Source organism: Saccopteryx leptura, chromosome 7 (assembly GCF_036850995.1).
Source record: "Saccopteryx leptura isolate mSacLep1 chromosome 7, mSacLep1_pri_phased_curated, whole genome shotgun sequence".
NCBI lineage: Eukaryota > Metazoa > Chordata > Mammalia > Chiroptera > Emballonuridae > Saccopteryx > Saccopteryx leptura.
The window spans coordinates 113,388,390-113,530,970 of NC_089509.1; the positions used below are offsets into that span (position 1 = coordinate 113,388,390).

At 47.8% G+C, this 142,581-nt stretch overlaps 2 protein-coding genes across 4 annotated transcripts; both read left to right on the plus strand.

Annotated features, from left to right (window-relative positions):
• The first annotated feature begins 6,369 nt into the window (after positions 1–6,369).
• CAB39 (calcium binding protein 39) lies at positions 6,370–86,581 on the plus strand. Of its 3 annotated transcripts, XM_066345094.1 has the most exons (10): positions 6,370–6,707; positions 33,885–34,006; positions 38,351–38,506; positions 61,896–62,060; positions 64,118–64,236; positions 69,854–70,022; positions 77,885–77,944; positions 81,814–81,879; positions 83,373–83,516; positions 84,109–86,581. In XM_066345094.1, exons 3-10 carry the CDS (start codon positions 38,393–38,395, stop codon positions 84,295–84,297), a joined length of 1,026 nt encoding a protein of 341 aa, XP_066201191.1. In that variant the 5' UTR covers positions 6,370–6,707; positions 33,885–34,006; positions 38,351–38,392; the 3' UTR covers positions 84,298–86,581. The 3 variants fall into 3 exon arrangements, with proteins under 3 accessions (XP_066201191.1, XP_066201190.1, XP_066201192.1); XM_066345093.1 differs by lacking the exon at positions 33,885–34,006; XM_066345095.1 differs by lacking the exons at positions 6,370–6,707; positions 33,885–34,006 and adding an exon at positions 7,446–7,464.
• Positions 86,582–112,070: 25,489 nt separating this feature from the next.
• ITM2C (integral membrane protein 2C) lies at positions 112,071–127,512 on the plus strand. The gene is made up of 6 exons (XM_066345788.1): positions 112,071–112,296; positions 119,779–119,919; positions 121,716–121,904; positions 123,566–123,676; positions 125,627–125,777; positions 126,242–127,512. Exons 1-6 carry the CDS (start codon positions 112,177–112,179, stop codon positions 126,331–126,333), a joined length of 804 nt encoding a protein of 267 aa, XP_066201885.1. The 5' UTR covers positions 112,071–112,176; the 3' UTR covers positions 126,334–127,512.
• The last annotated feature ends 15,069 nt before the right edge of the window (positions 127,513–142,581 follow it).

The following is a 142,581-nucleotide window of genomic DNA, read 5'->3' on the forward strand; positions in this document are numbered from 1 at the left end:
AATTCCCCTCCTCAACCCTGCTGTTTTTGTGACAACATGGATGGACCTTGAGGGCATTCGGCTAAGCGGAATAAGTTGGACAGAGAAAGACAAAAGCTGTATGTTCTCATTTATATGCAGAATCTCAAAGAACTGAATTCATAGAAATAGAGAGTAGAGTGGTGGTTACCAGTGGCTGTTTGTAGAGAAAATGGGGAGATGTCTGATCAAAGGGCATAAACTCCTAACTATAGGATAAATAAAGTCCGGGAATCTAATGTACATCATGATGACTATAATTAATAATAGTGTATTTATATGATTTGCAAGCTATTGAGAGAATAGATCCTAAATGTTAACACCATACACATCTACACAAAATCATAATTATGTGAAGAGATGAAGGTGTTAACTGAGCTCACTGTGGTAATCAGTTTTGCCACATAAACCCGTATCTAATCATCATGTTGTACATCTTAAACTTACATGCGTTATATATTAATAATACTTTGATCAAGCTGGAGGGGGGATAGCAATTTAAAAATCCCCTCCCCGGCCCTGGCCGGTTGGCTCAGCGGTAGAGCGTCGGCCTGGCGTGCGGGGGACCCGGGTTCAATTCCCGGCCAGGGCACATAGGAGAAGCGCCCATTTGCTTCTCCACCCCCCCCTTCCTTTCTGTCTCTCTCTTCCCCTCCCGCAGCGAGGCTCCATTGGAGCAAAGATGGCCCGGGCACTGGGAATGGCTCCTTGGCCTCTGCCCCAGGCGCTAGAGTGGCTCTGGTCGCGGCAGAGCGACACCCCGGAGGGGCAGAGCATCGCCCCCTGGTGGGCAGAGCGTCGCCCCTGGTGGGCGTGCCGGGTGGATCCCGGTCGGGCGCATGCGGGAGTCTGTCTAACTGTATCTCCCCGTTTCCAGCTTCAGAAAGAAAAAAGGAAAAAAAAAAAAAAAAGGTAAAAATCCCCTCCCCACGCTCGAGCTCTACGCTCTCCAGATTGAATATTCATACGCACGTCCCCAAATTCCCCCATGCTTTCTGCCTTTTGGTGTTGTTTGCATTGCCGAATTTTTTGCTCCATAAGATGCACTATTTTCCCCCCAAAAGTGGAGGGGGAAATAAATGCCTGTGAGTCTTTTTTGGAGAGAAAAATATGGCATTTTATTAAATATTTTAACACACCATTTGGTTCAGAATATTTATTTTCCTACTTAAAACGCTAGGTGTGTCTTCTGGTCAGGTGCGTCTTATGGAGTGAAAAATACAGTATTTTCCTTGAGCATTTCCCTCCATCTCCAACTGGCTAAATCGTATTCACGCTTCATGTCTCACTCAGCCATCACTGCCTGTTGACCTGTGTGTATCTCCCGAACTACAAGCTCATTGAGAGCAGGGGCCACATAGTGCTCAATGTCCCAGCCCCATAGCTTGTGCTCAGTAATTATGCGCTCTCAGAAAGTCGGTGTTGAATAAACAAAGTCTCAACGAGCCTGAGAGCAGGTTTGGTGGGTAGGAGACAGTGGGCAGGGTGGGCGGACAGGAGGAACAATTGAACAGGAGAGCTATAAAGTTCAAGCTTCAAAGGTAGAGTGTTGGGACTGAGAGACCAGGGCGGGGCTAGCCGAGTGCTTGTTGAAGTGGAGTGGAAGAGAAGGTCACTGGGGCAGAGAATAGGAGGGACTAGGACCCAACATATTACATGAGCGGCACTTACAGCGCCGGGGAGAAGTCAGGCACAGGGTGCGGCGGGCAGGGAAGCTGTGAGTCAGGCTCCGAAGTCCTTTCACAGGTGGTGTGATTAAGGCAGGGAGGTGCCTTCATCCTATGGCCCAGCTTCAGTGGAGGAGAGGAAGGGAAAGGACAGTGATGGAGTATTTACCCAGGACCAACAATGACTGGAGAAGGGTGACCCTGCCCCCCACCGACCCTGAGGTCTATATGGACTTGGCCTGGGAGAGTGAAGCGCTTCTGTGAAGGGTTTCAAGGTGAAGAGATGGAGAAATTTCCCGGAGGGCAGGCGTGCCTACAAGGACATATGTGAACAGAATCGGCTTGCCCGAGAACCTGGTTGGAGGGATGGAGAAGGTGTGAATTCAAGCGGCCAATGGCAGGGGTCCTTCTGCTTCGGCTCTGGGTTAGTTCCTGCTCCAGAATTGTCTGCCATCTCACTGGAATCCTGCTCTGACCCTCACGGTGAAGGAATCAAAAACTCGCCAGTGGGGCCATCCACCCCCCGTGCGGTCTTGCATTCTGCGGGAAATTGGGTCTTGACATGTTTTTTTGTGGGATGTCAGCACAATCAAGGCCTCCTTTGGGGACTACAATAAAAAATAACTCTCATCTTAAAAAGAAAAAGAAAAAAAGAAGGAAGAAAGCTGTAGGGGTAGAGTCCTTATTGAACAAAGTTTCAGAATGAGATAAAGCTTGCTTTCCGCGCTCAGGAGGGCCGGGGCACCACGCTTCTGTGCTGGCTCGAGAAGCAAAGAGCGGCTCCGAACCAGCCTGCTCAGGGCTTGTCGGCTGACGGCTTTCCGGGCTGTAGCTTTTCTTTCTTTCTTTCTTTCTTTCTTTTCTTTCTTTCTTTCTTTCTTTCTTTCTTTCTTTCTTTCTTTCTTTCTTTCTTTCTTTCTTTCTTTCTTTCTCTCTCTCTCTCTCTCTCTCTCTCTCTCTTTCCTTTCTTTCTTTCTTTCTTTCTTTCTTTCTCTCTCTCTCTCTCTCTTTCCTTTCTTTTCTTTCTTTCTTTCTTTCTTTCTTTCTTTCTCTCTCTCTCTCTCTTTCCTTTCTTTCTTTCTTTCTTTCTCTCTCTCTCTCTCTCTCTTTCTTTCCTTTCTTTTCTTTCTTTCTTTCTTTCTTTCTTTCTTTCTTTCTTTCTTTCTTTCTTTCTTTCTTTCTCTTGTAGAAGCTTTCATTTCAATGATCAAAAGAGCGCAGTAAATGGAATCTATACCGACTAACACGAGGCATGCACACCTACCCGATGAAACTGAGGTTGGGCTGCAGCTTTTCCAACAGCTTCCAACGTGCTGGAGATAAGCTGCCCACGGTCGGGTCTTTCCCCTTCACATGCTGCCACTGGACTCATATTTCAAACGTTCAGTTAGGTTCTTCTGACACATTCCCTAGCAAGAGTAGTCTAGTTTTCTTCTTTTGTGGGTTGCACTGATTTGAGGTTTTAGTATCAAGATTGTAACAAGAAGAAAGATAATCGGCATTCTCCCATCCCCCTCCCAGACCAATGGAATCACTGTCTGCATTTCAACAAGATCCCCTGGTAATTCCAGGGGCATTAGATTTTTGAGAAGCCTGCGGTGGCGGCGCAGTGGATAAAGCATCAAACTGGAATGCTGAGGTCACCGGTTTGAATCCTTGGGCTTGTCCGGTCAAAGCATATTATAGGAAGCAACTATTATGTGTAGATGCTTCCTGCTTCTTCCTCACTTTCCTTTCCTCTCTCTCCCTTTCTCCCCTCTCTCCAAAAATCAATAAATAAAATCTAAAAAATAAAAGATGTTGGAGCTGCCACCCTGGGCCTTGTCATTTACGGAACACTGCTCCTTCCCTGATCTCCCTGCGGGCACCCTGGCTCTCCATGGGCCTCCATTCCAGCCCACTCCCCTATGGTGCTGGCTCCAACAATCCTTTCAGCCGCTGTGCTGTGGGTCCTCCCCCTCCTCCAGGTCTCTCTCCTCCCCTGCCCTCTCCCACTGCCCCCACTCCCCACCCCGCCCATTCCCCTCACTGCCTCCTAGCTGGCTTGGGTTCAACAGTCAGCCATTATTGGGACTACTTCCTTGTACACACCCTCTCCTTCCTTTGCTCTTTCTTTCTCCATGGAGTTCCCTAACAAAAATAACCCTGGTTGACTCTAACTCCCCACCTTTCCAGCAACCTGTGGTGGGTGAGACACAGAGTGACCCTGGCTGGTCCTGCTTGACTCCTCCTCTTCCCCCAAATTTCCCCAGCCCCGCCTCTCCAGCTGATGGAAGCCCTCAGAAGGGGACTTCGTACATCCCGGCACCTCTGTCCACCGGCCCCTGGCCCTGCGCCCGCACTCTGCCTGCCCTCTGCCCCTCTGAGTGAAGGCCACCCTGCTGGTCACAAGACCAGACCCTCCCCGTGCACTGCAACTTGCTCTTCCTGCTCACCCAAGGACGGCTTTCTAGAAAATGCTCCCCCCCCCCCCACACACACACCTCCCATCACATTTTCCCTCACTACCGAATCATTCCCATCAGCACTTAAGCTGGCTGGAATAGCTCCCATTCTAAAAACAACAACAAACAAAAAAAGAGGAAAAAAATCTGTTTGACCCCATATTCTCCACCAGCTACCACCTCAATTCTCTGCTCCTCTTTAGAGTAAAACTTCATGAAAAAGTTCTCTACACTCATGTTCTCTCGTTCTAGAGCCCCCATGTTTTCTAGAGACCAATCTGGTTAGGCTTTCCCACCCACTTCCACTGAAACAGCTCCTACCAAGGCCAGTAGTTACCTCTATGGTGCTGATATCGAACACTAATCGCCAACACCAAGCTTGCTTGAACTGTTAGTCAGAATCGGTGGCCCAGATCCATCCTCTGACCCTTCGTCCCCAGCACATGAAGCTCTCCTGGGTCTTTTCCTGACAGCCTGACTCCTCTCCTCAAAACCTTTTGCTAGTTCCTTATCATCTCTCTCATCTCTCAAGTGTTGGGGGCTTCTGGCTCATTCTTGACTTTGCTCTAACTTCCTAAAAGACCTCATTGAGCCTTGAGATTTTACTTACTCTAGGGGACTCCCCAAATTCTATCTCCAACCTGGACCTCTCCTCCAAACCTCAGACTTCTAAATCCATCATCCCTGGATGTCTAACAGGTAGTTCAAAGTTAATATGCCCCCAGATGTATTTCCGAGTCCTTCCCCCCTTTACATCTGCTTTTGTTTAAGTCTTCCCCATTTCACCAGATTGTATTTTCCAGTTGCTTGAGAAAACAAAACCAATCAACCAAACGAAAACCTTAGAAATCAGCAAAATCCTACCAGCTCTACCCGACAGTCTAGAACCCAACCACTTCTTTTCTCGTCCCTGCTCTGACGCTGGCCCAAGCCTGTCTTCTGTTGACTGGATTATCTCAGAAGTGTTCTCACAAGCCTCCATGCTGAAAATCTTCATGCCCATCAGACTGGTCTTCACAGCATAACCAGAGTGATCCTTTTAAAAGGTCAGACCGCATCCTTTCTCTGCTCAAAACCCTCCAAGTAGCTTCCCATCTCATTCAGAGTCGAGACCAAAGGTCTCATTTCAGCCTATCGGGTCTCCGTTCTCTCCTCTCTGCCCTCTTCCCTCCCTCGGGGATCTTGCCTGGTCTCAGTCCTTGCTGTTCTCTCTGCTTTTCCATGCACACAGGCCATACAGCGCTCTTACTTCAGGTACCTGCTGCCTGTACAGGAGAGCTGTAGATAACAACACCCCGCACTTTCCCCCTTCCTTGGCCTCTGCTGTTTTTCTTCAGAACACGGAAAACTATCCGACGTCATATATGTGCTGGTTTACTTGTTTATTCTTTGTCTCAGGAGCAGGGACTGTTTCGTTTGCTGCTCCACCACCTAGAACAGTGCCTGGCACACAGTAGGTGCTCAAAAATCCCTGTCCAATTACAAATAAAAACCAAAGAAACAAAAATATACATGTATGGCATTTTTATGTTCCAGATTGTGCTGTTTGTAATGCCTTTTCTGGTTCATCTTCATAGGCCTACGGTCCTGAATTCTTACACTTCTGTGTGTGTGTGCTTCACGGGACCCAGGCATAGGGACAGGAAATAGCCCATGAAGACCAAATGGTGGAGCTGGGGTTTAAATCCAGGCCGTTGAATCGTATTAATCACGATCATTCCATCACTGTCCACGTCTCTCAGAGGATGCTAAAATGAGTTATCTGTCTGTCACAGGATGACGGATATAATCTACACACTTTGATTATTGGTCTTTAGCAGAAATAATGCTTTGTTAAGAGTTGAGCCCTGGCCAGATAGCTCCTGATGCACAAATGTTACGGGTTCGATCCTTGGTCAGGGCACATACAGGAATAGATTGATATTTCTGTCTTCTCTCCCTTCCTCTCTCTAAGAAATCAATTTTAAAAAAAAGTTGAGGAAGTGGTCGTGGAAAGTGAGCGTGATATTCCCCCTGGAAGCGTGCTAAGATAGGAGGGGCTGAGCACCAACATCAGGTGGCCGTGAAAGAAGAGGAACTCCCATTCTCAGCTTCTGCTTTTCGCTGGGTCCCCTCCTTCTTCGGCCTCTGCAGGGACTCCGGCGCCGAGTCCTCCCGGCCACCAGGGGGCGTCCGAGGCCAAAGGGGGGCGTTGCGGCACCGCCCGACGTCGCGCCCTCAGCGGCTGCGCAGTGCGCACGTCAAAGCCGGGCTCGGGCCGGGAACGGGGAGCGGCGCGGCCTGGGAGAGACTGAGCCACCCGGAGCCGGGCGAGGGCGAAGGCACGGGCGGCGCCGGCCCCGCAGCAGCAGCCGGTGATCGAGCGCAGCAGTGCGGCGGCCGCCGCGGGAGTCCCTGGGCCGCCGCCGCCGCGGGAGCCCGTCACCGGGAGCAGGAGCAGGCGGAAGACAACGGAGGGGCCGAGCGCCCGAGCCGCGCCGCGGGGACCGAGCGAGCAGCCCGAGGCGGCGGCGGCAGCGGCCGAGGACGGGGACGGCGACGACGCGGAGGCGGAGAGGGAGCCGCCCGGCGCAGCCTCGTGAGTGACCCCGGCCCTGCCCTGCTCGCGGCGCGGGCGCCGGCGTGGCTTCCGCCTGCCCGGCCCGGCCCGGCCCGGCCCGTCCCGTCACCGGCCCCGGGGCTGCCTCCATTTTCTCGGGCGGCCCGGCCCGGTCCCCTCGCCGAGCCGACCCCTGCGCCCTCCGCGGCGGCGGGGTCCGGGCGCCCCTGGCTCGCCGGCCGGGGTCCGGAGGGCCGGGGAGTGCGGGCCGGACCGGCTGTCACTCCCGCCGACCCCGGGCTGCAGCCGCCTGGCCGCTGGCTGCTGGCCGCCGGGACACTCTGTGTCACTCCGAGGCGGGGAGCATCCCCGTGCTGTGCCTTCGGGGAAAATGTCTGCTCTCTGAGGAGGAGCGGGGCGGCCGGAGCGTCCCCGGGTGCGGCCGCGCCCGAGGGATTCAAAGGTGAAGCCGGGTCCGCGGTCTCCGCCCGCGGGGACCTGATGCGCTGGTGTGGGTGATACGGCCAGGGCACCGATAACACGATACCAGGAAGGAGGCGATAAGAGGCCTGTGAACGAACTACAAGGTGCTAGGAAGGAGCCCGGGAAGATCGGACCCACCTATCGCTTCCGCCCCGCAGAAATCTGGAAGGCGTCCTGGGCGAGGCGATGCCTAGCTGGGTCTGGAAGGCCCGGTGGGATTTGGGAGCGGAGGGTTGCAGAAGATGTAGTGAGTGTGTGGAGGGTCAGCAAAGCTAGAGGACGAAGGTGAAAAGGCACCATGTAGAAGTAGTGGGTAATTCATTGATTTTGATGCCTGGGACCATGGTGGGAAGTAGGGGTGGGCTAAAGAGGTAATTTGGGGGGAAGGGTCTGATCCTTGAATATGCTGGAGAGGAGCTGTTTGAGTGACATTCTACAGGAAACTTAAGGGTTCATTTCTCAGTGACTCATGAGTCCGGAAATGTAAGCTAGGGGATATTAAAGGCGCTCTTGTGAAAGGAAGGAGAGAGGGCGGCCCAGTCAAGAGTTGACATTCTGTGCCTTGAATATAATGCAGTTTGAGATGGATTTTGACAGCTTCCCGGATATTCAAATAAATCCATGTCCAGGTTAAGCAAAGTACCGTTTGCAGAAAGCTTCATTAACTGTCTTGCTCTTAAGAGGTAATGGAAGGGGGTGTTTAAAATAGGTTTATCTCCACATAAGGCGTTTCTGTTGGTGCAGTTCACTAAAATGCATCAAAACTCCTTGCATTGTGTGTTAGTTTGGAATCACTGAGCTGAACATAGCTTCATTATAACATTTGTGTAAAGCAGTCTAAATTGATGGTTTTAAAAGTCTAATTGTTATTGGTATTCTCGGTTAGACAGTTGGACAGAGAACCTTTTTATAGAAAGGTAAAATGTTCATTTTTAGTTATTAAAATCTTTATATGAGAGCCAGAAGCAAAAGTCTTTAGCTTTATTTTATACATTTAGTTTTGTTTTATACAAGTAATTAGCTGTATTTGAAGTCTAAACCTGTGGAAGCACCAAGAACCTGTGTTAGCTTTGTGAGCACTTCTTTGTTTGCTTCTGTGACAAGTGAATGTCAACTTTTTTTCAGTAAAAAAAGGTTGTAAAATACAGGAAGTATTGGAAAAAACTTTTTAATTATCTTTTGTACTCTTATCACTTAGATTTGGTTACTGATAACATTTTTGTATATTTCCTTTTTAGTCTTTTTATGTTTATTATTTACATAGTGAAATAAACTGCATATATATAAAACACTTATTAAGCTTTTTTGTCATTAAATGTATTAAAATATTTTTATTCAGGTAAGGGGGAGTCTTTTAAAAGACATTTTTTTTCTGACAAGGTTGCATTGTTTATGTCAGATAAGATGCAGTAGTCATGCATTTTACTTAATAACTGTTACTGTGGACAGAATATTTTCTAAAGGTTTCATGTTTGAAGTATATTTATTATCTTTTCTGTACAATTTAGATCCTATTGCTTATTGAGTATATATTTTTTTGGCCCTGGTCAGTTGGCTCAGTGGTAGAGCATCGGCCTGGCGTGTGGAAGCACCAGGTTCCATTCCAGTCAGGGCACACAGGAGAAGTGACCATCTGCTTCTCCACTCCTCCCCCTTCCTCTTCTCTGTTTCTCACCCTCTTCTTCCCACAGCCATGGCTTGAATGGTTTGAGCAAGTTGGCTCCAGGTGCAGAGGATGGCTCCATGGCCTCACAGGCGCTAAAATAGCTTGGTTGCTGAAAATGGAGCAGCAGCCCCAGATAAGCAGAGCATCCCCCAGTAGAGGGCTTGTTGGGTGGATCTGGTTGGGCGTTTGTGAGAGTCTGTCTCTCTGCCTCTCTACCTCACAATAATAATTTTTAAAAAGAATAAATATTACTTGAGATGCATCTTGCCATCAGGTATAGAAGAGATCACACATCTCTGCTATGTAAGAGGATGTACTTTTTAAAAAAGCATTATAGAAAGATTATTTTCAGAGCTGGCATATCTCCCATACAGTGTAAGGCACCTCCCATTTCTACCCCCTCACCTCCAGTCTTATACTACAGCCATCCATATAGGCTAAGTACTTTTTTTAAAATTTATTTTATTTTTTTTTATTTTACAGGGGGTGGGGTGGGTGGGCAGGAAGCATCAACTTATGTGCCTTGACCAGGCAAGCCCAGGGTTTCAAGCCAGCAACCTCAGCGTTCCAGGTCAACGCTTTATCCACTGTGCCGCCACAGGTCAGGCTAGGCTAAGTACTTTTGATCATGACATTACAAAGGTTCAGGCTAGATGCATTTAGTTTTCTGTTGGCATTTGTTTAGTAAATATAGAATTTGTAATGAAATAATTTGTCGCTATAACAAAAAGGACTTTAGTTTTTATTTCAAGGGACTTTGCATTAGTTCGTTAGCATTTTAGATTACAGATTCTTGTTTAAACCAGTTTTCCCCTTGTGCTTTACATTTTAAAGTGTATTACTGAGGTCTCTGTTTCTATTTCTAATGGCATATAAAGTAAAATGCTGAGCTAGATTGTATAAATTTTCATAAAGCCAATCAGAAGAATAGCTGGTAAAGTCCAGTTTTAAGTATGAGATTTCATTTTATAATTTGGTTTTATTTGAATCTTATTTGTATATTGCAAATGTGTATGCCGCAAGGCATCCTTTATTACTTTTGAACGTTTACTAAAGTTTTTTCTTTTAATCATCTTTTATAGGTTATAGATTTCTGTTATTACTACCCTACTTTCCTCAGAGCCTGTTTTCCCAGGAGGGGTTGATCACCAATCGTTCAGTTTCACCATGAGCCATAAAAATACAGACACAAATCCAAACTCTCCCCCCATCTGACCTCCACAGCACGCAAAAATAAAATTTAGTGTAAGGTGGAATTTCATTTCAGGTAGTGTGTTTTCTATTTTAAAATCCATTTCCCTCTTTTTCATGTATCGTTTTAATTAGGAATTTGATTTTGTAAATTTTGTCTGGTGTTAGAGAAATAGGAGTGTTATGGGTAGATTGATTTGGATAATGGCAAAATGTTGGTAAAACATTGGTATATGATAAAATTTTGGGAAAGACAATGAAATCTCAACCCCTCGGGCTTAGATTTTTTGTGGCTTGTTTAATTATTGAGGTATAAAGATCTTGTGTTTCGTGTGAATGTGTATCAAGCCAAGTAGCCTAAAAATTGCATTACAATGTAGTCAGTCTATATTTCGATTTTTATTTGAGAGAAGGCTGGTATTGGATCCATCTCTAATTAAAGAAGGAATTGAGCTATATGAAAGTTCGTTCTTTGAGTGTCTCACCACTCTAACGACTATCCACATGGACCCTAATCATGACCTTTATCAGCCCACAGTAAGGGGGGGGGGCAGGGCAAAGTGAGGCACATACCTCCCCCACCAGCATTTGTGAAGTAGCCCAGCCTGGGAGTAATGCTACATGGTCTGCTTCTCTTTCTCAGGCCTTCCAAGGTTGTAAGAAGAGTTACTGAAGTACTGAGTGACAGATGATAGACTGATGGTGAAATTAAGGTTAATAGCTTGTTACCATCAGCATTTTTTTAATATAAGAGAAGGTTTATTTAGAAAGTCCCAGAGGTAGAAGAAGTCCCCATCAGCGTTTTGTTTTAGGATGTGCATATACAATATGTGCGTCATCCTCCAATGTGCTATTTCTACTTCCCTGAGCTGCCTGGCCCCACTGTGCTTATATCTTTTGCTAGAGATAGAGAGGTGTGATGAACGCAGAATTGTGGCTTGTTAGCAACTGTGGCGTTAAAGCTGGCAGAGGAAGGAGGAAAGGCATGCAGGGAATTGCAAGAGGTCAGTCAGGTGTGAAGTGGCCCCGAAGGAGGGAGGTACAGCCTGCCCTGGCCATATATGTTAATGGTGTCTAGTGCAAACCTGTCTGTATAATCCTTAATGCGTTGTGTCTAATTTCAGATTTTGATACTCTGAACTCAGTCTTTAGGTTGTTGGTTTGTGTTTGCTTGTTTATATATATGTGTTTTTATATGCATAGATACAGAGATGAGAAAATCTAGTTAACCAATGTTTAGTAGCAGTCAGGTTTTATGGTAATTAATCCTCAGGAGCATTATCCAGCAGATAAGTTGATGACATAGGAAATGTGATGATGTTAAAACATCACAACACTTTGATTCTTTTGATAAAATGTTGGAGAGACAACATGTACACTTTGTAGCTCAAGCTTAAATTAAATAGCTACTTTATAACTGATGAACTGTAGTTTGCTCTTTAAAGGGTGCTGTTAACAGGTTAGTCACTAGTACTTTTCACAGTCCATTATGTATCATCTGTTCAGGCACAAGGAAAGAATAGCTTGAACAGATTTTTGTCTACATGTCTATAGTTAAGCCTCACTCTGGGCTTTATAGAATTCTGAGTGTCAGTGGTTAAAAGCACGGGTGCAGCCAAACCCTCTGGGTTGTTGAAACTCTCAGCCCTGCTTTGGACTCTGTAACTTTAGGCAGGTTCCTTCACTTCTCTCTAGCTTAGATTCCTTGGATAACAGTGATGAACCATATCTGCAAAGATTGTAGGGGGCTTAAATGAGTTATTGCCCCTAAAGTGCTTCCAACAGAGCCAGGCACATACCAAGCGCGGGGGACAGAGGAAGTTCTGTGATGGCGCTGATGGTAGGCCGTTCAGGTGGAAGAAATGTGAGAACTTCAGAAACCCTCTAGTCAGTATGGTCTGCAGTTGGGAACACTGAGGCGCACTGTAACTTGAGCAGTGACTTGGAGATGAAACTGGTGGAGCTTTCTGCAAACTGGAGTCACTTAATTAAGGTTGTGCAGCTTTTTATTAACCACAGACTGATCTAGATAGAGCCTGGTTCTCCTCATTCTTTATCCAGTTGGCTTGAAAGAAATTGTTCCATACTTCATGCAGTAATGTCATCTTTGAACCTTTTCACTAACTAACATTTACAGAGTTTGTATTCACATACTATATGCTCTTTGCCACACAATTCTTGTTTTAAGGTGTTGAATACCAATGGCTGTAATTATGATTATACCTGGCATGTGTTTTGGGAGTGGTTGTATGAAGTTAAAGGTTGAAAAGACAAAGAATCAAGGGAGATGGACAAAAGTAGATTGAGGGAGAAAATGACCATTTCAGTACCATTAAATGCAGGGCACACCTCTGAGTAGATAGCGCTGTTTCCCAACAGCGTTAACAGATGGGAAACGGAAGTGACGGCTTGTCCAGGGTCTCATGGTTGCCCAGTGGAGCTAGGATTTGAACCCAGATATGCCTCACTTTACAATATGTATTCCCTGGAATAGAGGGTGACTCTCTCATATGAAATCATTTTATTTTCCTCCATAGGTTCTTGGTTTCTTGCTGATTATTTTTTATTTAGTATTTTAGAATGAAGGTTTGTAAATATAGCCTAATACGGATTTTAATGGGTTTCTAGTTAGTGACTACATGTCATAAATAATACTAAATAAGATGGTTTATTCTAGATGCTTCAATTGTCATAATGTGATTCCTTATTATTTTCCTTGTTAGTCTTATAGAAGAGATGGGAGGCCCATGTTCCAGTGGGAAACGCAGAAGCCTGGGAATGTTAAGATCTGGCCTGGTCCTGACTCAGTGACTAATCACGTCACTCTGGGAAAGTTACTTCACCTTTCTGGGCATTATTATATGAGAGGGACCAGATTGAAAACCCCTTTTAAGCCTCTTGCTCTTATTTTTGGTGATCATATGCCTAGACTTTCTCACTGGCCTTTTTTCCTGTACTAGGTACTGCTTTGTGTCTGTGGTCTTGAAGTCACTTTGTTCATGAGAGCCTCTGACATGTAGCCACCTTTAACATTTTTCCCCTGTTTGGGCAGGTACCTGGTATGATATATCCCAGCAGTTTTCTGCTTCAGGTAATGTAACGTCAAAATGTGTATCTTTGAATATTTTTACTTTCATGCCTATGAATAAATGTTTAACAGCTAAATGTTACATAGTCGTAAAGTACAAGCTTTTAGTAAGTCAGGTTAATGATTAACAAAATCCCCATGCCTCACATCAAGTTTTACTGTCGACTTTTTTTTTTCTAGTGGGAGAGACAGAGAGAGGGACAGATAGGGACAGACAGACAGGAAGGGAGAGAGATGAGAAGCATCAGTTCTTCATTGTGGCTCCTTATGTTGTTCATTGATTGCTTTCTCAGATGTGCCTTGACCGGGGGCCTTCAGCAGACCGAGTAACCCCTTGCTCAAGCCAGCGACCTTGGGTCCAAGCTGGTGAGCTTTTGCTCAAACTAGATGAGCCCGCACTCAAGCTGGTGACCTTGGGGTCTCAAACCGGGGTCCTCTGCATCCCAGTCCAATGCTCTATCCACTGCACCACCTCCTGGTCAGGCTACTGTCTACTGTTAAGTACTGTGTGCTATGAAGTTCTGTGTGCTCTTTGTATTGGGGAAAGAAAAAACATTAACCAAAGCAATGGAAATGTTGAAAAGAAGGGACCAAAAAGTGGAATCAAATTTGAGGGTGTGACGAACATGTGTAAGATGGTATTCTCGGCTCTGATTGGAACTAAGACTTGACCTACAATAAAAGTGGTATACTGACTGGCCTTAGTCACAGGATTGTTTCCAGCCCAGGGTTCTGTCACTGATAAGAGGTGATATTAGAATTGCAAGGGTTTTTTTTACCTTTTTTTATCTTTTCTTTCTTGTCTTTCCCCACTCCATGTTTTTTAGAGTATAATGCATTGTTTCTATACATATTTATTAAATGAGACAGCTCTAATATTTTGATAAAACTGCTCAGCAGAGATGAAATACTTATCCAAATTAGAATTTTCTATGAATTTTATTTATCTCTGCTCTATTTGTACTTGCTTAGTGTAATAGCTGAAGCTTATTAATATCCTTTTCCCATTTAGTTTACCTAAAGCAGTATTTCCCAAATTGTGTTTTGCAGAACACCAATCTTAACGAGAGATTAGTAACCATTGGTGGGAGAGATTCTAGAATGAAATCTGTGTTTGGGAAAACTCTGAGTTAAAAGCTGTTAATCAGGCTTGAATTGTGATCATAGTTGTGTTCATGTTTTTCTGCAGAGCTTTTCTAGTGCAAGAAGTTTATTTCACCTTTAAGAGAAAGTCAGAAGCAGAAGAAGTGAGCCAGCTGGGCTGTGTGGACTAAGGAAACAAGTTACAGAGGCAAAAGAAGGTCCTTGGAGCTTAGGAGAAAGAAAGCAAAGCATAGGTGCCTAAGGAGAGAAGGGGAAAAGCACAGGTGTGCTCTAAGAACGCACTACTGCTGTGCATGCATTGTGCCTGTCCAGCAGGAGCTATAATGTGCGCTGTTCCTCAGTTTGCCAAGTTATTTGGTCACAAGAACACCCCCTCTTCTGGAAAATACCCACAAACATCCGGGAGGAAGGTTCTATTGGACCTCAATTTGGGAAACCCTCTTATTTACATTCTTAGTACAATAGTATGGACTTGAAGACATTTACTTTTTGATTAGAATGATTACTTCTTTCAGGTTTGGAATCTAACTAAGGTTGAAATAAATTATCTTAGGTTTCATTAAGTAAAAGAATGGACACCTTAGATAAATGGCTTTTCAATCCTTTTTCTTTTTTTAACTTCAACCCACAGTGAGATATTCCACTTTTGATCAGTGAGCCACATTTCCCAGTGGGAAAAGACGTTTCATGAAACGGCACCGAGGCCTACAGTAGTGAGTGAGGAGACTAAGGCTGGGCATGGAGAGAAGAGGAAGGGCTCTGGCCTGAGAGCTCCTGGACTTAGTTTCTGGTGTGTTTTCCTGGCCAGTTGTTGGACGCTGGTGTTGCCTCAGGAGTAGAGCCTATACATAAAGTTGTTGTGAAGGTTCAGGAAGAAGCACTTCACACAGCGTGTCTCTGAGTGCCCAGTGCATTTTAGCATTTGTGATGACTGAAACTCATTTTTATTGTACCATATGCACATTTTCAAAAACATTTTGCAACATGGACGGTGTTGAAGCGGACTGCAGGTGAACCTGGGCTCTGATCTGTAGCTGCGTGTATCCCTTGTGGTACCAGCCCTCTGTAAGAGCAGCTTTGAAAGTAGCCAGACGGCCCACTTAAGGTTGATCAGCCTTGTAGTTGTAAGTGGACTCTTAGTTGCTGAGCTTCATTCTATATTGCTGTATATAAATTAAACTGTTATTTTTTAAACAATACCTAACAGCCTACCGTTTCCTATGTTCCTATGTACCTATTACAGAAACAGATGAGGCCAAGTCTGCTCAGGATGTGTGATATCCTGGGACGCAGAGAACTTTCTTGTTGAGTTACTGTCAGTGGTCTTGGAGGAGCTGTGAAGAGAGGGAGCTGTGCAGGAAGATCAGAGAAGCTAATGCACTGTTTTCCCAAAAAAGGAAAGGGTGGAGTCTACAGATTGTAGAGACTAGACTTGATGTTGATTGCCGGACAAATTCTAGAAGGGAATGAGTCCTTAGCAAAGGGTTCATTTCTGGAAGCTACCATCCATTACTATTTCCTTTCCTAGTAGCATTCTGTCAGATCTTGGTAAGGATGTAGGCAGGATATGGATATCTGCAAGGATTCATAGTTTCATTTATATTTGAGATTATCTGAAAAGTGTTAAATTGTATAATTTGTTTTGAAATATTATCTAGGACATAAAAGTCAAAGATAATTTTATGTATGTTCACTGTATTAGGGTATCGCTATATAAGAGACTTCCTCAGCTGTCGATGGCAGCATTAGTCGTAGACGGTCCACATTTTTATGTCTCGCCTTCTCAAGTAGACAAGAAGGAACTTGAGCTGAGCTGGTAACATCTTCCTGTGTGTGCTCACAGCAAAGTACTTCCTAGTTCTGTATTTTTTTTAAATTGCGTTTACATGAGTTAATAAAATTATATAGGATACAGGTATACCATTCCACACCTAGTTCTATATTGTTAAAAATCATTCATCCCTGTTCTTTAAGATTGTTTGTAACCTATTTATTTACTCAAGAGCTAGGTGTGCTCTTGTTACTGAAGACTATGTAATGAGTGATTGGAAGCTAAGTTGATGAAAAGAGGGCTAGACAGTAGAAGAGAGCATGCCTTCTTCACAGAAGCTAGTATAACAACTTGTAAGGGAGGGGTGAGAATGGAGAATGTTATTTTACTTTATTTTTTATTTTACTTTTATTTTTAGGTGAGAGGAGGGGAGATAGTAAGGCAGACTCCCACATGCGCCCTGACCAGGATTTACCTGGCAACCCCAGCAGGGGCTGATGCTCCAGTATTGAGCTGTTTTTAGCACCTGAGGCTGATGCAACCCAAGGGAGCTTTCCTCAGTGACCAGGGCCATGCTCAAACCAATCGAGTCTCTGGCTACTGGAAAAGGAAGGAGGGAGGAAAGGGGGAAAGGGGGAAGCTGACCAGGGATCAAACCTGGGATGTCCGTATGTCAAGCCAATGCTCTAGTCACTGAGCCACCAGCCAGGGCCACTTTATTTATTTATTTTTATCTTATGAAAGTTTTACCTTTTAAAAAAAAATTTACATGATGATAGACAAAGGGGTGATATTTAGCTCAGAATAGTAACAGCTCACACAAACTGATAACTGCCATTTATTAGTAAGCTGTTCTTACCTTTACATTTTAAATGCTGCCTTGGGCATTTTATTCATGTTAAAATTTTAACAATATTCCTATCATTTTATATATAATTGAGACACAGAAGGTAAATGTTTTACCCAAGGGTTTGGGCACACACCTCTACTAAACAGCAGGACTGGGATTCAGACATGGGTCTGGTGAGAGCCTATCCTCTTAACCCCTCAAGCATGCTGGTTTTCCAACCAGTTTAAGGCTCAAACACTGGGTAAGTGAGCAGTCAGTTCAGATAGTGGCCAAATAAAAGAAATGCAAATAACCAATGGGTGGAGGCTGTTCAGTAGAGATTTTTAAAAGTGCTAATGCTGATGCTAGTAGGGAGGCAGTGAATTTCATATACTGCGTGTTGGACCTTTCTGGGAACCTGTTTGGTCCAGTGTATATATCCCAAGTCTTAAGATGTTCATTTCATGTAGGGCAGGGAAAAATAAACGTACATTTATTTTTTGTCTTTATGGTGAGTGATTTCCAGTATCCTTAAAAAAATCTAGCTGTTTTATTGATTACGGTGATGGCTGCACTACTCTGTGAATAGACCAAAAACTATTGAATTGTATGCTTTCAATAGGTAAATTGAAGGGTATATAAAGTATATGTAAATAAAGCTGTTATTTTTAAACAGCTAGCTATATTAGCTGTTGGGAGGAAGAAAATAATTTGCTTCTTGGATCACTGAATTGTTACGAACCAGTTAGATTTTTCCAGTTGATACCGTGCCGCGTTGATGCAGTGAGCCCCGTTCGATGCAGTGTCATAAACTGGAGGAAGGTGGGCTTAGTGCTGAGAATACCCTGGTGGTCAAAGGGGAGAGAGCTGGCAGCTCAGTGAGGTCATCTCCTAGCTGGGAGCTCCGAGTTTTATAGTTCCAGGTTTATCAAAGTCAGGCTTTAAGACCACGTGCTTGGGTTTTGGGAGCCACCAACACCTCATCTTCAGAGTGATGCCCCAGATGGGCAGAGCATTGCCCCCTGGTGGGCGTGCCGGGTGGATCCTGGTCGGGCGCATGCGGGAGTCTATCTGACTGCCTCCCCATTTCCAACTTCAAAAAAATCCAAAAAAAAAAAAAAAATTCAAATGCACTCTCTCTGTTGGTTTTGCTTTAGTATCCCAGCTTGTAAATAGTATATGAAATTTATGTGAAATTGCCCTTGCTTTCCAGGGGTGTCCATGAAATGTGTTTTTTATAATTTTCAAAAACAAGAATGCTTAAGCCAAGGTTCAGTGGGGGGATGGGGGAAGCTCACATTAAGATACTGGGCTATTAGGGAAATTAGATCAGCCTGTTGTGATCCCTTCGGCAATTAGAGTAGAGTAGGATGAATCATGATAATATTTAAGCATGTGCCTGTAGGGGAACTGGCAGCTCACTGACCTCCCTGGTCTGGAGCAAAGAGTAGTTGGTGGAAGACTGAAGAGTTCCAGTTCCTGCTTGACATGGGTATATCCCTTCATAAACCTAGTGAGTTGTAGATGTTTACTGATTTGAAATACCAGATACTGCCCAGAGAGACTTATGTTTCATTATCACTAACAAATATTTATATGCAGGTGACCCTGCTAGATTCTACTCTAAGAGGAGGGTGCTTTGCCCTTGCTAGATCAGGGAAATGAAATAATTTACGTGCACAGAAAAGTTGGCTGGTCGTAGGGGAGGCAAGAGAGCCACTCTTTAGTAGGAATGATCAAATGTCCTGGTTTGCCAGGGGAAGTCTGGGTTGGTGCCTGTTGTCCCCGTATAATTATTCATTGTGTCCCCCTTTATTCTCCATATTGACCTGGTTTGGATGATAAATTATGTTATCTAACACTTAGCATGGCAAAACTATTTCTTGATTCCCTCCTCTCATTTTTGGATGTTTAGAGTATAAGGCTGTCAGATCTAGGTGTCTTTCCCTAAAGTCGCTTGATTTGGGCACTAGTTCTACAGCCATAGCAGCTACTTGTCTCTCTTTGGAACCAAAAGGGGGTTCAGTAGGTTGTTCTGACTTTTCTCTCTGAATGAGGACTATGCTGTTCTACCTCTAAAATGTTCTGCTTTGCCTCAAGTCAGACAAGGAGAGATTCTAAATGTAAACACCTTGTTTTCACCCAAATTCATTCTCCACTCATATGTAGCTTCTCAGAAACTATTGAAGAGAGGGGAGTTCTAGTTTTTAAATGGTTGTTATTGAATGCCATGTAACTCTTTAGAAAGGAATGTTTAGGGAGATGATATACAAGTATTAATATACCTACATATTTATGAAATCTTTAATTTTTATACTGTACTTATTTTCCATATTTCTTCCAACTTGTAAAGCAGCTGTATCCAAGAGAAAAATAAGGAGTTTCACAAGATCATCTTGAGAGTGCAGTTTAGGATGGCTAGAGAAAAAAATGCATTTAGCTTTTATTTTCTTATAATCTTTATTCTCAGTTTGTGAGAATAAACAAACATGTCTGTTTTCACATTTGCTTTTTGTTTGTTTGTCTGTTTCTCCTTATGTCTTATAATGGCACATCTCACCTCTCCAACCCCTCAGAGTGGTGTGCAGAGTGCGCCGTCGCAGTCTTCACCAGGCCAGTTTGGGTGCTCTACCCAGTGGGCCCACCCCCTGGGCCGCGGACCAGTACCAGCCCGCAGAGAAAGAATAAATAACTCACATTATTTCCGTTTTATTTATATTTAAACCTGAACGATGTTTTATTTTTTAAAAATGACCAGATTCCCTCTATTATATCCGTTTAAGACTCACTCTTGACGCTTGTCTCGGTCACGTGATATATTTATCCGTCCCACCCTAAAGGTCGGTCTGTGAAAATATTTTCTGACATTAAATTGGTCCGTGGCCCAAAAGAGGTTGGGGACCACTGCTTTAAAAGGTTACAGGCTCTGGGCCCTGCCCTTGTAGCTGCCTTTATGGGGCAGAGCACCGGAGTCTAGGGAGGAGGTAGCCCCGGTGTTACTTGGAACTCTCTTGTTTCTGTCATTAAGACAGGGATTTAATTAAAGTCTACCTCCAGGAAAAGTCAAACACTCCGGGTATGGGGAAAGGTGGAGACGTGCCTGGGTCTCACCAACAGCTGGAAGCAGAGCAAGAACTCCTTTATGACTAACCAATTACTACTGCGTTTCTCTTCTTAGTGCATCCTCCATGTGCAGACCACCTTTCTCCAGCAGATCAAAAGCCAGGCTGCCTGCACCTTGCAACTCTTTCATGGAGCTTTGGCCCCTCAGTACGGGGAGGTCTACCTGCCCCGCTAGGTTACTTTGCTGGGCTCTACAGGGGTATGGTTCTGTATAGTCTCTCCCATTCGGGGCTGTGTTAATGGTGTGGAGTAGAGGCATTTGTCAGAAAAAGGTGGTACTGGAAGCAATGTAGACTGACCTCATGATATCTGTGCAGTCTGCTGAGGCTCACACCCTCCTCTCTGACTTACTGAGATGTCCATGGTGGAAGTCTGATGGACTTCTTGGTTATTTGCTCTGAGGTCACGCATTTCTTCCTTTTCCTGTTTTGCCCTTTAGCTCTCCCTTTAGCCTTAAAAAGCAGACTCTATTCTAGCTTCTCTGACTATAGATATCCTCAAGGCCCAGAGAGTCCGTAAAGGACTGGAATGGAGCACAGGGTCCCAAAGAAATTGCCCTGCTAACTATAAAGCCACTGCACTTGTACTCACTCAGCGATCCCAGAAATGGAGAACGAGTCTGCTGGGTGGAACCTCGGTTCTGCTTTGTTAATCTGCTCTCCGTGAAAACTACCAGGAGTGTTGACTGGGTAGCATCTTCGTTAGTCTCATCCTTCTCAGTCTGCTCACAGGTCGCCCTTTATCTGTGGCCTCCCTTACCGCCCTCCCCCGCTATATTCTTGTTTTCCCTAGTCTCCTAGAAGGTACTGGAGTAACATAGAGAGGAGGTTAGCGGCCTGCTGTTAAGTTATGAGGAGTGTTTTGTACACTAGTTGAATGGAATACATTGTATATAACTGGTAAAAATAATTTTCTCTAAAGGCAGTCATGTAGATCTTAATGTCTGTAATGCCTCACACATAACAGGGGCTTGAAAAAGAAGTTGAATAAACTTGGAAATATTTTAATTTCTCCTTACTAACTAGAAAGGAGAATGACAGGGACTAACCACACATTCACGTTGGAGTAGGAGCTCTTTGGGAGAGGGAGGGGCTGTGGCGACCTCGCACATTACAGAAGAGGTCTGGGTCATTGTCGTTCACAAATAGAAATTATTAGACTCTGCAGGAAAATAATAGAAGGACCTTCTTTTACTGTTGGTTGCCCTGATACACTTTCCATGTTTGACCTGATTTAGTCATTTCTTCCCCAGGCAGGATGTCCTCTTAGCTGTGTTATCTCCACCTGAACATGACAATTGGCACATTCGATGCAGTATTTAAGAAATTTATCGCAATAGTAAAGTTAAAAGTCACTCTCACGCTAAAGTTATTTTTTCATGTTCCTTGCCTTCCATTTTCAGGATACGGAAAAAGTTAGGTGTATGTTTTCTTTTCTCGTCTTTCCCCTCTGTCTCACCCTCCCCTTACTCCCAAAGAATTAAATAAGGAGCAAAGGAAAAATAGGGAAGGACAAATAAAATGATTTCTGGGGCAGGGTTAGTGCACAAGTAAATGTCTGTTTTTTATACTGACCCGGTGAGGACCACACATTTGCCTTTGAGTTTGGGAAGCCAGAACAAGGAAGAAAACAAGATCCATTCCAAGACTGCATTCATGAGATAAAAAGCAAAGCAGTCACTTAAGAGAAGCATAGTTTTTCCAGGAATTGGGACCCTGTGGATCCTCTGTAATGCAGGCTCTGGGTCCTTAGTACACTCATCTCAGTTCTCTCACCGCGTCTGTAAAAAGGAAGTGCCTGGGTTCAGGTTTAAGCTATCTTAGTACCAGACGGGAGGAATACTGTAAGGCTGCAGCACAATTAGATCATTGCCTTTCTGATGCTCTGTAATTAGTCATACCACTGAACTTTTTATTAAAATTGATACCAGAGAAGTCTGAGTAACCAGTGCTTAACCAGGACTTTGTTTTAAATCTAGTTGTATAAGTTGACTTGAAGGCCAGGTCAGTGTTTAGCAATCAATAATATTGTGTTTAGCATGCAGACATATTTAATGGACAATGTATTAAATCATAAAGTAGTAGTTTTTAAAAACGGGTTAAATTTCTGACTTAGAAACCCAAATATAAACAGCTGTTAGAAGTGAGGTGTTTGGCCTAGAGATGGACCCTCACCTGCTCCAGACCTTAAAGCAAGGTTTAAAAGCCACTGTCTGACTCATGGCTAATGTCATGTTAGTCTGGAAAAATCCAGCCTGAATCGCCAATCTCCCACTTTTAAGGAACAAGCTCAATCTTTGCATTCCACCATCTCTAAGAACACCTATTGAAAACCTCCTTTTAATTAACATTAACTTCCTGTTTGAACTATGAAGATTTTGACAGGTTGGTAATATGGTTAGCAATAATCTCAATATTTGGGAGGAGATCAAGTTAAAAACCAAGAAGGTAGATTTTTGATGCCTGCACAGTGATGGTAATGTTTGTATGAATTTTTTGCAGATTACAGAACACTTTCACAAATACTTTGTTTAGTCATCTCATTCACTTGAATTAGTAGCATTCTTTTGCTGAAATAGTTAAGGAAAAATAAAATGTCATGTTCAGAATTTTTGTAGAAGGAAATAAGTTTTAATGTAAGTAAATGTATCCATTGTAGCTCTTCTGAATGTTTTGTGGCCTCGACCTAAAACTTAACTTTTTATACAACTTTGAATATAAGATGTGTTTGTTGTACATTTTAGATAGAACTTTCAGATTAAAAAGCAAGTTTTCCCATGTGACTGTTGTGATGTCAGCACTCACCTGGAAAGCACCACTCCATAAAGTGTGGAATGTTCTTTGAGCAATAAATGAAGGCATGTGGTTATTCTGTAAACAGGACTTGGGTTTATGGTGAATTTTTCACCTTCTGCCTTTTTTGCTCAATACTTCATTATCCACCAGAGCTTGGTAAACTTAAAAAATAATTTTTGTTCCCTTATGATTGTGTAGATTGTTGCATAAAACTCTCTAGTTAATTGTAATACATTTTCTGACTCTTATCCAAATGTATTCTGTGTACAAAATGCAGTGTAAGAAGCATCTCCCCTTTTGCAGTCTGAGACCTTCAGCACAGAGTGGCCAGTGCATGCTCTGAATTTGCTACCCACATCACTTTTTTGGGTTTCTTTCATACAGTCTGGTGGCAGGTATAAGTGTTCCTTAGATCTCAGTCTTCCTGTGTGTGTGCCTGTCTCACAGCTGTAGTCAGAATCCTGGCACAGCTGGTAAGTACACCGCAAGATGAGGCGTGACCACTAAGTTTTGGCTGCAGAGTTAGGAACTATTTCCTCCAAAAGCACAAGCAAGAGCTTTTGTATTTGATCATCCCAATCATTTGACAAATGAACTTCAGTACTTCCACTAAAATCAGATGTTTTATAGACTCATTATTTCAGCTAGAGTTTTCTCTCAACCCAGGATCAAACTCCATGTGCCAGTTAGTGTGTTGACATGTAGGAGTGGAAAGGAGCGTTGGCTGTTCAGGAGACATCGCAGAGAAATCACCTGGTAAAATGTTCCCCGTGATCCTCCACAGGGCCATGTCATTGTTTATTCTGTGACTCGAAATACTTCTGCTGGAAAAAGTCTATTTACACTAAATACCACCACAAGGTGGCCTTTGAGCAGTTTAAAGAGAAAACAAACCTTCAAATCTCCAACTAGGGTGCTGTAGCTCGGCTGGTCTTGTGGCATGTTGGTGCTTTTGTGGGCACCTGGCCAGACTAGAAATAGCAGTGCTTGGACCTCGAAGGAGTGATTTTCCAGGTTTATATCTGATCCTCTAGAAATAAGTTTAAAGGTTGTAAATTTTTAAAAAGGGAATTATTTTTCAGAATACTGTATGGTTCTTCATCAGACTAAAAGAAAAATAATTAAAATTATTTCACCCTCCTTAGGTGAAATTTTTTTAGAAGTATGGCATTTCTTTTCCAGTCTATCTTGTTTGACATACAAAATGATATTTTAAAAGCTTTTTTTCATATTTGAACTTTGTTTAAAATAGTTCTCATTTGTTTACTGTTCAGGTTTGAACTGTGCATTCCTTTTAAGGAATTATCTTTTTAAAGAGCAGAATTGGCTATTTGCTTTTTTTATTTACCAAACTGGGTGAGGTCGTGATGTTTACCCATGATCATATGGGCTGTGTTTACACAACCTTGTGGCAAAGTGACAAAGAAAAATGGATTTATAATTTTATCCTTGAATATTGACAGTTCCACATTTTAAAATGTGGACATTGATTAACCTTTCATGTTGTTAAAATGTACTAATTTGTAAAGAAGTAGTTGAACTTCACATGTTTTGAAACATTCTAAAACTGTGATAATGTAACTTTTAGTCCCTTAGGAGCTCTGTGAATGAATCAGTGTAGGTAAAACTAAAGATGGCAGAGATATAGATATAGATTTTTTTTTTTTTTTTTTTTACAGAGACAGAGTCAGAGAGAGGGATAGATAGGGACAGACAGACAGGAATGGAGAGAGATGAGAAGCATCAGTCATCAGTTTTTCATTGTGACACCTTAGTTTTTCATTGATTGCTTTCTCATATGTGCCTTGACCGTGGGGCTACAGCAGACTGAGTAACCCCTTGCTCAAGCTGGTGACCTCGGGGTCTTGAACCTGGGTCCTCCACATCCCAGTCCGACACTCTATCCACTGCGCCACCGCCTGGTCAGGCGGCAGATCTATATTGATAAAAGATTTTTAAAGTATTTTTGGATATCAGTTAATTAGTCATGTATTACAGATGTTTCTAAATACTGCTTTGTAATTGTAACTGAATCTCAAGTCTTAAACTAAGTGCTGAAATCTTTTTGCCTTAAAATAATTTGAGAAGTGCAACATAGTAAATAAGATAGCTACCATTAAAAATGAGCTATTCAAATTGATTTTAAATCTGTTTTGCAAACTGCAGGTTCCATCCTATCAGTTGGTTGTGAAGTCAGCCTGGTGGGCTATGACTAGCATTTTTAGCGGGAAGGGAGCAGGGGACTGTCATGGAAAGGCACAGACTAGAGAAGATAATTTTACATAGTAAGGATGTGTTGTTTGATGATACTTTGTGTTGGGGGATACCTGTTTTTTCTGTATATGAATATATGTGTATCATGAGGTCAGAAATCTGTAAGCCTTCACTACTAGTGGTAATATGGTTTTGGTGGCCCTGTGGTTGTTTAAATGACTGCACACAATAGAGATTCCTGACAGCCTTTAACTGGAAAACTGTATTTGTGCTTTTAACAGGGAGTAAAGGAAGACCTCTGTGACTTTCTGATCAGATTGGTAATTAACAGGAGTCTGGTAAGGAAAGCTAATAATGCTAATAATACACTGGAAAGCAGAATCAGGATCCAAGAGAAAATTTTAATGTCATACTGTGTGTACTGAATCTACACCAGAAGTATTTTAATAGAAATGACTGTTCAGTCCTGAAGGTGCATCCCAAAATGCAGTAGAAAACAGTTGGTGAAGATGTGGCTCACTACAGAACACAGATGTGGAGAAGACTTAGGTCTATTAAATTGTTCAATAGAAAACAGCCACGTAGAGTGACTATCACAACTATCAATGGAGCTTAAGACCACATTTATGAAATATAGGGGTGGCAGGTCAGATCACATGAAGTATAAGGTCCATTTTGAAACTGCACGCTCTTAAAAAGGGTTGGTAACGAGCTGATTTTCTAAATCATTTTTTGAATCTGTAACAAGACCATAGCCGGATACATTTTATAGGAATTTGGCTGCCAACTATGCTAAGTGTAGTACACATTGAATAGGAATAGGGAATAGATGGCTCTTGCTTGCAGACAGCTCACAGGGTAGTGTGGTGCTGGTAATTTATATATTACCATGTTTGATTGGACTCGTCAGAATGCTTGGAGTTCTTTCTGCATCACATCCCTCACTTCCAGTTTATTCCAGTCCTGGGTGCATCAAGCTTAAGACGTGAGGATACAAGTGTACAGCAAAATCCTACCTGGTGCCCACTGAAATTGTTGTAGGGTTGCTGATACATTCAACACCTTAATTCTAAACCTCGTATTTGCCTCTGGCTTGGCTTGGACTGGGATGAAATCTAGGAATGGGAATTCTGTCACATTACCAGTTTGAATCCATTTCTAAAGGGCACGTCTATATAAATTCATTTTTTAAAATATTCTCAAGTCTGCCCTGGCTGGGTGCTTCAGTTGGTTAGAGTATTGTCCCAGTACACCAAGACTGCAGGTTCAATCCTGGTCAGGGCAAGTACAAGAATCAAGCAATTAATGCATAAATAAGGGGACAACAAAAAGATGTTTCTCTTCCTTCCTCTCTCTAAAATCAATTAAAAATTTTTTCTAATTGTCAAAACATAGACCTATAATTTTGAAAAATTGATTTCAAATGTTTATTTAACATCATACTTGTTTAACATGTATTTAAGTATAGTTACCACATATAAAATATTGTGCTACCATCCAATAAATTAATTGCTGGCTAATTAGAGAAAGCTCATAAATTCATGTTGTAGTGATTTCTTGATGACTTTCACGTTATCACTGCTTAGTTGTAGAACAAAGTCAAAGTTGTCATGCTTTCTCAAACTGGATAATATAGTGAGGTTTGTTAAGTTAGACTCTACTAGAACTTATTTTAGAAAAGGATATCATTGTTAAATGTAAATGTCTGATATCTATTAATATGAAATCTTGCATTTATATTCAACATGCAGTTACGAGCCTGATAAGAAATTCAAATTCATGAAAAGAAGATTATAGGTAAAAGTGTAAGGAAATGAAAACTTTGCCCTGGCCAGATAACTTGATTTGCCAGAGCATCGTCCCAAAGCACAGAGTTGCTGATTCGATCACTGGTTAGGGCACATACAGGAGCAGATCGATGTTCCTGTCTCTCTCTCTCTTTCCCTGCCTCTCTCTAAAATCAATAAAATAAACATTAAAAGAAAATAAAGAGTTCATACATTAAATGACATCATTGAAATGTAAATGGCAAGCTAGAACACATTTGAAAAAAGTAACAGCCAAAGTGATAATATTCATAGTTATACAATATCCTACATACAAATCTATAAGAAAAACTCTCTAGTACAGATGTATAATTTACTAAGGAAATACAGGTGGCTGATAGGCATGAAACTATCTATGTTCATTGTCATCAATGATCAGTAATTCAAATAAAAATAATTGAATTGGCCTGACCAGGCGGTGGCGCAGTGGATAGAGTGTCGGACTGGGATGCCAACGACCCAGGTTTGAGACCCCGAGGTCACCAGCTTGAGCGCAGGCTCATCTGGTTTGAACAGAGCTCACCGGCTTGGACCCAAGGTCGCTGGCTCGAGCAAGGGGTTACTCAGTCTGCTGAATGCCCACGGCCAAGGTGCATATGAGAAAGCAATCAATGAACAACTAAGGTGTCGCAGTGCACAACGAAAAACTAATGATTGATGCTTCTCATCTCTCTGTTCCTGTCTGTCTGTCCCTGTCTATCCCTCTCTCTCTCTCTGTCTCTGTAAAAAAATAAATAATTGAATTGATGAGAGGGGTAGGAAGAGCTGGAGGTGAAGAAATCGGCATTTTTAATCGAACAGATTGACAAAATCAGAGGGAAGAATTAATGGGGCCTGTGTTGGTTAGCTGACTAGGAAATAGCTGCCTGTATGCCCTGTGAAATTAACACAGCTGTTTTTGCTCAAATAAAGAATGAATTTTGGCCCTTGTGGGTGGTTCAGTGGATAGAGCATAAGCCAAGCATATGGACATCCTGGGTTTGATTCCTGGTCAGGGCACACAGGAGAAGCAACCATCTGCTTCTCTTCCTCTTTGTCTCCCCCTTGTCTCCCTCTTCCCCTTTTGCATCCAGTGGCTCAGTTGGTTTGAGTGTGGCCCCAGCACTGAGGGTAGCTTAGTTGGTCCCAACACGTGAGCCTTATTCACTAAAAATAGCTTGGTACTCAAGCATCAGCCCTAGATGGGGTTGCCAGGTGGATCCTGGTCAGAGCAGATAGGGGTGTCTGCCTCACTATCTCCCTTCCTCTCACCTTAAAAAAAAAAGTGAATTTTGCCTTTAGAACACATTATAAATATTCACAATTTGACATTCCCATGTTTCATGTGAGTAAAAGAAACCTTAAGGATTAACAGAAAGCCTATTTTAGAACACAAAGTTAAATTATTTCTAAACAATGTTTACTAAGCCCGTTTCATTCAGTACTATACTCTTAATTCATTCAGAACAAAAGCTATTAATTTAAAATAGGACTTTTTTTTTTTAGAGACAGAGAGAGGGACAGATAGGGACAAACAGGAAGGGAGAGAGATGAGAAGCATCAGTTCCTATTACGGCACCTTAATTGTTCATTGATTTCTTTCTTACATGTGCCTTGACCAGGGAGCTCTAGCTGAGTCAGTGACCCCTTGCTTAAGCCAGTGACCATGGGGCCATGTCTATGACGCCATGCTCAAGCCAACGACCCCGCGCTCAAGCCGGATGAGCCCGTGCTCAAGCTGGTGACCTTGAGGTTTTGAACCTGAATCTTCAGTGTCCCAGGCTGACTTTCTATCCACTGTGCCACCGCCTGGTCAGGCTAAAATAGGATTTTTAAAATTTTTCAACTTTTCTAAAATTTTAATAGGAATACTGTTAAAGATAGGTTCACATAGGAAATATTTAATACTTCAGATTAGAAAAATGGAATTAGCAGTCCACATGACATATATAATAGGTACATTTAGCTTCAGGATCTTGGAGAATGTTCCACTAACAATAGTCTACTTTCACCCATACCTCTAAATTCTGAAAATGTCAAAAAAATTTAAAGTCTCTGAAAAGATCTTTTTTTTCAGTATGGGGGTAGGGAAGGTGGTGTAAGCATATACCTAAAAGAACTTTGTTTTAGTTAAGACAACATTTTCCCAAAGGATGAGGGGATGGAGAAACCCAGGGTCACTCAGACCTATGCATGTGTTTGGGAGACTTTCTAGTTCTAGTTTGAACTAGAAAATAATACAGTGGTACGTTGAAATACGAATTTAATTCATTTTGTAACCGAGCTCGTAAGTCAATCGGCTCGTATATCAAACTGCCGATACTGGACCTGGGCACTAATGCGCCAACTAGAGGCAGCTTCCCAAATCACAACTCGTATCTCAGAATTTTGCTCGGATCTCGAACAAAAATACGGACTGAGTCACAGCTTGTATCTTAAAAAATTTGTATGTTGGTCTGTTTGTATCTCAAGGTACTGCTGTATATGGTATCATAGTCTGACTCTCTGTGTAGTACAATTCTGAGATTTAGTAGGAAAGGATCTCAGGTTGTCGATAAGGAGCAATAAAGATCCTTTCAAAAGCATATGAAGTGCCTGACCTGTGGTGGCGCAGTGGATAAAGCGTTGACCTGGAACGCTGAGGTCGCCGGTTCGAAACCCTGGGCTTGCCCAGTCAAGGCACATATGGGAGTTGATGCTTCCTGCTCTTCTCCTCCTCCCCTCTTCTCTAAAATGAATAAATAAATTTTAAAAAAAGCATATGAAGCAGAAATGGTATCCAGTGTTGAACATCATTAGCCCCAGAAAATCTGGTCAAGATATATTAATTGCAAAACACACTACAGAGTCTTGTATGCTCTTGAATACTTAATTTGGCTTTGACATAGTTGATGAGCTATGTATTTGGTAGCTTTGGTGATTAACCAAAAATTCAGCTGCTTTTTAAAGCTACTCATGATTTATTTTAATGGAACTAAGTCATTGTATCTTATTTGTAGCTGAGAAGAGCATGTATCCTATTCATCCAAAAGCTGGATTAAACTTTTAGATACAAAAAGGAAAAAAATGGTAAGATAAGATCATACATCTTATATAACTATTCAGTCTATGTAGATACTTTCTTTTTTAAACCCTTTTTTGGTTCTGGCATGAACCTTTACTACTATTTATTCAGATTTTGACATATTCAGATGTACTTTAAACACATGCAATTATTTATTTATTTGTTTATGTTTTCCAAGTGAGAGGAGGGGAGATAGACTCCTGCATGCACCCCACCCGGGATCCACCTGGAAACTCCCATTTGGGGTCATTGCTCTGCCCATCTGGGGCCCTGGTTGCAGCCCAGTGATTTTTAGCTCCTGAGATGAAGGCTCCTCAGCTCCTGGGGCTGATGCACTTGAACCAGTAGAGCCATGGCTGCGGGAGGTGGAGAGAGAAGGAGAAGTGGGAGGGGTGGAAAAGCAGATGGTCGCTTCTTCTGTGTGCCCTGATTGGAAATTGAACCCGGGACATCCACATGTGGGGCTGATGCTCTACCATTGAGCCAACTGACCAGGGCCTCACATATAATTCTTATATTAAGTTGTAAGGTAGCTATTTTTCCCATTAGAGATGATGAAAAGGGGCTTAAAAAATTGTAAGTCAGTTTAGGCATGGGTAAAGTTAGGATTTGAGCCCCGGTAATCTTTAAAGCCCATATAATTAATTACTGTGTTTATGTAAATGCCCTGCACTACTATGTGGATAGTCTAGTACATCGAGTACAATATCTGGTATGTTGTAGATACTCAGCATTTATTGGAAACATCACACTTTCTGTGGTTGCTTAAGTACCTTAATAGTCATTATATGCAACAATTGTATTATTGTATGTGGGGGGGGGGGGGAGGGTTGTTTGTTTGCAGTTTTTGCATTTGACCACGAAGTTTATGAGTCAGATTTAATATATGTTAGTGTCAAGGCCTATGAACTCAACTGTCTAGGAATGTGTTCTCATTCAGCTTTTCATTATTGTCTCTAAACACTTACACCCACCCCATGCACACCAGAAGGTTGTCTTCTTTATAGCAGTTACTCTTGATGCCTTGAGTTTATGGCATATATTGAGTGCACAGTTGGTATTTGAATGAATGTCCTAATCAACGGCTATCGACCATTTGACTACTTTTTAGTATTTGTCAATATATAGATGAATAGAGTTAGAGTTAGGAGTTTGTTGCACAAACCAAAGTCCATCAGATTGCCTAACAGTCCTAACTTTAATGCTGTTAGACTTGATTTTTCCAGTGGGTTTTCTAAATGTTCTCCAACATTTTCTTGGAGTGGAGCTACTTACACTCTTAGAAGCATTAACATAACAGAACAATGACTTGACATTTTTGTGCTTTCTAAGATGAAAGAGACCGTGTCTAGTACCAGGGATTGAACCCACAACCTTGGCTTGTCTGATGGCACTAACCAACTAAGCTACCCTGCCAGGGCCTGTGAACTGATGATATATGGAAGAGTTATTAACACGTAGAGAGGCTAGTGTAATGACCAGATTTTGTGATTGGGTGAACAGTGGATCTGTTCACTCTGAAGAGGAACATAGAAGAAGAAGCAGGGTGTGGGGTTGAGGTTGGAGTCCTCTGGAGTACATCTGTAAGGAGTAGCAGCTGGAAATGTAGGCTGAGTGGTTGAGCAGGAAATAGATTTCAGGTTGCTGAAACCATGGGCGGGTGAGATCACTCAGAGAATATAGGGTAAAAAGACAGCCAAGGGTGGAACCTGGAAGGATGTGAACATGAGTCATTGAATTAAATGCAGAAAGAGAGTGTTTGGGCCCTGGCTCGTGGCTCAGTGGATAGAATGTTGTCCAGGTATGCTGAGGTTGCAGGTTCGATCCCCAGCGAGGGCATGTATGAGATACAGCCATTGAGTACACAAGTAAATGGAACAACTAAGTGGAATAATGAGTTAATGTTTCCCCTACCCTCACACAAATAAGTGGGAAATTATTTTAAATAATAAAAGAAAAAAGAGAGCATTTAGAGAGACAGGAATACAATTAGACAAGAGCAGTGCATGAAAGCTAAGAGGTATGCTGTGCTAAATAGCCACACAGATACTTTAATGCAGACTTAGCATGAAATTCTATAAATGTCACCTAACTGGGGGTGACACAGTGGATAGAGTGTCTACCTGGGACAATGAGTTCCCAGGTTTGCTATCCTGAAGTCACTGGCTTGAGCACAGGCTCACCAGCTTGAGGGTAGGGTTGCTGGCTTGAGCATGAGATCACTGACATATGAGCAAGGGGTCACTTGCTCAGCTGGAGACCCCTCCCCCAGTCAAGGCACGTATAAGAAACAATTCAGAATGAACTGAAGTGATGTAACTATGAGTTTATGCATCTCATCTCTCTCCTTTTCTGTTTTCTTCGCAAAAAAAGGACAGAAATTCTAAATGTTTATTTTAACATAAAAGTAGTATGTTAAATTCTCCACCCCTACCTTCCACACTCAACCCCCCAACTTTTCAGGTTAAATTTGCTCAAGGTCATCTTTTTCTTTGGGATTCAAGCATACAGCACGGCTCACCATGAGAAACAGGTTCACCTCCAGTGTGAGAAGTGTAGGTGTGGGTTTCTGAGCCCTCTTTAGAATCCTAACTGGCTGGCTTTCTTCCAGGTGCATTACTAGTTTTGGCTCAGCCCAGGGTGTCCTGCTGAGGTTTATTATGAATCTTTTTTCTTTGGACAGGACAATGGGAAATTAGTGGTATTTGAAAGCTAGATGAATTTTTTCAATTATAATATGTATTTTTGTCTGTTTTCTAAATGAACTCATTATGTCCAAAACAAAGTTTAGGCAGTTTTAAAACACTATTAAGGGCCCTGGCCAGTTGGCTCAGTAGTAGAGTGTCGGCCTGGCGTGCAGGAGTCCCGGGTTCAATTACCGGCCAGGGCACACAGGAGAAGCGCCCATCTGCTTCTCCACCCCCCCCTCCTTCCTCTCTCTCTCTCTCTCTCTCTCTCTTCCCCTCCCACAGCCAAGGCTCCATTGGAGCAGAGTTGGCCTGGGCGCTGAGGATGGCTCTATGGCCTCTGCCTCAGGTGCTAGAATGGCTCTGGCCACAACAGAGCAACGCCCCAGATGGGCAGAGCATCGCCCCCTGGTAGGCGTGCCGGGTGGATCCCGGTCAGGCACATGCGAGAGTCTGTCTGACTGCCTCCCTGTTTCCAACTTCGGAAAAATACAAAAAAAAAAAAAAAAAAAAAAACACTATTAAGGAAAAAATTTGAACATACAGAAAAGTTGAGTAACAAGAAAAGCCCAAATACCCACCATCTAGATTTTAAAATTAAGATGTTTTAATTTTTTTAACCATATTTGCAAGTATGTTCTGGCTCAGAAGTATAATAGTTGGTTGGCAACTTCAGGGAACAGAAAGGATCTCAGTGTGGGTAGACGTCTAATGAAGGCTGGAGGGCTGTGCTGGCGTCGAGGATGGGTACAGCCCTGAGGACCCTGATAAGGAATTTGGACTTTATTATAAAAACAATGAAAAGTTATTGAAGGGCCTTCATCGTGGGTTCTTGCTGTTACTGCTCCCTAAAATACCCCCACATACTTCTAATGAAATACTACTGCTGATATAAAGAAGGAAAGGGGAATGAGAGGGGCAGGCAGACTGTCCCGTTGAAAGGTCTTATACCGTCTTAACACTGTTTAATCATTGCTACCTGTAGCTTGAGGATCTCCACTTGGGATTCTCAGGTCAAAAACTCAGCCCAGTGCCTGTGTGTTCCACACCCTTCAATGTCCCGGAGCACTGTGACTGGTATGGTACTGCTTTTATGTTGCATGGTGTTGGGCACTTCACTCCTGTGTTGAATTAGAGTGGGCTGAAGAGATGCTATCATTTGAGCACTGTTGGGTATTTGGTGTTCGACAAAGGGATTAACTCCTGGGTCTTATAAGAATTGAAATAAGGAGACTGAGCAAGAGTTGAAGCAATGAAGCTCAGCTCTTCTTAAAACTAAGTTTGTATTTTATTCCAAATCTTTTCTGTTGGTCTTTATAATCACTAAAATCAATTAGTGATTTATAAATCTGTTTAATCATGCATATTTTAAAAAGTTTTTGTTTATTGATTTCAGCAAGGAGGAAGGGAGAGGAGAGACAACATCAGTCTGTTCCTGTATGTGCCCCAAGCAGGGATTGAACTGGCAGCCTCTGTGCTTCGGGACGATGCTCTAACCAGCTGACCTACCCAACTAGGGTGACCATGCATCTTTTCTAAAAATAAAATTGAACCGAATAGAAAGTGTCAGTTTTAGCTGTGTGTGTGTAATTAAATAAACTTCTTACTTGTAGATCATGATCCAAGTTTGAAAAACACTGCTGGTTCTACTGGCTCTATCTAGCTTTCATGATTAGTAAGATTAGTTCATTGATAGCCTACTTTTCTCTGTCATTTAGCCTTCCATTCATTCCATTAAATTGTCTTATGGACAGTACGTTCATTGTATTAAAGATGGATTGTTTTATATTATCTATTGGCTTTTAAACTTAGTTTTTATGTTTATTAAAATTATACATATTTGTAATTGAAGGAGGCAAATAGTTACAAAAAAGGCTTAGAAGGAAAAAATACCAGTTCCCCCTTTTCCCTCTCCCCAGAAATACTTCCCTTTTAACTCCTTGGATTGATTGTTTTTGGTATCTTTCTCTGTATCTAATGAGCATACTTGTATGACACATCCATGATTTCACCCTGTTACTCATAACATTTGCCTCAAGGTACTTACGTTTTCTTTATTACACTCATAAATTCAGTAACAATCAATACTCAGCTCTATGCTTCTTAAGCTAACATTTAATAAGAGCTTTTATTTCTTAAATCATCATTCTTCTTACCCTTTTAGCAATGTTCTAGGCACATGTATTGTCTTCCTACTTGGTCATCACTTAGGAGCCATTCATTAGTTATTTTAAAAGTTGGATCATTAATTGGCATACATTAATATAAGATATGTAAGCTTAATACATAGCAAACTTAGACATAAGAAATTCTAAGGCAGAAGTTTTTCTGTTTTTGTTTTTTAGAGAGAAGAGACAGAGACAGAAAGGTAGAGAGATGAGAAGCATCAACTATGTAGTAATTGCAGCACTTTAGTTATTCATTGATTGCTTCCCATATGTGCCTTGACTGGGGGCCTCTGGCTGAGCCAGTGACCTCTTGCCAACACCAGTGACCTTGGGCTTCAAGCCAGCAACCATGGGACCATATTGATGATCCCATGCTCAAGCCTGCAATGTGCCCTTAAGCTGGTGACGTTGGGGTTTTGATTTGAACCAGGGACCTCAGGGTCCCAGGTCAGCGCTCTATCCACTGTGCCACCACCAGTCAGGCTAAGGTAGAAGTTTTAAGTGATGTTATTTACTTGTCTTTGCCTTGAAGAATCCTTGGCCGTTGAGTTGTGTAAGAATTGGTGAATTTGAGGACCTCAAGGAAAGAAAGTAAAGGATTTATTACAATCATACTTTAAAATAACTGACTAGTTCTTATTTATAGTTTTATAATGACTATTTATATAATTTTTATTTCTTTTTTTACTTAATAATTATACTTTATAATTTTAAAAACAATAAATCATAAAAGAATATATTAAGTGGGGGGGTGAGAAGGGGAACGGGAGAGCAAATATGAGCATTTCATGAATAGCTTTACTTCTGTAACTGGATCCTGTTGTGTGTCCACTTCTTGTTTTGGGTACTTGTTACTAACTGTATTTTCTCAAAGTACAGTCTTATTAATTCATATGTTCTGCAAAATCTTGGCTGCTTGGCGTACTAATTACGAGAAATGATTGTGTCACACCTTCTTATCTATGTTCTCTTCAGCAGCTGCACTCTTTGCTATGACTAGTATTTGGTGTGGTAGGACTTTTTAAAAGCCCCATTGCTGACTGGCCAGGCGGTGGCACAGTGGTTAGAGCGTAGGACTGGGATGCAAAAGACCCAGGTTCGAGACCCTGAGATCACCAGCTTGAACGCAGGCTCATCTGGTTTGAGCAAGGCTCACCAGCTTGGACCCAAGGTTGCTGGCTCGAGCAAGGGGTTACTCGATCTGCTGTAGCCCCATGGTCCAGGCACATATGAGAAAGCAATCAATGAATAACTAAGGTGTTGCAATGAAAAACTAATAATTGATGCTTCTCATCTCTCTCCATTCACATCTGTCTGTCCCTATCTCTGACTCTCTCTCTGTCCCTGTAAAAAATAAATAAATAAAATAAATAAAAGCCCCATTGCTTTGGAAAGTCGCTTCTTCTGCCATTTAACCAGAGCTGAAAATATCTTCATTGCATAGCACCATAACAATTCCTGCAAAATACTGTTACGTTCCCACCCTCCACCCAGTGCTGACCTGTGGCGTCACTGCCCTTGGTTGCAGAGTGTAACTAGAAAAGGTATTTTCAGAGAGTTTATTGTGTGAATCTGCTATGTTTATGGAGAATCAACCTGTATTGCCCCTCACTCCCTCAAAAAAAAAAAAAAAAAAAAAAGTTAAAAAAAGAAAAACATAATGGAAAAGAATGACCCAGGATTTGTGTCCCATCTAGCCAAGTAATCATTTGGGAATAATTCGCCTATCTTTGACCCAAATTCCTTGTCATAGAAAAGATATTCAGAAGTAAATTTATGCACACCTTTGAGTTTTGAGAACCTATGTTTGACGACATTTCTCTTTGGTTAAAGAGGATGTGGTTTTAATTTCACCAGTAGGGTTTACAAACTGACAGAAGGTGAGCTAGATAGGTAATTTGGGTATAGAGAGTGCTTAGAACAGGTCACATCAAAACATGCCACAAAATAGCACTACCTGTTTGTAATTTAATTGTAGATTTAACATTAGCATTTATTTGCATGCTCCCCTCCCCAAATGTTTATTTGTAAAATGATATGTAGGTCACTGTATCTAAACTCTAGAGAAAAACATTCAAATACTTGCTTCAAAAGAAGTCTTAGACAAGATTCAAAAGAAGTATTATAGTGCTATGCAATAGTGATGTTTATGTGGACTTGGGGGAAGAAAGTAGGATTGAGGTGTCTGAGATTTGCCTCTCTGATTTGGCAGTGGTGAGGGTAGGCTCCAGGGGCAGTTAAATATAGGAGTTTGGGATTCACAGTTTGAAAACCACTGATCTAAGTGATCTATAGGTTTCTTAAAAGTGTTATCCTTTGGTATCTTATATGAGGTTTAATGCCTATGTGTGTAACTTTAGTCAAAGAAATTGTAACTTCTGGCATGTTCCCCAAGTTACTTACATTGTTTGTCTTTGTTTTATCAAGGTGGTTCTTGGAATAGTTAATGTCTTCATTTGCATGATGTAATATTTATGTGGTAGAAATGTTGTTTTCTACTACCCACAAAAATTAAGAACTGCCAGATGTTCATTATCCACAGGTTGTTGTTATCCAGTGAGTTCCTTCGTAGGAGATAGTCGTATCCAGGTAGAAGGACACATTGAAACTGGCACTTGAAGGATTTAAGGACCTGATGGGAGATTGGCCCAAGGCTCTGTGCAAGGTTCTCAGCTCTGAGACCTTGTGACTAAGAGGGTGGCGGGCTGTGTGTGTGTACACCAGGGTGCGCAGAAAGAACAGCAAGGTGAGCACAGAAGGGAAGCCTCTGAAAAGACCCAGATGGGCTGACTGCTGTGCTATCTGGTGAGCCTTACCTAACTTTTTGACTCAGTTTCCTCAACTGTAATGTAGAGATATCTATTAATTGAAGGTATGATGTGTTAATTAAGGACAATGGGAGTCAAAACAGACCTGAGCTAGTCTCACCCCTTAGTGCTCAGCATCGGCCAGGTAGAACTAGCCAGTTGCCTGTGAGTGAGAGCTGCCGCCCCTCCTTGGTCAGCACCTGCATGTTCTTCCTCAGATGGGTGGCTGATTGGGAGAGAAGTAATAAAACTTTTCAACGGGTTTTGAAAAGTACAAGTGTTCTACTATTCTTTTTTTTTTTTTTTTTTTTTTCATTTTTCTGAAGCTGGAAACGGGGAGAGACAGTCAGACAGACTCCCGCATGCGCCCGACCAGGATCCACCCGGCACGCCCACCATGGGGCGACGCTCTGCCCACCAGGGGGCGATGCTCTGCCCATCCTGGGCGTCGCCATGTTGCGACCAGAGCCACTCTAGCGCCTGGGGCAGAGGCCACAGAGCCATCCCCAGCGCCCGGGCCATCTTTGCTCCAATGGAGCCTTGGCTGCGGGAGGGGAAGAGAGAGACAGAGAGGAAAGCGCGGCGGAGGGGTGGAGAAGCAAATGGGCGCTTCTCCTGTGTGCCCTGGCCGGGAATCGAACCCGGGTCCTCCGCACGCTAGGCCGACGCTCTACCGCTGAGCCAACCGGCCAGGGCCAAGTGTTCTACTATTCTAAGATCTCTGTATTGTTTCTCGCATAAACTGATAGGTTTCCCAGTTCCTACTGATATTGATAGTCGGGTAAAATGACTTTCTCAAACACTGGTTTTCTTTCCAGATTAGAATTTAGAAAGTATCTTCTGTTGACACCACTTTTTTCTTACTTGGACCTTGTGCTGTGTCCCAGGTAAAGCAGGCAGAGCCCAGCGAGGCATCCGTCGCCGCCGCCATGCCATTCCCATTTGGCAAGTCGCACAAGTCCCCAGCAGACATCGTGAAGAACCTCAAGGAGAGCATGGCCGTTCTGGAGAAGCAGGACATTTCGGACAAAAAGGCAGAAAAGGTCTGTATTTGCCACTAGCACATATTTTCGATCTTTTGATTAGAAGCAAATATAAGACAAATTAATTGATGATTTTAAAAATTAATAAATCTCAATTAGGGCTTATTTTGGGTTTTTAAAATATAGTCCTAAAGTGACATTGACTGCTGGTTAAACACCACATTTTCTCCTGTACTGCTGTCTACCAAACATATAGCTAATTCTTTTCTCTATTTTTCATCTGAGGATTTCAAGGTTATTTCAATTTTTTCATTGTTGATTCCTAAAATAAGTGTTTCACCAGTAAGTCTTTTTCTTTCTTTCTTTTTTTTTTAGAGAGACAGGAAGGAAAGAGAGAAATGAGAAGCATCAACTTAGAGTTGCTTCACTTTAGTGTTTTTAATTAATTCTTCTCATACGTGCCTTGACAGAGGTAGGCGGCAGGGAGGGGCTCAAGCCAAGCCATTGACCCCTTGCTCAAACCAGTGACCTTGGGATCCTGTCAGTGACCCCGCGATCAAGATGGCAAGCCCGCGCTGTAGCTGGCATTCTCAGGGTTTCAAGCTGGGGCCCTCCGCATCCTGGGCCGATGCTTAATCCACTGTGCCGCCAACAGTCAGGCCCAGTGGTCTTCCCAGGGAGCCACCTCTCCTGGTCTTCTCTCTGTAGCCCCCATGTCCATGATGAGTGTCTTCCTCTCCCAGTCCTCGCAACCCCAAATCCGACTCTCGTTCCAGGCTGGTCTCCCCACTCTCCTCTAAAACGTCATCTTCCACCAAATAGCATGGCCCCTACTTTGTGAGGGGTTTACAGATTGATCCTGACTTCTTTACCTTCTCAGTGAACATCCTCATGACCTTTCTTTCTTCTAAAATTTCTCCCTTGCCTTCAATTTTCAGTGAAGATTTCTTGAGTGGCACATAAGACCCTTTGTAACCTCATCTCTGCTTCTCTAGGTGGATTTCAGCCCCTCCCTTAATCTGGGTGTTCTAGCACCTTAGCTTGCCTATGTTCATGGAAACAACCAAAGCAAATAATCAGCTCTGCTGTCTCTCATGCCTTTGTCTTATTCTCCCTGGTCCATTTCCACTTCACCCCACTCATCTTTCACAAACCCCTGTGCTTTTCTTTTATAACTGAGTTCACGGCGGTAAAAATTACAGTGCTAGCTAGGTTTGAGTCAGCACCCTCAGTGCAAGTGACAGTATAGTGGGGAAAGGCAAAGAATGTGTTAGTTTGATATGAAAACAGTTTTGACCCCACAGGCCCCCTTGAAAGGGTCTTGAGGGACCCCACACTTTGAAACCTATTGTGATAGTTAATGAAAAGAGAATGTGTGTGTGTGTGGGTGCTGTCAGGGAGGGGAGCACCCTAATTTAGGTGCGTCACTGGGGTAGGTCTTCCTGGGGAAGTGGCATTGCAGATGAATCTCACAATGATAGAAAATGGGCTCAGCCTCTGATGGAGTTCATATCATCTACATGACTAAAGTCAGTGGTTTTCAACAAGCAGCAGTTTTGCCCTTTACGGGGACGTTTTGACAATGCGTGGAGACGTTGTTAGTTATAACACAGGGATCTGCTACTGGCATCTCGTAGGTACAGGCCAAGATGCTGCTTCCTCATCCTCTCCAGGAACTATGGGGCCCAAAATGTCAGGGACTCCTGCTCTAAACCTAAGCACAAATAGACGTGCTTTTATTAGAGTAAACACAGCAAAGAAGAACAGTTGGGTTTATGAAAAATAAATTTCATTTCAAAGGAGGGGGAGCAACTCTGAAGAACCATCCATATGTAAACTACTTATTCTGAAATAGATTAAGAATAAGGAGAAAAGCCCTAAAATTTATGATTCACTTTTTATCAAGCTTCAGTGAAAGGGAACTGAGACCTGAAAGCGATGAAAAGATAAAATCTATTTAGTAAATTAAAAACCATGGAAAACCACTTTGACATCATACTGAAGACTGAATAGTTGAAGCTAGTTTCAGTTAAACCAGGTGCTTGCGGGCTAGTTTAACGTTAAAAAATGAATCAATGTAATTTATGGTATTGACATATTACATGTCAGTAAACAGGGAAAATAAAAAACAGCCTTCATTTTTTATTAAAAACGCTGCAGGCCCTGGCTGGTTGGCTCAGTGGTAGAGTGTTGGCCTGGCGTGCTAGAGTCCCAGGTTCGATTCCTGGCCAGGGCATACAGGAGAGGCGCCCATCTGCTTCTCCACTCCTCCCCCTCTCCTTCCCCTCATGCAGCCAAGGCTCCATTGGAGCAAAGTTGGCCCGGGCACTGAGGATGGCTCTGTGGCCTCTGCCTCAGGCGCTGGACTGGCTCTGGTCGCAACAGAGCGACGCCCCGGATGGGCAGAGCGTCGCCCCCTGGTGGGCATGCCAGGTGGATCCCGGTCGGGCGCATGTGGGAGTCTGTCTGACTGCCTTCCCGTTTCCAGCTTCAGAAAAATACAGAAAAAAAACCCAAAAAACCCCAAAACGCTGCAAACTTCGAATAGCAAAGAACTTTCACACCATAACATGAAGGGCATCTACAGAAACACTACACCTCGCATAGCACATGATATGAAAAGCTGAATTCCCATCTCCAAGAACAAGAACAAGACAGGGATGTCCACTCCTACCACTTCTGTTCAACTTTGTACTTAGAGGTTCTAGCCTGTGCATTCAGACAAGAAAAAGAAATATAGTAAAAGGTATGGAAAGGCAGAAAAAACTATCTTTATCTGTGGATGACTTGATTGTCTACATAGAAAAGCTAAAGGAATTTATTAAAAAAGCTCATAGGATTAGTGCGTGAATTTAGTAGGGTCACAGGTTACATCATCAATATTATAAAGAGCAATTATATTTCTGTATAGTAGCAACAAAAAAAACAAAATTGAAATCTAAAAAACCATTTGGAACAGCATCAAAAAATATGAAATGTTTCAGGATAATCTGACAGTGTAAAAGGCCTGTACACTGAAAAATATAAAATATTTCTGAAAGATGAAAACCTAAGTAAGTGGGAGATAATACCTTGTTTATGGGTTTGAAGACTCAATATTGTTAAAATGTCAGTTCTTTCCAAATTAATTTGTAGATTTATTGCAATGCCAAAAAAGTTTTTTGTAGAAATTGACAAGCTTGTTCCAAAATTTGTATGGAAATGCAGAGGACTTAAAATAATCAGAACAACTTGGAACGAAAACAGAGTTGTAGGGCTCATACCATCTGATTGTAAGAATTATAATCAAAAGTGTGATACTGACTTAAAGATAGATATAGATCAATGTAACAGAATAGAGAACCCAGAAATAAGCCTACATATGTATGGAAAATTTTTGACAAAGGTGCAAATGCAATGAAATGGAGAAAGAATAGTTGTTTCACCAATTGGTGCTGAATGTATTTGATAGCCACATATGCAAAAAAATAAAAGGATCCCACACCTCATGCCATACATAAAAATTAACTCAAAATGCATCACACAACTAAATGCAAAACAAGGTAAGTCACAGACCAAGAGAAAATCTTTGCAAAGCATTTATATGATAAAAGATTGCATCCAAAACTTAATAAGAAAACAAATAATCCAGTAAAAAGTAGGCAGGAAATTTGACTATATACTTCATCAAAGAAGATATACAGATTTCAGATAAGTACTTGAAAAGATGTTAATCATAAGCCCTGGCCAGGTAGCTCATTTGGTTAGAGCATCATCCCAGTATGCCAAGGTTGCTGGTTCAATCCCTGGTCAGGAAATATGAATGCATAAATAAGTGGAAAAACAAGTCAATGCTCTCTCTTTTGCTCTCAAAATCAATAAATTTTTAAAATTTAAGATATTAAATATCAGGGAATTGCAAAGTAAAGATATGATGAGTTACCACTGCACACTAATAGAATGGCTGAAATTGAAATTGCTGCCTATACCAATATTGGTGATTATGCAGAGCAACTGGAACGGCTGGTTCCACTTTGGAAAGACAGTTTGGCAGTTTCTTAAAAAGCTGAACTTGTATGTAACCACTTCACTTTTAGGTATTTACCCAACAGAACAAGAAATATATGTTCATGCAAAGACTTGTATGTAAATGTTCATAGCATTTTTATTTGTAATAGTCCAAAATAGAAAGAGCCCAGGTGTGTAAATAAACTAGATGGGTGGGGTACACTGCTGGTACGGAATACTACTCAGCAATAAAAAAGAGTCAACTATTGCTATACACACCAGCTTGGACTCCAGTGCTGAATGAAAGAAGTCAGACTATAAAGAGTACATAATGTTTGGGTCTATTTCTGCAAAACTATGGAAACCATAATGACAGAACAGATCAGTAGTCACTTTGGCTTTGGCAGGTATTTGGGGGGAGGGTCAGAGTTGGGATAATGGAGTAAGTGGACTGCAGAAGCATCTGGTGGTGATAGATGTGTTCGTGATCTTGTTGGATCATGAGTGTAAATAAGTCCCAGCGTATCAAAGTGTACCCATAAAATATATGTAGCTTGTTGTATGTCAATGATAATTCATTAAAGGGTTAAAAAAAATAAAAAGACTCCCCATGAACCAAAACTGAAGTAATGGTGGCTTGGAAAGCACAGATTTTGGCCCTGAGAATACATCACGTAATAGAGCCTCCAGAAAGACTGTGGAAAGCCTAGGTTGATAAAATAGAAATATACTACTTAAATTCAAAGTGATCATCTTCTCTGTACAGACAAGTCCACACTCGAGGGTGTAGAGAAACTAGAGTGGGTTGAGAAGGGTGTGACCAGGCTGATAGAGAAGTTCAAAAGTCTGCCATGAGGAATAGTTGAAAGAAATGGAGGTGTGCAGCAAGGAAGAATAAAGATTGAACCCTAGAGCTCTTAGTCAAATATTTTGGGGAGATCATCTAATAGGAGGAAAAGGGAGGTTGCAGATAGAGGCAGAAATGATATTTATCCCTAACTCTGCCAAAGCCATGGTGAATAGTGCCTATTTCTGCTTTATTCATTATATCCATGGACATGTTCTCAGTCATTTCCTGTGATGTAGACAGATGATAAATATAACATTTAAGTGTTTGTTTACTTGTAATAGGTTGATACTTGTACTTGTTTTATATAGTACACAGTTGCTATATTAAGACTTGTGTATAGTGCAATAGATTAGTGCCATAGGAACTATGTCACACCTTTTTAAAAGAATCTGAAAACTACCCTCCTTATGCCTTTAGAAAAAAATGGTTTATCTTACCATTCTTATTTTTAGGTAAGTGGGGCATGGGGGTGTAGTGGGGTGGGGTGGGGTGGGATTTGTTCTTTCATTGCTGACAGCCCCAGGTCGGTTGTACGCAGCGACTATTTATACATTCTGCCCACCGCATGCTATATAAAAAGGTATGGCTGCCTCACTCAGCAGACACTCGGCTCCCTTCATCACTGTGAACACATGTGTTCGCGGTGCTGAATAGCTGTATTCACTCACTGCAGGAGAGGAATAAGGTCGCTGGCATGCTTACGAGGGGGAAGGGAGGAGTCTTTTCATAGCATAGCCATTTCACAGTGACTCATGGTTACTAAACTTGTTTAGAGTAATCTTTGACACCAGAAGGTTATTAATAGATTTTTTTAGTCCATGATCTTTTAGCTTACGAGACTACTCAGATATTTTCTTTAATAGTCATTTGTCATGTGTGTGTGTAGGATTTTTTTTTGAAAGTTAATACGGGAATTAATGTGATACTAGAATTGCTCTCATTATCAAATATTTGGCACCAACAATATATTACAGTATTACTTTCAGATTTCATCTCACATTCTTTATCTCAGTTTACCTTGATTTAAAAACATCCTTTTTTCACTGAGGTCATCTAATAGCTTTTTGAGGATTAAGTGATATTTAAGACAGTATATGTAGATAAGTATGTTTCTAGAGGGCTCTTGTTTAAAATGATTTTTCTTTATTTTGCTAAAGAGTTGGTATGAAGAAACTCAAAAAGGATAAAATATAAGACAAAACAAATCATTTAAACTCCCTCCCTATAAAAATGTCTCGGTTCTTTGAGGCATTTCTCAATAATAACTACTTACATGTAAATTCAATTATGTAAACTTAATGGTGAACAAAAACATAGAAAATTCTGTTTAGTAAATCACTTCAAAATTGTTTCTAAACAGGATGACTATAAACAGTGATTTGCATCTCAACTATGGAAATTTTATACAGCGTATAGTATGACAGTCTTTTGCACAAGACTCCCAACTTGATGGAATTGACAGATATTTTAGTGCCCTCATACATTTGGGCACATGGGTCAAAATTTTCCCCTCATCTTAAGGAGTTTACAATCTAGAAGAGGAAATAATACTATATGGTATAGAGGTACTTGGCGGTATCAGTGAAATTCTGTGGGAATCAAAAGGATAAGACAGCACCTCCTTAGAGACAGCATTAAGTTTGAAATGACACTGGAACTGGTTTTTAAGGTGTTTGGTAGGCGAAGAATGAGAGGGCACGGAATGTGAAACTGCATAATGTCTGGCGTGTTCAGGAAAACTGACAAGTTCAAGGTGGCTTAATACGGATGACTAGATAGAAATGAAAGGTGGGAAGTGAGGCTAAGAAGGAGGCTGTGGTAGATTCAACAGAGCCTTGCACACAACCTAAAGGTATACCTAGCTAAGGACATCTTCTGTTGCTGTTTTCCTTTGTTTTAAATCTTTATTTTTAAGTAATTATTAATTCACAGAAAGTTTTCCTAAAGAACACAAGGAGTCCTGTGTACCTTTTACCCAGATGCAGCATTTCACATCACTGTACAGTATCAAGCCTAGGAAATTGACAGTGGTACAGCCCATAGGCCTTACTCACATTTCACCAGTTTGATAAGTGTGTGTGTGTGAGTGTGTGTGGTTTTACAGTTTTATCACATGTACAGCTATGTGGTTTCTTTGTAACCATCACCACAATCAAGATTCAAGACCGACTGTTCCATCACCACAAGGCCCCTCTTGCTGTTTCCTTGTAGTCACACCTAGTTCCTCTCCCATCCTAGAACTCTTGCTGATAACCACTAATCTGTTGTTCAGATCTATAATTTTGTTATTTCAAGAATGTTTTCTAAATAGAATCATAGAGTAGGTAACCTTTTGAGACTGGCTTCTTTCACTCAGTTTAATTCCCATGAGATCCATCAAGTAGTGGGAGGCTCAGTAATTCCTTTTGCTTGCTGAGTAATGTTCCTTTCTGTGGATGCATCACAGTATGTTTAACCATTCACCTCATCAAGGACATCTAGACTGTTTCCAGTTTGTAGCTATTACAGGCAAAGCTGCTATGAGCACTTTTATACCAGTTTTATGTGAACTTAAGTTTTCCTTCCTCTGGGATAAATGCCCAAGAACACTATAATGAGTCATGGTAAACACATGTTTAGTTTTATAAGAAACCACCAAACTTTTCTAGAGTTGCAGCACCATTTTATGTTCCCATTAGCAGTGTTGCAAAGTCAGGTGGCATGAGATGAGAAGTGAGTTTGGGAAGATGGGTGTAATAACAGAAAGTGAACTTGGTAAGAGGACTCTGGTGACAAGGAAAGCTTAGAGGTGAGAAAGAGAAGCAAGACATGCGAGTAGATTTCTGAGGGAGAATGGAGAGGATCGATGGTTGTCTGCAACTGCAGGCTCACATACCCTTTGGCCTATCTTCTCTACCCACCAACTATCTTCCAAAGCATGAGTCAGTAAACTGGCCTGGGGCAGCCATTACCTGGTGTTGTAAATAAAGTTTTATTGGAACACAGTAATGCCCATTCATCAGCCTGCAGTCTGGCTGCTTTCCTGCTGCGGTGGCAGTTTGAGTAGTTGTGACAGACTGTATGACCCACAAAAAGTTTGCTACCTATTTGTCTAGAGAAACTTGATACTTCTGATGAGCTAGGTAGCAGGGAATCTTATTTTGGTTAGAAATGGAGTAGGGACCTGCCCTGTGGTGGCGCAGTGGATAAAGCATCAACCTGGAATGCTGTGGTTGCTGGTTCAAATCCCCAGGCTTGCCTGTTCAAGGCACATACAAGAAGGCAACTTACAAGCTGATGCTATCCGCTCCTCCCCCCTTATCTCTCCTCTCCTCTCTCAAAAAAATGAATAAATAAAATCTCAAAAAAAGAAAAGAAATGAAGTAGGGGCAGGAAAAGTATGTGTTTTGCAAATATGTGCAGAGTGCTTGTAGAGAAATAGGTCAACCATGGTTCTAAGTGTTCTTTCTCCAATCAGTTTTTGAGTTTTACTTTATTCTAATTTGTGCATTGGGATTCTTCATAAGATTTTTACTTTGAAAAATGGTGGCAGGTGGGAGCAAGGAGTTAGAATATCAGTGGCCACAAAAGCATTTAAAAACTAATGATTTAAAAGACCTCTGACATGTCTTTCAACACTTACAGTGCTGTGATTCCATACTGCAGCATCACTTCTAACTAAACATTTCAACTCAAAATTTATTTTCTCTGCCCCAGAAGTGGCCTCTCTCTTCCTGACCTATTGGCTTAAGAAATGTCTTTATATCTCTGGCTCAGAACCCAATAGTCATCAGATTCTTTCTCCCTTACTTCAGCATCTGTTTCCAAAGTCCTGTTTATTTGAAATCAGCTGGTGGGGGTGGAGGGCAGAGACGAGGCTGAAACTTGCCATTTCTCCGTCTTTCTCTTTTCATGAGCACTCTTGGTAATGTGGCATTAGTATGTGTGGGGTTGGAGGGGGGTGTGCTCGAGAGCTGTGCTTTATTAAGCCTGATGGTTTTAATTGATTTTTTAAAATTATTACTGATTTTAGAGTGAGGAAGGGAGAGACAGGGACATCAAGCTGTTCCTCTATGTGCCCTGACAGGGGATCGAACCAGCAACATCTACACTTCGGGACGATGCTTTAACCAACCAAGCTATCCAGCCAGGGCAGTTTTAATTGCTTTCTATATTTATCCAAAAATATTCAGAAGATACAACTGAGAATAAAGAAAATACAAAGCCCCTCTTAATTCCACCACCACATGAAATGACAACGCGGTGGAGTACCCTTATAGATTCTTGTTCACAGTTTCTCCACGCCCCTCCTCTCTGGGGCAGAAAAGGCAGTGAACGTAGGAGCACACTGTCTATAACCTGGTTTGTTTTCAATTTTAGTGTTAACATCTTTGCATGTCAGTCTAGATCTACTGAATCATTTTTAAAGCTTGCCATGATCTTGTTTCATTGGTACATCATGATTTAACCAGGTCAGTGGGTAACTTCTATTTCTAATTCCTTGCTACTATAAATGACACTGCTTGTAGTTATATCCTTGTGTGATTATCTGTTTCCCTCAGGTAAATTTCTAGAAGAATAATGGGTTATTTAGAAGAATTGTGCCTTTTACAGCTTTTTTTACATCGCCAAATTGCCCAATAGTAACGTTGTACCAATTTTTTTTATCACCAGGGTATTGTCTGGGAGTCTTAGCCTCTGATAGGAGGGAAAAAAGGTCTTATCATTTTAAGTGAATTATTATGAAGCTGACTATCTCTTTAGATTTTTGTTTTTCTTGGATTTTAGAGAGGAGAGAGAAGAGGGTGCTGGGAGCAGAAACCACTAGTTCCTTCCTAATAGACCGGTGTTTTGAACCAGCAACCTCAGCATTCTAGGTCGACCCTTTGTCTGCTGCGCCCCCTCAGCTTAGTCTAGACTATCTTTTTTAAGGTTATTTATATGCTTTTTAATTTTTGAATTAGTTATATCTACACTTTAATCATTTTACTCTTTTGCTATGTTTATCTTTTTTTTTATTTTATTTTTTTTAATTTATTCATTTTAGAAAGGAGAGAGGGGGAGAGAGAGAGAGAGGAGAGAGACAGAGAGAGAAGAGGGGGGAGGAGCAGGAAACATCAACTCCCATATGTGCCTTGACAGGCAAGCCCAGGGTTTTGAACTGGCAACCTCAGCATTTCCAGGTCGACGCTTTATCCACTGCGCCACCACAGGTCAGGCTGCTATGTTTATCTTTAAGCGTGCTTTATATATATATTAAGGTTAGGCGACACTAATAATTTTGTCTATTAAAAATTGGTGAGGGCGAAGGCAGGCCCAGTCTTATACCCCTCCAGATACAACCCTAGACCTCCATCTGTGAGTAGCCACCTTGTCACCTGTTGCTTACTACGGTGAGGCCACATGAGGATCTGCTGAGGAGGTGGGCCTTGTGTCCAGAGGAGGAGTGTGTGAGAAGGGCTCTGAGCCCTTCGGGAGCGTGGTCTGGAAGCCCTGGTGGAGAAGTGAGCATCTCCTCTCGTCTACTGAAAGTGTATTTTTGCATCACTACTTTGTATCTGAGTGGTTGCCACTGGTGCTGGTAAAACAGTATAGCAATGGGCACTGAGTTTTTGGAAGTCTTGAAATAGGCAATTTATACCAGGGTTTGGCTTGCTAGTTGCTTATTTTTCCACCTCCTTATATATTTCAATAGGAAAGCAAGCAATGGAAAGTCTCACAGCTTTAGTTCTAGTTGGGGGGGGGGGGGGTGTTATGGACACCAGCCTTAAAAATTTGAAGAGCTTACTTGTCTCCTCACCCTGTGACTGAAGAAGTATAGTTCTGTTGTCGTTACTATACTGCAATAAGTACTAGGAGTGAACTTCAGAATATTGGTTTTTGCTTAAGTTGATCCCATAGCTTAAATAACTTAATTTAAAAATAAGGGATTTTTTGTTTTGTTTTTTCAAATTATAAGAGAAAGCCCTGCCGGTTGGCTCAGTGGTAGAATGTTAGCACAGCATGTGGATGTCCCAGGTTCCGTTTCCGGTCAGGGCACACAGGAGAAGTGACTATCTGCTTTTCTATCCCTTCCCCTCTCCCTTCTCTCTCTCTCTTCCTTTCTCCTCCTCTCTCCCCCTCTCCCACAAGCATGGCTCAATTGGTTCAAGCACAATGGCCCCAGGCTCTGAGGTTGACTCCATGGAGCCTCTGCCTCAGGTGCTAAAAATAGCTCTGTTGCAAGCATGGACCCAGGTGGGCAGAGCATCGGCCCCAGACGGGTGGCCAGGTGGATCCTCGTCAGGGTGCATGCAGGAGTCTGTTTCTCTTTCTTCCCTCCTCTCACTTGGAAAAAGAAGAGAGAAAATTATATAGGAAAGTTTATTTAGAAAGTTACAGAGGTAGTAGAAGGGCCTGTTAGAGCTTCAGAGAAAGAGGGAGAGACAGACGCCCTGAGGGATGAAAGAGGGAGGAGAGGCTCGGCGTGGGCTTGCTTCCTGGCGTAGGACTAACACGCCTGGCCCCCTGGCAGTCAGCTCCGAGTCTCGACTCGGCTCTGCCAAGCCCCAGACTCTTCTCTGAGACCTGCTGTACTGGTGTCCCCACTGTAGGCTCCCTCCACGTGTGCTGGTTCAGTGCAGTCACACAGGCCCACCCCTCCTTAGAGCCGCTCCCCCAGCGGGTCAGCGGTGCGCACGTGGGTGAGGGATCACGCACGGCATCTTCCAGTCCAGTGAGGGTCTCGTCTCGCGTGTTTCTCCCCACAGCAGGTGTCATAAAACAGTTCGCTATGGTCGGTAGCCTGTGCTCACGGAACATAACATGAGGCTCCCTGACCACACGAGTGTGGCACCCGTGTCTCGGAACCCAGACAAGTAAGTCAGTTCACAGAATCATGGGGTAAAGCCATATGTAAGTGCCACTGTAGCCCCTGCAGTGAGGAGGGTGCAAGGAAGAGTAAACAGGCCCTTTGCAAAGCCCCTGAATACATGTCGTGGGGAAGGGGGGTGCGGATGCGAGGACACAGGACTGCCGGGCCAGGGCTGCAACAGGGCGACGGCGGAGCGGCGGGGGGGGGAGGGGGGACGGTTTGTGGGCACAGAGGCTCTGAGCGGAGTGGGGGCGTGAGGGCTCAGGCTTCGGGGCCACTGGAGGACAAAGAGGGATGCTCAGGGTGAGAGAGTGCGGGGCGCGGGCAGACGAGGGGTGGGAAAGCCTAGGTTTGAAACTGAGGTCTCACTAGGTGGGTGGGCCTCCGCAGCGTCTGGCCCAGCAGCCTTCCCTGAGGCCGCATGGCCCACACCGCTGTCCTCAGCCTGGGAACAGAGGAGGGGTACTCCTACCTGTGAGGAAAGGCAAAATAAGAGGATTGATGAACTTTTTTTTAATCTTATGAAATAGTTACAAAAGGAGTAACTTTCACCCAGCATCCGCAAATGATAACATTTTACATAACCATAGTAACCATAGTGAAATGGTCAAAGTCAGGAGAAACATGAACATAATACTATTAACTGATTCACAGACCTTTTTTCAGATTTCCTCAGTTTTCCTGCTTATGTCCTTTTTCAGGCCCAGCCCCAGCCCAGGACAGCACACTGAACTGAGCTGGAATGTCTCAACCTCCTTTAAGCCGGAACATGCTCAGTCTTGGCCTTTCAGACCCTTATCACTTTGGAAGAGTCCTGGCCGGGTACTTTATAGAATGTCCCTTAGGTTGCGTTTGGCTGATGTTTCTTCATGATTTGGTGCAGGTGATGCCTTTCTGGCAGGAACTCTGGGAGTGCTGCCCGGCCCCTGAAGCCAGCCAGTCGGGAGGCGAGTGAGGTCAATAGCTCGGTTACTGTGGTTACTGGTCACTTTGATCACGTGACTGATGTGTCTCCATGTAGAAGTACTGTTTCCTTTTGTCGTTAATAAGTCTCTCAGAGGAGTGGGTAACTTTTTTTAGTCTCCCAGGTGGTGCTGGTGTGTCTCAGGGTTGAGCCAGAGGGTGACAGATATGCACCAAATGGTGGAGGCAGCCGGGTGTTTTGTCGGAAAGTCTGTCTCAGTGTGGAAGGAGTGAAGGTGGGCGATCTGAGACGGGGCAGAGAGAGGGAGAGTCAAGTCTCCCGAGGGTAGTGGAGCAGTTTTTAAATACTTGCTGCTAGGGGTTCCTGGGTCTCAGTCCAGTTTGAAAGAAGGTTTCTGACCGGATTGCAGGCTGCCACACAGCGTGAGTCCCAGTGCAGCACGGCCCCCAGGCGCGCTGCTTTTCCTGCTGTGCTAAGCAGCCAGGAGCCTGAGCAAAGAGTGTTGAGTGAAGGACAGCCAGCGTTGACCAGGGCGGCGGCAGGCCTGCCGCTGCGGCCCCGGGCCCAGGCCACGTGGAACCTGCAGGCTTAGCAGCACAGGTACCACGCTCGCTCGAGGAGCCCAGTGGATTAGCTGACATGATGATCTCAGCAGATTGAAAAGGGTACAGGGTTTGGAGCTGTAAGTGTGAATAGCTGACTCAGTAGGTGTGAGGGGACAGACAGGGAGGTGACAGATAAGGACAGTGTGGTCAAAGAGGCAGAGAACACACTACCATGATGCAGGCAGGCCAGAGACAGGACTGGATGGGATCACTAATGTGAATGCTGGTGAAGGGAACCAAGTCAGTTGTAAACAAGGAGGTCAAGTTTATTTGTTCTGTGTGTGGCATCTTCATTCCATAAATACTTGCTGCGTTGCCTTTTCTGATGAAATATTTGACTTAAGCTATTCTGATCACCTTTTAGTAACATTTGAACAGTTTTTTAAAGCTTTTGTTTAATCAACTTATAATTGTTCATGTAATGGGGAACAGAAATCACAGCGATTATACACATAAATTTAAAAGTCATCAATTGAAATATGAACTTAATCTCTCTCACTTATCAGGACTGCTAGTAATAAAGTTGATGAATTTTAGTGTTTCTTTTATATCTGCTGATTATTCTACATATAGTAGATGGTGACTGACCATGGAAATGCCCAGGTTTGGAAGTCTCTTGTCTGCAAGACTATTCTTATTTCTGAATAGTTTGAGTCAGGCTTTTCACTGTTGAGACCCACTCCAGTCTCTAGCTTTTTATTTTGTATTGTTTTGACACTTTAAAATTTATTTGTTGATTTTAGAGAGAGGGTAAGGGAGAGAGACAGACAGACAGACAGAAACATCGATTCATTTCTGTTTGTGCCCTGATCGGGAATCAAACCTGCAACCTCTTAAGTACCCAGACGATACTCTAACCACCTGAGCTATCCGATCAGGACTGCGGCACTCTTTTTTAAGGAATGGTTAATAAATCTCCTTACATACATAGACATAATACTTAGTTACTTGTTAGAAATCTTAAAAATTTGGGGGGAGCTGTCTTGTGGGGATGAAAAAGAAGCAGAAATGAGAATGAGTACAGTATAGTGAACACTTGAATCTATTTATCTCATTCTCTTTATTATTTTGCTCTTTTAAAAAAGTAAAAGATGAATTGTAAAACATTCAAACAAATGTGAAGTACAACAAATGAAAATAGAAGTACTCTTTAGTACCCCTCCCCATACGCAGACTACACTGCCATGCTGTTGTCCTGCGAGGACACAGGAGGCCCTTTGCTTCCCAGTTAACTGTTCAGTAGAGTGCCTTCACTTCTCTTGGTGGAGGTTTCAAGGTGTCCTTCCTTCAGGTCCCTGTATCAGCACTACATTTCGGGGGAATTCATTGACTTCATGGTATCACACATTTCTTTACACCTAGTTTTTGTCCCGATTTTACATCCCAGTGAGCAAGTATGCTGATACTCAACCATCCATCAAGCATGTATGGTGTGCCCGTGAGCTCTGGGCTCCTAAATGAATGCAGAAGGAAACAAATTAATTGGAAATGACAAGGTCAATCAGCATTGTATACAGCTGGAGAAACACTTTGAAGAAGTACATGGTGGTATGAGAATGTATGATAGAATTTACCTAGAAAGACTTCTCTGAGGAAATGATCACTGAGTTGAGCAATGAAGGAACAATAAGTTGGCCAGGAGGTGGGGCAGGGTATGGGCACAAAGAACATTCCAAGCAAAGGAAACTGTATGTGCAAGGATTATTCTGAAAGGAGACTGTGTACACTAAAGGAGACTATTAGTGTACAGATAGAGATTGTAGTGCTGGTGTAGGGTCAGAGAGGAAAGGTCAGACCATGAGTGCTTTTAGGTCATGTTAAGAAGGAATTTTCTAGCCCTGGCTAGGTACCTCAGTTGGACTATTTCCACAATACGCCAAAGTTGTAGGTTCAATCCCTGGTCAGGACACATACAAGAATCAACCAGTGGATGCATAAATGGGTGGAACAACAAATTGAGGTTTCTCTTTGTCCCTTATTCTCTCGCTAAAATCAGTCAACAAATACTTTTCTAAGAAAAGAAGGAATTTTCTCCATCCTAAGAGCAGTCGGTGATTGAAGCATTATAAGTAGAGGAAATGATGGTCATTTGTGTATACAACGATCGCTGTAGGCATGATGTGGAGAAGGATTTGTAGGGGAGTCAAGGAAATAATAAGTAGGCTTTATAGTCAACTAGTTAGGTGGTAGTTTTGGGGACTCTGACTTGGGGTGGTATAGTACGGGGATTAATGAATAGGTTAGGGAGACTTGGTGATAAATTAGATATTGGGGCAAGGTGAGGGAGAGGCAAGAATTGATAATGATTCCTAAGTTTCTGACATGTATAAATATTATATATGTTTGAGCATCGATAGTAGTATCATTTCCCGAAATAGAGAGCAAGGGAAGAATCCCAGGCATTGGAGCAAGATCACGAGTTGTTTTAGAAGTGTTAGGTTTGAGGTACCTCGAGACATCCAAGTGGAGACATTTCAAGTAGGCTACTGAATGTTCTAGTAAGAAAACTGGATTAGAGAGATAGGAATCTATGAGGCATCTGCATGGAGGTGTTAATTAAAGCTGTGGGTGTGGGTGAGATCACTAGGGAGAGATGATGGAACAAGAAGAGGGCCTGTGCCCTGCCTTGAAGAATCCCCAATATTTAAGTGGCCTGGTCTAGGAGGATGAGCCAAAAAGGAGATAGGAAGAGCAGCCAGGGAGGACAGGAAGGCAAGAATTAGGGTGGCGGTGAGTCACAGAGGACAAGGGAGGAGTGGTTTTAAAAGAAGGGTGTAATCAACAACCGCATATGTTGCCAAGAGCTCAAATGGACTGAAGACTGAAAATAGTATTTAATAGCAGGCAGGTCATTGGTGACTGGCTAAAAGCTGTCAAGTACTAGGTATAGGAGCCTGGTGGGATTGGGCTAAGGAGTGCATAGGAGATGACTAGCAAATCCAAGCAGAAGTTTTGAGGGGAATGATTCTGGTGGGTACCTGGTTAGGGAGAGGGTTACAGAGTCAACGGAGAGTATATTTGATTTTGTTAATGGGAATCTTGGTTGTATTTAAAACTGATGGAGGAAAAAATCAGGGAGAGGGGAGTTGACTGTTAGAAGACACCAGACGGGGTGAGTTCCTGAGAGAGCAGAGATGGTGGGTCCAGATGCAGGGAGGAGTGATAGGGTAGATGTGGGCAGCAGGGAGCAGATGGGTGAGTTCCTGAGAGAGCAGAGATGGTGGGTCCAGATGCAGGGAGGAGTGATAGGGTAGATGTGGGCAGCAGGGAGCAGATGGGTGAGTTCCTGAGAGAGCAGAGATGGGGGGTCCAGATGCAGGGAGGGGTAATAAGGTAGATGTGGACAGCAGTGAGCAGATGAGGGAATTACCTTCCTGTTTCCTCCCCACCTCCCCACTGTTATGTAGGCAACAGTGTCATCTTTGGAAGGGAAGACGAGGCTTTCCAGAACCCAGGTGGCCTTCCATCTCAGTCCATCAGCAGCTTTCTATTTCCTTGGTTCTCTCCTCCCTGTGTTCTTAAACAGCTTTATTGAAACATAGCTCATATATCCTATAATTCATCCACTTCAAGTGTACAATTCGGTGGTTTTCAGTTTAGTCACAGACAATGTGCAGCCATAAGCACAGTCAATTTTAGAACATACATCACCTCAGAAAGAAACCCCACACCCTTTAGCTACCCCCCCCCCCATTCCTCTTCTACTATCAGAAGAGAACATAGAGTGTGGTCTGAATTCAGATTTAAAATTACATTGTGATTTCAAAGAAGAGTATAAACAGACATGTGAAGGATTGCTGTGAGTCTCAAAACTTTGACCAACCCAGAGAAGCGAAGGGGGCTGAAGCCTGCTACTTAGGGTCACCGGGTAAAATCAATAGACACTGGGCTCAGAAAGCCTACTGAATGTCAGATTCTTCCTTGTCAAAGAGAATCATCTTAAGAATGAAGATTAGTAAAATGAAATTAAATAAGCAACACGTAATTAGATTTTAAGAGAACATCTGTGTTGATAAATGATTTTATCTACTCAATCAGAAAAAGTACAATCTTACTAAAAATTTGTATATGGAATGACAGACTGTCAGAAATCTGAGCAATTAACAGAATAGGATAGTAACAGACTGGAGAGGGTAACAATTCTGCTTAACATTGATACTGATTAAGCTTTGTAATGAGATTATTATATTAGAAGGATAATTTATAAGCACTTAGAAAGTAATGGTCAGTAGAAGTCAGCATAGGCTTAGTAAAAAGGCCATACTCAATTACCTTCATTTCATTTTCTTACATTCAGGAAATATGGAAGGAGTCGTTATTTTTATTGTATCAAAGTATTTAACAAAAAGCCACTTTTATATGATTTAGGAATATGTATATGTGTAAATAGCTCACTGAGGAACAAAATTTTTGTTGCATCCACAAAAACATTTGTTCTTACCTAATTCGAGTGTGCGGATCTCAAATCTGACATTAGTTTTTCTCTGTAAGCTACAGTTTTTCTGCAATTCAAGATTTTTAGATTTTCATCTTACTGTAAAATTTCTAACATTTAGTTTAACATAATGAAGTAGAATATCTTTTTGGGCATCATCTTTGTAAAAATATAATAATTTATATAAAGCCGTAAATACACTAAAAGATGATTGCATCAGAATTTGTGTACAATTTTGAAATAGAACATATTAAAACACTTATTTTAATAAAATTTGCACAACTTATTTAAATTTTATTCAGGCAAAAATTTGCATTTGTAGCTCTTGCGTTTGTGTACTTGTTGAGGACAATCTCGTTTGATGCTCCAGCAGTAGTCTATCATCACTAACAGCTCCAAGATTTTCGGGAAACTTATCAAGGTGACTGTTCAGGAAGTGAATCTTAACGCTCATGTTACATCCAGTGTCGCGGAAAGCCAACAGCATCCTTTGAACCAGAAGTTCATAGTTTTCTGCTTTTTTTGTTGCCAAGGAAGTTCTTTATAACTGCCACTAAAGACTGCCATGCTGCTTTCTCCTCCTTATTCATCTTTCTGGCAAATTCTTCGTCACGTTTACGGGTTCGAATTTGAGGTCCATCGAATACACCTGCTTTTATCTTCTCGAAAGACAAGGCAAGAAAAACAGAAATAATATGTTGAAAGCATTCACTTTCTCTATTCAAAGCCTGAACAAACTGCTTCCTTAAGCCAAGTTTGATGTGAAGTGGGGGAAAAATGATCCTGTCTCGATTAACTACAGGTTCATTCACAATATTTTGCATCCCTACTTCCAGAGCTTCACGTTTTGGCCACTCCTTCTGTGTCCAGTGTTTCTCCCAAGCTGGACGGTCCCACAAACACAGAAAGCAAGGATACTTTGTGAAACCTCTCTGTTGTCCTAGCAGGAAATTTACCATTTTAAGATCCACACAAATGATCCAGTTATGCTCCTCATACTTCAGAAAGTCGAGGACAGTTTTTATGTCATTATAATCTTCTTGCAGATGAGCTGAATAACCAATTGGAACCGCTGCATAAACATTACCATTGTGTAGGAGAACACATTTCAGACTCCGTTTAGAGCTGTCAAGAAATAGCTGCCATTCTGTTGGACTGTAAGTGGTAACACCTAGCTGGCTGAGAAGAATACTGATGTCATGACATTAACCAGAGTATTTGTCTTTGGAAAAAATGTCCACAAAAATTTGTTCACACTTCCTGAAATGAGATACGTTAGCTGACCGGGAAAGTACATTCTTTTCTTGAAACCTGGAGGCTAATAACTCAGCTGCTTTCTTTGATAGACCCAAATCTCTTACTAAGTTATTCAATTCGGCTTGGCTAAACTGCCAAGGGCTTAATGACTGCTTGGCATCAGAAGAAGAAGACCCTTCAGATTCTATAGCCATTTCCTCATGCATCTTATCAAAATACACTTGATCACCATGTTCACTTTCTTCATCCTTAGAAAAAATAAAACCATTAAAAACTGGAACTGGGAGTGTCTCAGAGTGTGGGACAGGTCATATTGTTCAAGGAATATTAGGATATTCAGTCATATGACGTTTTTTCTTGCCGATGCCCTTTGTATGGATCAGACAGAAATAACAGTCACTGCTGTGGTCCTTAGGTTCACGCCAAACCATGGGAATACCAAAAGGCACTCCTTTGCATTTTCCTTTTGTCCAGTCACAAAGCATTTCCTCACAATTATGACACACAATATGAGGAGCCCAATTCTTGTCTTGATCGCCAAGGGGAACTTGAAAATAGGCAATATATGCACGTGTCACAAATGATGAGATATTGCGTCTTTGACATTGGAGTGTGTAACAGCCACATTTATAACAGAAGGTGTCAGGACTATTCTTACATTCTTCCTACTCAAAGAAGCCATGATTCAATCTTAAAACAAAATAAGAGGGTGTTTTTAATCAGATAATAATTTTTTACATTTAAAAACAACTACAATTATGTAAAAGTGATGTTTGTAAAACATTAATTGCCTTGTGGTTATGTCCAATCCAAGAGTCGTTGCCCTTTAACTCCAATTTAAAAACCAATGCACTCCATTAACTGTAACAAAAAGAAATTAAAATTGCATAAAAACTAGAGCATGTACCAAAAAAATGGATTTCATATTTGGAATCAGCGATGCAGAAATATATAGAAAAAGTTCTAAAACCTCATGCAACAGAAAATGAAAAAAAAAAATGTTCCCCAGTGAGTTAAACAGCCATGCCTAAAGAGTATTTGTTAGTAGATTGTTACTGGAAAGAACGTGATGATTCAAAGGTGTAGTCATAGGCTGCCTTCACGGTCATTTCCTTTTCAGCGTTTTGGTTAATGATTGAAGCTGTGGAAAGCAGACCTATCAGATTTTCCTGATGGCACAAACAGGAGAGTGATAGCTAGTATGTTGGATGTCCTTTCACACCAGTGTGGAACGGTGGGCTGTGAATGAGAGGAAATTAAATAGCAAGAGCTAAAGCCTTCATTGCACTGTCATTCAAAGATCTGACTTTGAAGGAATTATGTGACATAATTGCAAAAATTCTTAAAGGTAACCTTGGGCTACATTAACATTTGTGACATTTGTAGAGAAGTGGTGGTCTGATGTCTCCTGCCTTTCTCCATTTTGGATAGGGTTGGAGCAGGAGCCCTATCTTTTTAGGAGGATAGTTAAAGAAGCTGAGAGTTTTCCTGGAAAACACTGTTTAGGGAAGATAGGCAAGGCTGCCTTCAAAGAGGAGCCTTTCTGTGGAAGAGGAGCAAGGACACTGCCTGATGGCAGTGCGGCCCCAAGGCTAGCAGGCACGAGTGGGTGATCATCTTCTAACACAGTGGTAGTCAACCTGGTCCCTACCGCCCCCTAGTGGGCGTTCCAGCTTTCATGGTGGGCGGTAGCGGAGCAACCAAAGTATAAATAAAAAGGTAGATTTAACTATAGTAAGTTGTTTTATAAAGATTTATTCTGCCAAACTTAGCAAAAATATGACATAAAGTACTTGGTAAGTAATTATTATTATATGCTTTAACTTGCTGTAACTCTGCTTTATAAATTTTACAAAGTAAAATTACTTCCCTACTTTATAAGTCACCATTACTGTGGAACCGGTGGATGGTTAGAAAATTTTACTACTAACAGAGATACAAAAGTGGGCGATAGGTATAAAAAGGTTGACTACCCCTGTTCAAAAATGTCCTCACTGCCGCTGGCTCGTAAGTCTGCTAAAACTGTGGACACTGAAAACATTACAGGGAAGCGATGTGACCATTTGGTGAGGAGGATAGAAAGTTGTAGGAGGGAGTACCACAGAACTGGATAGTTCTGTGGGTACCATTGCTACCTAATCTCCTTGAAGTAGATTTCTGTTCATAGCTACTTCAGTTTAAATAGCTTTTTATATAGCCTTTATGTTTTCACATATCTTTAGTACTCTACGTGAGTCATCTTGGTTATTAGCTGTGTCTCTTTGTGTTTTTAGCGTTTCCTTTAGGACTTACTATAGATAACGTTAATTTACTGCAGTCTGTCTTCAAGAAATGTTACTGTGCTTCCTGTATAAGAACCTGATAACACTACACTCCATCACCAACCTTTAAGTTGTCACATATTCTTGTTCTACAGGTGTCATAACCTCAGAATACATAACTATTTATGCTTGATAAACAGCCTGTTATCTTTAAAGACGTTTTTAGAAACAATAGGGGAAAATCTCTTCTCATTACCCACATCACTGTCTCCGGTGCTCTTCCTTTGTGTATGTGCAAACTTTCATCTTAAATCATTTTCCTTCCGCCTGTAGGACTTCGTGAAACATTTCCTCTAGTGCAGGTCTCCTGCTGACAAAATCTTACAGCTTTTCTCTGTCTCAACAGCTTTTTAATAAGCTTTGTTTTTGGAAGATTCTCATTATGTATAGAATTCTAAGAGGACAGTTTTGCTTTGTGTTTTCCCAGAACTTGAATGACGTTCCTCCACTCTCTTTGGACTTGCTTCATTTCTGTCAAGAAGTCTGTTGTTACTCTGATATTTTTCTAATTTTTCCCCCTCTGTTTGCTTTAAAGTTTTTCTTTTTGCTGAATTAAATCAGTTTGTTCTTTGGTGCCTTGGTGTAGTTTTCTTTGTTTTTTGTGCTTAGGATTTTTACAATTTATAGGCTCCATGGGATTATAGTTTTCATCAAATTTGGGGATTTTTAGCTACTATATCTTATTTATTTTGTCAGTCCTGCCCCTCTCCGGGGACGTCAGTTACACATACATGAGACTGCTGCAGTCACTGCCTGGAACCCACAGATGTGCTCTCCCCCTCCGTTTCATTTGGGGTAGTTTGTGTTGCCGTCTTTATGTTTACAAACTGTTTTCTGCAGTGCCTAATCTGCTGTAATTCTCTATCCAGTGTAAATTTTCTTTCAGGCATTGTAGTTTTATTTCTAAGTGTTTGTTTGGGTCTTTTTTAAAAATGTGTTCTATCTCTTTACTTAGCCTATCCACTTTTTTCCTGAACATGCTGACTGTAGTTCCAGTCACTTTTAATGCCCTGTCCATTAATCTGCCACGTGTGCACTTGCAGGGCTGCTTCTGTTGGTTGTTTGGCCTCATTATTGGTTGTTTTTCAGTTTTGATCCTTTTCAGACTGGTTTTTATGCTTTGTGTGAGAGCAGAGTAGATTTTAGCCTAGGCCTACTTTGTGTAATGGGTGAGATAAAGCCCTTTGAATCCTCTGCGTACTGCCCTGTGCACACAGGGTTCCCTCAGGTGGATGGGAGCAGGGACTGTCTCCAACCGTGTAAGCACCGTGGTCCTGGTCCCCGGCCAGGGCCTTTTCTCACATGCGTGTGCCGAGCAGCGATCAGGGAAGAAGCAAGAGAGTCTCTGCCAGCCGCTGGGTCCCTCCGTGTGTTCCCTCGTCTCTGCTGCCCTGCTTTGCCTAGGCAGTCGTCCCCTCGGCCCCGCCAATGCCCAGCTCTGTCGGCTCGGGCTCGGCGCACAGAGGCCACCTATTCTGCCCACTTGCCCTCCCCGCTCTGCGGCCTGGACATGCTCTCCAGGCTGTGCGCTCAGGCATGTCAGGGTCGCTGCATCCGTCTCCCATCTGCCAGGGTCACGGTCCTATGCTGCTGGAAGTTCAGGGTTTAAAATTTACTGCTTTGTAATTTTCTATTTCTTTTATCTTTTTCATGGGGAAAAGTAAAATCTGGCCCATTTCTCAATCTTGACTAGAAGTGGAAGCTCTTTAGTGATGTTTTCTTTATTGCTAACATTTTACCTTTGCATTCAAAGCCTCTGTGGGCTTCCCTGTCGGCCGCCACTCCTGTGCACCCCCGCCCCCCACTCTTCCCTGAAGGCCCTGTGCTTGTCCCGCCCCGCGTCCCTGGCGCCTGCCAGCTCTGGCCCTCCATCTCCTCCCCCTATTCCAGCCTGTTGGTGTCTCCTGTCCCTGGGTCAGCGCCAGTGCCATTTCCGTGTTGTTTCCCTCCCACTGGATGGCAGAATTGATGCTCTTCTCCCAGTTCTGTGTCTGCCGGTGCTCCAGTGTGCATGCTGTGACCCTGCTCGTCCTCCCTGCCAGCGTGTGAGTTGGTCCGCACACGTGTACACACATGCACAGTGTTAAGCTCCTCAGGGCAGCTTGGGGCTTGTCCGTCGTGGTGTCTTGTACATGGGTCCGTGGGTTTATAATAGGTAGCAAAGGTATTTCACAAATAAGGGTGTGCTGTGTATGTTTGTTAAATTGAATTGTTTTTCTCCTCTCCCCCAAAATCAGGCCACAGAAGAAGTTTCCAAAAATCTGGTTGCCATGAAAGAAATTCTCTACGGCACAAACGAGAAGGAGCCGCAGACGGAGGCCGTGGCGCAGCTCGCTCAGGAGCTCTACAACAGCGGGCTCCTGGGCACACTGGTCGCCGACCTGCAGCTCATCGACTTCGAGGTAAGAAATCTGCCTCAGCACCCTGTCCACGGTCCTTTTCCGTGTGTTCTCTCCTTTGGAAAGTCTGAGGACTCCTGCCGGGCTCTGGCCGGGTTGCTGGCTAGAAGCATGTGCAGGCCGCCTCCCCCTGAGCAGAGCCAGGCAGGGCCTCGGGGTCGGAGGCTCAGGCCAGGCTTCCACCCCACATCTCCCACATCACGGCGCACTTTCCTAGCTATTTGTTATGCCCTTTCATTTAGGCTGTACTTACTAAACGGCTGCTGTTTTATTTTACATAATTTACTGGTCCTTGGTTCTCGGAATAAACCATCTAAAGACAACCTTAGAATGTTAGAATTTTAGATGTAGATGAGATCTCCGAGAACATCCAGTTATGTTTGTTTTTTTTGGTTTTTGTTTTTACCTGTTGAAAATTCATTACAGCAGAGATCACATGTGTTTTGCTTGACACTGCTTTTAAATGTTTCAATTAGTGTGTCGTTGAACTAGCTGGAGATTTCATGCGCAATTTTGAATTTCTGGCTTCTCCTGAACATTTTGACTCGGGTCACATACATCAAGCCTGTGGTCCCACACGGCCACTCCGCTGGAGCAGAGGAGCCTTGCCCATGATGCCGGCGAGCCGGCCTCGCTTTTCCGTGTGCGTCTCCTGCTCAGCGCGGGCAGGCATTTGAGGTTGCTGTCCAAGCTCATGCAGCTAGTCGTGCCCAGTTAGCTGGCTATTTCGTGTGCCAAGTTAGCTGTTGAGTCAGGGTAACACAGAGCAGCGGTCCTGGATACCAGTCCGAGAAGCTTGTGGGGGTTTTAACGAGGGGCCTGTGGCACGGTCGTGGTTCTTTGACTCCGTCACAGGTGTCCTTGGTTTTCAGCCCCGTGCTCTCATCCTGAGCAGCTGGATGCTGGAAACACTGGGGAGAAGTGGCAGACATTTAGCTCGATTCAGTTTTGGAGAGGGACATGAGGGTGAGGTTCATAGGTTACTTGAATATAATAATTGATAATGAAAGAATAAAAATTTAGAGCTATGCTATTTCCATTTACATAGCTGATTTCATATATTTTTAATAGTGTAGCAAATTTCAACCATAGCTTTTAAATATGCGATGTTGGGGGTGCGGTGGAGTATCCAGCTCCTTCTCTTTTGCTCACCAGTCCCCTTCCCAAACCTGGTCACTGAATTTAATTAATATTCACTTGATATCTTAGAGACATGAATTTAAAAGAAGTGTGTGCCCTTGAGACTTAGTATTCTTAGTATTGCTCTTACTGCTCTGACCTAGTGCGGGCCCCGGCGTGGGCCCGGGCGCTCTGTGGCACTGGAGAGCTGTCGTTCATTCAGCCTCCTGCAGGCTTGGCAGCCTCTTCACAAGTGGCTGTTCCAAAACATCTCTTGGCATCCAGTGCTGCGTTTGTTACTTTCTTATGCGGCTCTTACAGTTCACAGGGGAGTGGTAATGTCCATCTGTTTTGTTCAGTGAGTTCAGTGGTGTAATTCTGACCTCTGCATACTGCAGCATGTGATTCTTAGCCCCTTCATTATTTATCTATATCAAGTCCTTCCTAAGAAGGCCTAGTTTAGTAGCGGCATGTGTCTACTTACCATTAAAGCCCAGCTTCTTACAAATTCTCTCATTTTTATTACAGTTTCTCCTATCATCAGTATTACAGGAAAGTATGTGTAGTGTTTACAGCACAAGCATCCTGCTTAGGCTACCTGTTCCGTTTGGGTGGAAATCAGATCCCTGAACATTGTAAATATATAGCCAGGTTTTGTTTTTCATATCTGAATCAGCATTATTCTGAGAATTAGAAATGGTTAAAATTATATAGATGTTTCACTCTGTTGACACATTGCTCAGGTTAAAATAGTATATGTACTGTTAAAACTTAGAATTTGTAATTATTAAGAAATAAAGTAATATCTGTGAATGTCTTAAAGTCGTATATTCAGCCATAATTATAAATATGCAATGCCTTGATTTGAGTTGATCTGGGAGGGTGGGTAGGCTTTTCGATGTTTAGTCAGGTAAATATTTTAATAATTGTATTCCTAATAGGGCAAAAAAGATGTGGCTCAAATTTTCAACAATATTCTCAGAAGACAAATTGGTACGAGAACTCCTACTGTTGAATACATCTGCACCCAACAGAATATTTTGTTCATGTTATTGAAAGGGTATGTACAATGTAATAACATTTATATTCTCAGTTGAAAAATAAAAAGGAAAGATGGCCTTGGGTGAAAACAGGCTCGGGGAATGTGAGGAAGCATTTTCTTTGCGGTTCGCTCAGCTCATTTTTCTGTAGATCTTGAACACATTTCCCTTCTTACCATTCAGCCTATGAGCTAAATTGAATTTGAAAATGCCCATGGAAGTTTAAAGGTAGGTGAATCATGAGCCTTGAAATTTTCAAATCATACGTGGCTGAAGACAAAAGTCCTCTGTGGTCTTATTTCTGTTCTCTAAGATTTAAGAAGCTTGGGTGTGTGAAATGTCAGTTTAAGTACACAGATGAAGGCATCTTTGGGTGGACATGCACACGAGCAGGCAGGAAAGCCCAGTGAACGGAGTGGGGACGCCACAGAGCCTGACTTCAGTCGGCAGAGAGCACGTTTATGAAGTAGTGCCCTTTGCCTGCTTACCTGTGTCCACTCGCTAGCCCACCCACCTGGTAATTCACAGTGCATTTCCCTGGAATTGCTACTGGACCAAGCAGTCATTTATGTTTGGCTAATTTGTCAGTTTCAAAAAAAAAAAAAATCCAAAGATCCTAAAAATTTAAACTTCAAAACAAGACAGATTCTCTTTTCCCTCATCACTGAGCCCCCTGAGTGGCAGGGTAGCTCCCTTCCTGTTGTTTCACAGCCGCACGTAGGCCAGCGGGTGTGGGGCACGGCCGTGGGCCCAGCACCGGTGTTCTGTTCGGTTGGCACTTTCCTGGCAGGGCCGGCGGCGTGGATCAGCTTGCTCTCCTGGCCCGGACTCGCCAGCTGGCCTCTCTCGGAGGCCTGGTCTATGGGTTAGCACTCGCCCGGTTCAGACGTGCTTGGACAAAGTGTGAGTCAGTGCGTGCGTTGGATGCCAGTGTTTTGTTTCCTCTTTTCTATTTCTGACTCTCTGTCCTTCTTCAGATGTTAGCATACAGAACGTTTGGCAGCTAGCTTTTTTGTTGTGTCAGTCCAGAGTGGTGTGTGTAAACACGTAGGAGTGTGAATTGTTGTTCTCCGAGCAGCTTTCCAAGAGCCTTTGTGGATTGTTAAAGCAGTCATTTCCTTCTCCATGGAAAGCCGTCATTAAAATCTATAAATTAGTTACTTCTGCCCACGTTTTCACTTTAGAGTAGCCAGGGGTATGGTAGGAGCTTTATTAAACATCATGTAAGTAAGAATATTAAGATACAGTTTAAAGGCCCTCACCAAGGGGCTCAGTGGACACAGCGTCATGGTGGTGCATCAAGGTCATGGGTTTGATCCCCAGTCAGGGCACTTACAGAACACCAGGGGGAGTGCACAACTAAGTGGAACAAGGAATTGATGTTTCTGTCTCTCTTTCTCCTGTCTCTCTTTCTTTCTCCCTCTCTCTCTCTCTCTCTCCCTCCCTTCCTCCTCCCGACCTCCTCTCAAGTCAATGGGGAAAATTTTTTTGAGATACTATTTAAATTAAAAGTTTAAAGCTCTCCAAGCTAGCCAGAGCAGAAACCTCAGGTGGAAAGGAGAGGAGGAGATGCTACTGGTGTGGGGACCCAACAAAACCCATCTCCCTTCCCTCAAGCCTTGACTGGAAAAGGCACATCCAGCGGAGAGAAGAGGATAGCAAACCCTCTCGGCCCAGCGCCCTGCTCCCACGGCTCTTAGACCACGTGGGGTTCGTTACTGGGGTCCCTCCACCTCTCCCTCACACGTCACTTCAGTCTGCACCCCCAGTAAGTAGGTGGTGCAGCTAAGGAATTTCTTTTTTTGTCATAATCACAATACCACTTACAGATTAACGTTATCTAATGCTCAGTGTTCAGATTTCCTGATTTTTTGACACAAAAATGTCACTTTTTTGATTAGGTTGTTTAATCAGGTTCCAAGCAAAGCCCACCAACTGAATTTGGTTGATAGGATTCTGAACTCTCTTCTAGTCTATGGTAGTTCCTGCCCCCATTTTAAAAATACAGCATTTTTTTGTTAAAGAAGCTGGGTCATTTTATTTGTACGTGGTAAAAATCAAATATTTAACATGTTCTTTATCCTCTATTCTTTTACTTTGGTCATTATGAACTCAAGGTTCTGGTTTTTTTAAAATACATTCAATGTGCACAATAACTTTTAAAAATGTTTAATGTGGGCCCTGGTCGGTTGGCTCAGTGGTAGAGCATCGGCCTGGCGTGCAGAAGTCCCGGGTTCAATTCCCAGCCAGGGCACACAGGAGAAGCGCCCATCTGCTTCTCCACCCCTCCCCCTCTCCTTCCTCTCTGTCTCTCTCTTCCCCTCCCGCAGCCAAGGCTCCATTGGAGCAAAGATGGCCCGGGCGCTGGGGATGGCTCCTTGGCCTCTGCCCCAGGCACTAGAGTGGCTCTGGTCGCAACAGAGCAACGCCCTGGAGGGGCAGAGCATCGCCCCCTGATGGGCAGAGCGTTGCCCCCTGGTGGGTGTGCCGGGTGGATCCCGGTTGGGCGCATGCGGGAGTCTGTCTGACTGTCTCTCCCCGTTTCTAGCTTCAGAAAAAAAAATAAAAAAATAAAAAAAAAAAGTTTAATGTGTTTCAGCCCATTTCAGTTACCATGGCCAGATCTTGTGTCCACACTGCCCCGTCCTGGGCCGCTGAGAGCTCCCCCTTCCTGTTGCTCCCGTGCCTTCTAGCAGATGCATAGTCTTTGCTTCTTGCTTTCTGGTGCTCGGTCCTTGCTTATTTTGTATGGGTTTCTTTCTGAGACCTGAAAATAGCCATTTCTTCAAGGAGCCCTGTGAACTACCTTTTAAGATTTTTGTACTTCTATTGACCAGTAAGTGTAGACTCCTTTCATACAGTGTGATTATCTGCTCAGGCTGTAAGTACTTTGATGTTAGATACTTGGGAGTTATGCGGCCACTTTTAGTTTGCATTTGAAACTAATTCTGTTGCTAGTTGTTAGACTGCGGCTGGAGGCAGTTTTTTCTCTGGTGATTTAAATGTTAATGTGCTCTCCGCTCTAGTGCTAACAGGTTGTACAGCATAACTGTTTGCCTTGTAATCACTGGTTTATGGTTTAATCGTGTAAGATAAGCTTGACAAACCACCATGGAAACCTGCCCAACTTGTTGTACCAAACTGTCTTACCCCTGTCTTTCTAGTTTCCTTATTAAAGATCAGCAAAGATAAATTGTGTGATTAGCCACCCTGTGAGCATACATTTAAATCACCTGAGAGCCAGTCAACAGTGCAGCTGCCTCCCCATAAATCATACAAAGCAATGTAGTTGATCTTGTTGAGGATCTATAATGAACCCATGTACAACAAAAGGCTAATGCTACTAGGTAACAGTTAGTACTATAGGATTTCAGAGGATAGAATGTGGGGTTAGTAAGGCAAGGGTTGGTAAAAGATGGAATTTACGAGTAAAGTTCCAGATGGTTTAGGATTTACAGAAAAAGAGAGGCGGTCCAGGGGCAGAAACGAGCGTAGTGATAGGCAACAATCCGGAGCTGGTCAGGATGCCTCATGGTGGAGGGGAACCCTACGCACACTAGACCTCTGCCGGAGGAGGTCTGATGCGGGGCTGAACATTAAGCCCAGAAGTTCTTCTTTGTTTGATTAGCAAGAAGTCATTTTAAACTTCTCAGTTAGAAATGTGTTTGATGTTCTTGTGGGTTGGACGGATTTGGTAAGACAGGGCTGGACACAGGGCTGGGTAGGGCCTCTTGCATTTCTCCAGGTCTGAGTTAATACAGCAGTGGGAACAGATCAGAGGAACCGAAACTAACGTGGGCCAAAGATGCCTTTAAAACGGACAGGGCACTGGAGGTGGGACAATCGGGAGCAGGAAGAGAGGGTGAGCTTGGAACTGTGCCATCCAGTACAGTGGCCACTAAGCGCATGTGTTTAATTTCAAGTTATTTTAAATTAACATTTAAAACATATCATTTTAGCCAAACTGCAAGTACTCAGTGGCCACATGTGGCTAGTAGCTCATAATGGACAGCACAGATACAAAGCATTTCCATTATCACAGATTTCTTTCAGACCTGTTCCAGATTCGAGTGTCTGAAACAAAACCTGTGCCACCTTCGAGCAGTGAGGAAGCAGGGGTGACAGGCAGTTTTGCGGAGGGAGATGAGATTTGATTTAAGACACGTGGAGTTTATGGTAGACCTTTAACTGAAGTTGTGCAGAGATCACAGAAAAGGCCTAGATAGATTAAGGAGTAGACCTGAGTCAGGGACATCTGGAGCCTCGGTGACAGCCAGGAGACGCTAGGTGCGCTCCCTAGCCGGCTGGAGGCAGTGGAGGAAGCACCTCAGCCAGGCACAGAGTGGGAACCCTCAGAGGCAGGAGGACGGCGAGGGAGGGCTGCGAAGACCAGTCCGGCCAGGACACTTGAGCGTGGAGTCTGTGTTAGGAGACAAGGCTGACCTGTCCAAGGATGTCTTGGCTAGTAGCGTATTGGGGGGCGGAGCGCTGCTGCAGAGGCCGGAGGAGATTGAGCGGGAAAGACGTGAAGGCCACACTTGCAGTTTGAAATGCAGTGGAGGAAAAGAGAGGGATGTGTTTGAGCAGAATGGCAGAGCGGGTCCGAGGTGCTTGGTGCACAGCAGAAGGGAAAAGGCTTCTGGCCGGGGAGGAAAATGAGGTGTTCTTTCTGATCGCAGGGGAGGAAGAGGCAGGAGAGACCGAGGCGGGTGTGGAGGAGGACTGCCTGTGGCGGTCCTGTGCCCGCTGCAGGGGTGCTGGGGCTCCCCTTGGCTGACAAGCCCAGACCCAGGCTTTCAACTCTGCAGGGTCATGTGTTGCCAGGTCTTGAAAGTACTATTCTGAATATTGAATTGAAACAATGAAGTATAAATGCTGTATATGTGATAAAGCTGTTTCGATACTATGAACTTAAGAAACGATATTGTTTGTTTCACATTGTGTTTTGATTTAGCTTTTGTTTTTTCTGAAGTGGTGAGAGCACCCCAGATGTAAAACTAACCTGTATTTGGAGATGTGACCCTAGATACTTCTTCAAATACTATAGTCTAAATAATGAACTTTTACTCACCTGATTGCTCTCAAGGCTATTTTTCTTTGGGTTGAAGCAGTCATCACCAACTAGTGCAGGAGTCCCCAAACTATGGCCCGAGGGCCGCATGCGGCCCCCTGAGGCCATTTATCCGGCCCTCCGCACTTCCGCACTTCCGGAAGGGGCACCTCTTTCATTGGTGGTCATTGAGAGGAGCATAGTTCCCATTGAAATACTGGTCAGTTTGTTGATTTAAATTTACTTGTTCTTTATTTTAAATATTGTATTTGTTCCCGTTTTTTACTTTAAAATAAGATATGTGCAGTGTGCATAGGGATTTGTTCATAGTTTTTTTTTATAGTCCGGCCCTCCAATGGTCTGAGGGACAGTGAACTGGCCCCCTGTGTAAAAAGTTTGGGAACCCCTGAACTAGTGTGTGTGTGCGTCCTCTAGAGGAAACTTGCCTGAGCACATATTCTACTCAGATACTGTTTGTCACTGCCGTGGTCACTCTGTTAGGGCACTTCTGAAACTTTTCTAAAAATTTGAGCTATTCAGTGTTGGAGTTTTAAAAGAACAATCATGTTTGTTTTTTCTTTCTGCAGGTATGAATCTCCAGAAATAGCTCTAAATTGTGGAATAATGTTAAGAGAGTGCATCAGACATGAACCACTTGCAAAAATCATTTTGTGGTCAGAACAGTTTTATGATTTCTTCAGATATGTCGAAATGTCAACATTTGACATAGCTTCCGATGCGTTTGCCACATTCAAGGTAACATATATAAAACCTAGAGTTATAATATGCTTTCAAATCAGATGAACAGGTATGCTGTTTTTTCTAAGCCCTGACCTTCCTGGCCTATACACTGCTGCCCCCTAATGGAAAGAGAAAAGACAGTATGTATCCACAGTAGTGCAGAAAGGTTTACAGTTGTGAGTAGATGAAATACAGAGCTTATTCTTATTTATTAATTATTATTTTCCATACAAGCAACTGTAGACAACTGTAAACCTACTTTTGCCCACCCCTGTATGTAGGTGTAACTTAGGTGCATGAATAGAGTCACATCTTTAAAAGGGTAGGAAAAAGTTAGATTCTAACTTCTTGTCTTTCTGAAAGAGAAAAGTATACTTCTCTGCTGAATTACCCATCAAGTAAGTAGAAATAACACTAGGTTTTTCTCCTGGGTGAGACACCCTGCCTCAGTTTCTTTGGGTAAGCCCCAGATGCGATCTTTGGCTTCTGTTCAGGCCCACGGGAGCAGTGGACGTCCCTCCCCAGCTCACGCTCATGCCAGAGCTTGTTTATTGGCTGCCTGGGTGGCGTGGGCAGAATGCCCGCACTGTTCACGTAGTTGCGCAGCCTCCACCCCGCCTGCCTCGCCTCCCTGTTGTATGTCTGTCTAAACTAAATGCACGTGCCTGGATGCCTATATAATATGCACGTTTTTGCTTTGAATCGTGTTCTGTGCTATGTAAGGTATAAATAAAGCAGTAGTCTCTATTAGTGGTTTTCCCAATAAGAGCCGGTCTTTCTGTTAAATGCCCTTATGAAATGTGTGACCTTGTAAGTGAGTATTTAGAACTGCTATTTTATTATAATCAGAACGTAGTATGCTAACCTGCAGATGGCTGTGCTGAGAAGCTGTGACACTGTTACAGTGAGAAGTGGCCAGTTCTCTTGTAAGGGTTCAGTTTTAGGATTGTAAAGAGCACCCTGAGGTGAACACAGGGATTGGTTTCTGGGTAGACTATGTCCCTCAGTGTGAATTAACACCCTTAGAATAGGATGAAAGCTGGCAGCCTGGCCACTAGGGTTTCACATTGAACGAGAATGAAGTAATAGCGTGAGAGGAGCCCAGCAATTTATCTTCCTGAAACCATTAAAGGGCTATCTGAAGCTTTGGGTAAGGCCTCAGCTATTTGCAAGTCAGTGTGCAGAGCAAAACAAAAGGAATGTCAGATGATGGCAGAGAGTGGGAGATGTGAGGCCTCAGGGTCGCCAGCCTGGACGGATAGGACCGTGCCTAGAATAGAGGGCACGCCCATCCCAGAGCCATGATGGAGGGAGCTAGAGTGGCACGTGTGTCAGTGAGTGGAGACCATCCTGTGTGCAGAAGAAGCCGTGAGCTCTCTGGGAGCAGGAGGGTGAAGACGGAGAAGGAGGCAGGCGGCATCGGCAGCGGTGTGGGAGCCTGCAGCCAGCCCACCTGGCCCTGGGGGGCAGCTCCTGTGAATTCAGTTCCCACCAGGGTGATGGAGTCACTGTGGGTGAAGTGACCCTGTCAGCTCATAGTATCCCCCAGGGGAGGCTTTCCCTGCAGAAGGGAAACTTGAAAAAAACATTGGGTTCTAAGGATGATCTGTAGAAGAGAAAGCAGTGAGAAGTGGGCTTGGAGTTTGTATCTTAGCTGCTCCTGGTTACATGGAAAGTGGAGAGCTAATTAAAGAGAGCTCCCCAAGAAACAAAACAGATGAGGGGCCAAGATCAAGACAGAAGAGAGAGACCTAGAGCTAGCAAAGAGACCGAAGCGACCTCCTCCCCCCTCCCTATGAGAAACCCAGGAGAGAGTGCAGAGTGGGAGCAGCAGGACCGGCCGCCCAGCAGAGGCGCTGACGGAGGGGAGGAGGACTGCCTCGCTCCCGCCTGCTGCTGTCCTTGCACAGGACGTGGTTCTCCTGGGAAAGGAGAACAGACCCCTGGTTCCTGCTCTGCTTGCAGAATTGGCCAGAGCTGCTTCCCCTGAAAATGCAGTCTGCACACAAAAACTTCTGAACAGATGCAGCTCATCCATGACCCTGGACTTGAAGCCCCGGAAACAGGCCCAGTCTGCTCTAAATGTCCAGGGTTTGTAGCTCGAATGAATGGGTACCGAGATAGTTAAGTAAGTGGCCAGATATTTGTTAGTGGTTTTGTTTAAGGAATTAGAAGATTGGGAGGGGCATCAGAAGGCCAACAAATATATTTCCAATTTTCCAGAGTAAACGATAGATTTCCCCAGAGGCTGGTGGAGTTTGGAGCTTGATGTTATACCTGTGTAAGGTTCTAGGAAGTATTTCTAAAGAGATGCTATCTGAGCATGTTGGAAAGGAAACCGAGTGCCCACAGCCAGCATGGACTCACTAAGAGTAAGTTCAGTCATCCTAACCTCATTGCTATCAGCAGATCGGGGGCCTGAGGGCATGGCTGCCTGGGTCCAGCTCCTGGGTCTGCTGCTGACTGAACCTGTGTCTCCCTCTGCGGAGAGGCGGGTGAGGCTCCTACTGTGTCAGGTTACGTGGCCCCACACCGTGTGTGCCGTTAGCAGTAGCTGTTAGGTTCCTTTGTGACAGTGAGGATATATTAGATGTTGAGTAATTGTACAGACCTATTTTCATGGAAACAATAAGAAGATTAGGAGCTAGAGTTTCAGTACAGTGATTTGCAACTAATTGAGTGCTGTATCCAGCAGGTGCTGGAAAATGGATTGCCGTCACCCTGGAGAGACATCAGGTGGCTCTTCCCACAGCCACGTTGGGCATTAATGGCTTAGATGAAGGGTGACAAGGCACACTTACCAAATGTGTAGATGGTAGCTGTGAAGGGAGAGATAAATAACAGCCTAAAACAAGGCTCCATAAACGCCCAGAGCAGCCAGACTATGATGGGATCAAATTAAATATAGATATTTGAGGTCTTACACTTGTGGACCCAACCTTACAAGTATGAATCGGGAATAGGCATGATAATAGTAGTTAATACTAGCTGTAACAATTACTAAAATGTGGGTAACTTCTTATACTCAAACAAGCCTGTGAAGGAGGTATTGTTATTATCTCCTTTACAGACAAGCACACTGAAGCGAGATACGGTGAGTGAAGCCAGACAGGAAATGGGGAAGCCAGAATTGGAACCCAGGCAGTCTGACTACAGAGCCCACTATGAGTAAACAAGTTTCCGAATGTATCTGTTAAAATAAACCAGTCTGGTGGCGCTGCCCCAAAGCTCCATGTGACCACACAGTGTGCGGCTTAAGGAGCCACTGATGGTCTCTCCCCACCAGGAGCTTACCAGGTGACCATACATAAATGTGTTCCGTTCCAGGCGCGACACTTTAGGAGGCACATAGACAAATAGATGGCTTGTGGAAGACAGTAGATGGTGAGGGGGACTCAGAACCGGTCATTTGAGGAACGGGCACAGGAACTGGAGGAGAGAAGGCTCAGCAGGCACTTGTCATGGAGCGCTGCTCTGTTTGAGCGGAGCCTCTAGAAAGTGGATTAACCCTGTTTCTGGACATAACTGGGCCATGGGCTTTGACCCTAGCACAGAAAACACATTCTAACTCTGAGAGCCCCAGAGGTGAACTACACTGTTAGAAGAGTTGAGTTTCTTGTCCTTAGACATAAACATTCAATCATCAAGCAGTAAATAGGGCCAGACAACTTGCTGGGCTCTATGAAAACCAGCCCCTGGCTTAGCATGGCCGCTCCCAGGGTTCCAGCACTGGCTTTGTCACAGGACATCTGGGGCCTGCACTTACATAAGTTTTAGGAATCTTTTTAAATTCAACCCACGCTTACCGCGTACTAGCACAGCTAGTAATTCCAGGTCCTGAGGGAGAACGATGCAAAATGAAGAAAATAGACTTAAAGAGAAAAAGAATGGGATCAGGAGGCTTTTGCAAGCTGATGGCAAGATAGCAAAACAGCCCCAGTTTGCTTTATTATATAGCCATATGCAAATAAGGAAGTCTTTGATACAAAGTCACACATCTGAGGCAAAAACAGGAACTCTCTTAAGGCATAAACAGTAATCCCACTACCAGGCATAAGTGAAATCAACCAACATCTGAACAAACAAAAGGTGAGAGGAAGGGCATGTTACTTCCAGCAACTTAAACAAGTGAAGTGAGGGGATGGGATGAGTGCAAATACTCAGCTTCTTAGCCAATATGGAGGTGATGGGGGAGAGAACTTAGCCTTTTGCTAAGCCTCGAACTGCAAAGGGCTTTGCCACTTGCAGTCTCCCACACACCGTGAAAGTTGGCTGCTTAACCTGCTGAAACTGGGAGATGATTCCTGACCTTTCTCCAAGTTATACCAGGGCCTGGGATGTACTGGCATTTAGGCAGGTGGGAAACGAGGAATCCTGTTCTTTCCCCTCCTGCTGGCCAGCCTAGCAACTATGCTGGTCTGGGACTGCATGCGCCCCTTAAACCCGCAAACGGTGCAGGCTGCTAGCCAGGCTCACCACGTGCTGTTCCCTTCATCTCCTGTTCTGCTGGCCTCTGTCCCACGCGTGGCTCAGGCTGTCCACTGCTCAGCTCTTCTCTCTTTTTTTTTGTATTTTTTCTGAAGCTGGAAACGGGGAGAGACAGTCAGACAGACTCCCGCATGCGCCCGACCGGGATCCACCCTGCATGCCCACCAGGGGGCGACGCTCTGCCCACCAGGGGGCGATGCTCTGCCATGACCAGAGCCACTCTAGCGCCTGGGGCAGCGGCCAAGGAGCCATCCCCAGCGCCCGGGCCATCTTTGCTCCAATGGAGCCTAGGCTGCGGGAGGGGAAGAGAGAGACAGAGAGGAAGGAGGGGGGGGTGGAGAAGCAAATGGGCGCTTCTCCTATGTGCCCTGGCCGGGAATCGAACCCGGGTCCCCCGCACACCAGGCCGACGCTTTACCGCTGAGCCAACCGGCCAGGGCCTGCTCAGCTCTTCTCTTAAGGGAGGTTCCTCCTTGTCTCTCAGAGTCACAGCCTCGGTCCCTGCCCTCCCTCCCAGCTTAGTGCCAGCCCCTCTCGGCACCCTTGGTCCCTGCCCTCCCTCCCAGCTTAGTGCCAGCCCCTCTCGGCACCCTTGGTCCCTGCCCTCCCTCCCAGCTCAGTGCCAGCCTTCGGTCCCTGCCCTCCCACCCGGCTTAGTGCCAGCCCCTCTCGGCACCCTTGGTCCCTGCCCTCCCTCCCAGCTTAGTGCCAGCCCCTCTCGGCGCCCTCGGTCTTTGCCCTCCCACCCGGCTTAGTGCCAGCCCCTCTCGGCACCCTTGGTCCCTGCCCTCCCTCCCAGCTTAGTGCCAGCCCCTCTCGGCGCCCTTGGTCCCTGCCCTCCCACCCGGCTTAGTGCCAGCCCTTGGTCCCTGCCCTCCCACCCGGCTTAGTGCCAGCCCCCTCTCGGCGGCCTCTCTGCAGTTGCTCCTTTCCTACCCCTGCTTCACCGAAGGGCTTTCACCCCATGGGGCCCGAGCCCAGCTCCCACCGTTAGTAGTCTCCGAGCCCCCTTCTCTGTCTCCTGCCTCAGGGTCATTGAAGTTAGATTCCAGGATTGGCACCGTTTCTTTGCATTTCATGTTCCCTGTAAACCAGATAATAACAAGTAGACTCCCCTAGATGGAGAGATGTGTGTCCCCCTTTTCATGTGGCCCAACGGTGAGCGTCTCGCTCCTGCTTGAGAAATCACCTCAGAGTAAGGAGTCCGCTTCCTCAGACCTGCAGTCAAAGCTGTTGCACAGCATGTTTGGGACCCCTGCCTTTTAGAGCAGTGCTTTCTACCCGCCCGTTCCTAAGGAGCCCAGCCCTGGCAGAGCCACCGTCTCAGATCCTTCTTTGGCCTTCTCTGCAGTCAGATCATGACAGCGTGCGCGCTGGGCTCCTGTCGCCGTCCTTCCTCATACTGGTCTCCCGGGGGACTTAGCCACAAAGAAATAGAAGTGACAGTGTCGCAACACCTGACTCATTAATTCCTTAAGTCACTTATTTGTGTGTTCTTCCCAAGTCGCTCAGTGCCTGCCCCGTGTCGGGCACTGTTCTTTAGGGGTGGGGTTCAGCCGGGAACCACCAGACCCCTGCCCTGCGGCTTCTCCACAGCCGAGACCTCTGTAAACAGACCCCAGGAGCATGTTAAAAGGAGCAGGTGCTCTTCACAAGCATGCCCAATACCTACCCTTGACGTCTTCCTGTCCTCTGTCCCTTACACCTGGTCCCCACGATGCACGGAGGTCGGATCAGGTCTCCCGCCTCTGCCATCTCCTCCTTCCCTGTCGGGTCTCAGACGCCTATAGCATTTCTTACCAGACTTTTGAGATACACTGCAGGTTTTCTAGTTCTGCCTGTGTAGTCCCTAAGGGGACTGAGGATAGAGTGGGTAGGTGTTCCTGTGCGTACAGAGACTCCCTACCCAGCAGTTTAAACACCTGTAACCCTCTGAGGTGCAACCAGAAGTTGTCTTAAAAGTATACTTTGAACCTTGCTTAATGTGACATTTCCCCAAACATATTCCCTGATTTTGTTGGTTCATTCATTTATTAAATATTAAGCTCTTACTATGTGCTGGGCACTGCGTAGGTTCGGGGTCCAGAGATCAGTAAAAGCAGGCATGACCCTTGTTTGTGTAGAATGTACAGCCTATCATGAGACGTTAATCAAATAGTCCCACAGATGTAAAGTCACACCTGTGACCACGCTTCCATGCTGGTGACAGTCAAGAGGAGTTCCCAGTGGAAATTATGCTCGAGTTGAGGTCCGGAGGTCGTAGGTACCCAGAGAGGAAAGCCGTGCCATAAAGGCCTTTCAGAGAAGGGTGTAGACAAAGCAGGTGACAGACGAGCTCCCCGCAGAACCCCTGTGACTAACGCGTCCCACAGAGGGGCCAGAGCTGGGGTGCTTTCCACGGCGGTTTGCCCGCAGCACGTTTCTTAGAGCAGTTCCCATTTCCATGGCCCTTTGACACACGGGGAAACGGGTTCGTTGTTGCCTGGGTACCACAAACATAAACAGCCAAGAGTACAAGTTAAGGAAAGTTGGTTCTGAGAAGTGGGATTACTGGCACCAGTCTCTCCAGTAGGGGGGCTCTGTAGGAATTTAATTCATTAATTTACCAAACACTGACTGGCCATTCCCGCTGTCACATGCTCCCATTTCTTTTGCCCACCTAGAGAGACCAGGTCCTTGAAAGCAGGGGCCACATCTTTTTTCTCTGTGCCCCTCGCACTGGAACTTGACCTGGCAGGCACATAGTAGTTTTCTGAATGAGTGACCCTTGACACGTTCCTGGGAAGTCCATGGGGTGAAACAAACTCTCACAGTAAAACAGACTCGGACTCAAAGTCTTACTGACGGGTGATCCTACATCTCTGCTTACTGCTTACTGAGGAGGTAATGTGTATAAAATGACAGCTTTTAAAACGCATGCTACCTCTGCAGAAGATCGCATTAGCTGGGAAACTGAATGCAGTTTAATGCAGGGGAAGGAAATGGGACCTCGAGTGCTTTTTCTAATTAAGGAAGTTTCCTTTTTCTCCCCTAGGAGCAGTGTTCTGTTTGACATTTTGTCACAGTGTTTACTTTTATTTCACTTCCATTCTGTATTCTCTGTCTTTGAATATATATTTCCATTACCTTATATGTTTGTTTTTATATTTTTCCTACTTAGAGCTGTAGATACGTGACTAATCATAATCATTAAAACCACAATTTCAAATAATTGATTTTATTTACTCATACAAAATCAATAGTTTCAATAAAGTTCATGCTCAGATGTTTTTAAGTAATTTTAAGGACAATTTTTATTCGGTAAAATAGCGTGGACTATTTTAGGATTCTCATTTCTAAAAGAACTTGAATGCAGAACAACTTTTTATCAATATATTTTCTTTTTCTAGGATTTGCTTACAAGACATAAATTGCTCAGTGCAGAATTTTTGGAACAGCATTATGATAGAGTAAGTATATAAAATATGATTTTAAAATAGCACATTTTAAGTGTTACCAAAATGAAAGATTTAAATTAGATTTTTGTACCAGAATGTTGATTTTTGTTTATGTCAAGTTTTAAGATAGTGCCATAGTTATTTCTCTACTGGAACAAGGTATTGAGTGTTACTCGGTTGGAAGCAGACTTTGTCTTTTTGAGGGACCCGCTGCCCTGTCCCCTGCTGTGGAGGAGGAGGAGGAGGAGGAGGGGCACCTGGGTGCTGAGCGAGGGCGCGCAGTGAGGGGAGAGGAAACGACTGTCCCCTGTCCCAGCGCCCGCTCAGCAGGGGCTCACTCGAGCACTGACAAACGGAAAGGACAGAGGGAGGCCAGGCCCAGCTCTGTCCCGGCCCTGCTGACTCCTGGTCACCACCGAGGCCCTCCCCACCGGGGGACTCGGAAGTCCATCCTCTTGTGAACTGAGGACATTGGACTAGCCCAGCAGTGAGTCCCTTCCAGCTGGAGTGGATGTCACACTTCCTGGGAGTAGAGCCCTGGGGTTTGTGCAGGATTCCTAGTGCGTCAGTTGCCCTTAAGCGCCCAGCAGCCTTCAGGCCACACAGGCCAGTGTCGGATGTCCCCTCTACCGCGTGCCACCTCCACCTCCACCTCCGGGAGTTTAACTTCCACGCCCAGGACCTGGTGGGCGCTCTCACCGAGCTACAGCGACAGCCCGCTTCACTCTCCAGTCATCTCGCCAGGTTTGGCTGAGGTCTCCTTTTTCCACTAGTCATTGGCATGTTTGAAATCCTAGGTATTGTCACTCTTCATTGTTCATTTTGTTCTTAACTAAATTTACAATTCTTAGAAATCTTGAAAAAATCTTGAAAAAATCAAAACTTATGCTAATTCTTTTGTGTTCCCTGCTCCCTGTATTTGCCTCCCACTCCCCCGCACAGTACCAGTGAGCCCTCAAACAGCCTCGTTGGGGCCTGAGCGTGGCCGCCGTTTGTTTTGATTTCTACCTGTGTGTCTGGGTGTGGGTGTGTTGCCTTTTGAGTGTTTGTTGGTTTGAAATGGCAGCGTGGCCATTTCATCGGTGCTTCTTTACAGTAGTTAGAAGCGTGGGCTTCAGCACCAGACTGCCTGCCATCTGGCTCCAGCCCCGGCCCCTGGGTGCCCCAGCCCTCGGGCCCTCCCCTCGTTGTCCGTCTGTGCCCTTGGCCCTCCAGCCTTGTGAGGGCTCTCGGTTGCTGTGGGGACGGAATAGGGGGTGTGTGGAGCGCACAGCACCAGCTGCAGCGCACACTAGCTGTTGTTTCTATTACCAAGTGGTCTCCGAGATGGTTTTTAACATGCCTCTGTCTTAACCTAAAGCCTGCCAGATACATACTAACCAATTTCCAAGAAATTGACTGCAGCCAGGGGCATCAGTTTCACAGTAAAAGATTTTCCATGTTATTAGTGAATGGCATTGGTTAACAGGATTTTAGAAAAATTCAGTTGAGGCAACTAACGAGAAATGTTTGCAAGAAAGCAGGTGATATGGGTGGTACCAGAGGTGAGTGTAGTGCACCAGGGCGCACGCTCCGAGGTGCTGGACGCCGTGGCTCCGAGCTCTGAGAAGCAGAGCAGAGGGGACACGGTGAGGTAACGGAGCGCAGTCTCCTGTGAAGCGGAGGAGGCCTGTCTCCCAGAGGCAGCGGCCTCTCCGAGCCCCGGGGCCAGAGCAGCTCCCCGCCTGGCGCACCCCGGGGGCCGGGTGGCGGCTGTGCAGTGGCGCAGACCTCCGAGGAGCCCAGGCGGCTCCTGTCCTGTCCTGTCCTGTCCTGACACAGGGGCGAACCTGGCCCATCGGGAGGAGTATGTGAGAATCATTTCTTGCAACTAAGATTTATGTAGCAGAAAAGTTTAACTTGGGCTTTCTGTCAAGAACTTGAGTTGTACATGTTCCGTATTCCTAGTGAAAGGCGCTCCCGTCATCTTGATCATTGGTGTGATGACCAGTTAAGGAGGAGGAGGGTTAACAGCCTTCTCTGAGGCAGGTGTCCAACTCACTCACATGGCGAGCAGCTCGCCACCCCGCCTGTCCCCAGCGGTGAACGGAGGATCCAGTGCACAGCGGTTCTGGGTCAACTCCGGACCGAGGCTCCTCTCCCCCAAAGGGCCAGATCGTAAATATGCAGGCTTTGTGGGTCTTACATCTCTTGTCAGCTGTCCCATTTCACTGCAAAAGCCGCCATGAACATACATAAATGAATTTGTTTCCAATAGAGCAGTGAGCATAGCTATGCTCCAATAAAAACTTGATTTAGCCTGACCTGTGGTGGCACAGTGGATAAAGCGTTGACCTGGAAATGCAGAGGTTGCCGGTTCGAAACCCTGGGCTTGCCTGGTCAAGGCACATATGGGAGTTGATGCTTCCAGCTCCTCCCCCCCTTCTCTCTCTGTCTCTCCTCTCTCTCTCTCTCTCTCTCTGTCTCTCCCTCTCCTCTCTAAAATGAATAAATAGGCCCTGGCCGGTTGGCTCAGTGGTAGAGCGTCGGCCTGGCGTGTGGAAGTCCCGGGTTCAATTCCCAGCCAGGGCACACAGGAGAGGCGCCCATCTGCTTCTCCACCCCTTCCCCTCTCCTTCCTCTCTGTCTGTCTCTTCCCCTCCCGCAGCTGAGGCTCCATTGGAGCAAAGGATGGCCCGGGCGCTAGGGATGGCTCCATGGCCTTGCCCCAGGCGCTAAAGTGGCTCTGGTCGCAACAGAGCGACGCCCTGGATGGGCAGTGCCGGGTGGATCCCGGTCGGGCGCATGCGGGAGTCTGTCTGACAGCCTCCCCGTTTCCAGCTTCAGAAAAATACAAAAAATAAAAATAAATAAATAAATAAAATGAATAAATAAAAAATAAAAACTTGATTTATAAAAACAGGCAGTGGGCTGGATTTGGCCCGTGAGCCACAGTTTGCCAATCCCTCCTCATAACCCCAGATGAGTGGCTGCTGAAGACCCAGCATAAAGCGTAGGCACAAACTATGGTAGCGTGGACGGTCCCCGAGCAGGCATCCTCCGCCGCACCACGGCCAGTGCGGCCTGAGGCCACGCTGGTGCCTCAGAACTGGAACTTTCCACCTTACTGTAGTTAAAACAGAAACCAACACACGTGTAAGTGTGCGTGGCTGCGTGTGTCCTCCATCTCGCTGGCCCTCTCCTAACCTCTTGAGAATGGAGCCGCCTTCCGTTTCCGCTTCTCTGCCCTCACGGGGCCCTCACCACTCCGGTGACGCTGTGTGCATTCTGCAGGTTTCTGCTCCTGCCGTGTCCTCCCTCTTTATCCTCCAGGAACACCTGTGCTCCCCCAATTTCCGAATGAAACCCCGCCCACTATTCCGGTTCTAGCCCAGGTTGCGTGTTCTCTAGGACATCTCCCGGTTCAACGCAGTGCTAAATTACCTTTCTCTTCTGTTCTTAATTATTCTCTCTCCTTGCTTGAGGCGTTGAAAGAACAGGTAACTCTTCTCTTTGTGGCTGTGCTTTGGACTGGTTGAGTTCTCGTCTGTAAAGAATGTGACTATTCTAATACGAAGAAATGGTAGCTGCCGCAGCGGTGAGGAGAGGTCGGAGGTTAGGTTCCTGCACGTGGAGTTTGGGTGACAGAAGAGGACCAGATTTAAGCTACATATGGGCCTGTCTAGAGCTGGGAGGGGCCCGTCCCGGAGCTCTCTTCACCGAGGTGACGGACAGCTGTCACCCCAGGGGTCTCAGGGTGCTTCAGAGGAAGATATGGAACGGGTGGGAGGAAGCGAGCTTGGGCCTTTGTGCTGTTAAAAGTTTCTGCTCAAACTTTATAACATTATTTACCAGTCATCAAAAAATAAATAACTCTGATATGTGTTGTTTTTTTGTCTTAGTTCTTCAGTGAATATGAGAAGTTACTTCATTCAGAAAATTATGTGACAAAAAGGCAGTCACTCAAGGTATGACGGTATTTATTTTATGTGGCTATTTCTCTCCCCCCTGTGTTTGAATTGGGGGTTGGGGAGGGAAATGCCGTGTGTGGGTCTGGACCGTTAGGGGGAACACGCTGTCCATGGTGAGCCTCTGTGGGAGGAGCAGGCTGCAGTGGTCCCCGCAAAGCGTCCCCCCAGGCCCCCACCGCCCCCTCGTGCGTCCGAGACACTGCCGTGCAGTACACGGAACTGGGAAGAGGACTTCGTCTCTCAGCAATGCAGTGTTTGAGATTAGAAGTTAGAATTCTATCAGTTAGATGCAGACAGACGCTGCCCAGGTGGCAGGGACCTGCCGTGGGGTGGGGGGGTGAGCAGTGAGACTGTGGACAGACAGGCTGGTGGCTCCACACCACAGGGGATGCACAGCTCCGCCGGGAGTCACATGGCGTGCTCAGGACTATGTCGCTCACAAGGGGCGGGCGGGCGGGGACCAGCCCCTCCCCACTCTGCTCTGGCCTGTCCCAGGGCCACGGCCCAGCCTGCCTGCTGCAGCCACTCCATGTGAAGGGGTGACCGCTGCTTTCCAAAAAGGAAAAACCTGGAATAAGCCACGATGACTTAAAAATGAAGGGCTGGGAAAGGGTAATCAACCTCCGTAGAACTCAGCCCGAAGACGGGCTTCTTTCAGCTTAATTGTGTTATCGATTGATGTTATTAGTGAGGAGGCGTCACTAAGGGGGAAATGGAGGGTCTTCAGGGCACTTGGCTTAAGAAGGAACCGAATAGTTCTCATTTTTATAAACCAGTCTGACTAAGAGGTAACTTGGGCATGTGTAGAAGCTAGTGAATGGAAAACTTTAGACGTGACCATTTGTCCTGTGAAATTCAGTTAAAGAAAATTTTAAAATTATAAAATTAATTTTTAGTTAGACTAACAAGGTTTGTGGTTAGTTAATAGGAATTATCAATAGCTTCTGAACATTTTCTTTGATAAGCTCTTTTTAGTGAGATAACACAAATGTATTTTCAAAAACTAGGCCTGAAGGTTCTCTTCAGAGCAGTGTCAGACTCGCCATAGGTGTAAACTTAGCCCAAAGGAGAATAGGTGTCTGAGTGGCAGAGAGTGGGCACTTGATAGCTTTTAGGTCGTAATTCAGTTCACATCATCAGTCTTCTGAGTGCCTAGTAATTCTCTGTGCTTAATAGGGAGCGAGTGTGGGACAAACAGACAGGAAGGGAAAGAGATGAGAAGCATCAGTTCATAGTTGAGGCACCTTAGTTGTTCATTGATTGCTTCTCATTCGTGCCTTGACTGGGGCAGGGGGAAGGGGGGCTCCAGCTGAGCCAGCAACCCCATGCTCAAGCCGGGGACCTTTATCAAATCTGGGTCCTCTGTGCCCCAGGCTGATGCTCTGTCCACTGAGCCACCACCTGGTCAGGCTAAATGAATTATTTTTTAAACTTTGGTTTTTCTTTGACTCTTATGGTAATATAGAATAAATCTTTAAATGTCTTCTCAGCTTCTCGGTGAACTATTATTAGACCGACACAACTTCACAATTATGACAAAATACATCAGTAAACCTGAGAACCTCAAATTAATGATGAACCTTCTACGAGACAAAAGTCGTAACATCCAGTTTGAGGCCTTTCACGTTTTTAAGGTAGAGTACTAAAACCATAAACTGTTTTCTTCTAAAGTTGTTAATCTCATTTTATTTACAAATTTCTGAAATATTATATCCTCACTGTGATACAATTTGATTCATTTAATTTCCATATTTGTGTGGTTCAACAATTAAGCAGAAAAACAGACCCAGAAACAGGGTAAACCATTTAGATTTGGGAACAAAGTAAGTTTATTTACACAGGAGTGCCATTTATCTTTGTCATAGAAGATTATTCATCGCAAAATGAGGGGAACCCATGTCCACTACTTTCTGTGGAGGATTTTATTCTCAAGATCCATTCTGACCTTTTGTGCTCAGAAATAAATTCTACTCATTTTATCCTAAAATCAGCATCTATATTTAATACCCATTACTGAGTTTCAGTGCATGAATGAATGTGCCAGTACTTGTTGAGCTAATACATGTCTTTTTTTAATTTTCAAATTGTAAAATAAGATTTTCCAAAGCACACACCTGACCGAGTTACCCCAGCGTCACCACGTGCCCCGGGGAGGGAGGCTGGCTGTGTCCTAAGTGTCCTGCATCCATTCTTTCCTTGTGGCTCATAGTGAATTCTCTCCGGCAGGTGTTTGTTGCCAACCCAAACAAGACACAACCCATCCTAGACATCCTCCTCAAGAACCAGACCAAACTCATCGAGTTCCTCAGCAAGTTTCAGAACGACAGGACCGAGGACGAGCAGTTTAACGACGAGAAGACCTATTTAGTCAAACAGATCAGGGACTTGAAGAGACCAGCTCAGCAAGAAGCCTAACTCCCCATAAACATCCAAAATATTAAATCCAAACCCAGCACCTGCTGTTAGCTCTTCAGCATCAGGCACTCTTACGACCCACGGGGAACATTACTGCTAATCTGCTGTTAAGTAAACGGTTTTTCCTTTTTCCTTGTTTTGTTTTTAGTCCAACCCGGAGAACGTAGCTGCTGCTTTCTTGCACACTAGAGCACACGTGGACTTTCTCTTGATCTTTGTGTCATGTCAGATTCGGAGACTGTTTGCTGTAGGAGTTCTGAACGTGGCGGGGTCACGAGGGCAAGGACAGGTGCAGTGTGGTGGGGGACGAGGCGCGACGGGGCCAGCCTCCGCCTGCGGGTGTGCGTGTCTGTGTGAGAGCCGAGGTGGTCTGGCGGGGCTGGCCTCTGAGCGAGGCTTGTGCAGAGCGCGTGTCTCCGGGAGCTGACCCACGCTGGGAGCTTTCTGGGTGGATCAAGTGGACGTGCGAATAAATTGATACTGAAACTTAGCAACTTCTTCAAGTGTGAAGCTTCGTAAGGTCATAAGGAAAATGTATATATGCTTTTCAGAGCTTTCTAGAATTTTTTGACATTTGATTTTCTTGAGACTTGTAAACCTGGATATGTTGGAAGGTATTTTGTTCATTTCCCTTTTGGAAAGTCTTTTCAAACAGTCGAGCTAGCAACGACACCTCACGTCTCATTTCAATGATTCTTACAGGTTTTTTTTGTATATAATTCTTAGAATGCTCCTTTCTTTTAAATGATTTAATTTGTACAGCAGAGGAATGTTATTGTATTAGTATGTAACTATTACCTAATACTGAATTTTTGCAAAAAATGAATGCTTGTGTAATTGAAATACTTCAGATCACATGAAAATGCTGATTTAACATTTAAGTATCACAGCATTAAAAGAAAGCAAACCAGCCCTTTGTATTCAGTTATCTAACGGGTGCCATCGGTAGGGTAAGTACAGACTTGGCGCTCGGCTCCACTCTCCTGCATTCTTTGGCCTTATTCATTTAAAATGAGTCATGAGTTTGCTAGATCTGTGAACGATACGGATTATGCTAAATTAATGCTGATTCTTTGTGTGTGGGGGAGACCTGTAGAGCACCTTTTGTTTTTAGAGTAAGTAATCCAGTACAATAGTTGTGAAACTGAATAATTAAGACTTTGGCTTCTCTTAGGAAAAGAGTTCCTAGTCATAGGTGTCCTATGGGGAAATTTATTTTTTTTAATGTCCTGTTCCTTAATGCTGCAAATTATCAGTATTTATAAAATAACTGATTTTGCACCACTTTTTTGTTACTGTGACCACGGCAGAACAATGTCTCCTAGAATATATCTATGTAAAGTTATTAGAATGGTATCTGTTCATCTTAGTGAAACAAAGATCACAACTAACAACTTACAAATCCGAGTTTGCCAGTCCGAATCAGCATGGCTGTGCCTAAGACATTTACACGATCTCCTTTGCTAGCCTCTCTTACTAATTGAATTCTTCACGGACCAGTAAAACGAGACTCCCAAGTGATGACTCGGCAGGTTGTCGGACCTCCTTCTAGGAATACCGTTTAGGAAAAGAGCTCCAGTAACTACAGATGTGTTTTATTCTATTTAATTAAATGGCAGTCTACATTCTCATTGGTTTTCTTAAGGCTGTCTTGATTAAAATCCATGTAAAACCATTCATGTGTTTCCATTGGAAGTAGGGAAAGTGATGTTTGGGAAGGCAGACTTGGCCACGATGAGGCATCCTGGCTCTGGGGGTCGGGTGCTGGGGGTTGCAGTTTGATGTGAGAACGTTATTACACCGAGTGGAGGACAGGGCTCTTTGCCAAGCTGAGTCCTAGAACAAGAAGCAAGGCAGCGTCCACTCCGGCCACGCCATTGTAGTGCCCGAGCGAGGAGACGGTGAGGGCCAGTGCTCAGAAACACCTCTTCCTGTCGCTTTGGAGTTGGGAGCGTGAAGATTTGGGGAGTGTTTTGTTTGTTTTTAAACAAAAATGAGAAAACATTCGAAGTTAAAAAGTTGCAATTGAAGTTATGACCATTTAATATATTCATATTACCAAAACTGTTATACTAGAAGTGATTTTGTGTTTTAAAGGTTTAATTTTACATAAGTCAGTTACTCAATGTGATTTTTAACCCTTAAAAAAAAAAGGTGGAGATGTATACAATTGTTAACCATGCCGTGAAAACATTTCCTTTCTCTTGAGGAAAAGTAAATTTCTTATCAGACTATCTGGCTGGCCCTGTCATTTAAATTAAAATAAAATTTTGGAGAAACAGCATTGGTCATGTTTATGGTGTCTTACAGACCGTTGGGTTTGTGTCCTTGTGAACAGCCCTGTCAGGAGACATAAGTACAACTCTTGTCACAGACTGTGACCAGAAACAGCGCGCGCGCACACACACACACACACACACACACACACACACCTTTCTAAGCCCTTTTTTAAATTCAGGGTTTGATTTTGGTGTCAGGCGTGACTTCTACTTACATCAGAGAGCATGGCCGCCTCGCCTGTCCTTTCCCAGCAGAGTGTCATTTGGCCTTTGGACAACATCACAGTGACACCGTAGCACGTTGCACTTACAGAGCGGATCCTTCCTGCCGGCTCCAGGACCTGCATTAATGGAAGAACAGCCACGGTCTTGGCAAGAGCCTTGATGAGCCGCGAGAGGGAGCTGCACGGAGTGAGAGGATTCGGGAGCGCAGTGTCCGGGCACCTGGCAGAAGCCGTGTCCTCCGGGCCATCTGTCACATGGAGCACACACCTGTCCTCGGTTTTCATTTTCACCTGTGGGGCATGCATTCCCCCTTCTCAAATGATGGCAAGGGGCGTGCTCGGGCCAAGAACATCTCATTATCATTTTTCCAGGTGGTTCAGTCTATTTGTATGTTGTAGCTCTCCAAAGATGGCAGGGTCCCCTGTGGTTAGAACTCAGGTCTGTCCGCTCTCTGAGGGCCAGCACAGGAGGCGCAGACGGGAAGGGGCCGCGCTGGGGCTGGATTGTCAGTGCAACTTCTACTTCCTGCCTCTGGCCAGTCCGGTGTCCCCTCCCCCTGCTCAAAACCAGAAACAGCCTCAGGCTGCTCAGAGCACCGGGTGGGTGTCACCCTGCCTGCCTTGTTCCTAAGGATCACACAGGACAGTGACTGACTGCCCTGTGAGGCTGCAGTGTCCAGAGCTCGGGCATTCTGGGGGCTAGGCCACTCCGGGAGCAGGGTGGTCCCACCACAGAGTCCACCAGAAACGCCCTGAGGACAGACGACACTGGCGACACTGGGGAGGGATGGGCCGCCCCTCAGCTACTCCTCGCTTTACAGGGGTGTCCTCCCCGGTCATTTCAGGTCCCTGCCACGTCTCCTAGAGCCTGGTGGCCTCCCTCTCACCGCCTGGTTTCAGCCTGAAGGTGGGCTTGGCTGGCTCCTCAAACCAGCCCCAGCGGAAGACCCCTCGGGAGCCGTCTGAGCACACCCCACCTCAGCTCTCCACTAAGAAGGGGCCACCAGCTTCTGCCTGCCAGCACTTCGCTTCCAGTCAGCCTCCGTCCTCCACCAAGACTGGAGGGACAAGAGCCTCTGACCCTCTCACAGAGTCTTGTACCACCACCCCCCGCGTCCACAGACGGCAGTGATGGTGGCCCGGGGCCGTGTCACCCCACAGCTCACGGGGATGCCAAGGTTGGTTCCCTGTGTGGCTGTTGGGCCGAGGGCAGGTGCCTGGCCCATCCTGGGGGTCTAGGCCTTCCATCGCGGTGGCCGCCAGCTCTCTGTGCAGGAGACTGTCCCCTGCGGCTGCTGGAATACTTGTAGAGATTCATAGTTTATACCTCCACAAAATGGGCTTGGCCTCATCAGAACGCCTCTTCTTTGTAGTAAGACATTTTTATGCCTCAGTACCTGATCTTCCATGAAATAACATGGTCCCGGCTGCTCTGGGTTTCCTGAGATCCTACGGGAGCGGTGGACAGGAACACACCAGCCCAGGGGAGCTTCTGGACCGGGCTGCTCCCCAGCGGGCTCCCTCCCTCCCCCATGGTGCCCACACATGCCCCTCTGTGCAGCAAAGACCTCTGCATGTCCCTGCCTTAGAAAGTCTCACCTGTAGGGAGAAGGCAGTGAGGGTCCCAGGCTCCTTTCCCCGCAGTGTGCCGCCTGGTGCTCAGCGGGACCTCCCCCACGCGGGTGGGGCGGGTGTAGGGGGGCTGGGCGCTGAGCCTCCCCGCATGGACACACTCAGAGGACCTGCACCCCCTGGTACCCACTTCTGCCCCTGAAACCTGGGGGCACCAGAAGCAGCCCCCACCCCCACCCAGGGCATGGAGCCCAGCAGGGATTGCCGGCAGGACTGAGCCCCAAGGCCACCGTGTTAATGGCTTAATGACATACTTTTTGTCCCAATTCCTTCCCTCTCCTGCCTCATACATCACACTGGACCAGGGCTTCCTGGCATCAAGTCCCAAATAAATGACTAGCGTTTAAACCCTGGTCCCGGGCTCTTCTGGGGAGACCTAACCGCAACATACTGTTCCTTCAAACCCAGAGGCATAGCAGCGTGCTTGTGCTGAGCCACGTGGAGGAGGCCAGGGGAGGCAAAAGGCTGTCACCACACTCCAAGAAGCACCCTGTCCCTCCCACATCTGGCCGCAGTGTGCGCTGGTGCCTGACAGCAGGTACCGTGTGGCCCGGCACCACAGGCTGCTGGTGACCACAGCTTCTGCTGCCTGAGGCCCCAGCCCCGCCACACCCCAGCTCCCCCAGGTCCGGCCAGCTGACACCTCTGGGCTCTTATCTGTCTAAAATAGCTGGACAGACCACACCCGCTGCACAGAGATTACTCTCCACGGTCATTAACCCTGGAAAATGCCCAATTCCCTCACGTTCCACCTCCTTCCCCAAAAAAAAGCTTTTCTGAAAGGTGTTGAATAACCCATGATAAGGTGCCAAAGAACTAAAACTTAGTGTTGGCAACGCCATTTTAAAGAGGAAAAGTCAGGCTTCTTGCCCCGCCCTTTCTATGGAGAATGGAGGGAGAAGGATGTGGGAGCTTCCTGGCTTACAAGGACAACTGGGTCATCTAGTCACAGTTTATAGTTCTCTGGAAGGGTAAAGGTTATCTGAAAACTCCCTCTTCCCTTTCTTTAAGATCCTTTAGAAGACAATGTATACATTCCTTAATTAAGAATTCCTACACTGACTCATCCTCCCTCCCCTTCCGGAGTCCTGAGAGTGACATTCCTCTAGACCAGGGGTCTCAAACTCAACTCAGCATGTGGGCCGCAGAGCAAGATCATAGCCATTAGGCGGGCCACACTAGGTCTACAAAAGGCAACTGTTACGCAACACTTTTCTCACTGCAGTTGAAAACATAAAAAAAATCAGTACAACAAGCACAAACATGCAGTTTACTCAGTGTCACAAAAATCAGTACAACTGCACAAACATGCAGTTTACTCAGTGTCACAAAACGACCAGAAACTGTAGTTCGCATCACAACTGCTGTTAACTAAGCTAATATCTAGCTAGGATGCTAGAGAAATGAAAAATACAAGTAGGCCCCTAGGCTTACTTAATTTTATCCAAAATATTTTGAACTTCGTGGATTAGTCTGCGGGCCCACAAAATTGTTCAGCGGGCCACATACAGCCCGTGGGCTGCGAGTTTGAGACCCCTGTTCTAGACCAGGGGTAGTCAACCTTTTTATGCCTACCACCCACTTTTGTATCTCTGTTAGTAGTAAAATTTTCTAACCATCCACCAGTTCCACAGTAATGGTGATTTATAAAGTAGGGAAGTAACTTTACTTTATAAAATTTATAAAGCAGAGTTAAGCAAGTTAAAGCATATAATAATTACTTACCAAGTACTTTATGTCGGATTTTTGCTAAGTTTGGCAGAATAAATCTTTATAAAACAACTTACTATAGTTAAGTCTACCCTTTTATTTATACTTTGGTTGCTCTGCTACTGCCCACCATGAAAGCTGGAACGCCCTCTAGTGGGCGGTAGGGACCAGGTTGACAACCACTGCTCTAGACAAAGGGATCACGAGACCACTCCCCTTGTTTAAAAAAAATCATCCCTTTTAAAATCCTTTATATGTATAGAAACTTGCAAACTGAACAAGTGGGGACTGGATTATTAGATTTCCTATCAAGCTAGCCCCAACACTTTCAGCAAAGGTATTTTCATTTGGCCTCTCTCCTTGTTCTGAGCTAACCATTTCGTTGTGAGGACAGGGATGGGGGGTAGACACTAGATGATTTGGGAATGTCTTTGCCAAGTATGTAAAATAATTGTCACTACTGTTATCGCATGGTGTAGGAATGCTTTTTCCTTTTAATAGATCCTGTAGATAAATGTTGTAAGCTTGTTAGTAATTGACTATTGTACCATGCTCCCTCCTTACCCACCCCAACCAGTACTTGATTTTGTATAAAAGCAGGTGGAGGAGCCCTGGCCGGTTGGCTCAGCGGTAGAGCGTCGGCCTAGCGTGCGGAGGACCCGGGTTCGATTCCCGGCCAGGGCACACAGGAGAAGCGCCCATTTGCTTCTCCACCCCTCCGCCGCGCTTTCCTCTCTGTCTCTCTCTTCCCCTCCCGCAGCCAAGGCTCCATTGGAGCAAAGATGGCCCGGGCGCTGGGGATGGCTCTGTGGCCTCTGCCTCAGGCGCTAGAGTGGCTCTGGTCGCAATATGGCGACGCCCAGGATGGGCAGAGCATCGCCCCCTGGTGGGCAGAGCGTCGCCCCTGGTGGGCGTGCCGGGTGGATCCCGGTCGGGCGCATGCGAGAGTCTGTCTGACTGTCTCTCCCTGTTTCCAGCTTCAGAAAAAAAAAAAAAAAAAAGCAGGTGGAGGACGGTAAAAGAGCCTACACAATTTGGGATCGTGCCCCGTGTAGCTAGCTGGCTAATTAGTAAATTCCTCAAAAATTCATTTGGACTTGGTGTCTCTATGTAACCCGTGGATTAAGGTACGGTACTTTACACCAATCCTACCAATTGATCGCACAGTTGAGAATCGGGGCCGAGTTAGGAAAAGTCCAGATCTAGGTAAGAATTGGGATGGGGGATGGTGGAGAAGGGGATGGGTTCACGCCTGAGCTCAGGGGCTGCTCCCAGCCTGTGGGCTTCTCCCAGCGTGTCCTGCATGCAACGCTTTAAATAAACACGTCCACAGGGTGGCAGTAGAGCTTCTTGTCCCTGGCAGCCGCTGAGCCTGGCGCTGGACCAGGGCGTTTGGAGCGAGTAAACCAAGGATGACAGGTCTGATATGACCTGAGACCCTGTGGGTGTCGTGTGCCAAACCTGCTAGGGATTCCTGAGTGTCGTGTTCAGCAGCAAAAGGAGTGGATAGTCAAAGGGGGTTGTAAAAAAGGAGACGGAGGGACGAGTGTGTGATAAAAATTATGAAATGTGACCGGCAGAATTTAGGTAGTTGTTTATTTTATTTCTTAGAAGAGTTTTATTTTTATTTTTATTTTTAATTTTTTTCTGAAGTTGGAAACGGGGAGGCAGACAGACTCCCACATGCATCCAACTGGGATCCACCCGGCATGCCCACCAGGGGGCGATGCTCTGCCCATCCGGGGCGTCGCTCTGTTGCGACCAAAGCCATTCTAGCGTCTGAGGCAGAGGCCATGGAGCCATCCTCAGCGCCCAGGCCAACTCTGCTCCAATGGAGCCCTGACTGCAGGAGGGGAAGAGAGTGACAGAGAGGAAGGAGAGGGGGAGGGGTGAAGAAGCAGATGGGCACTTCTCCTGTGTGCCCTGGCTGGGAATCGAACCTGGTACTCCCGCACGCCAGGCCGACGCTCCACCACTTAGCCAACCATCCTGGGCCTAGAAGAGTTTAAAATTTACAGAAAAATTACAAAGATAGTACAGAGAGTTCCCACAAACCACCCCTGCTTCTTCTATTATTAACATCTTAAGTTAGTTCCATGTTTGTCATAATCAATGGACCCATAACTGATGAGCTCTTAAAGGCTATACTTTATTCAGACTCCTTAGTTTTCCCCTCATGTCCTTCCACGTGCAAGGAGCCCATCCAGGACCCCACACGACATCTAGTCTTTGTGTCCCCTCAGGCTCGCCTGGCTGTGCAGCCTCAGACTTCCCGTGATTTTTATGTCAGCTTGAGGCATCCTGGTCGGGCAGGCTGTAGGCTCTGTCCCGTGGCTGGCCGGTGTCCGGGGTTTTTCTCATGATTTCAGCGAGACTGGGTTTGGGGAAGAAGACCGCACAAGTCAAGCGCCATTGTCGTCACAGCACGTCGAGCGCGCACAGCGCCGGGTGCCTGTGGGTGTGGGCCGTAGTCCCCTCCCTGAGGAAGGTCTCACTCAGGGCAGCCCACACGCCAGGAGCGGGGGCGAGGCTCCACCTCCTCGAGAGAGAGTCTCCACATCAATTATTAGGAATTTTCTGCGTGGGAGGTTTGTCCCTTCTCTCCCATTATACCATTTTCCCCTGTGAAATTCTTTCAATTTTCTGTATGTTTAAAATGTTTTATAATAAAATGGTGGAAACAAAATAAGTGACCAAAAATACAGCTTGGGGGAGGCGAAGGATGTTTGCCCAACACATGTCACTAAATGCAAGGCGAAAGGAGATTTCCAGGGTAGCCGGGGGACCGAGCCACATGTCCGGTGTCTTCTCCAGAATTCACTCTGACTGCCCAGGGATCCCCGCGCCTGGATGTCCAATAGCCTCAGAAGTCCTGGGTCCAAACAGGAAGTCACACCGCCCCCCCGCCAGGGCCCCCAAGCGCAGGGCTCTGGTTGTTTACCTCAACCGCCAGGCCCTGTTCCTTGCCTGTCACTCACCCCCTGCTCCCATCCCGTCAGCTGCAAATACTGTTCGGTCCGCCTGAAAACCCTTTAGTCTCAAGGTTGCAAGTCAAACCTGGGAACGGTGACAACAAGCCTTCTAAAATTACAACAAAGCTCGTTTCCCTTCTTAGGAAACATTTAGAAATTCAGTGGTGTGATGACAAGTATCGGTTATGTGTCTACGGCATTTTGTGGTAACTGGTAGGGCTACATCTCCTAACTTTATCCATCGACATCTACCTTACCCATCCATGTCCAGAGATCCTCATTCTTTCAGGGTTCTTCCTTTACTGCCGGTAATCCCCATTAATACGGATGGGGTGATTGCCAAGCGCTTCACAAGAGCTGACTCACTTAATCGTCAGGACACTCAGATGCATGGGTCCTGTATTATCCTGAGTTCACAGATAAAGAAACAGGCACAGAGATGTTAAGCCACTCAACCAAGGCCACACAGCAGTAGGTAGCAGAGCCAGAAGGGGACTTGGCAGGCAGCATCTCTTTGCTTTAATCCAACACTTTACATCGTCTTCCAAGTGCCAGCCTCCCTCCAACATTGTCAAGAGCCGATAATTGGAGCCCAGTGAGCAGCAGCAACGGGGTCTCAGAATCCTACCCACTCCGATCATCTGTTCACAGTCAACACCCAGGACGAGAGGCTGTTTGTCAACCTCCTCACAGGTTAGAAACAGAGTGTTTTACCTTCACAGGCCACATGGTGGAGGCCCATCACTGCTCAGAGCGACGGGGCAGGTCAGGAGGACGTCCACAAGCTGCCACCTTGAAGCTGGCTGGTGGATGCTTCACTGGTTGACATGGTGGCTATAATCGCATGTCCTGCACTGAATGCAGGCAGATGAGGCTTGAGACCAGAGTGCGGATTCTTCCAGGCTTGGCAGCAATCCCCGCAGGCCTGGCCCTCCCTCACGCCGCACAGGCCTGTCTGGATGTGGCGCAGAAGGGGTGCCTATGGCTGGGGGCCCCTGGTGACCTTGGGGACGCGCAGGACACACTTCTGCAAGAGCCAGCAGCTGGCTGAGGATGGCGTCCCAGGGAGGGAGGGGTGGGAACATCTGCTAGCCCCAACACATTCCTCTCCAATTCCCTGTGCATCTCAGAGTGACATAGTCTGAAGCTGGTGGACACAAGGAAACCTGGATGAACTAAATTCCCGCGAGGACCGAGACGTCTGCAGCTGAACAGGGAAGTGAGGCAGCTTCCATAGAGATGGTGCCTGGTCCGGGTAAAAGCAGTCCTGCCACAAACAGACTTTGCAAAGAAAGGGGGAAATTGGCCAGATATTAGAAAATAGAGTGGGTTTCTGGGACAGATGGGAGTTTGGAAGAGCCCCAAACACAAGAACAGACCACTTGGCTCAGAAATGTCCTCTGCCTAGTTTTGCCAAGAAAACAGCACTGGGGTAGAGGACCCCACATTCTTGTGGTGACGGACTCTAGGGCTCCACCAGAGCTGAATCCAAAGGTGCGTCAACATGACCTGAAACTGAAGCCCACTGGCTCCCAGTTCAAATGATAATATCAAAGAGGTGGTGGCTCAGGAGGTGGGGGATCAGGCTAACCACAGAAGACATGGTTGAATTAAAACTGCAAGCTCGTCAAGGCTCATCCTGTTCTGGGAGAAATCGGAAAGGTTACCCACATCAGATGAAGCAAAGAGCTATTGCTGCATGAACAACAACACTATGCTACCCATCCAAGAAACTCAACGAACCCCAAGTAAGATAAATACAAAGAGATCCACAGAGGAGGGCCTCAACTTATTGAAATCACAAGGAGAAAATCTGGAAAGTAGCAAGAGAGAAAAAGAGCCCGTCAGTAAGGGGAACAACCATGCAATGAATGTTTGCAACCATGGAGGCCAGAAGCAGTGGAATGACATATGTATTCAGAGTACTAAAGAAAAAACAGCCAACCAAGAATTCTGTATCCAGAAGAACAACCCAACATGAAGGTAAAATAAAGGCATTTTCAAATAAATGAACATGGAGATTTTATTATTAGCAGACCTGCCATAAAAGAAATACTATAAGAGCTCCTTGGGGTGAAAGGAAATGATACCAGAGTGCTACCTTAAACCCCCAGAAAGAAGTAGAGACTACCAGAGATGGTAAATATGTATGTTTATATAACATATTTACATATGTATAAATATAGTTTTCTTCTCTTCTAAAAGACATGTTTGTATAAAGCAACACATATGATACTGTAGTGTCCTGTTTATAACAGAAAGAAAAAAGAAAGGAAGAAAGATAGATAGCTGGATAATTGATAGTTACATAGACAAATTATATCATATAGATAGATAGATAGATAGATAGATAGATAGATACACTATCTATGATAATAATGCAAAGGAGTGGAGGATAGAATTGAGCTATAGTAAAGTAAAATTTCTGTTTTACCAGAATTGAGTTAGTATCAATCCAAAAGTAAACTGTGATAAGAAGCATATTATAATGCCCAAAGCTACCACTAAGGAAAAAAAAGCTTAAAATCTAATTTAAAAGCAACAAAAAGGCCCTGGCCGGTTGGCTCAGTGGTAGAGCGTTGGCCTGGCGTGCAGGAGTCCTGGGTTCAATTCCCGGCCAGGGCACACAGGAGAAGTGCCCATCTGCTTCTCCACCCCTCCCCCTCTCCTTCCTCTCTGTCTCTCTCTTCCCCTCCTGCAGCCAAAGCTCCATTGGAGCAAAGTTGGCCCAGGCGCTGGGGATGGTTCCGTGGCCTCTGCCTCAGGCGCTAGAATAGCTCTGGTTGCAACAGAGTGATGCCCCAGATGGGCAGAGCAACGCCCCCTGGTGGGCATGCCGGGTGGATCCCGGTCAGGCGCATGCGGGAGTCTGTCTGACTGCCTCCCTGTTTCCAGACAGGGAAATACAAAAAAAAAAAAAAAAAGCAACAAAATAATTAAAAAGATATTGTAAAAATATTTACTTCACACACACACACAAAAAAGCAATAATGAGGAACAAAGGAACAAAAGGACAGGAAACAGAAAACAAGTAACAAAACGGCAAATATATATCCAAACATATTAATAATCATATTAAATGTGAATGGTCTAAATACCCCAGTCAAAAGGCTGGGTGAAAAAGCAAGACCCGCTAGACCAGGGGTCGGGAACCTTTTTGGCTGAGAGAGCCATGAACGCCACATATTTTAAAATGTAATTCCATAAGACCCATACAACAACCCGTGTACGTTATGCATTATCCAATAAAAATTTGGTATTGTCCCGGAGGACAGCTGTAATTGGCTCCAGCCACCCGCAACCATGAACATGAGCGGTAGGAAATGAATGGATTGTAATACATGAGAATGTTTTATCTTTTTAACATTATCTTTATTAAAGGTTTGTCTGTGAGCCAGATGCAGCCATCAAAAGAGCCACATCTGGATTGCGAGCCATAGGTTCTGACCTCTGCTTATAGGAGACCTGCCTTAGATTCAAAGACACAAATAGGTTGGAAGTAAAAAGATTGAGAAAGATACACCAAGCAAACAGTTAACATAAACTTACCATATAACTCAGCAATTCCACTCCAAGGAACCTTCCAAGGAAAACTGAAAACATATGCCCACATAAAGCAATGCTCTTGAATGTTCATAAGAACATTATTCATAATAATGAAAACCTGGAAACAATCCAAATGTGCAACAGCTAATGGATGTATAAACAAAATGTGATACAATGGAACACCATTCAGTAGTTAAAAGGAAAAAGCTACTGACACACACCACACACAACATGATGAATATGAAAAACAGTATTTGCAAAAGACACATTTGAGGCCCTGGCCGGTTGGCTCAGTGGTAGAGCGTCGGCCTGGCATGCAGAAGTCCCGAGTTCGATTCCCGGCCAGGGCACACAGGAGAAGCGCCCATCTGCTTCTCCACCCCTCCCCCTCTCCTTCCTCTCTGTCTCTCTCTTCCCCTCCCGCAGTGAGGCTTCATTGGAGCAAGGATGGCCCGGGCGCTGGGGATGGCTCCTTGGCCTCTGCCCCAGGTGCTAGAGTGGCTCTGGTCGCAACAGAGCGACACCCCGGAGGGGCAGAGCATCGCCCCCTGGTGGGCAGTGTCACCCCCTGGTGGGCGTGCCAGGTGGATCCCGATCGGACACATGCGGGAGTCTGTCTGACTGTCTCTCCCCGTTTCCAGCTTCAGAAAAATACAAAAAAAAAAAAAAAAGACACATTTGATAAAGTGCAATTATTCAAAATATACAAAGAACTCTTAAAACTCAACAGTCAGAAAGCAGACAACCCAAATAAAAAATGGGCCAAAGGCCTTAAGAGAAGAAGATATTCGAATGGCAAATAAACTTATAAAAATATGCTTCACATCATATGTCATCAGAGAAATACAAATTGAAACAACAATGTGTTTCCCTACACACCTACTAGAATGACCATGTTTGTAGGGCTGTGAAAATGCTCTGCGTGCTAACACAGTGATGGCTACATGTCATTACACATTTGTCCAAACCCATAGGATACACACCGCCAGCGATCCCTAACGTGAACTTCGGGTGACCGTGATGTGTCAGTGTAGTAAGGTTATCACCTGGAAGGAATGGGCCACTCTGCTGGGGGTGTTGACAGCGCAGGAGGCTGGGAGGGTGGTGGTGGGGGGTATATGGGAAATCTCTGTCTCTTCCTCTCAATTTTGCTGTGAATCTAAAGCTACTCTAAAAAAAAGTTAAATCTTAAAATAAAAACTGGATACCACTAATAAAGAGCTGGAAACCACCAACTCTTTCCTTGAGCTTAAAATAGAGGCTTTTAGAAAAGGACATTTTGCAAAGAAATCTAAACTTTCAGGACAAGTTGTGCTGATGGCTAGCATTACAAGAAACATCCAGTCTTGAGCAGGTGCATCAAAGCGCCTCCAGTATCCAGTGCCTGCAGCTGGAGCAGCCTTCAGAATACAGCAGAAGGGAAAGCCGTCTCCGACGGGACGGAAAGAGGCTGCGGGCGACCGCGGTGCCTCCGACAGGACGGGAAGAGGCTGCGGGCGACCGCGGTGCCTCCCACGGGACGGGAAGAGGCTGCGGGCGACCGCGGTGCCTCCCACGGGACGGGAAGAGGCTGCGGGCGACCGCGGTGCCTCGACAGGACCGAAAGAGGCTGCGGGCGACCGCGGTGCCTCCCACGGGACGGGAAGAGGCTGCGGGCGACCGCGGTGCCTCCCACGGGACGGGAAGAGGCTGCGGGCGACCGCGGTGCCTCCCACGGGACGGGAAGAGGCTGCGGACGACCGCGGTGCGCTGCAGGGAGACAGGAAGCTGCTTTCACGAGAAGCAGAGGAGGGAAAGGGAGAGTGATGACTGTATTAAACAAAAGGAAATGTCCCTGGCCGGTTGGCTCAGCGGTAAAGCGTCGGCCTAGCGTGTGGAGGACCCGGGTTCGATTCCCCGCCAGGGCACACAGGAGAAGCGCCCATTTGCTTCTCCACCCCTCCGCCACGCTTTCCTCTCTGTCTCTCTCTTCCCCTCCCGCAGCCAAGGCTCCATTGGAGCAAAGATGGCCCGGGCGCTGGGGATGGCTCTGTGGCCTCTGCCTCAGGCGCTAGAGTGGCTCTGGTCGCAACATGGCGACGCCCAGGATGGGCAGAGCATGGCCCCCTGGTGGGCAGAGCGTCGCCCCCTGGTGGGCGTGCCGGGTGGGTCCCGGTCAGGCGCATGCGGGAGTCTGTCTGACTGTCTCTCCCTGTTTCCAGCTTCAGAAAAATGCAAAAAAAAAAAAAAAACCCACAAAAAATAAAAAAAAACTAAAGAAAATCAGATCAAGCCTCCAGGCGACCGCTTGCTAAAGAGGAGTCATTGGTGGCCTTCCTGTGGGAATACCAACATGGATGAGGGAAGCTCGGGATGGGATGGGTTGCAACAAATGTACCAGAAAACAGACTTCCTAGAAGATAAATCAGGACTTTTGAAGAAACAAATTCATGTCCAGTAAAGGGTTCTTTTTAAACACTTTAAAAGAAATAAGTCCCTGGCCAGTTGGCTCAGTCAGTTACAGACAGCATCATCCCTAAACCCCGAGGTTGCAGGTTCAATCCTCAGTCAGGGCATGTATGGGAAGCAACCAATGAGTGCACAACTAAGTGCATCTCTGCTTTCTGTCTCTCTCTCTCTCAAATCTATCATTAAACAATAACATCAACATAAATTTAAAAAGAAATCGAATGCATATTAAATTACCTTTAGAAGTAGCCGAAATACTCATACACAAAGTCTTCCAACTGAGAAAGTTTTCTCTCAAGTTAGAAAAACACGCAAAGGGAGAGGCAATAGCAGCGGCATCACTTCAGTCCTTCCAGAGTCACAGCAAGAGAAACACGTGTTCCCCAAGCATCCAATCCAGAGACGCCGTGACCTTTAACGTTCGGGGAGCATCTTTCCAAAGCAGATGGTCCAGACGCCTGCAGGGCACCAGCCAAACTGCTGTCAGGAAGAGAGCCGCGGGCTGTATGGGAGCCAGCTTATTCTCATGCGAGAGAAAGCTCGTGAGAATGGGCTGAAAGAAGGCTTGATAACTTCAGAAAAGAACATTCAGGCATCAAAAATGACGGAGAGGAAAAAAAATGACCAAGGAAGAAGATTAATATTTCAGAGATTAGTTTTACATCCCGGATGTTCCAAATGGACACCTGCAGAGGCCGAGAGGACCGCTGGGGGGCGGCCGGATACAGTGCGGAGGGATGTCCAGCTAACTGGGTGAACGTTATCTCAGCCAGGGGACCAAGGTCAACGTCAACCGGGCGTCATGTTGATAAAATCTGATATAAGATGGGTTTTTACCTCTGAGGTCTGCCTCCCCAAATCCTATGATCCCAACCTCATCATGGCAAAACCATCAGACAGATGCACTCAAGGGGACATCTTACAAACTATCTCAAAACTGCCAAGGTCATCAAATCCAGGGAAGTTTGAGAAACTGTCACAGTCAAGTGGAACCTAAGGAAAATGACAACCTAATGTCATGGTGAGATCCTGGAGCAGAAAGAACACATTCCAGTAAAAACTAAGGGAATCTGAATAAAGTCTGGGCCTCCGTTCATAGTAATGTATCAATATTGATTCGTTAATTATAATAAAAGTGCCACACAGATCAGGGAAATTGGGTGTGGGGGCATTCAGAAATTCTGTCTGCTCTCTTTGCAATTTTCCTGTCAATCTAAAATTGTTCTGAAAAATCTAGTTAATCTTTTTTAAAGTCATAAGGATATAAAAAATTTGAACATTATCAACCCACCTGTCATAACTGACAGCTACAGAACTTCAAACCCCAAACTGCAAAATGCAAATTGTTTCAAGGACACATGGAATGTTTGTCAAGATCAACTACATGCTGGACCATAAAGCGAGCCTCCACGGCTCTGAAAGGAAAAGGACTGTAATTACATACAGTACGTTTTCTGACTGCAATAGAAATCAATACATAAAGATCTCTGTCGCCCTGGCCGGTTGGCTCAGCGGTAGAGCGTCAGCCTAGCGTGCGGAGGACCCGGGTTTGATTCCCGGCCAGGGCACACAGGAGAAGCGCCCATTTGCTTCTCCACCCCTCCGCCGCGCTTTCCTCTCTGTCTCTCTCTTCCCCTCCCGCAGCCAAGGCTCCATTGGAGCAAAGATGGCCCAGGCGCTGGGGATGGCTCTGTGGCCTCTGCCCCAGGCGCTAGAGTGGCTCTGGTCGCAACATGGCGACGCCCAGGATGGGCAGAGCATCGCCCCCTGGTGGACAGAGCGTCGCCCCTGGTAGGCGTGCCGGGTGGATCCTGGTCAGGCGCATGCGGGAGTCTGTCTGACTGTCTCTCCGTTTCCAGCTTCAGAAAAATGAAAAAAAAAAAAAAAAAAAAAAAAAGATCTCTGTCAAATCTCCAAATATTGGGGATCTACAGAACACGCTTCACAATAATCCATGTGTCAAGGAAGAAATTACAAGAGAAATAAAGCGTATTTTTAAATAAAAATTAAAACCTAACACATCAAACTTTATCCTGGGCCTTGGCTTCTCCACCTATGAAATATTCTTTGTGTGTGTGTGTGTGTGTGTGTGTGTGTGTGTGTGTGTGTGTGTGTCAGGGACAGATAGGGACAGAGAGACAGGGAGGGAGAGAGATGAGAAGCATCAATTCTTCGTTGCAACACCTTAGTTGTTCATTGATTGCTTTCTCATACGTGCCTTGACCACGGACCTTCAGCAGACCGAGTAACCCCTTGCTCAAGCCAGCAACTTTGTGTCCAAGCTGGTGAGCCTTGCTTAAACCAGATGAGCCTGCGCTCAAGCTGGAGACTTCAGGGTTTCAACCCTGGGTCCTCCGCATCCCAGTCCAGTGCTCTATCCACCGTGTCACCGCCTGGTCAGGCTGAAATATTCTTAGATGACCTCATCCAGTCCCATGACTTTAAATCCCACCTGTAAACTGTTGAATCCCAAACTGATTATCTCCAGCCCCACCTCCTCCCAGAACTTGCCTGTGATGCAACACTGCTGTTTGATGCCACCCAGTGCTGAAACGGCATCCCCAATCCTATACGCCTCAGAAAACTTCTGACTCCCCTCCCTCCAGTCTTCTCGTTTCACCACCATCCTCCCCGTTCCTGAGGCCGCGAACCTTTGGGTCACCTCCTTCCTTCCCGCCCCCCACGCATCCAGTCCCTGCCCCAATTCTTCTGCCTCTACTCTGAACCGGTCTGGACTCCACGTCTCTCCATATCCCAGAATATAAAGCCCCTCTGAAGACAGGGACCCTGCCCCTCCGTCTCTGTGTGTCTCCAGTGCCCGGCACAAAGCAGGTGCTCAATAAATCAATCTTGAGGTGGGTGGTGGGCACCTTTTCCCCAGGTCAGGGCACTTGGAACCCTAAATTGGAAACCAGAGGTTGCTTGGTAAGCATCCGACAGGGAGGGGGGAGGGGTGGTGGGAGAGTGACGGTGGGGGCAGGGCAAGAGGCAGTGGGTCCTGTCAGCTGACTATGGAGAAACCGGAGGCCTTCTCCCTGACTCACCACGCCCACTCTGTTGTCTGGTTTGCACCTAATTTTTATGTTTCCTTTCCTCCGCCTTGAATCACGTGCAAGTAGGCGATGCTTACTCAACATCGGCTGAATGAATGAGTTTATAAAAGGCACCTGGTCTTTGCCCTTTGGGCTCTCCCTTACACCTCCTTCCTGTTAACATGCCGTTTCTCACACCAGGTACAGCACGAGCAGTTAGGTCCCAGCTTTCTAGGGTGTCACCATGCTACAGTCTCATGGCCCCGGGCCCGAGAAGGGTGCTCCTGAGCCTTCTAAACCCATATTTACAATATATCTTACACTAAGTCGTTTATTTCAACCATGATACTTTGACTTTTTAAAAATTTCATCCTAAAGGTTACATTCCTCTAAGTGTCTTCATTGGCTAGGGATGCCGTGACAAGTATCGCAGACTAGCTTATTTAAAGAGAACTCGATTTTCTCACAATTCTGGAGGCTGGAAGTCCAAGATCAACTCAGCAGGGTTGCTGCCTCCTAAGGCCTTGGCTTATAGATGGGGCTTTCTCCCTGTGTCTTCATATGGTCATCTCTCTGTCCATGCCTGTGTCTTCATCTCCTCTTCGTATAAGGACACCAGTCAGAGTGGGTTAGGCCCCACCCCAATGACTTCATCTTAACTCAATTACTGTACCTCTTCAATGACCCGATCTCCACCTACAGGCATGTTCTGAGGTCATGGGTTGTGAGGACTTCAGTTATGAATGGCGGTGGGGTTTAGCCCCTCACACTATGTGTTATTAATTCCTAGACTTGCTTTTCTGTATTGACAACAATTACAGCAAAAATAAAATAAAATAAAAGTCCTTAAGTACAGCCCAAAAGACAGCTCAGGATCTAAAGAGAAATGCCCCCCACACACAAGCCAAAGCTGCCGCCACTCCTATTCCCTAATGAGTACAGTCTGCTGGGCCTGCAGGCCCTGGGTCCTCCCTGTGGACAAAGAGGAATGTCACCCTCATCTTGTGGGTGAAACATAACTACACTGAGAAATACGAATAGGAAAGAACAGAGAGGCAACAGGATGCATGGGGTCCATTTTTTTTTCCTTATCGAATCTCTACTTCTATAAAAAGTACAGACGCTGGATTTGACAAGAGGGGGTGATCGCTGGTACACCCACCTTCACACCCCGAGTCAGTCCTCCTCACTGGCCTCCCCACTTCAACGGCACCTCCACGGGGGTGGGGGGGTCCGCCCTGATTCCTGGCCAGTGCTGTCCACCCCCACCTCTCCATTCCTGCGCTGTTTTCTTCAAAGCACTTGCCACTCTTGGAAATCGTCACGTTTATTCACTGGGTTGAGTTTGTCTCCTTTCACTGGAGTGTAGGGCGCGAGGCACAGGTAGAACTGGTAACACACCTCCGTCAGTGGGGATCGAGTGGGTGAACGAGCAGCTGCTATGTGTTTAAGAGCGGATTTGGCTGTAGCGTGACTTTTTCATATCCATCCTCCAAACTGTACTTGGCTGGATCTAAAATGCTGAACATCTTTTGCCTTCCTTCACCGGAGGTGGTGACTCCAACAGCTTAGCAGGGGGAGGGAAGTTCAGGGAGGTGATGTTAACATGGAATTAAAAATGAGCAGAACTGCAGCTGGGGAGTCGGCCTCCAGGGGGCGCCCCCTCACCACCGACCATGGCTCCAAGTTCTTGGTCCCCAAACGTGCCTCTTTTTTTTTTTTTTTTTTTTTTATTTATTGATTTTTTAGAGAGAGAGTGGAGTGAGAGAGAGAGACAGAGAGAGAGAGAGAAGGGGGAGGAGCAGGAAACTTCGACTCCCATATGTGCCTTGACTGGGCAAGCCCAAGGTTTCGAACCGGCGACCTCAGTGTTCCAGGTCGACGCTTTATCCCACTGCGCAACCAAACGTGCCTCTTGCTCTATCCAGGTACCCCGGCTGCAGGGAGAAGGGCTCGGCCTGCGGTAGTGTCCCCAGGAAGAAATATGGAATTCCTAGGAATCTGTCTTACAACCTGCGTAAAGAAAGGCACAAAACTTTAACTGGGGGGCATAGAACTAAAAGCATAGAAAGACTCACCATATTCCTGGACAGGAATGCTGACCCCCCACCCGCCCACCCTCCCCCAATCCAATTAAAGCAAATCCAATAAAAATCCCCACAGGTTTTTACAGGCAATTGGAAAAATCATTCTAAAATTCGTCTTGAGAAGGCAGTGCATTACACCTGTCAAGAGCTTTAAAAGTGATTACAATTTCGACATCTTGTATATAACAGTGCTAGGAGAAAATCTCGGTTAATATCTAAGTTTAAAGAGGAGAGAGTCTTTTTAAGTGTACAGGTGAGAAAGAAACCATAATGGAAAATTTGAGGGATTTATAGAGAGAGACAGTCCAGGAATGCAATAGTCAGGTGTCGAGATGGAAAAATACCAGTGAGTTCTGACGGACAAAGCTAATATTAATGCACAAAGGGTCTTCTCTGTTTTTATGATGATAAACACACAAACAGAAAAACTAGGGAAGGGTACAGGCAGGGCCTGATAGGGTAGGATCTGGAAGCGCCTGGCCAGGGCTTATTGTGAATGAATTTATTGTGGAGCTAAGTGTGAAGCTTACTCTGTAAATGGAATGAAATCAGTACCTTGAAAAGACACGTGTACTCCTATGGTCATTACAGCGTTCTTCACAATAGCCAGGACATAAAACTAACCTAAGTGTCCGTCCACTGGTGGATGAATGGGTAGAGAAAATGTGGCATGCGCATATAAAATAGGGGATTATTCAGCTGTAAGAAAGAATAAAATCCTGCCCTGGCCGGTTGGCTCAGCAGTAGAGTGTCGGCCTAGCGTGCGGAGGACCCGGGTTCGATTCCCGGCCAGGGCACACAGGAGAAGCGCCTATTTGCTTCTCCACCCCTCCGCCGCGCTTTCCTCTCTGTCTCTCTCTTCCCCTCCCGCAGCCAAGGCTCCATTGGAGCAAAGATGGCCCGGGCGCTGGGGATGGCTCTGTGGCCTCTGCCCCAGGCGCTAGAGTGGCTCTGGTCACAACATGGCGAAGCCCAGGATGGGCAGAGCATCGCCCCCTGGTGGGCAGAGCGTCGCCCCCTGGTGGGCGTGCCGGGTGGATCCCGGTCGGGCGCATGCGGGAGTCTGTCTGACTGTCTCTCCCTGTTTCCAGCTTCAGAAAAATTAAAAAAAAAAAAAAAAAAAAAAGAAAGAATAAAATCCTGCCATTTGTGACAACATGGATGAACCTGAAGGACATCAAACTAAGTGAAATAAACCAGAGAAAGACAGATACTGTGTTATCTTATTTACATGTGAGATCTAAAGTAGTTGAACTCAGAAACAGAAGGTAGAATGGTGGTTTACCACAGGCTGGTGGATGGAGGCAATGAGATTTGGGTCAAAGGGTACACACTTTAAGTTACAAGATAAATGGTGTTCTGGGGAGCTGATAGAATTCCAAGGGTGACGGCTATACCCTTGTCTGAGAACGTGGCATTTCCAGCCAGCCAGTCTACTGAACATCCAAAGCTTAATTATAACTGGAAGTCTCAAATAGCTAATGCTTTATATTGTAAATAAACCAGAGATCCTTGAAGAACAGCACTCAACCAGTTAATTTGAGAAAGAGGTAAGCACATGTAAAAGTTCACATTTGGGGTTGTACTTTATTATATATGTATATAGTTTTTTTCATTTTATTTAGATAATTAAATTTAACAGGGTGACATTGATCAATAAGAGTACATAGGTTTCAGGCAAACATCTCTATAGCATTTGAATTGTTGATTATGTTGTGTACCCATCACCCAAACTCCAATCATTTTCCATCGCTGTACATTGGCCGCTCTTTACTCTCCTCCCCCCGCCTCCCTGGGGGTTATAGTTTTAAAATGAACTGTTGTGGAGGTTGATTCCAGGAGGCCTTCCCACTGGGGACCATACCCTCTTCAACTTGGTTGATAGGGAGGAAGAGGAGTTGCCAGAGAGGGCGTGGCCAGCAGCCCAAAGTCATCCCAGGTAAGATATGGAATAAGAACTGGGTGGAGCCTGACCTGGGGTGGCGCAGTGGATAAAGCGTCAACCTAGAATGCTGAGGTCACCGGTTCAAAAGCCTGGGCTTGCTTGCTCAAGGCACATACGAAAAGTAACCAATGGGCTCAACTGTAGAGCGTCAGCCCAGTGTGTGGAAGTCTTGGGTGTGATTCCCAGTCAGGGCACACAGAAGAAGTGCCATCTGCTTTTCCACCCCTCCGCTTTCTCTCTCTCTTTCTCTCTTCCTCTCCCACAGCCATGGCCTCACCTCAGGCTCTGAAATAGCTCAGTTGCTGAGCAATGGAGCAGCGCTCCAGATGAGCAGAGAATTGTCTGATTGGGGTGCATACAGGAGTCTGTCTCTCTGCCTCCTCGCCTCTAAGTAAAAGAAAAAGCAAAAAAAAAGGTAACCAACGAACAATTATGAGTTGATACTTCTCACTCCCCGCCCTCTGTAAAATCAATAAATAAAATTCTAAAAAGAAAAACAAACAAACAGTAACAGAAAAAAAAATGAGTGGAGCCCTGGCCAGTTAGCTCAGTCGGTAAGAGCATCTGAAAGGCCAAGGTTTCAGGGTTCTATCCTGTCAGGGGACATATGGGAAGTGACCAATGAATGCACAACTAAGTATAACCACAAAGGAATACTTCTCTCTCTTTTTCTCTCCCATCACCCCCTCTTCCTCTCTCTCTTTAAAATCAATTAAAAAAAAAAACAACAGGTAGAGGCCTGAGGGCAGAAGCCAGAGGCAGCTAGGATGAGTGTGGGGAGGGATGAAGAAATGGAGACCCAATTTTCTAGAAGTTTGGCCAAGAAGAAAATAAAAGCCTGACCAGGCAGTGGCGCAGTGGATAGAACGTCGGACTGGGGCGCGTAGGACCCAGGTTCGAAACCCTGAGGTAGCCAGCTTGAGCCTGGGCTCATCTGGTTTGAGCACTGGCTTGAGCAAGGGGTCACTCGCTCTGTGTGGTGCGAGTGACAAGGCAAGGCACATATGAGAAAGCAATGAATAAACAACTAAGGAGCCGCAACGAAGAATTGATGCTTCTCATCTCTCTCCCTTCCTGTCTGTCCCTAGCTGTCCCCCTTTGTGTCACAAAAAAAGAAAAAAGAAAAGAAAAGAAAATGAGAGAACCAGGCTATCAAGTGGAGGGGACAAGGGGTCCAAGGATGTGTTTTGTTTCTTTCAAAATTAATCCAAGCATGTGTTGGAGCTGACAGGAAGGAAGGGAGGCCAAGTCTGGACCCGAGGGCCGTGACGGGTTGGGAGGGGGACGGCCAAGGCATTAAGGTTATCTGAGATGGTGGGAGGAATGGAATCTTCATCAACAGGTGGGACGGGTCTGAGAGGAGAGCAAAGACAGACAGAGGCCTCTCCCAGCTGGAGTGGCCAGGAAGGACCATGTAGCCCAGGGGGAGTCCACCTTTTCATACCCACCTCCCACTTCTGTGTCTCTGTGAGTAGTAACATTTTCTAACCGCCCACCGGTTCCACAGTCATGGTGACTTATAAAGTAGGGAAGTAACTTTACTTTATAAAATTTATAAAGCAGAGTTACAGCAAGTTAAAGCATATAATAATAATTACTTACCAAGTACTTTATGTTGGATTTTCGCTAAGTTTGGCAGAATAAATCTTTATAAAACAACTTACTATAGTTAAATCTATCTTTTTTTAATTTTTTTATTTTTTATTTTATTTATTCATTTTAGAGAGGAGAGAGAGAGAGGAGAGAGAGACAGAGAGAGAGAAGGGGGGAGGAGCTGGAAGCATCAACTCCCATATGTGCCTTGACCAGGCAAGCCCAGGATTTCAAACCAGTGACCTCAGCATTTCCAGGTCAACGCTTTATCCACTGTGCCACCACAGGTCAGGCTATATCTATCTTTTTATTTATACTTTGGTTGCTTCGCTACTGCCCACCATGAAAGCTGGAGCGCCCACTAGTGGGCAGTAGGGACCAGATTCACTACCACTGACGTAGCCGGAGGGGCAGCTGCTGGTGGGCGGCGGGTCTGTGGGCATGAGGGTGTTTGTACAGGGCAGCTTCCCCGATGCTCTGCGAGAGGTGAGCTCAGCTGCCCAGGAGGCGAGGGCGGTCTGGGGAGGACAGGAGGAGGCCGTGGGACTGGGAACAGAGCCGAAGAGAGCAGTTCTCAAACTTAAGTGCACATCAGAATCCCCAAGGACTTGTTAAGTAAGACACAGAGCATGCCTGAGTTTCTGGAGAGGATTATTTGTCTTCTAATAGGTTCCCAGGTGCCGCTGGGGCCACTGGTCAGGGTCTTATTTTGAGAATGACTTGGAGAATGCAGCCACACGGCCCCAGGTTGTTGCTTAGCTTCGAGGGGCACCATTCACAGGGGACTGCCATGGACCAGCGTGGCTAGTAATTCCAGGTCCTGAGGGAGAACCATGTGGCATGAAGAAAATAGACTTAAAGAGAAAAAGGATGGGATCCAGAGGCCTCTGCAAGCTGATGGCAAGACAGAACGAAACAGCCTCCGGTTTGCTTTATTATGTAGCCATATGCAAATAAGGAAGTCTCTGATACAAAGTCACACATCTGAGGCAAAAACAGGAATTCTCTAAAGGCATAAACAGGAATCCATTGAAGGTGTAAACAGGAATCCCCCCACCATGCATAAATGAAATCAACCAACATCTGAACAAACAAGGGGTGCCAGGAAGGGCATGTAAATTGCTTCCAGCAACTTAATCAAGAAAGTGAAGTGGAGGGATGAGATGAGTGCAAATACTCAGCTTCTTAGCCAATATGGAGGTGATGGGGGAGAGAACTTAGCCTTTTGCTAAGCCTCGAACTGCAAAGGGCTTTGCCACTTGCAGTCTCCCACAGGGGGCTGCCGTGGGACTGCGCAGCAGCACTGGAGGGGGCACGGGGTTCCAAAGGGCATGATGGTGTCACCTTCCCCAGAGGCGCCAGAGCCAGCCCTGGGACCAGGGAGGTGGGCAGAGGAACTCAGCCGCGAGGGGACAATGAAAGGACAGAAGGACAAACAGGATTACAGGGCTGGCAGTGGCTGAAATGTAGGGCAAGGGCAGCCAGCCTAGCTCCCCCTCCCCCATCCTTCACGGCTCTCCTGTCCCTGTGACCCGTCTGCAACCTGTCTATCCTTCCAGCTCCCGCCTATTTCTGGCATCTTCCGTGGAGACTTGGCTCCTCCTCCTGACCCCCAAGTTCACTCTGCTATTTTTCTTACCTGAACCCACAAAACTCAGTGTGTGATGTCAACTTCCTGCCACCTCCAGGAGCCCCGTGGGTTATTGACCGGTTATACTGCATTCCACCAGCTCTCAGACTGGGTATTGAAAGACACACCATTGTTTGAGGTATAACGGGGAAAATCATTGCCAATTTTAATCTTATGGACTGTGCATTCTTTTCTTTTTTTCTTTTCTTCTTTTTAAGGAGAGAGAGTGGAAGGGAGGGCGAGAAGTATCCACTGGTGGCTCCACTTTCGTTTTGCATGGATTGCTTCTCATAAATTCCTTAACCACGGACCAACCTGGCTACTGACCCCAGGGTTCCAGGTTGACCCTGGGTCCACTGTGCCACCACCAGTCAGGATGGACTGTGGGTGCTTGAACGTCAACAAGGGCGGCAGTTCTATAAGTGGGGTCCAGAAACCCCACTGGCCCCCAAGACCTGTCTAGGAGGTCTGCAAGGTGAAAACTATTTTTGCAGTAACACTAAAAGAATATTTTCCTTTTTAATCTTTTTTCTTTCATTAGTGGACTTTTCTAGAGGTTATACAACATATGGTGACATTCTTTGGACGGCTAATGAAATAGAGGTATCCTTGTGTTCTAAATTTTTCTGAGTTTTATTTCTAATATAGTAAACGTTGACAGACATAACCCACATAAATCAAAGCTCCTCGGGGTCCTGAGACCAGAACGTTTAGAAATCAGTGCAGTAGGATGTGTGGGCCTGGCACTTGGCTGGTGTGGGGCCCAAGGTGGAGGACAAGGAGAGGTAAACACAGAGCGTGCACATGGCGCTGAGGGCACACAGGGCGGGGGGACTTAACCCAGGCCAGCGTGCAGGGGAGGCCTTCTTGAGAAGGCGGGGTTCATGTGTGCCAACTTCAGAGACACGGATGTTTCAGCCAGACGGTCCTGCCTTGCCCGCCGGAGATCTGCCCTCTACTGGCTTTGCAACCCTGGATCTAGTCATCCTCGATTCCATCACCAGCACAAGGGCTATGGAAGGTCTCAGGGGCTGGGATGAAGATGAGAGGAGAGGATGCACATGAAATAATTTGGCAGATGGAAGGATGAACATGATCTGGTCCTCGATTGCTGAGTGGGGTCCTGAGTCTTTCTGCTTTCTACCCCAAGACTTAACACATGCGTGGCGTGTAGGGGCGCTTAGCAAACACATTCTAAATAGAAGAACAGATGTTGGGGGCATTAGAAAAACAGATGTTGGGGGAATCTAACCAAGGATTGGAAGCTCAGCTTCTCCACAGTGAAGATTCACCCCAAAGTTCTCACAACCAGTTAACAACAGTCAACAGCTCCTCCTCTCTGGTCCTCGTCCAAACCAAACTCCTCTTCGCCTCTTCCAAAGCATCTTCTTCCATCTCCCTATTCCTTTCCCAGTTCTCCAGGCTGGTGGCCTTCTCATCAGTTAATACTTCTTCTTTCTAGATCCATCTGTCCCAAGATCTGAGCCCCGGGATGTAGGCACCCAGGGCTCAAGGCAGCCAACCAAGACACAACAAGGAGAGGTCAGTGGAAGACTGGCCTCAGAAGGCTCTCAGACTCCCCTGCCTTTCCAACCGTACAACCAAAGCTGGTGTTTAGCCCAATGTTGTGTGTGATTTGCTGGGCAGTGTCCCCTGTCCAGCCAGGACCTGGGCATTTGATCTAAGGCTTTGGTGCCAAGAGACACCCAAGAAGGCCCTGCTCCTCCCCGCTAACCCTGATTCTTTAAAGAAGCAGTTTTAACTGGAAACCAAGCCTAAGGAAACCTGCCCTGAGGCTCCGCCCTCCACGCTTGCCATCCTCCTGGATGGGTAAGGGTGAGAGGGCCTGTCATTACTGAGGGGGCAGGCTGTCTTCATTCCTCTACTCCCAGCATCCTCAGCGTGCAAACCCAGGAGCCCTCAGGAAGGTCTGCAGGAAAAAGGATGAAGGAAAATGGATGGTGGGAAATAAATGAGGTGTGGACAAATGCAAGATGCAGGATGCAGGAAAGCAGTTAGGTGCCTGGTCTTGAAGCCTCCTCCCAGGGCCCAGGACAGGTTGGGGGAGAAACTGGCGCAGAGAGCTATGAACAGGTGCAGTGGAAGCTCCAGGTTTCCAAAGAAGAGCTTCTGACGTGGAGCAGAGGGAAATGAGTCTGGGGAAGTGTCTCTAAGCTGCATTTGCCTAGCAAACACTGTTTAACAGACAGTGCTCTGGAGATGCTGGACTTGGAGAAGGGGCTGGAAGGGATAAGGCTGCAAAGAGGGCTGAGTCCATGTCTGAAAGATGGAGAGATGGATGGATGGATGGATGGATGGATGGATGGAAGCAAGGATGGATAGATGGATTATGTATGTATGTATGTATGCATGATGGATGGGTGGATAGATGATGAATGGATGGATGGATGGATAGATGGATGGATGGATGGATGGATAGATGGATGGATGGATGGGTGGATGGATGGATACCGTTAGTGAGTTAGTGAGTAAGTGAGTGAGTGAGTGAGCAAACCTCAGTCCTCCCCAGGTCGGAGCAGCACGCCCGGCAGGGGTCACTGCGCACCCAGTGGGCAGGAAGGGGGCGCAGGCGCTGTGCCAAGGCCCCCCTGTGGTGGGCAGTGGCGGGGAGGGCTGGAGGCGGGGTTAGAGAAAGGGACACGAGCAGGATCCAAACTTCCGGTGCCTGCAGAGAGCGGAGCAGCGGCTGCACGGAGAGAAGCTGCACAGGCAGAGGCTGCACAGGCAGAGGCTGCAGGGCGGAGCCGGCCCGGCACAGCCATGGTGAAGATCAGCTTCCAGCCCGCCGTGGCTGGCATCAAAGGCGACAAGGCCGACAAGGCTTCGGCTTCGGCCCCGACGCCCGGCCCGGCCGCTGAGATTCTGCTGACGCCGGCTCGGGTGAGAGGGGCCGGGGGCTCAGGCGGGCGACCAGGGCAAGCCTCGCCGGCCGCGGGGACCGCCCGAGGCGCACCGGGGCCCCCGCGCCGTGAGCGGAGGCGGGGTGGGTGTCTGGAATGGGGCCCCCATCCTAAAGCCGGGAGAGGGGGCTTTGGTCCTGTCCTAAAGCGGAAGCCAAAGTGTGGGAGGGGGGATCAGAGTCGCTGGTCCTCAGGTGAGGAAGCGCTCAGTGTCCGCTCCAAAAGTGTCGGGGCCCTAGGAGCGCAGCTCCCGAAGAAAAGGAGGGGGCTGGGCGGAGGAAGTTAGAGGAACGTCGTTGGTGGGGGTTTGCGTCTGGTTCCAATCAAGGGGGAAGGGCCGAGTCGAGTCCCCAGGTGGGGGATGGGAGGAGGGTAGATACTGCTTCTCCAAAGTAGGGCGGTGGGTGGTGGTCGGTGGGGAGGGTCTGGAGCCAGCCCAGGGAGAGGGGAAGCGGGACCGCTGATTTCGTCCCAAAGGGGGTGCTTCTAGGGGCAGGGGACGTGGGGCCACTCCGCACCGGAATTGGTGGACCACAAAGTGGTGAAAGATGAAATGGAAATAAACCAGAACCCGCTGGGCCGCACATCCAGGATTCTAGGTTCGGGGTTCCGAAGCAGGGCTCCCCGAGCCCACCCATCCCCTGTCGTCTCTTTCTTCTTCTGCTGGCTCTCGCTCGGGCTGTCCCCTCCACTCGCGGGGAGGGTCCCCCACTGCCCGGGTGTCCCCCCGCATCCCCGCGGCGGGCGCTTTGTAGGGGAGCCTCGGTGCACTCCGCCCCTCCGGCGCCCTCCCCCGCCTCCCCTGCCCCGGGCCTGGGGAGAGAAGGCATTTCGTGGTGGGAAACAGCGGCGTGAAGGCTGACCCGCGGAGGGCCTGGAGGGGGCAGGACGCGTGGCGCCGGCAGGGAGAGCTGCTCTCGCCAGGCTTAGAGAGCCCGAGCGAAGGTGTCTACTTGTCGCTCACCGCGGTATTGAGGTGCACTAAGACACCCCCGCTCCCGTTGAGGCAGGACTTCGAAGAAAAGTCTTTGTCTACTCCCTCTTCCCCAGGCTGGCTCGTGAGGACTCTCCAGCAGTGCCAAGGCCTTCCCCAAGTTGATGGCTCAGATACAGCTCCCCCGGAGAGGAGGGAGGGAGGGGGACGCAGAGGAATATCTGTGCTTTGGAAGAGGGCACTTTGGAGAGAGGCCTAAGGCATGGGTGTCACAGCCTGAGCAAGCACCCTGCGTTCAGAATGTGGATAGCCTGGACAGGGTCCCCCCAAGCCCCTTGGTGTGGTCACTGCAGCGTGGGGGATGCTATGACCGTCACCCAGGCAGCTCCGTCTTCATCTGGCGCCTGGAAGGGGAGGGGCACGCCATATTTGAAGATTAGTCTGCAGCTTTAGTAAAAGTTTGCAAGGGGCACTTCTTGTGGCTCCTTTATCCCTTCCGCTCAGCCCAGGAGGGTACAGGGGTGGGGAGTGCCCCAGGCTGCATTCTTACCCTTTCTCCCAGCTGCCAGGCACCCAGCTGAGGCCTGGAAAACAGAATCCTGCCCCTGAGAGCGCTAGGATTCTGGCAGGAGGGAGGACCAGCCAGACCACGGGAGGATGTAATTCAAACTCCATCAGAAGGTCCACCGAATTTCGCAGGAGTGGCACATTCTCCAGCAGCAGCCCGCTGAGGGTATCAGGCAGGCGGGTGGCAGATGCCAGCATCACCTTGGCTGTAACTGACAACCAGCCTCTGGCTTCAAAATCCAGCGTCCTCTCTTGCCCCTCACCCAGCGTGAAATGGAAATATCCACATCTTCCTGGTGCTGTTTGTAATGGCCCTGAGCCTGCGGAGCGAGGCTCCTCCCCTAGACCTTGTCGGGCAGTCCCCTCACTCTCTTAATTGCCGAGAAGGAGCGCCCAGGAGGGGGATTAAAATCTGACACCTTTAAAACAGATGTGCATATTAGTGAACTTTTATAGCTACTCAAGATCCTGAGGTGGTGGTACTCAGGGGGCTGGGGTATTTCTTCTTGGCTCTGCTAGAATTGGGGCCTTGGGAGGAATTGACTTCCTCACTGGGCCAGTGGGCACATATTCCACATCCAGTGCCCCTGGGTGAGCACAGCAGGCAACAGCGTTCACAGCTGTGGTCTAGCACCAAGTGTCAGCCATTGATTAGGGCACCGAAGGAGGGGGGGTGGGCAGGACAGGCAGGCTGGGTGGGAGGCCCCCGGGAGCTGCGTCATCAGGACAGGTTGCTTGAGTGGTGTGCCACTTTGGTGAGGATGCAGAGGAAAGCTTACCAGAAGGTCTCTTCCTGACTGGAGGTGACTCTGGACCCCTTTCTTGGGGACCAAACTGGACTCAGTAAGATTCAAAGCTGTGGACGGACCACTGGATGAACAGATATGTTCAGTGGGTGAGCCACTCCGGCCGCTGAGAGAAACTGTCGACCCATGTGCAGGCCTGGGGGCCAGGCGAGGGCAGTGGCAGCGCCCTCGGAGCGGGCTCCCCCTGCTTCTGAGCAGAACACCGAAGCACAAGGAGGATTCTGTCCCCAGACCTGCTGCTGGGAGGAAGTGCCTCAGTGGGCCCGGAAAGGGTGGGGGTGGGGGTGGGGGCCCAGCTGGGCCTCCAGCTGCCAGCTCTCCCTGGTGTGTGCCCAGGGGGTAATGAGAAGCCCGGGGCTCTGTGGGAAGCACCCCCTCTTAGCACCTCCTGGCTGCTTCGTTCTTGCTGGTTGGAGGGAGCAACTGGGGCCCCGAGGAGGATTAAAATCTGACACCTTTAGGACAACTGTACCTGTTAATGACTTGGCCAGCCCTGCACCTCCCAGCCCCTCCCCCTCTCCCACAGTCCGCCTGTGTCTGCATGTGCACACACACCTGGCCAGGTGTGGGCATCTCCGGACTCAGCCCGCCCGGGTTGGGGCTGCAAGAAGAAAAAAACATGTTCAATATCTCATCATCTCAGCGCTGGTGATTTTCTCGTTGGTTTTTGCCTTTGATTAATGGCCCCTGTGTCTCTCCCTCCCCAGCCTGCATACCTGAGAATCAGATTTCACCTTCTGTGCCCTGCCCCTGGGCCCTTGGCAGGGGGAGGGTCCCTGCCAGCCAGGAGGGCGGGTCTGGCCAGGCATGGCGTCCTCCTGCCCCGGGACCTTGGTGACAAGGCAGCACAGGCTGTCCTATTCCTGGGCTGCCCTGGGCCTTCCCAGGGAGACTTTGGGGACTGGGACTTTTTTGCCTTCTCTCTCTCTTCCTCTTGGCTTGCCCTTGCATGCCTCAGGGCTGTCAGCAGAGTGCCAGAGAGAATGAGTTTCTCTTAGTGACAAAAAAAAAAACACGTTTCTGGTAAAATCACAGAAGCGCAGCGTCTCCAAGCTCTGTCTCCCGAGGAGAGCCCTTCCAGTGGCTGACGTCCTCCTGTCCTGCCGAGCCTTCTCTCCGGAGTGTCATCCTGACTGTCAGGGACCGAGCAGAATGGCAGAGAGAACCCGCCCAGGCCAGCGAGCAGAGCGGAGGGCCGTGTGGGAGTGTGGTCAGGGGCCCACGCCATTCCCTTCACCTGCCCGCACCTGCGGTCTCTGGACCACAGGGCCACAGGGCAGGAAGGGGCGGCCACTGCTGGCAGAGGCGTGGCCTCTGTTGGCATTGACCCCGCCTGTGTGTGCATCTGAGCACAGCGCTGCATGCTCTTGTGGGCAGAGGGCCTCTGCCCAGTCTCCCCGCCCTCACCAGCCGTTGCCTGTCTCTGTCTCGCACGCGGACACACACTCACACATTGATGCCCTTTGTCTCTCTATGGTCTGAGGCCTGGGAAAGGGAGATGCTGAGGAGTGGGAGAGCCAGGAGGTGAGGAGACGCCTCCCTGCTAGCCTGCAGCGAGGGCTCCCTGTTGGCCTCCTGCTAACAGCCCGCAGGGAGGGCTCCCTGTTGGCCTCCTGCTAACAGCCTGCAGCGAGGGCTCCCTGTTGGCCTCCTGCTAACAGCCTGCAGCGAGGGCTCCCTGTTGGCCTCCTGCTAACAGCCTGCAGCGGGGGCCCAATCAGCTTGCAGTGGGTTTGGAGATGTCACCGAGGGGAGGCAGCTGGGGCGCACTCTCCTGGAGCCACGAGCGTCTGCTGAGGTAATGCTCCGGTTGGCTGGGCTCCCCCTGCCTGCTTTGGCCCTGGCTTTGCTAAATCATTTAATGAGCGCCACTGTGGGGCCGAGTGCAACCAGCAGGCAGAGGCCCGGGCCCCGCTCGGGCCCCCACAGGTCTGGCTCACGTGTCCCGCAGGAGTGCACAGCCAGGCACTTTGCTCAGAAAGCCCAGTTGCCATGGAAACTGTGCAATATTTTTCCTACTCACAAATGGAAGCCCCCAAACGCCTGGCTGTGGCTAACTGCTTCAGGTGTGTATGGGGGAGGGGGGGCCTGTGTTTCTCTGTGTCTCCAGCATGGCGGCTGGGGGCTGCCAGAAGCAGGCCCTGGGCTGTTTTTCTGAATGAGTTGGGCAGCCGAGGAGCCCAAGGGGTGAGGCCCCAGGTTCTGGCCCAGGCTGGCTGCAGTCCCGAGAGGCCACTGTCCGGCTGCTGGTGCCCAGGGCGAGGGGCCTGCGAGTATGCCAGGACTTTGGGAGTCCAGCCTCGGTCTTGACTGTGTAGTTGGTGTCAGGCCCGGGACACCCTGGCGGCGTTGGGGCAGGTGTCAGGGCTCGCCCCCTGTGCGGGGCCCTGTTTTCTGGGAGTGGGGACATCCGTGGTTTCTCATCTGCCTCAGGACAGCCTCTGGTCCTGCTCGTTCTTCCAGCCACGGCTCAGCCGTAGTGCCTCTGGGTGGTCTGGCTGCCCGCAGGCTAGAGGAGTAGGTGCTCACTGGGGGGTGTCAACAGGCAGGAGAGGGAACGCCCACCGCACATCTAGGAAAAGTGGGGGGTCTGCAACCTTCACAGTGCCCAGCGGAGGCCGCGTAAGCCCTACCTCCCTCCGTGGCTGGCAGGCCGGGCCCCTTAGAAACACTGGACCCAGTCAGAAGCAGAAAGGCGGCCAGAACACTGGTCAGCCAGCCTCACCTTGGCTGGGACTTGCTCTGTGGAGCTGGCCCTTGGGGGCTCGCTTCTGTAGCCCGCGGACTGTTTTGTTGCGGTTGTTAAAGCAGTTCACACAGGCTGGCCCCTCTGGTGTCCCTGAACGAAGGGGCAGGGGCCTGGGGGACCCCCGTGCAGCCTCGACAGCTGTCTTGGCGGTGGCCCGAAAAAGGAAAAGTCCGGCTGATAAAGATCTGCTATTTTTATCCAGCACTTTACCCTGTATCGGGGACTTTCAGGTTCTCTGGCTCCTTTAATCCTGACACTCCCTCCCCCCAGGACAAAACCTGGTGGGGAGGCAGTCACCCCCCCAGGACAGTGGGCCCCAGCCCGGACCCCAGCGGACCCAGCCCTCCTTGGGGGCCCCTCTCAACCCTTGGTCCTCTGGATCCTGCAGCCCCACTAAGTACAGATGTGCTCCCAGAGGGCGAGAGTCACAGCTGGTATGGGGTGGAACCTACCTTCTGAGTCGGTGACTGGTCCCCTAGGACTGACCCACTGACAACGCTAGACCCCTGGGGTGGCTTGTTCCTTGTGAGATGCTGACAAAGCCTGACTCCTGGGTGGCCCTGTCTTGTGCTGCTCCTGGGAGCCCATTGGAAAGTCACAGCCATTGCAGACCCGCCTCGTCCAGCAGCGGTCCCTCAGGGCCCCGTGTGCCAGGGCCTGCTGTGCTGTGACCTTGGTTAGCACCCCAGGGTGCTGAGGAGATGCTGGTCGGGTGGGTGGTTTCTCACTCTTGCTTCTCTGGCTTTCATTCCAGTCCCAGCAGCAGGGCCAGGGCGGGGAGGCCTCAGGGCTGCAGATGGGCCTCGCCCTTGGGGGCAGTGGGTTTGACTTTGGCTTCTACCGGGTGTGCTCCCCGGAGCACAGACTGGGGTGATGAGGAGCAGGATCAGCAGGGGCACCTCTCCGCTCTGTGTCTCACCCCGTGGCTGCTGAGGCTGGGGGCTGGCTGGCCTGGTGACAGATGTCCCCAAAGAGGGGCGAGTCCTCCACACCGTCTCTGCCCTTGGCAAGGAGGCATCAGCTCCTGCAGTGGGACTCCCTTCTGCTCCCCGAGGCCCGGACCCCATGTGTGCTAAGCCAGGGGTCCCTGGGAAGGGGACCTGAAGGGCACAGCAGGCTGGGAGCCCCAGCCCCACCAGACCAGACCTCTTGTGCTGACAGACAGGGGCCTGTCCTGGATGACTTGGACCTCAACCGCGTCCTGACCCTCCTGCCACCTGCTCCAGGATAAAGAGAGGAGGGAAAAGGGGGCTGAGCAAGCACTCAGTGGCAGAGGCTGAGGCCCAGAGGAGTTCCTCCCAGCTTCGTGGGGTCCCTCGGCCCTGGCCTCTCACCTCACGCTGGCTGTATGCAGACACCGTGGAGGAGAGCTGGGTGGTGGGCGCTGCAGGCAGAGGAGGGCCTGGCTTGGGGCAGCGGAAGGAGGGGGAGCAGGTGTGAAGATGAGAGACACGAAGGTCCCATAGCTGGTTTAGAGCCCAAGTCGCCAGACTCTCAGTCCAGGGAAAGCCGTGTTCCCGAGATCTGCACGCGTGCCTTCGCCCGCCCGCCCAGACACGTGGGGCCTGGAGCTGGCTCAGGCTGGCTGGCTGCTTCTCAGCAGCCCTGCAGCTCCTGTCCTGAGCGCGAGTCGGGCTCCCACGGCAGCCTTCTCACCAGGAGCCTCTTGCCCTGGCGGCAGCTGCTGCTGCCACGGCCACGTCTCCCTCCTGGCAGACGTCCCCTGGCTCCCGGAAGCCTCCAGACCTCGCCCCGCAGGCTCCTGTCCTGACAGCCCGCCCGGCGCTGCCAGCCGGCCGAGGTCTGTGTGCGCTCTCCACGGGCCCAGTGCTGCCTGACGGGACGGGGAAGGGCCCCCGTGCCCAGACCCCGGGGGCCTCCTGGAGCCCCCGTCCTCATCAGCCAGTGGGCGACTCCTGCCACGGTCCCGCCCACGGCGCCCTCTCCCATCCGTCCACCCCGTGGACTCCGGCCTTCCGGTTGATCTTGTCTCTCTCCACCTTAGAAGCCTTCCCTGCCTCCCCACTGCCCAGAGCACCCCAATTCCTACAGGTGACTAGACTGGCACAATCAGGAAGGCCCTCTGTGGTCCCCCCCTTCTCTGTCTGAGAGAGTATACTGCAGTCACAGCTGGTCACATGAGTCCACAGCACGGGGAATTCCAGCTGCCCCTGCTGAGCCCCAGTGTGTCACTTTATGTGGCTTTGTGGTGGGTCTCGATTTCTGTGTACGGGGGAGCTGGGGAGCGCCCAAAGCTTCCTTTCCTTCCACGTAGTGGTCGGTGGTCCCTCCCCTGACCCCAGGGCTCCCTCCCGGCCAGCAGGGAGAGGTCTGGCTTCGGGAAAGGGGTGGGAGGGGTCTGGGGTGCGGGACCACACCCAGCTGACCCTGCACTGCTGTCCACAGGAGGAGCGGCCTCCCCACCACCGCCACAAGAAGGCGGGCACCGTGGGGGGCGTGTGCTACCTGTCGATGGGCATGGTCGTGCTGCTCATGGGCCTTGTGTTCGCCTCCGTCTACATCTACCGATACTTCTTCCTCACTCAGGTGAGGCCGGGCGCGGGGAGGCAGGGGAGACCTCCGAGGGGAGCAGTCTGCAGGGAATGTGGGAGCTGGCAGAAGAGGGCAGCGTGGGCAGGGAAAGGGGGAGCAGCAGGAAACCTTGGACATGCCCCCCCGGGGGGGGGGGCTCAGGCCAGCCCATCCTCAGCCCCTTGTCCTGGGGGGGGCCTCACACTCACTGGTCCAGGAGCCAGGACTGGGGCCCTGTTCCCTAACACCCACGGGTCCTGGACGAGAGTCTTGACTCATTGAATCAGACACACTTGAGGTCAGCAGGAAGCTAGGGTACAGTCCGTGGTGGGAAGCCGGGATTGGAATCTAGGCCTGTGTCACCCCGGGCCATTGTCACCAGAAACTCGGATCCAGCAGAAATTGGAACTCTGTGATCCCATCGGAGTCCGAACCCTGTGCCCACAGGAAGCCCAGCTCGTGTTGAGACGCTGGGTTATGAAAGGAGAAAGGAGGGTGGGCTTACGGGCGGGCTCAGCACCTCCTTCTGTACAGGGGGCCCTGGCCACAGTCACACCCCCGCCGTCCGCTCACACTGCCCGTCTGAGCGGGAGACTGGCTGGGAGAACTGTTCACGGCCACAGCCCGGACCCAGGGAGGGAGGCAGTGTCCACACGTCCTCAGAACCGAAAGTAGTTAAATTAAACAGGAACCGTAAGCGCAATGAACGGGGACTTTCAGAGGGACAGAGAGGCCGCAGGTTGCCAGTTACTCATGACGCGAGTGACCTCCCACCCTCGAGCGCTGGGCGCTCACTTCCGTCGTCATCCAGTTTCCACACAGTGCAAGTCACTGAAGAGCTTCTGTCCCCTGGGACTTTCCCCTGGGAACCTGCTGGTTTCCCCTTTGGGCCTCCCTCCCCTCCCCACCATGGCGGGCTCCCCACCCGTTCCAGGTTTTCACTTTCCTGTGTGGGACCCTCGGGCCTTTTCTCGTTGTGGCCACAGCCCTCCCCCCGACCCACCCTGGCTCCTGGCCCCCCCCCCTGTTCCCAGCTCTCGCTCACACACTGGGGTTCCTCTCCCATCGCAAGTCCCAGGGACTGGGGCACTGAGAGCAGTGTCCAGGTCTGTGGCCTGGGACCCTGGGACTCACGCACGACCACTCATCCTGAAAGTCTGCGTGGAGAGAACAGGGGAGTTCTGTCCAGTTCAGGCCAGCGGTCGGGGCCCAGGTGGAGGAGCCCTCGGGGAAGTCCGAGTAGGCCACCCGGTCAGTCACGTGGCCTCCGTCACGTCACACGGCCTCCCCGCCTGTATGGATGGAGTGATTAGGCCGGGCACTCCAGGGACACAGCCTTCCTCAAGGTTTCTCATGAGGCCTGGGGTCCGGGGAAGGCCGTGTGAGGTTGGGCGAGGGGCTGGAGTCACCAAGGGCTGCTGCTCAGCGCGCGCTGCCCGCGTTTGCCCCGAGGACCCCCCGCCCACCCCAAGCTCTCTATCAGGGGTCCGTCCGTCCCTCTGGGTCTCCCCGCCGCTGGTCTGCCACATTTCCCGAGCACAGACTCAGACTTGGAGGGCAGAGGAACCCTGAGGAAGCATCTCATTTTCCAGATGGGGAAGCTGAGACGCAGAGAAGTCGTCCGCCTAGGGAGCGGCAGGCAGGCTCACCCTCCCAGACTCCCCACGTCTGTCAGTCTCCCCATCTGTGAAATGGGTCCCACGGCCTCACCCTCCCGGCATCCCCGGACCGTAGGGCCTCAAGAACGGTAGCCGGGGCGATGCCGGGGGCACCGTGTGACCAGTCTGCCTCTCTCCCTTTCCCTCGCTCAGCTGGCCCGAGACAACTTCTTCCACTGCGGCGTCTTCTACGAGGACTCCCTGTCCTCCCAGGTCCGCACGCGGCTGGAGCTGGAGGAGGACGTGAAGATCTACCTCGAGGACAACTATGAGCGCATCAACGTGCCCGTGCCCCAGTTTGGCGGCGGCGACCCTGCGGACATCATCCATGACTTCCAGCGGGTGAGGCTGGCCGGGGTCAGGGCGGGGCGGGGAGCCCAGGTGAGGCTGGCCGGGGTCAGGGCGGGGCGGGGAGCCCAGGTGAGGCTGGCCGGGGTCAGGGCGGGGAGAGGGGGGCCCAGGTGAGGCTGGCCAGGGGTGGGGCAGGGAGAGGGGGGCCCAGGTGAGGCTGGCCAGGGGCAGGGCGGGGAGAGGGGGGCCCAGGTGAGGTTGGCCGGGGTCAGGGCGGGGCGGGGAGCCCAGGTGAGGCTGGCCAGGGTCAGGGCGGGGAGAGGGGGGCCCAGGTGAGGCTGGCCGGGGTCAGGGCGGGGCAGGGAGCCCAGGTGAGGCTGGCCGGGGTCAGGGCGGGGCGGGGAGCCCAGGTGAGGCTGGCCGGAGTCAGGGCGGGGCGGGGAGAGGGGGGCCCAGGTGAGGCTGGCCGGAGTCAGGGCGGGGCGGGGAGAGGGGGGCCCAGGTGAGGCTGGCCGGAGTCAGGGCGGGGCGGGGAGAGGGGGGCCCAGGTGAGGCTGGCCGGGGTCAGGGCGGGGCGGGGAGCCCAGGTGAGGCTGGCCGGGGTCAGGGCGGGGCGGGGAGCCCAGGTGAGGCTGGCCAGGGGTGGGGCAGGGAGAGGGGGGGCCCAGGTGAGGCTGGCCAGGGTCAGGGCGGGGCGGGGAGCCCAGGCGAGGCTGGCCGGAGTCAGGGCGGGGCAGGGAGCCCAGGTGAGGCTGGCCGGGGTCAGGGTGGGGCGGGGAGAGGGGGGCCCGGGTGAGGCTGGCCAGGGGCAGGGTGGGGAGAGGGGAGCCCAGGTGAGGCTGGCCGGGGTCAGGGCGGGGCGGGGAGAGGGGGGCCCAGGTGAGGCTGGCCAGGGTCAGGGCGGGGCGGGGAGCCCAGGTGAGGCTGGCCGGGGTGGGGCGGGGAGAGGGGGGCCCAGGTGAGGTTGGCCAGGGGCAGGGTGGGGAGAGAGGGGCCCAGGTGAGGCTGGCCAGGGGCGGGGCGGGGCGGGGAGAGGGGGGCCCGGGGCCCCGCAGCTCTCCCTCCACCCAGAGTCCTAGGAAGGACAAGCATGAGAGGAGAGGGCTGGTGTCCCTTGCGCAGCCTGTGACTACCTACAGAGTAAAGTCAGCTGTGTGCAGGACCCTGCTGCACTTGAGCGTTGTCAAGGTCTGAAAGACATCGCTTTCGTCGTCGTGTGGGTGGTGCAGTTATCGCTGGACAGGAACTAGCCGTGGGGGTTCTCGGCACTGGACGGCTGCAGGCGCTGGCTGTCGTGGGTCAGGCTGGGTCCCGTTTTATAGACATTTCATCGGGTGCAGCACAGAGAGAGAGAGCCTGGGACGGCGCACGTCTCGCTGAGGGGCCACAGAGATGGCCCTCGTGGCTTTGATGGAATGCAGCTGGGATGTTACTATGTTCCCCAAACCTCAGCTCTAACCCCATGAGAGAAACCCTTGTGACAACCGAAGCATTTAACCGTTGGTGGCTTTTATCCATCTAGTCAGTGGAACCTGCTAGAGACCCAGGCTAGGAGAGGAGCAGACAAGGGGAGCACCGCCCGGTGTTCAGGGCAGCGGGGTCTGTCCCCCACGGCATGGGGGGGGTTCCTGCCTTCACTGGCCGGAGGCCTCTCACAGCCCTTCCGGGCCAAGCCTGTCCCGGAGGGACTGACGTGGCCCCCTCCCTCCCAGGGTCTGACCGCCTACCACGACATCTCTCTGGACAAGTGCTACGTCATCGAGCTCAACACCACCATCGTGCTGCCCCCGCGCAACTTCTGGGAGCTCCTCATGAACGTGAAGGTGAGTGGTGGTGCTGGCGGCCTCTTGTCCCGCCCTGGCCGTCCTCCCTTGTGGCAGCCAGGCCTGGGGCCGGACGGGGGGTCTGTGCCCCCGTCCCTGCCCCCGTCCACACCCAGGTCCACAGCTCACTCCACACCCCACCCCACGTTCCGGTGTGTGTCCCCGTCCCTGCCCCCGTCCACACCCGGGTCCACAGCTCACTCCATACCCCACCCCACGTTCCGGTCCATGACCCCGTCCCTGCCCCCGTCCACACCCGGGTCCATAGCTCACTCCATACCCCACCCCACGTTCCGGTACGTGACCCTGTCCCTGCCCCCGTCCACACCCGGGTCCATAGCTCACTCCATACCCCACCCCACGTTCCGGTCTGTGACCCCGTCCCTGCCCCCGTCCACACCCGGGTCCACAGCTCACTCCACACCCCACCCCACGTTCCGGTGTGTGTCCCCGTCCCTGCCCCCGTCCTCACCCGGGTCCACAGCTCACTCCACACCACACCCCACGTTCCGGTCCATGACCCCGTCCCTGGCCCCGTCCACACCCAGGTCCACAGCTCACTTCACACCCCACCCCATGTTCCGGTGTGTGCCCCCGTCCCTGCCCCCGTCCACACCCGAGTCCACAGCTCACTCCACACCCCACGTTCCAGTCTGTGACCCCGTCCCTGCCCCTGTCCACACCCGAGTCCACAGCTCACTCCATACCCCACCCCACGTTCCGGTGTGTGACCCCGTCCCTGCCCCCGTCCACACCCGAGTCCACAGCTCACTCCACACCCCACCCCACGTTCCGGTGTGTGACCCCGTCCCTGCCCCCGTCCACACCCGGGTCCACAGCTCACTCCACACCCCACCCCACGTTCCGGTCCGTGACCCCGTCCCTGCCCCCGTCCACACCCGGGTCCACAGCTCACTCCACACCCCACCCCACGTTCCAGTCCGTGACCCCGTCCCTGCCCCCGTCCACACCCGAGTCCACAGCTCACTCCATACCCCACCCCACGTTCCAGTCCGTGACCCCGTCCCTGCCCCCGTCCACACCCGGGTCCACAGCTCACTCCATACCCCACCCCACGTTCCAGTCCGTGACCCCGTCCCTGCCCCCGTCCACACCCGGGTCCACAGCTCACTCCATACCCCACCCCACGTTCCGGTCCGTGACCCCGTCCCTGCCCCCGTCCACACCCGGGTCCACAGCTCACTCCACACCCCCCCCCACGTTCCGGTGTGTGTCCCCGTCCCTGTCCCCGTCCACACCCGGGTCCACAGCTCACTCCATACCCCACCCCACGTTCCGGTGTGTGTCCCCGTCCCTGCCCCCGTCCTCACCCGAGTCCACAGCTCACTCCATACCCCACCCCACGTTCCGGTGTGTGTCCCCGTCCCTGCCCCCGTCCACACCCGGGTCCACAGCTCACTCCACACCCTACCCCACGTTTCAGTCCGTGACCCCGTCCCTGCCCCAGTCCACAGCTCACTTCACAGCTCACTCCACACCCCACCCCACGTTCCGGTGTGTGTCCCCGTCCCTGCCCCCGTCCACACCCGGGTCCACAGCTCACTCCACACCCTACCCCATGTTTCAGTCCGTGACCCCGTCCCTGCCCCAGTCCACAGCTCACTTCACAGCGCACCCCACGCTCTAGTCCGTGTCCTGCTCCACGCCCCAGGCGCAGTGCAGAGAGAGGCCGGGGCCCTGCCCCTGTTGGGGGAGGAGACCAGAGGAGCAGTGTACATGTATTTGGTACGGCAGGAAGTACGTGGGGATCTTAGAAAGTCGAGCTGTGAAGCCTTAGGACAAGGGAGGGGGGCCGTGTGTGCATTTCAGCGACAGGGGTGACACAGCCCGAGAGAGCAGGAGGAGGGGACGGGAGTGGGCACTGAGCCAGTGATGACCACAGGAGGGGAAGCCTGGGTCCTGACTGCCCGAGGGCCCCTCCCTTTGCAGAGGGGGACCTACCTGCCGCAGACGTACATCATCCAGGAGGAGATGGTGGTCACCGAGCACGTCAGCGACAAGGAGGCGCTGGGCTCCTTCATCTACCACCTGTGCAATGGGAAGGACACCTACCGGCTGCGGCGCCGGGCTACCCGGAGGCGTGAGTGGCCCCTGTCCTGGCCTCCAACCCGGCCGTCCAGCAGTGCCTGGCCCCAGAGCTGGAGAGAGCCACGGCATTCATCGCTCAGGTTAACTGAGCACTTAACTACAGGCCACACACCGTTTTACAGTTTTATGTCCTTAAAGAGTATGTTATCATTGTCATCATTATTACGATCACTGTCACCTCTCCCCCTTTAAAGGTGAGGCAGCTTCGGCACAGAGAAGTTAATGAACACCTCTAAAGTCACACAGCAGGAGGGCAATCTGCCCCCAGCTCCCAAGCTCTCAGCCTTTTCCTGCCGGGCCTCTGGGTAGATCTGGGCTTGTTCTGGGCTTGTTCTGGGCCGCCTGCTCCCCTCAGCTCTGAGGTCCGCTCGGGCTCTGTGGCTGGTGGCTTTTGTAGCCCGGCCAGCTCTGGGCCAGGACTCAGGCCTCACTGGGATTTCTCTGTCCCCCCTCCAGGGATCAACAAGCGTGGGGCCAAGAACTGCAATGCCATCCGCCACTTTGAGAACACCTTCGTGGTGGAGACACTCATCTGCCAGGCGGTGTGACGTCCTCTTCTCCCTCTCAGTCCCGCCCCCCCCCCCACACACCTTTTTTCTTCCCTCTACTCTCTGGCCCATCTCTGGCCCCTCACTTAGCTTGTACTTTGAACGCCTTTCCATAGCTGTGACGTGTCTTCCCATTCCTGTCCAGCCCTGCCTGCCTCTCTGTACCAGAGCTGTGACCTCTCGAGAACCCCACTTCCATGGACCTCCCAGGCCCCGGGGGACACAGGGTGCCCCAAGGCGGTTTCTGTGACCATCATCTCGGAGTTGGGTCTTCCAGGACCCAGCCCACAGCTGCACTGGCAGTCCACGGGAAGGACACAGTGGAGGGGCCGGGCACAGAGGGTCCTGGGCTAGGGGACGCGGCTGGGGGAGGGGTGTGGAGTGGGGTTCAGAAACGTCCGCACGGTTGGGGAAGTCCCGATGGTTTTACCCTCGGATGGCACACTTCCTCCCGTGTCCCAGCTCCTGGGTCTGGGCTGAGGGTGGGGGGCTCTGCCCGGGGAGGAACCCCTCCCCCCCAGAGCACATGAGAAGGTGGTTGTCCCGGGGGTCTCCCAAGACTCCTGTCAGTGCCTTCAGCCCACCAGGGGGAGCCGGGAGCTTTGGGGAGGGGATGAGTTCGTCAAGCACAATCATTGAGTGGAACCAAAGAGAGAGGAGCCAGGCCCCCAGCACTGGCCCCCCCAGGAGCACAGGCAGGGCCCCACAGCCTCTGGCACATTGGAACAGGGCGGGGGGGGGAGGTCGCTCCTCACCCTGTGCTGTTGGGCTGAGCGCAGCACTGACCTGGCGTGGGCTGTGGGTCCTGCTGGGCGGGTGGGGGCTCCTTGCTTCCTCCAAGCTTAGAGCTGTTCTCTTTTCGAGGATGATGTGGAGAGGGGGGAGAGCCACCTGGTACTTGCACACCCTGCCTCCCCTTTGTTCTGAAATTCCCCTCCCTCTCCGCTTTGGGGGAACGCATCATTTTTCCTTTGCCTTCTCGCTTTGCATGTTTTTACTGATCATCCGATACATACGCTAACTGCTCTGAGCCCCCAGCCTTGCAGAGGAGGGCGTCGACGCCTCCAGTCAGACGGATGGAGGAGCTCCCTGGAGATGAAACTTATTAAACGCTTTGTATATTTTCTCAGATCTCTTTTCAGAAGTATCTATAGAACAATAAAAATCTTTGACTTCTGACTCTGACTTGAAAGTGGCAGGTGGGGGTGGACATAGGGCAGGGGTGTGCCATCTGGTGGGCTCCACGGGGGATCTGGGGACAGAGTGCAGGGGTGTTGGGAGGAGGCAGCAGGCCCTGGCATCTGACCCCTGCAGAGGTGCGCCTGCTCCCTGACTCAGCTGAGGACCAGAGATATCATCTCTTCCCCCCTCCACCCCCCAGCCAGGGACATGCACATCTCACAGGCAAGAGAAGAAAAAGGCTTTAAGAGCTTACACAGCCTGCCCAAGGTTATGCTGCTTTTAAGTGCCTGTAAAACAGAAGGTGACATCATTGCTTGTCCTTAAGCACAAGGACTTGGTGTCATGTTCTCCACAATTTCTGGGCCACGTAGGTGGATCTGAGCTGTGGTTTGGCGTGAGTCAGGCCCACGTTCTGCAGAGAAGGAAGCAGGGGAGCAGCCCAGAGCCTGGGCTGAGTGGGCCCCAGAGGCAGGACCTGGGTCCTGCCCTGGGGATGAGGATTAGTCCTGCAAGGGACCTAAACGACAGATTAATGCAGACACACCTGTTCTCCCTTTTGCAAAGACCCCAGTCTAAATGCAGTGCAGTCGTAATCAGAATGCCCACGTGCTTTATTTTTTTTACCTTGATGCATGCAGTTCTTTTAGGAGAGTGCCCCTGGAGAATAGCTCCTAAGTACCAAGTATTACAAACTTGCATAAATAAAGAGTTCGGTGTAGCAAAGGAAATGGTCAACAGGACGTGATGGAGGACCCGGGAGTTGAGTTGACTTCAAGGAAATTTAGTGGGGGACACGTGGGTTCATTTTAATGGAACTAGCCATTTCAACAAAAATTAAGCTGGATCCTATTTCCTTGTGACAAAATTCTAGATGAATGAAAGGTTTTAATTATGGAATGAAGCCATAAAAGTACTTGAGATGATTTAAAAATCTTGGAGGAAGAAAGTCCTTTCTAAGCACGACATCCACCAATAACTTGGACTATGAAAAATTAGAATTTATACACAACAAAGCACTAGGTTAAAAGATTTATAAGCTGCCAAACGGAGATGTTCTTAAAACGGCTACTTTCCCTAATATGCAAAGTTCTTAATATGAAAAAACGAACAACCCAATAATAGATGAAGAGGCAAAGGATATAAACGGGCAGTTCACAGAGAAATACAAACGGATCATTGTCAAACATGAAAAGATGGTTTATCACTGGTACATAGAAAATACAAAACAAACAGGCAGATACATTGTTGCAGGGAGGGTTTAATTTTATAATATGGCATGTTTACACTATATAAGTTATATATAAGTCACTAGCATGTAAGTTACAGAGCACATAGACCCAAGTGCACCTGGGAGTCCACCTGCTAATTTACCAAACAAAAGACTGTCTATGCCACCGAATTCCTTGCACGCATCTCTCCCTTTGTTGCCGGGTAACAAACCACCACGGAACCTAATGGCCGAACAGAGGTTTATTTTTCCTGATTCTGCAGGATGAGTCTGTTCTGGGCGTGACTGATTCTAGCACTCTCCAGCTCGCTGCTCCCTGCTTTGCATTCAGTTGGGAGATTGCTGGGCTGGAACATTCAGGATGGTTCCTCCCTTCTCCACCTTGCTCACTGGTGTATGGCCTCCCATCAAGAACCTAGCCTAAGGCCCTGGCCGGTTGGCTCAGTGGTAGAGCGTCAGCCTGGCATGCAAGGGGTCCCGGGTTCGATTCCCGGCCAGAGCACACAGGAGAAGCGCCCATCTGCTTCTCCACCCCTCCCCCTCTCCTTCCTCTCTGTCTCTCTCTTCCCCTCCCGCAGCGAGGCTCCATTGGAGCAAAGATGGGCCGGGACGCTGGGGATGGCTCCTTGGCCTCTGCCCCAGGCGCTAGAGTGGCTCTGGTCGCAACAGAGCGACGCCCCAGAAGGGCAGAGCATCGCCCCCTGGTGGGTGTGCCGGGTGGATCCCGGTCGGGCACGTGCGGGAGTCTGTCTGACTGTTTCTCCCCATTTCCAGCTTCAGAAAAATACAAAAAAGAAAAAAAAAAAAAAAGAACCTAGCCTAGTGCCTGACCTGTGGTGGCACAGTGGATAAAGCGTCGACTTGGAATGCTGAGTTTGCCGGTTCAAAACCCTGGGCTTGCCTGGTCAAGGCACGGTCAAGGCACATATGGGAGTTGATGCTTCCTGCTCCTCCCCCTGTTCTCTCTATCTCTTTCCTCTCTCTCTCTCTCTCTCTCCAATAAAAAGGGATAAATAAAATCTTAAAAAAAAAAAAAAAAAAAAAGAGCCTAGCCTAGACTGCCTAACCACTTGGCAACTGACCTCGAAAGGAGGGGAAGCCCTAATGGCCAGTCCTCTGAAGGCCTGGAACCGAAGTTCCAGAAGGTACGTCATTGCGTTTTTGGTCGAAGCCGGTCACAGAAACAGCCCTGATTTAAGCGGAGGGGAAGTAGACCATCTTGAGATGTGGGGAGAAGCACGCAAGAAATGTTGGCTCCCCTGTTCAGAGACTTCCCACATCATCCCAGCCCCCCCCCCCCATATCTATACCTCAAGGGACATTGAAGACACGTCAATTCTTAGATCTACACACAATCATGAAAAGATGTCAATTTCCCAGAAATTGGCCAATCGCCTCATATTATCCAATCCAAGTGGATTAATAACTCCTATCCTGAGTCTCTATGGTTTGCTTTATAATGCTTCCACATATCTGTAAATCCCTCATGAAGCTTTGGCCTGGATTTGAACATTATAAAAATAGTAATAAAATGCATGTGTTATTATTATTTAACTCCCCCCTCAGTCTTATATGTATATTTCTGAGATTCATGTTTATTATGCCTGTAACATTTAATTCATGCGTACTGCCATGTAGATGAGTCGATTATGTGAATATACCACTTAATTACCTAGCCTCCTGACAAAGAATATTATGGGTTGTTGTTTTTTTAACTATTACAACGATACATTAATGAGCATTTCTTTCATAGGGCTTCAGTGCATGTCTGTGAGGGTTTCTCTACTAGACATGCCTAGAAAGGGAATCACTATACAGACCTAGAAAGGGAATCGCTAGGTCCCACGGGATGTGAATGTTCAACTTAGGAAGTTCTGCCGGATTGTCTTCTCTATGGAGCTGAGCCAGTTGGCCCTCCCACCGTGTTGCTTAGCTGTTCTCACTCTGCGTTCTTGCTAACACTTAATAGTAACAACCCTTCGGATTTTTTTGTTGTTGTTGTTGATCTTCCTGAGGAAAGTGGGGCAAGTTTCATACGATTATTTAGATGCTCACGTTTCCTTCTCTATAAAATGCCTACTTGTGTTCTTTGACCTATTTTACTGTGGGATGCTTTGTTTTCTTCTTGTGGACTGGTAGTTCTCTGCACATTTATATATTTTATACAGCCTTTATGTAAATATTTTGTCAGTGAGATGTGACAAATATTTTACCTACCCCCCCCCCAAGTTTGTGAGTTGCCTTTTCTCTTTCTTTGTGGTCCCTGCCCTGAGCAGAAATGATCGTTTTTAGTGTAGCCAAGTTTATCCATCTTTTTTTTTTTGCTTTATGGTTAGAGCTTTTTGCATCTTGTTTCAGATATCTTTCTTATTCCAAGATTAAAGAGACATTCTCCGAAGGAGGGGAGGGGAGGGAACGAAACCAACTTTTTCTGTATTTTATATTGTATGTTTTCTTCAACATGTAACCAGTCAGTGTCTTGTCAATATGGTCAGCCGATGGGTCGAGGGGGAAAAAAAAAGGGGAGACAAGTCTCCTATATTGTCTTCTCATCCTTTTAAAGTTTTGTATGTTACGTTCTCAGTTCCTCTGGAATTGCTTTCCTGGTCAGCTGTGAGGTTGGGATAACCACCTGTTCTGTGTTGGCTTCTCTTTTTTCCTTTTCCCAGTGAGCTGCAGTGAGTCTGTCTCCATATGTGTTGAAGGGAACATGGTCACGTTTCCACAGGTGTAATGTCTATTTCTGGGCTTCCTGTTCTGTCCTATGGGGTCTCTCCTTTGAGCCATGACCACACGTAAAATGAGTCTTGACATCTGGTAGTATATATAAGTCTGCCACCTTGATTTTCTCCAGCAGGGCCATGCTTATTCTCGGCCCTTTGTTCTCATACGCATTTTAGAAATAATTTATCAAGTTTGATGCCAAGCTCTGTTGAGGTTTTTCTTGGCCTTGTAGTATAGCCATAGATCCAAGTGGGGGAAACTAAAACTGTTAAGATATTTAGTGTCCTGATCTATGAACATAAATTATTTGGATCTTTAATATCTTTCAAAAACAGTGTTATACTTTTGCCAACAGAGTTTTTGCAGATCTTTCATTAGATTATGCCTAAGTTTCTTAAACTTGTTATTAATATAATGAGTAATCATAACTCTCTGTTGCTAATGTGTATAAATGTAATTTGTTTTTTTAATATTGATCCAACAAACTTGCTAAGCTGTCTTTCTTATTCTAAAAGGTGATCCAGAGGACTTTTGGGTGTTTTATAGATAAGCAATTTTATTGAATATGAATACATTTTATTTTTTCCATTCAAATAACTAAAACTTTTATTTCTTTTTCTTATCCTGCGTCACTGGCTAGGAACTCTGGTACCATGGTGATAATCACAAATCTTGGTTTATTCTTGATTTTAAAGAGAATTCACGTCAAGTATAGTTTTAGTTATAGATACTGGGAAAATAGTCTTTTTGAGGTTAAAGAAGTCATCTTCCATTTCTAGTTTTTATTTGTAATCGGGGATAGATGTTTAATTCTTTCATCAAATATTTCTCCTTTATCAATATAATCACACGGTCTTTTCTCCTTCCCTTCCGTTTGTAAATGTGGTGACTAACACGAATGACTCATCTGGTCATGATGTCTCGACACTGTTGAGTAGTTCTGTTTGCTAATATTTTCTTAAGGAGTTTCAGATATATGTTTATTAGGAAGGTTGGCCTGTAACTTTCCTTTCCCATATTCTCTTTTACGGGCTTTTGTGTAATTTTTTACTGGTCTCCTAGAATAAGTTGGGGAGATTGGTTTTGTGGTTTGGTTTGGTTTAAGTTTAATAACGCCCAGTCTTCTCGAGTATGTGCAAGCCCTCTGGTGCCAATAACGGCAGTTAATTGGTTTGACAAGAATCAAGTTTTAAAATACAGTGTGTTTGACCCAGCAATTTCACTGCGAGGAACTTACCCTATGACTATACCAAACAAGTGTGTACAAATATATGTTCAGGGATATTTATTGTTATAACATCAGGAAACTAAAAACAAAACGCCCTCAACGGGGGATTTGTGTTGTTTTTTTTTTTAAGTGCGATATTTTATTCCTATTACAAAAAATGAGGTAGCTGTCATTTGTGCTGACGTGTGAAGTTCTCCAAGATCTATACGTAGGGTGAAGCAGTTGGCAGAGCAAGAATATACAGTGTGTCCGTAAAGTCACGGTGCACTTTTGACCGATCACAGGAAAGCAACAAAAGACGATAGAAATGTGAAATCTGCACCAAATAAAAGGAAAACTCTCCCAGTTTCATACCTATTCAGTGCAGTTCAATGTGGGCTCACGCACGGATTTTTTAGGGCTCCTTAGGTAGCTATCCCGTATAGCCTCTACAGACTCGTCACTGACTGATGGCCTACCAGAACGGGGTTTCTCCACCAAACTGCCGGTTTCCTTCAACTGCTTATCCTACCGAGTAATGTTATTCCTATGTGGTGGCGCTTCCTTATAAACGCGCCGATATTCACATTGCACTTTTGATCATGGATTTGAATTTAGCAAGCCACAGAACACACTGAACTTTCCTCTGTACCATCCACATCCCGACTGGCATGGCCGTGGGCTGCTCCGCTGTATACACGGTGTTATGTCATCATCTGCGCATGCGCACATGCTGCCACATCATCCTACAGAAACTGGGAGGGTTTTTCCTTTTATTTGGTGCAGATTTCACATTTCTATCATCTTTTGTTGCTTTCCTGTGACCGGTCAGAAGTGCACGCTGTATATTTCCATTTGTGAATTTCCCACAAGATAGCTCTCTGGATGTGCACATACTCCTTCCGGAAGGGTACACCAAACCACGCACCACCGTTATCTCCGCAGGGCTGGGAGCCACAGGCCTGTGTCCTCTCGGATCCTGAAGATGCATTCTCTTTGTCATGTAAGCGTGTGCTTGTCTCCGCCTACGTGTACACCTGGCAGCCAGGATGGAGGGGGGCCTGCTGCCTGAGGAAATGTCCTCACTGTCAGCTAACTGGCGCAGGCCCACAGTTCCCCCTCTGCCCTTTGTGGTCTCCCCCTGTCCTAGACAGGAAGCCCTGTATTAGGCCCAGGTTTGGCCTGAAGAATAGAGCAGTTGCAAATGTTAAGTTGACATAAAAAGGAAGTTCTGTAAAATCTTGCAAGTGTTGCTATGGAAACCAGAACCTGGGCGGTCGCCATGGAAACCATTCTCAACCCTCTGCCTGAAGGAGTTACCACCCACGGGTGTTGGAGTTTTACTTATCAGGAACCTCAGAGCTTCAATAAATGCTTAGGGAGGGAATGGTGGGTTGGACCCTGCCCACCTAGGAATGCCAGGTGGGCTGTGGGCATCACCAGCTCCTGCTGGAGGAGAAAGAGCCCATCACTCCCACAGGCCATGCCCTGTGAGGAAGCAGGGTGTTCAGTGTCCCAGGAGGGAGGAGGGCCCGTGTCTGGCAGTCCAGGCAGCCTGGGCTCGGCCACTGACCACCGGTGTGCACTGACCAGTGGCAGTGGACTAAGGCTGGCTCTGGGCTCCAGCCCGCCCCCCTGTAAAATGCAGAGTTGGTGCTAAGTCATTCTGAAGCTCTTTTCCAGGTTTGACAGCACATGGCACCAGTGATGCGTGGTGCTTTTCCAGGACTGTGTGTCCAGAGCACCAGTGACGCGCTGATACTGCTGGCGTGTCTTTGTCCCCGCTGTGCATCACACGCACTTGAGCTACCGGAGCACAGAGCAGACAAAGGTCGTGGTGCCAGCCTCCTACCTGTGAGACAAAGAGCCCTGTCACTGGTTGCTGCCATGTCCTATCTTGCCACGCCGCGCAAAGGCTCTGTGCACTTAACCAGGACTGATGAGAAGGGGACATGAGCTTCAGGCACCGCTGGGGGATGGGACAGAGGGAGGGTGATGACCTTGACCAAATGCTTGTCTGACATTTACTGGGAACGGGCGGCTTTTTTCAAGCATGTGCCAGGGGCTGTCACTGATTTATTGGGCTAACTTCTTACATTGTCTCTGGGGTAAGCATGAATTGCATAACCCCAAACTCAGGCATGCAAAAGTTGTCTTTATTTTCCTTTAATAATCTATTTTGTATAACAGCCTAGTTTTCAAATCCTCATCTGGCCCTGTGGCAGAAACTACAATCTTGGCCGTGTTGGGGTACACTGCAGTTTTAAGTTCAATCAATTAAGGGTTCACCCTTTTGGTAAATGTTCATTTTTGCCTCCTGCCGCAGGACCCAGGGTTCTGAGTCACATTCCTATATTTGGGGCCTTCCCCACCAACAGAGCTTGTGATGGAGACACCGGCTGCCTCCCTGTGATTTCCAGAAATATGCAGAATGGGGTGCAGTGAAGGCCGAGTCACCCAGGGTCCTGTGGGCCGAAGGAGGTGGCGGCATCTTCTCTGTGGTTCTGTAGCCTACGTCAGACCGTGGTTTCCTTTATGAGCCCCCACCTGCCGACACTGTTTCTCTCTTAGCTACCAGTGTCCTATCAATACATCCCTTTCCGCCCGATTAGCCAGAACGCTTCCTGTCACTTGAGCGGCAGTTTCACGGGGGCTGGAGAACCTGGCAATCCGAACACAGCCAAGCTCCTCCTTCCTCGCTTCCCTTTCAGACCTGCTCAGTGGGGTCCGTTCTCACCCAACCCTGAATGATATCTTAGGTAGATTTCTGGGGGAGTTTTTTTGGGGGTCCATCCAAGATCATAAGTATTTCTGGGGTCACTTTTAGGCACAAACGTCTGATTTCCATGATAACAATGTCTCGTTATGGAGAAGAGTTGAGACTCCAGCACTCATTTGGAGCCGGAGCTGCTCCAACTCCCCCACCTGAGACCCAGCTGCCCGCACAGGGCGCCTGCGGCCGGCCCAGGGGAGGTGGCCAGCTTCTCTTCCGGGCCCCTGCTCCGTGCCTGCCCAGGCCACTCCAGCGTGGCTGGTGCGGGACAGGGAGGCCAGCAGGGACAGGAAGGAAGGGTCGCTGGTCATATCTGGCACCTGTTCCCCTCCCTGGGGTAGGTGCTTATTGGGAGTGTTTGATTCCCCCCGCTCCCCCTTCCTCATCTCTCACAGCACCTCCACGCAGGTGAACACCCTGCCAGCTCCGGTCCTCTTGGGCTGGACCTACGTGCTCGGGAGACATTCCCACATGTTCCGTGCCGGGCCACCCCAGCCGGGCACGCCTGGTACAGCCTCCGGCCTCGCTCTGACTCCAAGCCGGCAGCCCCAGCCCCGGCGCCCCCTGTTAGCTTCTTGTAAAGCCAGGCGCCACGGCCAGGGCCACTATCACAGCAGCCCGGCCCATGCAGATTCGCATTGGATTCGGACAGTCGGCAAAGAAACAACGGAGCCAAAAACTGATGGGCCATAGTCTTTAATCTAGCTTGCACCCGGCGGGCAAGTAAAAATACACACTGGGCTCCAAAACCCAGTCACATTCAGTGCTCACAAAGCTACTGACTTATCCGAGTTTCCTAGAATCAAAGGTTTCAAGCTCACCAAACTTATTCACCTCTGTTCCCCATCTCCTTCCTTATCCCAGATACAAACTCTGTACAAACTGGCATCTCACTCAGCACTCCGCCATCTTGGCTGCTTTTCCCGGCCTCCTCCACGTGGCCTCCTTCTGCTGCTGGCTCTACTCTCTCTGCTCTCTCATGCTAATCTCAGGAACCAAGGGCCGAGTCCCGTTCTGCCTCCCTTTTATAGTGTAGAAATCCAAACCCTTAATCCAATATACATAATAGGGAAGTCTCTAATACAAAGTCACTTCTCTGAGGCATGATAGGATTGTACCGCCCTACAGCAAAAAGGGTGGGAAAGGCTTAATCCCAAAACCAAGCCCCAGGTTACAACGATCTCCAACACACATTAATATCACCTGGGCGACTGCCTCCTCGTGTTATCTTTAACAAAGTGAGCATAATACATTTTATCTGCCCAACAATCCACCCCTATGCTCACTTTACTACCCACAATTTACATCACCAGCATTCCTGTGCAAGGAAATTAGAACATTACACAGATTACAATAGCAAAAATCATACAGTTTCAACAATTACAAAGGTACACTTCACCAGTCTCTGAGCACTTTGCCCAAAGCGCAAAATGTCCTCGGCCTTCTTCCTAGCCATGGGAAAAGCTTCCCGGGGCAGGGGAGCGCTTCCAGCAAAGCCACCCCCCACCCCCATCAGGGTATTTCACATTGTCCAAAATCCATAATCCGTAAGTCCATCCAACAAAGGAGCCAATGCCCACTCCGGTCGTAGTCCAGGAAATCAGTCCACGCACATGGGGCGTCAGCCACCCCCCTCATCCCTGCCGTCCTCGCAGGTCTTGCACTGTCCCAAAGAGGAGCACGTGGCAATGGCAGTCAGCATTTCCATCTCTGCTCCGAAAAGCATGTCCAGGCCTATGTCCCAAAATCGCAGACCTACCGGGGCCATAGTAGGTGCTCCTTCCAGCTGGGCTTCCATCTTCTGGAGACTGCAGATCACAACTCCAGTCCGATTCTCCTCATCCTCCAAAGAGGAACTGAAAACACCAGCTCCTGCTGCCAGTCTCGAGCCCCGGGCTGCCGCAGCCTTCTGCTCCGCAGACCTTGCAGCTCCGAGCCCGGCCTCAGCTTCAGCTTCAGCTTCAGCCTCAGCCTCAGCTTCAGCCCCGGCCTCCTGCCACTGCTGGCTCTCCGCAACATCCAGGGCAAGCTGCAACTCACGAACCTCTGAATCCTCCTCCAGCGTTTGCTCCATTTCCAGGCGAATCTCGAACACCTGGTTGGCCTCCTCCTCCAGCATTTCCTCCAGCTCCAGGGTCAGCATCGGTTTCTCCTGCGTTTGCTCCAACTCCTTCTGCTGCTCGGTTTGCAGGTCCCAGGCAGCCTCTTTCACAGAGCTCTCGGTTTCCTCACGCATGGCTGTAAAAGTCAGCCAGCCTACAATCCCCAAAAGGACAGCCATGGGGAACCCTAAAACTAGCCAGTCCTCTACTCCACCACTCAAAGGCTCCTTGCCGATCTGTATCGAATCCTGCCACAGACTACGCCAAATGTAAAGCCAGGCGCCACGGCCAGGGCCACTATCACAGCAGCCCGGCCCATGCAGATTCGCATTGGATTCGGACAGTCGGCAAAGAAACAACGGAGCCAAAAACTGATGGGCCATAGTCTTTAATCTAGCTTGCACCCGGCGGGCAAGTAAAAATACACACTGGGCTCCAAAACCCAGTCACATTCAGTGCTCACAAAGCTACTGACTTATCCGAGTTTCCTAGAATCAAAGGTTTCAAGCTCACCAAACTTATTCACCTCTGTTCCCCATCTCCTTCCTTATCCCAGATACAAACTCTGTACAAACTGGCATCTCACTCAGCACTCCGCCATCTTGGCTGCTTTTCCCGGCCTTCTCCACGTGGCCTCCTCCCGCTGCTGGCTCTATTCTCTCTGCTCTCTCATGCTAACCTCAGGAACCAAGGGCCGAGTCCCGTTCTGCCTCCCTTTTATAGTGTAGAAATCCAAACCCTTAATCCAATATACATAATAGGGAAGTCTCTAATACAAAGTCACTTCTCTGAGGCATGATAGGATTGTACCGCCCTACAGCAAAAAGGGTGGGAAAGGCTTAATCCCAAAACCAAGCCCCAGGTTACAACGATCTCCAACACACATTAATATCACCTGGGCGACTGCCTCCTCGTGTTATCTTTAACAAAGTGAGCATAATACATTTTATCTGCCCAACACTTCTTCAGGAGCCTGTCACCCACCAGATCCTCGGGGTGCCCTCTCCCAGCAGCAGGGGTGCGTCTGGAGCTCTCCGCGGTCTCCAATCCCCCTCTCACTAAGCCAAAGGCAGAGGTGCGGTAGGTGGGATGCTGCTGGTGCTCAGAACTGTTCTGTGCGATTAATGAGCCTGAGTGGGCGACGGGTGGGACGGGCAAGAGCTGCAGGGTGGGTTTGGGGTCGCCTCTTTGCAAAGCCTTTGTTTTGGAATATCTGACTCATTGGGCACATCCCGTCTTTTCTCAGATCCCTGAGTGGTGTTAACAGGTCTCCTCTTGGGAGCTAGCTAACTTCCGGAGCTGGGGGCAGAGGAGCCAGGCTCGGCCACTTCCACCTTCCCTCATCTCTCTGACTTCCATTCCTCCCAGCCTGTGGGAGCGTATTGCCACTTGGAGGGGAGCTGTGGAGAGGACCAGGGTCAGAAAACCTGAACTCTACCTGTTGTAAAGTAGCATACCTTAATTCCGCAGGTTACGTCGAGACACCAAGGCAGGATACAGAAGAATTTTTAGGAGGAGATTTATTAATAAGCCAGCTGCATATGACTTACACAGGGTATAGCTCACCCAAATCGTGTGTGTCCCAAAATAGCCCCGAGGCTAGTTATATAGATTTGATCACATACAGGTTGGAAAGGAGGGGGAACATGACACAATAATCAATCATTAACAAGCTTACAACATTTGTCTATAGGATCTATCAAAACATTCCTACATATTAAAACTTTCAAGGTAACACAATAGTGATGTCGTTTTACATATCAAAGACATTCATGAATCTTTTAGTGTCAACCCCCCCATCCCTTTGTCTAGAGGTATATGTCACTCTCAGGACTCCAGGAAGGGAGGAAGAGTTAAAATCAGGGCAGGATATGTAAATATTGTCTCTTATTGAAAGGGAAAGGAAGTTCTTCAGATAACCTTTATTCTTTTAGAGAACTGTCGTTAAAACTGTTCCTAGATGACCCAGTTGTCCTTGTAAGCCAGGAAGCTCCTGCATTCTTCTCCCTCCATTCTCCACAGAAGGGAGGGGCCAAGAAGCCTGACTTTTCCTCTTTAAAATGGCGTTGCCAATACGTACAAGTTCTACAGTTCTCTGGCACCTTATCACAAACCTACTGCTGAGGGCTCAAGGCCTCCCCACCGGCCTCCCGGGCGGGGTCTGACCCCGAGGCCAGCTCAGTGCTTCCCCAGGCTGGGCTGGAGGTTCGGGGAGTTGGGTGCAGAGGAAAATTCTGAGGTTCAGGGTTCCTGGGAACTGAAGAAGCCTAACCTGCACCGTGGACACGACAGAAAACTAGCCCAGCCTCGTCTCAGGGAGAAGGAGCATGCTGGGCAGATAAAATATATTATGCTTACTTTGTTAAAGATGGCGCTGCCCACATGGAAGCTGTTGCCCAGGTGATATTAATGTGTGTTGGGGGCGAGCTGTGGGCAGGCAGGATCCTTGTAGCCTGGGGCTTGGTTTTGGGATTAAGCCTTTCCCACCCTTTTTGATGTGGGGCGGTACAATCCCATCATGCCTCAGATAAGTGACTTTGTAGTAGAGACTTCCCATTTTGTATATTGGATTAAAGGTTTGGATTTCTACACTATAAAATGGGGGCAGAATGGGAGCTTGCTCTCTTAGTTCCTGAGATTAATATTAGAAGAGAGAGCAGAGAGGAGAGCAGAGAAAGGCCACGTGGAGGAGGCCAGGAGAAGCAGCCAAGATGGCAGAGTGCTGAATGTAAAGCCAGTTAGTGTAGAGTTTGTGCAGGGAGAAGGAAGGAGATGGGGAACAGAGGTGAATAAGGCTGGTGAGCTAGAAACCTTTGATTCTAGGAAACTCGGATAAGTCAGTAGCTTTGTGAGCACTGAATGTGAGTGGGTTTTGGAGCCCAGTGTGTGTTTTTACTTGCCTGCCGGGTGCAAGCTAGGATTAAAGATGATGGCCCACCAGTTTTTGGCTCCGTTGTTTCTTTACCGACTGTCTGAATCCAATGCGAACCTGCATGGGCCAGGCTGTTGTGATGGTGGCCGTGGCTGCTGGTTTTACAGAGCAGAACTTCATTCAGATCCCACCCTGCTCCTTGGACACAACAGGAAACTAGCCCTGCCTCGTCTCAGGGAGAAGGAGCAGAACTTCATTCAGATCCCACCCTGCTCCTTGGACACAACAGGAAACTAGCCCAGCCTCGTCTCAGGGAGAAGGAGCAGAACTTCACTCAGATCCCACCCTGTGCATCAGTGGGACCTGTCAGCCCCGGGGGACAGTGGGAAGAGGGGGGACTCGGGACTCCTAGAGCCACTTCCACCACTTCCTGGCTGTCTGATAGTTTGCATTATCTACTGCCGCATAATAAACCCCGCCAGCCCTGTGGCTTAACGTCGCCTGTATCTGCTGGTGATCTTACCTCTTACCGTCTGAGCGGGGCTCAGGGGTATGTGTGGGGTGGGTCAGCCGGAACCTCGAGTCTCCTCCAGATGGGCCTCTCCTCTTGACCTCCACACCATGGAGGCCGGGTTCCAAAAGGGAGGAGCCCAAGCTGCCAAGCCTTCTTCATGCCCGGGCTCGGGGCTCCCAGAACATCATCCTATTGATTGAAGCGGTTCTGGGCCCAGTCTAGCGTCTAGAGCAGTGGGTGGCACACCATGGCTCGCGAGCCACACGCGGCTCTGTGGCCCCTTGAGTGTGGCTCTTCCACAAAATACCACGTGCCGGCACACAGGTATGCGGGGGAGGCGGGCGCGATTCACGCACGAGTTGAGTGAGCATGTGGCTCCCCTTCCCCCTTCCTCCCTCCCCTTCACCCCTCCCTCCTCCCCTCTTCTTCCCCCCTCCCTTTTCCCCCTCTCCTTTCTAAGGTAATCACAGACTCAGCTTTCACATTCTTCATTTCTCAGGTGGGGAAAACAAGGCCCAGAGAGGTTGGGAACCAGCCAGTCTCAAGACTTAGTGGGAACCACAGAATACTTCTGCTTCTTCCCCTGGGGCAGTGGTCGGCAAACCTTGGCTGGCGAGCCACATGCTCACTCAACTCCTATAGGAATCGCGCGCGCCTCCCCTGCGTACCTGCGTGCCCGTACGTGATATTTTGTGGAAGAGCCACACTCAAGGGGCCACAGAGCCGGCGTGTGCCCCGCGAGCCGCAGTTTGCCGACCAGGGGTCTAGAGGAAGGGACTTAAGTGCCACCTCTTGAGAGGAGAAGTGGCAGGTGTGTAGGGAGGGACGAAATTGTGTGGGGCCATCGGATACAAGCTACCCCAGTGATCTGAGCAGGCTACTTAATCTCTCCAAGTCTCAGTTTTTCTCTCTCTGTAAACTGGGGATCGTGCCTACCTCGCTGGGTTGTGATGGGATCAACTAAGCTCTCAGCTGAGCTCACAGCAGTTGGAGGAATGTATACATGCAGCTCACGGCTCAGAAGAATTCAGGATCAGTATGAGACAACTCCGGGGACACACAGCGTCCAGACAACTGCCGAACCCTTTTCTCACCGTTGGTCTTCTCGGCGTCTGCTTCTGGCATCATCTCCTCTCCCTGGTCTTGCTCCCTGCCTCTACTGTCCTCCTCGGGACCTCCCCTGCTCTGGGAGACGTGGCAAGGGGCCAAGAGCCAGGACTTTGCTCCAGGAGGGTCTTTGGCAGGCACCCCCCGAGGGGTGTTCCGGCCATCAGTGTTGGAACACCCCACCCCCCCTGTCCTGTGGAGCAATGCCGGCATCGCCCACCCCTCCTGCCATGAAGCCCCGCCCCACGGGGTCCCATTCCCGGGGAGCCGTTTATTATTATAAAACTATAGCTGCATAGGGAAAGGTGACTTGGGAGAAGAGATAGAGGGGTGAGTTCAGGCCCTGAAGAGGAGATCACCCCTTCCCGCACCCTGTGTCTGGCGCTGCCGCTGGCCTGGGGGCCCGTTCTGCATTCAGGCCATTGAGTGCAGTCGGCAGCAATCTGAGGGAGTACAACGTAATTTGGGAGGGGGGGCAGCTCTAAACCAGTCTGTTGCCCAGGAGACTGCTGTCACCAAGGCTCCCCGGGCCCATCTTA

What these genes read in the sequence shown, in the direction of transcription:
- CAB39 (XM_066345094.1), top strand. Translation starts at nt 38,393, where the DNA reads ATGCCATTCCCATTTGGCAAGTCGCACAAGTCCCCAGCAGACATCGTG. An exon ending in TGCAGCTCATCGACTTCGAG is followed by an intron (nt 62,061 to 64,117) that starts GTAAGAAATCTG and finishes TATTCCTAATAG; the next exon opens with GGCAAAAAAGATGTGGCTCA. An exon ending in CAAAAAGGCAGTCACTCAAG is followed by an intron (nt 81,880 to 83,372) that starts GTATGACGGTAT and finishes ATGTCTTCTCAG; the next exon opens with CTTCTCGGTGAACTATTATT.
- ITM2C (XM_066345788.1), top strand. Translation starts at nt 112,177, where the DNA reads ATGGTGAAGATCAGCTTCCAGCCCGCCGTGGCTGGCATCAAAGGCGAC. An exon ending in TCATCCATGACTTCCAGCGG is followed by an intron (nt 121,905 to 123,565) that starts GTGAGGCTGGCC and finishes CCTCCCTCCCAG; the next exon opens with GGTCTGACCGCCTACCACGA. An exon ending in GCGCCGGGCTACCCGGAGGC is followed by an intron (nt 125,778 to 126,241) that starts GTGAGTGGCCCC and finishes TCCCCCCTCCAG; the next exon opens with GGATCAACAAGCGTGGGGCC.